The sequence below is a fragment of the Oncorhynchus masou genome, chromosome 29, assembly GCF_036934945.1.
Source record: "Oncorhynchus masou masou isolate Uvic2021 chromosome 29, UVic_Omas_1.1, whole genome shotgun sequence".
NCBI classification, from domain to species: Eukaryota; Metazoa; Chordata; class Actinopteri; order Salmoniformes; family Salmonidae; genus Oncorhynchus; species Oncorhynchus masou.
Genome location: NC_088240.1, coordinates 73,004,213 through 73,138,108, shown reverse-complemented (window position 1 = coordinate 73,138,108; position 133,896 = coordinate 73,004,213). Strand labels below are relative to the sequence as shown.

The 133,896-nt window shown below is 45.6% G+C and overlaps 1 protein-coding gene, 1 long non-coding RNA gene and 1 pseudogene across 4 annotated transcripts in view; all 3 read left to right on the top strand.

Annotated features, from left to right (window-relative positions):
• Positions 1 to 17,290: 17,290 nt before the first annotated feature.
• On the top strand, positions 17,291 to 32,989 carry LOC135521307 (uncharacterized). Of its 2 annotated transcripts, none has more exons than XR_010452523.1 (4): positions 17,291 to 17,372; positions 19,155 to 19,423; positions 28,659 to 28,836; positions 29,162 to 32,989. It is a non-coding gene; the product is annotated as an uncharacterized LOC135521307 (long non-coding RNA). The 2 variants fall into 2 exon arrangements; XR_010452522.1 differs by having other exon boundaries at positions 29,159 to 32,989.
• A 4,163-nt stretch (positions 32,990 to 37,152) lies between these two features.
• Positions 37,153 to 118,228, top strand: LOC135519734 (nephrin-like; annotated as a pseudogene).
• Positions 118,229 to 130,727: 12,499 nt separating this feature from the next.
• LOC135520470 (intercellular adhesion molecule 1-like) overlaps positions 130,728 to 133,896 on the top strand; it is a 20,147-nt gene continuing 16,978 nt past the window's right edge. The window contains exons 1-2 of one of the 2 annotated variants that reach the window (XM_064946057.1): positions 130,728 to 130,918; positions 132,805 to 132,850. In XM_064946057.1, coding sequence (XP_064802129.1) covers positions 130,907 to 130,918; positions 132,805 to 132,850 — 58 coding nt within the window. In that variant the 5' untranslated portion in view covers positions 130,728 to 130,906. The remainder of the gene's footprint in view (positions 130,919 to 132,804; positions 132,851 to 133,896) is intronic. The other variant, XM_064946056.1, reaches the window with a different exon arrangement.

Below are 133,896 nucleotides of genomic sequence, written 5' to 3'. Positions count from 1 at the left end.
AGATGAGGAGGAGGAGAGAGAGAGAGAGAGAGAGAGAGAGAGAGAGAGATGTATAGAGAAAGAGAAGGATTGAGAGAGAGAGGGGATGATGTATCTGCCTGCACACTGGAGAGAGAGAGAGATGATGGGGAGGCGAGAGAGAGAGACGGAGACGGAGAGATGTAGAGAGAAGAGAAGGATGGCGAGAGAGAGAGGGGATGATGTAGAGTGAGAGAGATGAGAGAAAGAGGGGATGATGTAGAGTGAGAGAGATGAGAGAAAGAGGGGATGATGTAGAGTGAGAGAGAAGAGAGAAAGAGGGGATGATGTAGAGTGAGAGAAGAGAGAAAGAGGGGATGATGTAGAGTGAGAGAGATGAGAGAAAGAGGGGATGATGTTGAGTGAGAGAGATGCGAGAAAGAGGGGATGATGTAGAGTGAGAGAGATGAGAGAAAGAGGGGATGATGTAGAGTGAGAGAGAAGAGAGAAAGAGGGGATGATGTAGAGTGAGAGAGAAGAGAGAAAGAGGGGATGATGTAGAGTGAGAGAGATGAGAGAAAGAGGGGAAGTGATGTAGAGTGAGAGAGATGAGAGAAAGAGGGGATGATGTAGAGTGAGAGAGAAGAGAGAAAGAGGGGATGATGTAGAGTGAGAGAGATGAGAGAAAGAGGGGATGATGTTGAGTGAGAGAGATGATGTAGCGAGATAGCTAGAGAGAGAGAACCAGAGATAAGTGTAACGACACAGAGAGGTAAAAAAAAGGAGATATATAGTGGGAGAAAGAGAGAGGTACCCGGGTTGTTATAGAATGAGTAAGAGATGCTGAGAGAGAGGAAGTGTGAGAGAGGCTCAAAGAGGGAATATAAAAGCGCCAGAGACTGGGGTTAAATGCTTTCAAGGTATTCTGCTTGAATATATTTCATCCTCAGTAAAAGGTTACATGAAATGTTTGTGCCACAGCACAGCAGCCTGAGGTTATGAAAAAGTATTCTGCGTATGGGGAGAGGTGGAGTAGATAACAGTGAGGAAGTAGCTACCAGACAATCTGTCGTTCTGCCCCTGAACAGGCAGTTAACCCACTGTTCCTAGGCCGTCATTGAAAATAAGAATTTGTTCTTAACTGACTTGCCTAGTTAAATAAAGGTAAAATAAAAATAAATAAATAAAACATGTACTGTACTCTACATCCCCATAGCAGAACAATACAGGAGAATGTCTGAGTCATTCCATCAGGTTCCATAAGGAGAATGGCATCATATCACTGAACAAGGCCGTTCGTTAGTGATAGGGCCTGAACAGAGCCCTGGGTTAGTGATAGGGGCCTGAACAGAGCCCTGGGTTAGTGATAGGGGCCTGAACAGAGCCCCTGGGTTAGTGATAGGGGCCTGAACAGAGACTTGGGTTAGTGATAGGGCCTGAACAGAGCCCTGGGTTAGTGATAGGGGCCTGAACAGAGCCTTGGGTTAGTGATCGGGCCTGAACAGAGCCCTGGGTTAGTGATAGGGGCCTGATCAGAGCCCACTGGGTTAGTGATAGGGCCTGAACAGAGCCCTGGGTTAGTGATAGGGGCCTGAACAGAGCCCCTGGGTTAGTGATAGGGGCCTGAACAGAGACTTGGGTTAGTGATAGGGCCTGAACAGAGCCCTGGGTTAGTGATAGGGCCTGAACAGAGCCCTGGGTTAGTGATAGGGGCCTGAACAGAGCCTTGGGTTAGTGATAGGGCCTGAACAGAGCCCTGGGTTAGTGATAGGGCCTGAACAGAGCCCTGGGTTAGTGATAGGGCCTGAACAGGGCCCTGGGTTAGTGATAGGGGCCTGAACAGGGTCCTGGGTTAGTGATTGTGGCCTGAACAGGGCCCTGGGTTAGTGATTGGGGCCTGAAAAGGGCCCTGGGTTAGTGATTGGGGCCTGAACAGAGCCCTGGGTTAGTGATAGGGCCTTCAAAAGAGCCCTGGGTTAGTGATTGGGGCCATCCTGATGAGCAGCAGAATGTGGAGGCAGGCGGTGTGGGCAGGGAGGGGAGCGAGGATCAGGTTCTGAACCAACGTGGAGCCGGCTTCTTATCTCCCTGCGCTGATTTTTTATTTATATTTTTGGAGCCCCAATTCTTTTATCTGGCGATCTAACCTGCAATGACGAGATAAAGCCAGGCTGACTTTTCCATAAATGCATTTATCAGAGCTCTACACGATCTCCTGCAGTTTAATATTCAACACACATACAGTACCTTCACCGGCTCTCGGTCAGTACAAACACACAGTTACACACGTACACACCAGTATACATTCACACACACACACACACATATCATCTGAGGCAAACACATCATACAGATTAGTGCACACATTCACCCGGTCCCACACTCACACAATATTACCTTGCCTAAAGGGCCGTCTGCTGTAATAGCTTGGGTCTTGTCAGGTTTAAGTGCGTTTTTCTCCTGGTCCAATCATACGATAGTGTCCGCTGAGCTGGCCATAAAGGAAATCAAACAGCGATCTGTTCGCACCAACACCAACTAGTGGCAGGAATTGTTCATCATTCCAAGCAGCAATTTGAACTCATTATAAGGTTTCACCTATAATGAGCATTCCAAGCATGGTCATTTATGGCAGGATCGGATCATAATTCTCTATTGTATTGTAACCTCTACCTCCTCTCCATCCTTCACACACACACACACACACACACACACACACACACACACACACACACACACACACACACACACACACACACACACACACACACACACACACACACACACACACACACACACACACACACACACACAGAAGGCATTGGGGTGTATTAGTCCCACATAATCCAGTTTGGGATCAAAAGGTATCAGATAGGGATGTCCCAGGGGGGAAAGAGTCCAGTGAATTACTGGGGACAATTGCAATATATTTATAGATATTATCCTAAATAGGTTTTAGAGGCCTAAGTCGCAGTGATCTGGTCTAGTCATTATTTGGGCAGTGCTGGGGCCTTATGCTCACTGTCAGCTGACAGATGCTGAGCGCTTCCGGTGGGATGAGCTGTGGCTCCTTGCAGAGTCGGGAGAAAACTCCTGTTTTCACCTGGCTGCTATTTATTCTGAAGATAAAAACATCACAGCTTGGTACACAGAAGTCCCCAGGATTGAGCAGGTGTTCAGCGCATGTGGCGGGGATGGAATTCCTAATTTATTTATTTCTCCACCTTCTGGGGAATATTGACATATCTACAACATAGTGTTTGTAGTGGATGTCTTGAGCGTTTTCTTTTCGGAGAACATTCCAGAAACTATGTACTGGGTAAATCCATATGAATTCAATCACTTTTGAAGCATCCCTTTAAATTTAAACAAAACTTATCATGCGTGTTTGCTCATGGAAGAAGTGGTTAGAAAGTGAGTTTTTGGACCTGAATGCCAAACCATTCAGGAGATAGAGGTGCTCAAAGCTGACCCATTTTGCACACCCCACCATACCATGAGACATCTATGTCTTCTGTCAGGATTTGGCCAGGGTTGTTCCGGGTTTTGGTCACTAGATGCCCCCATTGTGCTTTTTGACCTTATGTTTTTTCCCTTGTTCCCCATTATTATTTGCACCTGTGCCTCGTTTCCCCTGATTGTATTTAAACCCTTAGTTTCCCTCAGTTCTGTGCTCTGTGTTTGTATGTTAGCACCCAGTGTTCTGTGTATTCTTGTCGTTTCCGGTGGATGCTCTTGTGGAATTCTGTTTTTGTTTTTGAGTATCTCTTGAGGCTTTTTTGTGCTATACCTACCACCTTTTGGATTTGCCATTTTGTATTGAAGGACTTCTCCTTTTTTACTTTATTAAATACACCGTCTTAAGTACTGCTGTCTCTGCCTCATCTTCTGGGTTCTGCTGACTATTCGTGGCTCAGTTGGTTAAGTGACTGTTTCTCACTCCGGAGACCCAGGTTCGTAACCGGGTCCTGACAGAAACACAGAGCCAAAAATGAACCCAGAGGCAGCCAGTTCCCAGGACCTTTTTGCCATGCTGTCCCACCACCAGGAGACTGTCCAACGCCACGAAGCCGCCCTGGTTCAGCAAGAGGCCTTAATGGCTAGACATTCTCATCTTCTGTCGGAGATGCTGACTTCCATTAAGCAAATATCTGATCGTCTTACCCCGGCAACAGTTCCCGTCCCAGTACCTCAGATTCACGTACCCATGGCAGTTAACCCCCTGGCTGAACCTCGTCTTCCACCTCCCCAACGGTTCTCAGGTGATCCAAGTGCTTGTAAAGGGTTTCTCACCCAATGTTCTCTCTCCTTTGAGCTACAACCCTCGTCGTTTCCCACCGACCGGTCTAAGATCGCTTATATCATCACCCTGCTGTCGGAAAAAGCCCTGGCCATGGCTACTGCTGTGCGGGATGCCCATAGTTCCTGCTGTGCCAGCTACTCTGCCTTTGCTGAGGAATTCAAACGAGTGTTTCAAGGCCCAAGCAGTGGTTCTGACTCAGCCAAACAGCTCCTGACTCTCCACCAAGGTTGGCGCAGCGTGACGGACTATGCCATCCAGTTCCGCACGGTGGCAGCAGCAAGTGGCTGGAACAACGAGGCGCTCACGGTGTGCTTTCTGAAAGGCCTTTCCGACACTATCCAAGATAAACTGGCCACTCGGGAACCACCGGACAATCTCGAGTCCCTGATCAAGTTGGCCTCACGCATTGACCAGCGTCTGAGAGAGAGAGAACTCAACCGTAGACCTCTAGCCCCTATCAGTCCCAGCTCCGAGTCCCCACCTTTATCCTCGCTGGCTCCATCGGAACCCATGCAGATTGGACGCATCTCCCAGGCTGAGAGAGACCGCCGGATGAGGGAGCGACGCTGTCTATATTGCGGCAAACCGGGCCATTTCCGTTCCACGTGTCCCGGGCTCCAGGGAAACGCTCTGTCCCGTACAGACCGGGGGAACTGTAACGGGAAACATAACCTCCTCCCATCCGTCCAACTCCCGTCTGCTCATTCCAGTCACCCTCTCCTGGGACAACCACAAGCTTCACCTTCAAGCCTTGGTAGACTCTGGAGCCGCAGGTAACTTCATGGATGGTGTCTGGGCGAAGGAGAATGGCGTTCCCTCTGAACCTCTAAGTGAACCCATGAGGGTCACTACATTGGATGGAAGCCCTTTGGGATCTGGACTTGTCACTCATGTCACTACCTCCTTGCGACTTTCAGTTTCACAACACCAGGAATTGATGAACTTTCATTTGATCTCCTGTTCCGAGTTCCCTCTCGTCCTTGGATACCCCTGGCTTCACAGCCATAACCCTCACATCGACTGGTCTGTGGGCACTATCAAGCAGTGGGGTCCTACGTGCCAAGCTACTTGTATTTTCCAGAATTCCCGAGTTCTACTCCCGAGTCTTTAGAATCCATCGACCTGACCCGAGTTCCCGAGTGTTACCATGACCTCAAACTGGTGTTTAGCAAACAGAGGGCCACCATGCTACCACCCCATAGACCTTACGATTGCCCCATCGACCTGTTTCCGGGGACTTGCCCCTCCAGGGGTCGGATCTTTTCCCTATCTCCACCCGAACGAGCTGCTATGGATACCTACATCAAGGACGCTCTGGAAGCAGGCCTCATGCGTCCATCCACCTCCCCGGCGGGAGCAGGGTTTTTCTTTGTGGCCAAGAAAGACGGTGGATTACGTCCTTGCATCGACTACCGGGGACTCAATGCCATAACCGTCCATAACCGTTACCCGCTACCCCTTATGGCCACAGCCTTCGAGCTGCTCCAGGAAGCAGTTGTTTTCACTAAGCTTGACCTGCGGAACGCATACCATCTTGTGCGGATCAGACCTGGTGACGAGTGGAAGACCGCTTTCAACACGCCTACTGGTCACTATGAATACTTGGTGATGCCCTTCGGCCTGACCAACGCCCCAGCGGTGTTCCAAGCGCTCATAAACGATGTGCTTAGGGATATGCTTAACATATTTGTGTTCGTTTACTTGGATGACATCCTCATCTTTTCGAGATCCCTTCAAGAACACACTAAGCATGTCAGACAAGTACTCAAACGCCTCCTGGACAGCCATCTGTACGTTAAGCCGGAAAAATGTGAATTCCATTCATCCCGAGTACAATTCCTGGGATTTGTAGTGGAACCCGGTCGAGTCCAAATGGACCCCAGGAAGGTAGGGGCGGTAGCGGATTGGCCCACCCCCAAATCCGTTAAGGAAGTTCAGCGTTTCCTGGGCTTCACAAACTTTTACCGCAAGTTCATCAAGAACTTCAGCTTGGTGGCAGCCCCTCTCTCAGCTTTAACCAAGGGTGGCAATGCAAGGTTTTTGTGGGGAAGAGAAGCTGAGACGGCCTTCCAAGGACTCAAGCAGCGCGTTCTCTCTGCTCCCATCCTGATACTACCGACTACGGATGAACCATTTGTGGTGGAGGTAGATGCATCAGAGGTTGGTGTTGGAGCTGTCCTGTCTCAGAGGGGTGAAGACAAGAAGCTTCATCCGTGCGCTTTCTTCTCACACCGGCTTACCTCGACTGAGAGGAACTACGATGTGGGGGATCGTGAACTCCTAGCGGTTAAGATGGCATTGAAGGAATGGAGACACTGGCTCGAGGGGGCTTCTCACCCGTTTCAAGTGCTTACGGACCACAAAAATCTGGAGTATATCCAGCAGGCGAAGCGGCTGAACTCTAGACAAGCTAGATGGTCTCTTTTCTTCAATCGATTCCAGTTTATCCTCACCTATCGGCCCGGGTCGAAGAATCTCAAACCGGATGCCCTGTCCCGAGTCTACGCTCCTGCCATTCGAGATGACACGAACATGCCTGTCCTTCCTGCTGCTAAGATTGTGGCTCCAATCTCGTGGCAAGTTGAGGATACCGTGAGACGTGCTCAAGCTAGCGAACCGGACCCGAAAGGAGGTCCTGCCAATCGATTGTTTGTCCCCAAGGCAGTGAGGACTCAGGTCCTTCTGTGGGGGCACTCCTCTCGCCTCACCTGTCATCCGGGCGTAGGTCGCACCTTGGAGTTCATCCAGCGTAAGTTCTGGTGGCCTACCATAAGAGAAGACGTTGCCACTTTCGTCAATGCCTGTCCCGTGTGCTGCCAGGGCAAATCTTCTCACCTCCGCCCTCAAGGACTCCTTCACCCTTTACCTGTTCCCCACAGACCCTGGTCCCATATCTCATTGGACTTTATTACTGGACTTCCTCCATCCCATGGCAATACTACTATCCTAGTCATAATCGACAGGTTTTCAAAGGCGGCCAGGTTCGTCCCTCTGACTAAGTTACCTTCTGCCAAGGAAACGGCTGAGTTGGTAATTAATCATGTGTTCCGAGTCTTCGGCATTCCTCAAGATATGGTTTCTGACAGAGGTCCCCAGTTCGCCTCAAGGTTTTGGAAGGCCTTCTGCCAACTCATGGGGGCTTCTGCCAGTCTATCTTCAGGGTACCATCCGGAGTCCAACGGCCAAACAGAGAGGATGAATCAAGAGCTGGAAACCACCCTCCGATGTATGACTCGTGACAACCCGTCCACATGGTCATCCTTTATTGTTTGGGCCGAATACGCGCACAACACCTTGCGCTCCTCCTCCACTGGTATGTCCCCGCACGAGTGTCAGTTTGGCTATGCTCCTCCATTGTTCCCGGACCAGGAGGCAGAAGTCAGAAGTCAGAGTGCCTTCAGCCTTGAAGTTCGTCAGACGCTGTCGGCTTTTGTGGAGGAAGACCCGTCTTAATCTTATGCGTTCCTCACAGAGGTACCAACAACAAGCCAACAGACGTCGCCGTCCCGGGCCTACCCTGCGCCCCGGCCAGAGAGTCTGGCTCTCCACAAGAGACTTACCTCTACGGGTGGAGTCTCGCAAGCTGTCCCAAAAATACATCGGTCCCTTCAAGGTTGCCAGGAGAGTTAACCCAGTTTCTTATCGCCTACACTTACCCAGATCCCTTAAGATTAATCCCACATTTCACATTTCACTGTTAAAACCTGTTGTTTTTTCCCCTTGTCCCGGCAGACAGACCTCCCCTCCGCCTTGTGTCATTGGAGGCCAGCCGGCTTATACCGTCCATCGGATACTGGATTCCCGCCGGGTGCAGCGGTCCTGGCAGTATCTGGTGGACTGGGAAGGCTACGGTCCCGAGGAGCGCTCCTGGGTTCCTGCCAAAGACATCCTGGACCCTGACCTCATTCGTCAGTTCAGGGCCCTCCACCCTGAGAGAGCTGGTAGGAACGTCAGGAGCCGTTCCTAGGGGGGGGGATTCTGTCAGGATTTGGCCAGCGTTGTTCCGGGTTTTTGTCACTAGATGCCCCCATTGTGCTTTTTGACCTTATGTTTTTTCCCTTGTTCCCCATTATTATTTGCACCTGTGCCTCGTTTTCCCTGATTGTATTTAAACCCTTAGTTTCCCTCAGTTCTGTGCTCTGTGTTTGTATGTTAGCACCCAGCCCTAGTGTTCTGTGTATTCTTGTCGTTTCCGGTGGATGCTCTTGTGGAATTCTGTTTTTGTTTTTGAGTATCTCTTGAGGCTTTTTTGTGCTATACCTACCACCTTTTGGATTTGCCATTTTGTATTGAAGGACTTCTCCTTTTTTACTTTATTAAATACACCGTCTTAAGTACTGCTGTGTCTGCCTCATCTTCTGGGTTCTGCTGACTATTCGTGGCTCAGTTGGTTAAGTGACTGTTTCTCACTCCGGAGACCCAGGTTCGTAACCGGGTCCTGACATCTTCATCATAGGAAAACATAAACAATTGAGTTTGATATCATTTCAAAGCTTACAAACAGGCTGTCAAACTACTGAATTTGATCATTTATAGTGTAGGGAATCAAACCATCTAAACCTCTGTGAAATATCTTTTCCATAATCAAAAATATTGTATTTTCAGCTGTTTGAAGCTGGTGTACAAAACTGAAAGTAAAAGATACAAGAATAGAAATAGTGCACATAGAACAGATTTACCACTACTTGACATATCTATGAATGACATCTATGACACATGTGAATTTGGTCGGGTCGCCTAAGAAGTTACATATTGCAGCTTTAAATTGAATTGACATTTTAACTTCTAATTACTACCACAAAGATGTCTGCTGGTCCACCCACCATGGTCATGTATATTCTATTATCTACATTTCTATGATTTCAATAGGTTTTCTATGGAGGATTGAAAGTATAATTTGAAACAACAGATATAGCCATTGAAGTCAACATTCTTTGATGTGTTGAATTTCAACCATCTTGTGGTTCCATTCTGAAGTCCACATTTTAGTACATATCAGCCAAGAGCATGTTGAGTCTCAACCTTACGCGGGCACAACACAAAAACCTCAGATGATGTAAAATTTGGTCTAAGCTACAACATGCGAATATGAAGAAAAATCAGAGTTTTTGCGTTTTTAGATCATTTATGTTTATGTTTAAAACATGTACTAATTTATATAACAACGTTTTTTTCTTTCTCAAGAAATTATAAAACAGTTTGACAGTCTGCTTTTAAATCAACTGTTTATATATACCAGTGATAAAGACATGGATGTCTCATGGTATTGGAGGGGTATCTAAAATAGGTCGACTTTGATCACCTGTATCTCTTGAATATTTTAGCATTCAGGTCCAAAAATACCATTTCTGAGCACTTCAAATATGTTTGGAAGGTTTCGTTCAAATAAAAAAAATTGCTGTCAAAAAGTGAATGGATTTACCTTACTGTTACTTCTCCTTGGAAAGTTTGTCTATTATATAACTGTTGAAATAAACTTTCAAGATTGTGTCTTCATGTGTATCCTAATGACTATCTATGAATGTACCAACCAAGTTAATCAGCTTCCTGAGATATAAGTCAGGTCTATCAGTGTTACTCACCCTATAAAAAGGTTGACCACTATGTGGTATGTAACATGCATTAATTACACACAGACAGATTATTTCACTTATAATTTACTGTATCACAATTCCAGTGGGTCAGAAGTGTACATACACTAAGTTGACTGTGCCTTTAACCTCTTGAAACTCCCCATCCCGGATCCGGGATTGTGACTAAGCCTCAGGCTCATTAGCATAACGCAACGTTAACGATTTCTGAAAATCGCAAATAAAATTAAAATAATGCGTTTGCTCTCAAGCTTAGCCTTTTCTTAACAACACTGTCATCTCAGATTTTCAAAATATGCTTTTGAACCATAGAAATTGACTAATTTGTGTAAGAGTATGCAAAGCTAGCATAGCATTTTGTGTAGCATGTAGCACGCAACATTTTCACAAAAGCCAGATAACCAAATAAATAAAATCATTTACCTTTGAAGAGCTTCTGATGTTTTCAATGAGGAGACTCCCAGCCACATACCAAATGCGCAGTGTTTCCTGAAAGCGTCTGTGTGTAGGAGAAATCGTTCCGTTTTCTACATTGCGCCTGGCTACCGAAACGAACCGAAAATGCAGTCACCTACAACGTGAAACTTTTTCCGGATTAACTACATAATATCGACCGAAACATGGCAAACGTTGTTTGGAATCAATCCTCAAGGTGTTTTTTCACATATCTCTTCATTGACATGCAGTTCTTGGAAGCTTGCTTCTCTCTCTGTGCCCCATGGAAAAATACTGGCAGGTGACTTTTGCGCACCAATTTCGGCGCAGGACACCGGGCGGACACGTGGTAAATGTGGTCTCTTATGGTCAATCTTCCAACGATCTGCCTACAAATACGTCACAATGCTGCAGACACCTTGGGGAAACGACAGAAAGGGCAGACTCATTCCTCTTGCGTTCACAGCCATATAAGGAGATCATGAAAGACAGAGCCTCAAAAATCCTTGTCATTTCCTGGATGCCAAGTCATCTTGGTTTTGCCTGAAGCTCACGTTAAAGGGCACGCACAGAGAAGATATTTGTATTTCTGGACACGTCAGAGTGTTTTCTTTCGAACAGTAGCAATGATATGCATAGTCGAGCATCTTTTTGTGACAAAATATCTTGTTTAAAACGGGAACGTTTTTCTTCCAAAAATGAAATAGCGCCACCATAAGTGTAAGAGGTTAAACAGTTTGGAAAATTCCAGAAAATTATGTCATGGCTTTGAAGCTTCTGATAGGCTAATTGACAGAATTTGAGTAAATTGGAGGTGTACCTGTGGATGTATTTCAAGGACTACCTTCAAACTCTGTGCCTCTGCTTGACATCATGGGGAAATCAAAAGAAAAAGACCTCAGTTTTTTTTAAAGACCTCCACAAGTCTGGTTCATCCTTGGGAGCAATTTCCAAACACCTGAAGGTACCACGTTCATCTGTACAAACAATAGTATGCAAGTATAAATACCATGGGATCACGCAGCCATCATACCGCTCAGGAAGGAGACACGTTCTGTCTCCTAGAGATGAACGTACTTTGCTGCGAAAAGTGCAAAACAATCCCAGAACAGCAGCAAAGGACCTTGTGAAGATGCTGGAGGAAACAGGTACAAAAGTATCTATATCCACAGTAAAACGAGTCCAATATCGACATAACCTGAAAGGCCGCTCAGCAGGGTAGTAGCCACTGCTCCAAAACTGCCGTAAAAAAGCCAGAATAAGGCTTGCAACTGCACATGGGGACAAAGATTGTACATTTTGGAGAAATGTCCTCTGGTCTGATGAAGCAAAAATAGAACTGTATGTCCATAAAGACCATCGTTATGTTTGGAGGAAAAAGGGGGAGGCTTGCAAGCCGAAGAACACCATCCCAACCTTGAAGCACGAGGGTGGCAGCATCATGTTGTGGGGGTGCTTTGCTTCAGGAGGGACTGGTGCACTTCAGAAAATAGATGGCATCACGAGGAGGGGAAATTATGTTGATTTATTGAGCAACATCTCAAGACATCAGTCAGGAAGTTAATGCTTGGTCGCAAATGTGTCTTCCAAATGGACAATGACCCCAAGCATACTTCCAAAGTTGTGGCAAAATACCTTAAGGACCACAAAGTCAAGGTATTGAAGTGGCCATTACAAAGCCCTGACCTCAATCCCATAGAAGATTTGTGGGCAGAACTGAAAATGCGTGTGTGAGCAAGGAGGAATGGACCAAAATTCACCCAACTTATTCTTAAACGTTTGACCCAAGTTAAACAAATTAAAGGCAATGCCACCAAATACTATTTGAGTGTATGTAAACTTCTGACCCACTGGGAATGTGATGAAAGAAATAAAAGCTTAAATAGATCATTCTCTCTACTATTATTCTGACATTTTACATTCTAAAAATAAAGTGGTGACCCAAACTGACCAAAGACAGGGAATTTTTACTTGGATTAAATGTCAGGAATTGTGAAAAACTGAGTTTAAATGTATTTGGCTAAGGTTTGTGTGAACCTCCGACTTCAACTGTGTGTGTGTATGCAGAGAGAGCGAGAAAGAGCGAGAGCAGAGAAAGTGAGAGCGAGAGAGAGAGAGAGAGAGATAGAGAGAAAAAGAAAGAAAGAAAGAAATGGAGAGAGAAAGCAAAGAGAGAGAAAGGGAGAGAGAGTGAGAAAGAGAGAGAGAGAGAGAAAGCAGAGGGAGAGGGGGAGGGGATGAAGAGAGGAAACAGAGTGAGTTACAGAGATAAAGAGAGAGAGAGAGATAGAAAATTGAGCTGAAAGAGATGAGAGAGTGACCACATCACAGTGTAACTGAGTGAGACAGAGCGGAGCAGCTGTGGCTCTTTATACAGTGATGAGTCCAAAGTGGAGGGGATTTGGTTGCATGCTGGGAGAAAAGCTCGCCCTAATGGACAGGAGGTGACGCAGGCTACGGAGAGCCTGGATTAAATGGATGGGAAGGTGTGTTCCAGGCCTGCACAGTGTGTGTGTGTCAGTGTTTTTGTGTGTGTGAGTGAGTGAATTTGTTAGTGTTTTAGGCACTAGGCAGACATGACGGGCAATGACATGGACTGTTGCTATTCTAGGCCTTAATTTTGAGTAATTCCTGTTTTTTCCCGACATGTATCTGTGAGGATTTGTTTTGTAGGGAAGTCTGGCCCAATCTGTTCCTGTGATATATATATATATATATATTTGAACAGGTCCTAATCCACATTACTAGGATTTACCATGAGAAACACAGGGATTTGAAGAGATCAACGTCTGTTCACCGACAGAGAAACAGAAAAATCTGTATTTTTATCATTTCTTTTGTTGTTGTCATCCCATGTAGCAGGGAGTGCCCCAGATTGTTATTCTTCATAATCTGTTTTTTCATGTTCATGTCAAAGATATTGTTGTACTAATGCCAAGACACTGTGACAGGCCTAAATCCTTATGGCGATTACCCCTTGTTGTTACTCTTAAGTATACTTTCTACAGTATGGCAAAACCCCAAATCCCATATCTAATTTTCCCTTTGAACAATTTCTACATCTGGCTATAGTCTCCAAAATATCTGCCTTGATAACTGATGATTTAGTTGGACTTGTTTTGACATTTTCTCTCCATCAGGAATCACTCCAATCCCACTCCTGATCTTCCATCTGCACCACTGGTGCCCACAGTCAGTTACAGACCCTGCTGCCCATGTGTGCTTTCCATCCGTACCACACAGCCCAATACCACCCGGGTGGTGGGCGCTAGCTAAGCCTCCAATCTGACACAAGGCTGCTTAACGTCAAGAGGCTTTGTGCCGTATCCTTTTACACTGAGCAAGACAATTAGGCTGGAATCTGGGCTCAAAGACCCTCCTCAAATTCCCCATCGCCAGCCCATATTGTCCTCATCAACTGGCAATTTCAACTGATGAAACAACCAACTGAAAAAGCAATGGCAGAATAGTTTTCTGTTTTCACTTGTTCTTTCATTCTATAAAGAGGTTTTGATGATGGTCTTGGGGTAAGACATGTTTTTTTGATACGGTAAGAAAAATGAGAGGGAACCTCCATTGGGGTGTGTCTCTCCATGCTTCTCTGAGATGATGCCTCCCAGCACTTCTTCACAGTATGCCTCTGTCACACTGTGAGTGGAAACACTGCATCTAGAACAGAGGACTTGACCAAGTCACGAGCCCGTGGAGAACAAAAGTTGCAATTGCTGCTGCCGGAATATAGTGTCACCATCTCTCCATCTCTCCAGTGTGAGTAACAAAAGACGAGAGTAGAAACGAGAAAAGGATAGATTGTTTCATGTGTCTGTCTCTGCCTGTGTCTTGCCCTCTGCCGACCCCATTGCTTTGGTCCTGTTTGCCTGCTTCCCTCTCTGCTCCAATATGATAAGATTTACTGGCATGTCCAAATCACTAATCTTGTTTATTCGCTGTAGCTATTTGGATCCCGACATCACCGCTAGAAGTAATGCATCCAAATCTCAGCTGGAGGCCAGATAGAAGAGAAAAAAAGCAAATGCAATTTTCTATCTCTTTCTCGCTATCGCTATTTTGTTATTTGTTAGTATTACTGTTATTATTATTTTTCACGGTGGTTTGCTCTCGCATCCATCTCGACTGTCCTTGGCCACCGTCTCTATCTCAGCACCTCACATCAGCCTAAACCCAGCCAGGGTGCTGTGATGAAGGGAGGGGCATAGAGGTATGGAAATGACAGCAGGAAAGATCCACAGACTGGCAGTCTGTCTTGGAGGAATGGAGAGGAGATGTGCTGATTGTAGTTTCTGTTTCTTAACTTCCCTTCTCTTTGACTGACACTAGTCGGACCAGGCCTTGACTTTTGGAATCCATACCATTTATCCAGAACCAGTGGTTGTAATTACTAAATTGACACTAAATTATTTAATTGATCTGTTGAAAAAGCATTAGTGGTTGGGGCCAGCAGGAAAGTGGAGAGAAAATAGGGAGATGGGTTAAGCAGAGAGGGGTGAAACAGTCAGAGTATGCTCTGTGGTGTAGAGATCTTTGATGCTAAGAAGCTTGTAATGCCTTCTCAACTCTCCTATCCCTCCTTCCCACCCCCACCCCAGCCATGGGATCCATTCAGATAAGCCCAAAGGCCTTTGCCAGTTTAACTTTAGAGAGAAATCGGCCAACTTTTAGAGTTGATCTCATACTTTCCCACCACAAATCCTCTTTGCAAATCTTTCTTGCCAAGACCCCTGACACTGCACAACGCTGTGTTTACCTCTGGACATTGGATAGCTTACCATTCCCTACTGCCCTATCTGGGTATGATGCCTCTTACAAATCTTGCCTCTCAAACCCACAATCTGAAGGTTGTTTAGGCTTGTGTATTCGTATTAATGTTTTGTTAGGTTTAATCTCGTAAAACAGTGTTTAACCTCTCCTATTACATGAAAGGGGAATGAAAACAATCCCTATTTAACAGGTGTAATCTTTGTGATTAATAGCTATACATGATAAAAACACCACAGAGCAATCTTCATAGCCGCACATCTTAGAACCGACATAGGCACACACAACAAACAAATCATTCCCTGCACAGGTCCTGGCAATCTTTCCATCGTGATGTTATGGTTGAATCACTGAATTCAATTCAGCAGCAGGACAAAAATAAAACACAGCCTAGCACAGCACAGGGCTAAAGCGTTTCAGTTGAAAGAGAGCTTTTATTTACTCTGTGTCTCACTACCTAATAAATTGGACATCAAGATACCCGCTGGGGGTTGACGGAGAGAGGCAGGAGGGAGGGATGGAGAGAGGGATGGAGGAAAGTAGGGAGAGATATAGGGAGGGAGGCATGCCTGTCCCTGCCTGGGCTTTACCCTCCAGTTGCATCAGGCGTGGCGGTTGGTGGATGGAAGCAGATTCCTGGATTTCACTCACGTACAGCGAGTACCCTGGAAAGGAAACAGGTGGTGGAGAAGCAGGGGTGGGCTGGTGGGGTGGGGAGAGGAGGTACTATTGTAATTAATGCTGCAGATGCTGCCCTCTGCAGCGCATCTGGGCAGCACTATCATTTCCATATATCTTCTCCAAATTCTCTGCAAATCCCTGTGGCTTTCCAAATCCTTTTTAAATCTCTCTGTGATTTTGTCTATTTTCCCTTTTTTAAGTTTTCTTTTCTTATTTATTTTTCCCCTTGAGCTCATTTTCTTCTGCTTGTCTTCAGGCTAACCTCTGTCCCCTCCCTGTGCCTCACTCTGTTAACATTAAGCAAGCCCCCTCTCCTCTCTCGTCCCCTCCCCTCACCTCCTCTCTCCTCCCTTCCTCTCTCCTCCCCTCACGTCCTCTCTCCTCCCCTCGACCCCTCTCCTCTCTTTCATACCTCCTCCCTTCTTCCTTCATTCACCACCTTTCTCCACACCTTACCACTCTCTTCCTCTACCTCCCTGTATCCACCGCCCTCTCAGAGACACACACACACTAACACACACACTGGCCTCTCCCCGGTGATGTGGTCCCCTGGCGTGTGCACGGGCCTGTCAGAGCAAAGAGCCCCAGTCTCCTCCGATTACACCGTGCTCAGGATTAGAGGGAATATGCTCTAACATATTCAGTCTGGTATTACGCTGATATCCCCTCAACGCTGCTGCTTCACAGCACCGCCACAGCCGGGCCAGGATGCAGACCAGCCAGAACGGCAGTCGGAACGCAAGCCTCTCAGATAGCAAAGCGGAACGTCACAGCAGCATCACAACGATGATGATGCGTGCTTCACCCAATACCAGAAACAACTGGTGTCGGTTTCAGAACACAAACAGAGACACACTAGCTTTTATGGATGAGGGGAGAGAGTGCAATCACCCTGTTAAGAAAACAAAAAGGCAATATAAAAGGCTAAGAGGAAGATGGAAATGGTATTTTAATCTATTACTGTATATACCTCCCATCAGAATTTAGCAAAATTGCAACATGTGAGTGAATAAAATCTCTCCTTTTCCTATTTTCCAACCCAAAAAGTAGACATGTTTTTGTTTGCATTCACTCTCACATCAGGGGCACATTAACATAGAGGGAAAAGTATTCAATGATCTTTTAAATTTCTACTCTCTCCCCCGTTATCTCCCGCAACTCTGCAAGTGCAATCTGCCGATGGAGAAAAGAGAAAAAAAGGGTCTTTGCATAAAAAGGCAAGAGAGCGAAATCTAAAACAGTTGCTGAGGAAATAATCACGGGTGCTTTTGGAGATGAATGCATTAGCATATATTAGTGGTGGCAATACTAGTCTCAGGGTGCTGAGGGCTCCTCTGGGTTCATCTCTGTATCCCCCCGCTTCAAATCCCCACCTCCACACACACTGACCCCCCGGGACCACAGGGCCAGGTGGGACGTGCTTCTGAGAGGAACAGTCTGAGACCCCCATTGGTCTGTGGAAAAGTGCCTCGGGCTGCTGATAAGATGATGGGGGAACACGTCGGGGGGGGGGGGTGGTGGTCGGTCATTCTTTTTCCGTTCTTTCTTTCTAGGCACAGCAGAGATGGCAACAGTCACTGAGGACTGAGGAGAGAGGGATAGCTGGGAAGTAGCCCGTGGGGACCTGGGTAAGTAAATACCTAGCTAGTTGTAGAAGGAGATAATTTGTCCCTCAAGTATGGCTGTGATCTTACAATGACTGACATTATCTTACAATGACTAACATTACCATTATCTAACAATGACTGACATGACCAGTATCCTACAATGACTTACATTACCGTTGCCATTACCACTATGACTACAACATTAACACTACCACTTGTAGCTATACTACCACCACCTGTGAGTACCAGTACAGCTAACATTTCCACAACAACAGCTACTCCTTCTCACTTTAAGATAAAGTTGGGAACGTTACTATTATTCGTCAGATGTAGGAATGTCTCGCTCCCTGTCTCTCTCAAGCACTGAGATGAAGCTCTACAGCTCCAGGAGTGAACTCAGCTCATCAGTATGTTTATGATGTCGAGAGATGAAGAGGGGAGAAAGGAGGGGGGAATGGCGTGTTTGTGTGACTGTGTGTGTCTCTCTGTGTGTGTGTGTGTGTGTGTGTGTGTGCGTGTGTGGTTGTGCGCGTGTCGCATTCATGCTCATGCATGTGTGTGTGTGCTCTCACTCACTTTCAAGAAGAGAGAGGGGGGTTACTGTTGCCTTGAGCATTTGCATTCCTATAGAACCCATCATCTTCATTAAGATTTCCCGAAAATCAGAGGGAGACTTAAAGAGAGAGAGTATCTCTCTACTGCCAAGGAAATACACAGCTCATTTGCAACTGACAGAGGGCCTTGTATACTTCCACTGTCTCTCCATAAACACTCCACATTAGCATAGTCTTTCTCAAGTTCATAAAGCGCCGCATATGGACCTGCCGCACACTAACTAGCGTCACTTTAAAGAACAATGTGTTGCATCTTTGATAACAACCAGACTGGTGCCATTATGACACATTGTATTGAATTCCCTCCTCCTATTGTCCTTCTCTTTGTGTGTTGTCACATGCTAACTATTTAATTAGAAGGGTACCGTGCATATACATGTGTGTGTACTGTAGAATAGACCATACTGGTAGCTTGTGTATTCTGCCCACGCCATGCCACACATTTCCCCCTCTGCCTCTGTTGCTCAGCTTGCATTTGAGAGATATGGGTCGTCTGAAAGCACCATTTGCCTTTTAAGCGGAAACACAGATTGCTTTTGAATGCACCTTGATATGACAGAGGGGCCGTTTGAGATGCCAGGGGCCTTTGACGTCACTTTGAGGGGCTTAGGAGACCTGCCGGCTGGGCTGACGCCATGGCTTGATGCATGGTGAGTGGGAGAACCACTATCCTCTCATCTGCAAAACACACAGCAATCGCCTTCAAACTAAAACGAAACATTCTGGCATCAATTTGTGAGTTCTTTTACTCAGCTAGAACTTTTCCTGTGTTGGGAAACAAAGGCCGTTGAGCATCGTAGCACTTTGTGTAGTAAACTTTGCCCATCACTGTGGTGTGTTTCAGTTTTAGCATGCTGTTCTCAGTCTCAGGGCTTGGGTCCATGTGTGTTCGAGGTAGTTTTTTTTGGTCTAATTGTCTCTCTGCCATGTCTCAATGAAAGACCACATGAAAGAGTTGGCCAGAAATAGAGTCTGAATGGAGAAAAGTGAAGATAAAAAGCACAGATAAATGGAGAGACAGCTCATTTTCCAAGAGAACGAGAGTCAACCCCCCCCCCCCCCCCCGATGTTACAGGTGCAACCACCTCCTCCCTATTCCACTCTTTTCATCTCTCTTTATACCTCCCTCTCTCTCTCTTCCCCCCTCTTCTCTCTGTTCTCCAATTCCCTCCCTCTTTCCCTAACCCAGGCTGGGTAAATGTCAGAACAAGCTGCAGCGCTTCCCGGACCACGCAGTGGGAGACAGACCAACCTCATCGCCTTGGCAACCCCTCTGTTCTCTCCTCAAAGGAAGAGTCAAGGGAGGAGAAGAAAGGGGCTTTTATGCTCCCGACCTCCCTGCACCCCCCTCCTCCAGCCCCTCTTCCGCCACGCTGCACTGTTAGCCCAGGCTCTGGCACATGTGGATGGGCTCCCAGGCCTCACATTTAAAAAAATATCTATTCCTTATCTTACCAGGTGAGTTGATTGAGATTATGGGGTTGGGGGGTTATTAGTGAACCTGTGTTCATAAACGTGGATATCAACTTTACCAGTTCAGCGTGTCTCATTACACTATGATCAGAGCCGGCTGCAGACAATGATCAGCTAGAGAGGAATCAGATTTTCAATATGTAATGCCATATTTATAATTATTTAAAATATATGCAACACATTTTCCAATAACAGGTTTCCGTGCCAATGCACCACACAACCAGTAACAAAGAATAACTGCATACCGAGAACAGCTTCAACATCATGGTTTGCATTTTCAACACCACAATCAAATAGAGTATGTCAATCTTCTCGACAAATAGAAAACCATCCCTCCCTACCGTGTACGCAGTATCCAAGGCTTGACTTGGCAATCTCCCAATGTCATGAAACTTTTTGGTGTTTTGTAACAGATGTCTCTTTCAATTCCTCAAATGGCCGCTGCACAGTTTGGATGCTGGAATGATATTTGAGTGGACGAACGTGTGCGCAGGCTATTATAGGACAACTTGGGAGAATGATGACCTGTAACAGGCAGCGCATCTCAGCATCAGAAGTAAAAATACAGCCAGACTGGCCTGCTACTGTGCCTTTCTCGAGGCACAAATGGTCGAGGGTACATCCACAACCGATCCAAATGAAATGAATGGAATGAAACGTTCAAATTACAGGGCTTTTGAGGCATTTTTCAAATGACATTTTCACTGCATTTTACAGCCTAGGGTACAATGTGGAACTCACTTGTAGGCTAGTCTATGTAGGATAATTTGGTTGTCCCTAAACAGGATCAGTAGGGGAGCTTCACTGTTCTTTTATGTGCAATGGCCTCTCCACTGCCTATTAGCTATTCCTCTATGTTCTTGTGGATTTATAATTGGTGCAGCTTTGAATGATTTTATCTATGGTATGATTGCTAGTTAGCCTACTGCAGAATTGGACAACCCTGTCCCAATAAAAAAACACAACACTCCCCAAAGCAAAACATTTTGTTAGAAAACCCTCCCCTGTTTTGAACCCCCCAAACCCAGTAAATTTCGAACTGTCCTTAAAGATGAACGTCCACACATATTTTACAACATTTTATTCCTCCATCTGGTAGAAAAAGTTCTAGATATATTCAAGTTAAACACTGAGTACTTTAAATTCAAGATACTTTTTTGAAGAAAGAAATAAACCCTTGATATTGGCAGCATGATACCCAGACAAAGCTAATAAATGGCAACAGGGAGATTTCCCAGAATACCTTGCTGGTCCACTTTGTTCAGTGGCACTTTGTGCCTGCGGGTGGCTCTGCTCTCCTGTAATGGCTGTACGGGAGCTTTCTTCCTCCTCCACATGTAAGGGGAAGCTATGTTTTTCTCTCAGTGCCCTACAAGCCACTATATAACCCTGCTCATGGTTTCGGGAACATAAATAGAGGCACTCCATCAGGTTGCTGTGGCGACAGCATTTAACGTCAACCTCCCTCTGGGAGATGTAGCAGACTGTTGATGAGAGAGAGATGGAGGGATGGGCGGAGGGATGGGCGGAGGGATGGGCGGAGGGATGGAGGAGGGATGGGCGGAGGGATGGGCGGAGGGATGGTCGGAGGGATGGGCGGAGGGATGGAGGAGGGATGGGCGGAGGGATGGGCGGAGGGATGGAGGAGGGATAGGCGGAGGGATGGGCGGAGGGATGGGCGGAGGGATGGAGGAGGGATGGGCGGAGGGATGGAAGAGGGATGGAGGAGGGATGGAAGAGGGATGGAAGAGGGATGGAGGAGGGATGGCGGAGGGATGGAGGAGGGATGGGCGGAGGGATGGAGGAGGGATGGGCGGAGGGATGGAGGAGGGATGGGCGTAGGGATGGGCGGAGGGATGGAGGAGGGATGGGCGGAGGGATGGAGGAGGGATGGAGGAGGGATGGAAGAGGGATGGAGGAGGGATGGAGGAGGGATGGAAGAGGGATGGAGGAGGGATGGAGGAGGGATGGAGGAGGGATGGAAGAGGGATGGAAGAGGGATGGAGGAGGGATGGAAGAGGGATGGAGGAGGGATGGAAGAGGTATGGGCGGAGGGATGGAGGAGGGATGGAAGAGGGATGGAGGAGGGATGGAGGAGGGATGGAAGAGGGATGGAAGAGGTATGGGCGGAGTGATGGAAGAGGGATGGAAGAGGGATGGAAGAGGGATGGGCCGGAGGGATGTTAGAGGGATGGAGGAGGGATGGAGGAGGGATGGAAGAGGGATGGAAGAGGGATGGAGGAGGGATGGAGGAGGGATGGAAGAGGGATGGAGGAGGGATGGAGGAGGGATGGAAGAGGGATGGAAGAGGGATGGAGGAGGGATGGAGGAGGGATGGGTGGAGGGATGGAAGAGGGATGGAGGAGGGATGGAGGAGGGATGGAGGAGGGATGGAGGAGGGATGGAGGAGGGATGGAGGCGCATCAGATCAGGTCTTTTCTTTAACACATGCATGCACACAAACACACACAAAATCTGTATTTCCAATCAGTGTTTGTATTTCTCTCCTCTATCCCTGCCGCCTCATGTTCTTTACCTCTCCCTTTCCCTCTCCGCCTCTCCTTCCTTCCTTATCTATTCCTGTCTTTTCAGCCCTGATGAGAGACACACAAACACATACACACACGCACACACACACACCTTAATATTTGTCTTATTCACCCCTCCCTCCCTCCTTCCTGATATCCACTTCTGTACTTCTCTCTTTCAAACTTTCTTTCACTTGACTTTACTTCTCTATTGTGACGGTTTGCTGAGGACATGTGTCTGCTCTCTGAGGATGGTAACCTTGCTGCTGTACCTTTGTCAGGCCTGTGTGTTTCTTGGAAATGTCTTGTATTGTTACGCAATTGAGATGTGTTTCTATAGAAGGTATTCAAACCTTTTAAACCTTACAATAACAGTTACATACCATGTCATTTTTGGTGGACGTGCGAGCAGCACCTTGCTGTTTGCAAGGTTTATGGAATTGGTGGAAATCAGGAATGAAGGCTTACATGTGTGTCATGATCATTTTGTATAGTGGTGTATATGTGTTCTGGACTTGAGTGTGTGTCTATTTATGCAAACAGTGTGAACATATGTGTCTGTGTGTTCTTTCATGAGACTCTACTATGTTGTGTGCATTTGCATGAATGAAAGCTGAAGTGTAGGCCTGTGTATGTCTCTGCTGGTGTGTGTTTTTTTGTCTTGTGTGTGTGTGTGTGTCTTGTGCGTGCATGCATGCATACGCGTGCTTGTGAGTGGGTTTAAGTGTCTCCGTCTGTGTGTGCATCAATGTGTGTTTGTATATGTGTGTGTGTTTGTGTGAGTTCATGTGTTTTTCTGCTGCAGTGCGTGACTGTGCCGGTCGTTGTGTGCCAGTGTGTGCCAGTGTTCAGGTTGCACATGACCCCTACTCATTTGGGAGGTCCCCTGCTCTGCTCTCTACTGAAAATGGGTCAAAGGATAAAATAACAACAAGCACACACACACTGATGAACGCACAGACACCTACATTTGCAAGCACACACGCACACACACACGCAAGCAAACACACACACACACACACACACACACACACACACACACACACACACACACACACACACACACACACACACACACACACACACACACACACACACACACACACACACACACACACACACACACACACACACACACACACACACACACACACACACACACACACACACACACACACACAGGCACTGATGCACAGACGCCTAAACGTGAACAAGCACACACATGGACACACAGACAAAGACACACACACATCAACTCATAGACATGTCAACACTGGTATATTCAGACACATACCAACCACAGTGAGAAAGAAAAGACAACCAAGATAATGTACTGGTAAAAAGGTAAGAAATGTGGAGGACACTGAAAGCAATAGCTCTATAATACCACCTGATATAGACAGGACCTGACTAGTGATAGTGGGAAAAAATCTACAAGGTTACTAATCGGGATATTCTTTTAAACAATATATCGTATTGTTTTGACAATAACACAATATTATTTTTGCGCTAGTTGGCTGTACCTGCACCAAAACTCCAGAATTGTTCCTTCATAGCTTGTTCTCCATCTTCTTTTTAAATATGGAGGCAATTTATTTTCCAGCACTTTTGTTTCCATGACTGATGAAAACTTTTCTTCTCATGTCTCTCTCTTTTCCCTATGCAACAGACATACGGTGAGTTTGGAACATCAACTTGGAATTCAATCACAGTATCGGATCGCAATACATATAGAAGCGGGAGAATTGCAAAACATATCGTATCGTCACCTAAGTATCATGATAATAGCCTATCGTGAGGTCCCTGTCAATTCCCAGCCCTACACTGTACCAGCATGCTTTGCAGCAGCCGCACATTGTCCTAAAAAGGAACGCTCTCTCGCTCTCTTAGTCTCTCTCTCTCTCTCTCTCTCTCTCTCTCTCTCTCTCTCTCTCTCTCTCTATTTCGTCTCCTTCAGGCAGTGGCTATTCTCAGCACTACTTACACTCTTTCTCGCTATCTGTCTCAGCCTATGGTTTGCCCTTGTGCATCACACCATTGACACAGCTATAGCCTGGCTGAGTGTTGTGGATTTGTGACTCTGCAGTAATTCCATTATGAATGAGTGTTATGAATGCTCAGCGTCTTTCTGGCATATCTCTGTCTCCAATGCCCCTCCAAGTAGGCTGTGTTTCTGGACTGAGCTTTGTGCCTCAAGGTGGGATAGAGGGAGACTCACTGGGCTTTGTGCCTCAAGGTGGGATAGAGGGAGACTCACTGGGCTTTGTGCCTCAAGGTGGGATAGAGGGAGCCTCACTGAGCTTTGTGCCTCAAAGTGGGATAGTGGGAGCCTCACTGAGCTTTGTGCCTCAAAGTGGGATAGAGGGAGCCTCACTGAGCTTTGTGCCTCAAAGTGGGATAGAGGGAGCCTCACTGAGCTTTGTGCCTCAAAGTGGGATAGAGGGAGCCTCACTGAGCTTTGTGACTCAAAGGGGGATAGAGGGAGCCTCACTGGGCTTTGTGCCTCAAAGGGGGATAGAGGGAGCCTCACTGGGCTTTGTGCCTCAAATGGGGATAGAGGGAGCCTCACTGAGCTTTGTGCCTCAAAGGGGGATAGAGGGAGCCTCACTGAGCTTTGTGCCTCAAAGTGGGATAGAGGGAGCCTCACTGGGCTTTGTGCCTCAAAGGGGGATAGAGGGAGCCTCACTGGGCTTTGTGCCTCAAATGGGGATAGAGGGAGCCTCACTGAGCTTTGTGCCTCAAAGGGGGATAGAGGGAGCCTCACTGAGCTTTGTGCCTCAAAGTGGGATAGAGGGAGCCTCACTGAGCTTTGTGCCTCAAAGGGGGATAGAGGGAGCCTCACTGAGCTTTGTGCCTCAAAGTGGGATAGAGGGAGCCTCACTGAGCTTTGTGCTTCAAAGGGCGATAGAGGGAGCCTCACTGGGCTTTGTGCCTCAAAGGGGGATAGAGGGAGCCTCACTGGGCTTTGTGGGAGCTTATGGAGGCAGATGCCAAATATGAGGGTGGTGTTGGGGTCAGGGGTAGTGAAGGTATGAGGGGTACTGTAGTCCTCAGTGTTGGGGAGTAGTGAACTAAATATATTTCAACCAGTAATTTAACTACATTTTACAATTGCTTGGTGGTAGTTGAACTAATTTCAATTCTTGGTAGTGTTTTCAGTAGTTAATCTATATATTTTTTTGAAAAAATTACCTCAAAGTGTTCTGTTCTTGCAATTTGTTGTGGATGACATTTCAGATTTACACATTATTATTTTTTTCAAGTAGTTTAGTTAAGTAAGCTATATTTTTCTTAAGGTAGCTTTCGTGTAGCTTAACTTATTTCAGTGTGAAGTAATTGGTAGCTTGGTAAACTATCTGTTCAGAGTAGCTTCCCCTATACTGGTAGTCTCTCGAGCGGCTAATCAGCCATCAGATTTGCCACCAATGCTCGTTATAGGACACATCACTGCACTCTATTCCCTTCCTCAAACTGGTCACCTCCGTGTACCCGTCGCAAGTCCCACTGGTTGATGCTTATTTATAACTGTCTTCGGCCTCACTTCCCCCTATCTGAGACATCTACTGCAGCCCTTATCCTCCCCATACAACACCCGTTCTACCAATCACATTCTGTTAAAGGTCTCCAAAGCATACACATCCCTGGGTTGCCCTTCTTTTCAGTTCGCTGCAACTAGCGACTGGAACGAGCTGCAACAAATACCCAAACTGGACAGTTTTATCTCAATCTCTTAATTCAAAGACTCAATCATGGACACTTACTGACAGTTGTGGCTGCTTTGCATGATGTATTGTTGTCTCTACTTTCTTGCCCTTTGTGCAGTTGTCGGTGCCCAATAATGTTTCGCACCATGTTTGGTGCTGCTACCATGTTGTGCTGCTGCCATGTTGTGTTGCTACCATGCTGTGTTGTCATGTGTTGCTGCCATGCTATGTTGTTGTCTTAAGTCTCTCTTTATCTAGTGTTATGTTGTCTCTCTTGTTGTGATGTGTGTTTTGTTCTATATATGTTTTATTTATTTTAATTTTAATCCCAGCCCCCGTCCCCGCAGGAGGGCTTTTCCTTTTGGTAGGTCATCATTTAAATAAGAATTTGTTCTTTTTTTCTTTTTTTCGTACTTTTTTCACATTGTGTTACGTTACAGCCTTATTCTAAAAATGTATGAAATAAAACATTTCCCCAGCACTCTACACACAATACCCCATAATGACAAAGAGAAAACAATATGATTTATTTATTTAAATTTTTAGCAAATGTATTAAAACTCATAAAACAGAAATACCTTATTTACATGAGTATTCAGACCCTTTGCTATGAGTCTTTCGAAATTGATCATCCTTGAGATGTTTCTACAACTTGATTGGAGTCCACCTGTGGTAAATTCAATTGATTGGACATTATTTGGAAAGGCACACACCTGTCTATATAAGGTTCCACAATTGACAGTGCATGTCAGAGCACTGTCATTCTGAAATGGAAGTTTGGAACCAGAGCTGGCTGCCAGGTCAAACTGAGCAATCGGGGGAGAAGGACCTTGGTCAGGGAGGTGACCAAGGACCCAATGGTCACTCTGACAGAGCTCCAGAGTTCCTTTATGGAGATGGGAGAACTTTCCAGAAGGACAACAATCTCTGCAGCACTCCAACAATTAGGCCTTTATTGTAGTGTGGCCAGACAGAATACACTCCTCTGTAAAAGGCACATGACAGCCCGCTTGGAGTTTGCCAAAAGGCACCCAAAGACTCTCAGACCATAGGAAACAAGATTCTCTGGTCTGATGAAACCAAGATTGAGCTCTTTGGCCCATCCCTACGGTGAAGAATGTTGGTGGTAGCATCATGCTGTGGGGATGTTTTTCAGTGGCAAGGACTGGGAGACCAGTCAGGACCAAGTCTAAGATGAACAAAGCAAAGTACAGAGAGAGACCTGAAAATAGCTGTGCAGCAAGCCTCCCCATCCAACTCCCCATCCAACTGACAGAGCTTGCGAGGATCTGTAGAGAAGAATGGGAGAAACTCCCCAAATACAGTTGTGCCAAGCTTGTAGCTTATGGGGCGGCAGGGTAGCCTAGTGGTTAGAGCATTGGACTAGTAACTGTAATGTTGCGAGTTCAAACCCCTGAGCTGACAAGGTACAAATCTGTTGTTCTGCCCCTGAACAGGCAGTTAACCCACTGTTCCCAGGCCGTCATTGAAAATAAGAATTTGTTGGTTAAATAAAGGTTAAATAAATAAAATAGCATCATACCAAAGAAGAGTCTATGCTGTAATCACTGCCAAAGGTGCTTCAACTGAGTAAAGTGTCTGAGAACTTATGTACATTTAATAATTCAGTTTTTTGGAAAATAGTAAACATTTTGATAAATCTGTTTTTGCTTTGTCATTATTGGGTATTGTGTGTAAATTGATGAGGGAAAAAAATGATTTAATACATTTTAGAATAAGGCTGTAACCTAACAAAATGTGGAAAAAGTCAAAGGGTCTGAATACTTTCCGTACATACAGTACTTTTTACTGTATGTACACATGCAAGTCTGCGTGTGTTTGAGAGAGGAAAACACTGCCCTTTACTCTCATAACTTTAGCCTTGTGGGTGTGAGGCTCTGGGCTGAAAGCTTGTCTGTGAGGCTCTGGGCTGAAAGCTTGTCTGTGAGGCTCTGGGCTGAAAGCTTGTCTGTGAGGCTCTGGGCTGAAAGCTGGTCTGTGAGGCTCTGGGCTGGAGGCTGGTCTGTGAGGCACTGGGCTGAAAGCTTGTCTGTGAGGCTCTGGGCTGAAAGCTTATCTGTGAGGCTCTGGGCTGAAAGCTTGTCTGTGAGGCTCTGGGCTGAAAGCTTGTCTGTGAGGCACTGGGCTGAAAGCTTGTCTGTGAGGCTCTGGGTTGAAAGCTTGTCTGTGAGGCTCTGGGCTGAAAGCTTGTCTGTGAGGCTCTGGGCTGAAAGCTTGTCTGTGAGGCTCTGGGCTGAAAGCTGGTCTGTGAGGCTCTGGGCTGAAAGCTTGTCTGTGAGGCTCTGGGCTGAAAGCTGGTCTGTGAGGCTCTGGGCTGGAGGCTGGTCTGTGAGGCACTGGGCTGAAGGCTGCTCTGTGTAGGCGAGGGCAGGGGAGGGAGGGATGCAGTCAGTAGCACACTGTCTTCCATAGATAAAGACTCCAGGCCCCCCACCGGTACTGGGATGCTACCATCTGGAACCTCCCTCTGAGCCCTATGCACCCCCCTCCGCCACACACCCTGGACCATGCTGGGCCAAGGAGGCCTCTGTCACAGGGATGGTAATGCCTCCCTATGGCACACTTTGGTGTCCCCCTCCCGGTGCCTCCTTTATTCGACCCCCCCCCCCCACCCTCACCCCTACTCACCCCTGCAGAGTCTTCACATTCCTCCACCACCCATCCGCCCCTCTCCAGCCCCTTCCATCCCTCTACAGCCCCATCCAGCCCCATCTAGCCCCCTACAGCTGCCTGTTTATTGTTTGACCAGTCCCCAGGGGTGTATTGGGAGTATGGGGGAGTTTTATTTGTCATAATTTCAGTGTTTGTCAGTGTGAGTGGGGAGCCATAATGACAGAGAATCCAGGGCCTCTTTACAGATGGACTTACATAAAAAGGCACTGCTACGGCAGAGAGTGCTTGATTGGGGTTGGGGTTGGGGAGGAATACTGTTACTTTCCTGAGGTTGGGTTATTCTCTGTTTCACAGGCTCAGGTTTTGATCATCACCCATCTTTACCAGGCGGAGGACTGGTGTGAGCCTTGAGGCTGCCCAGGGAAATGACCTGTTCGACGGACGGCACACTGAGGCTTCGTTAGCCGAGAGCACAGCACAAGTCCCTCCCTCTCTGGCCTGATCGAACGGGGCAACTCTCTACCATGGCCAAGTAAACAAACCTTTTTTGATGGGGTGTGCCGGTGGTAGCTAGAACCCCCTCCACCATACACATAAATACACTCACTCACAGAGAGACAACTTTAGAATATGAAGAAGTGTGTGTGTGTGTGTTCATGTGTATGTGTACCTACATTGTATGTGTGCACTGTGCAGAGGCTGTCTGTGCTTTGTGAAGGTGCTTGTGGAGGGAAGGAAGGAAGGCAGGTTGAGTTAGTCAGTATAGTATAGACAGTATAGTAAACAAGCAGCACTAAAAGTCCTCCCTCTCTCCTCTCTCTCTTCCCTCTCATCCCTCTCCTCTCTCTTCCCAGCAGCCATCCCGCAGAGGAACTCATTTAGTAAACTTCCCGGTGCCTCGCCGCTCCACACGTTTTTCGGTGCTTTAATTGATAATTGAATTGACTATCGCCATGTAATCAATTCGGGGTTCATCTCTGACTCCATGCAGTTAATTGGCTTGTGCCAGAGAGAGCAGGAGAGAGAGCATGAGAGGCAGTGCAGAGCAGGGAGAGACTGACTCCCTGTAGAACTACAGATGGGCTTTCAGAACAATTTGCATTGTTAAATCGCTGATTACCTTCCTGCTTCCAAAAAGTTGCCTGGGTGCAACGCAGGACCTTAGGGACTGTCCTCCAACTGGATTCAGGGACTGACTGGGGCAGACACAGAAGTATCGATGGACACAAAACAAACAGCGGGATGCTGTCTCTGCTTTGATCATATTGAGACACATGCAGGTTCTCTCCCCATTCAACACTCCTTTTGTTTATTTTTTTATACAAGTAGCATCTGGAAAGATTCCTGGCTGCCTGCTGTCCACTGTTGCTTTGTACCTGCAAGTGGAAAGCAAAGTATTGAAGGGAGGGGGGCACAACAGTGCAGTATTGATCCAACCCCTACCTTTATGTTATTCTCTCCTCTACAACATGCCTTTTCACTCAGTTGACTTCAATTCAAGCCAAGCCAGTGTGACCCTCCTTGAATGAGGGATGCTTGACTAGGTTCTGGGGCCTAGGCAGAGGCTGCTTGGTAGTGCACAGGTAGGGGCTAAGAGGCCCGGATAGGGCTGGATAAAGAGAGAGGGGTTGTACGTAACCATCTGCTTTTGTGGTGGTGAGCATCAAAGTCCTGAAGGAGCCCAATTGGGACCCTCCTTTTAGAGGGGAAACCCCACATACAAGCAGGACTTTTGGACACAGTCTACCCTCACTATTCTCTCTCTCTCTCTCTCTCTCTCTCTCTCTCTCTCTCTCTCTCTCTCTCTCTCTCTCTCTCTCTTTCTCTCTCTCTCCCTCTCTCCCTCTCTCTCTCTTTCTCTCTCTTTCTCTTTCTCTCTCTCTCTCTCTCTCTCTCTCTCTCTCTCTCTCCCTACCTCTCTCTTTCTCTCTCTCTCTGTTTCTCTCTGCATGGCTTCTATAGGGCTTTGTGTTGACTGGAAGGAAGAGAGAAAAGAGCAGACAGACTCCCATGATTAATCCTGGGAATGTGGGAAGTACAATTGTCTGTTTGACCCAGAGGACTTGGGCCATCCTCCCTCACTTCACTAAATAAAGATAGGGAGGAGAGGAAGTGGTAGTTGAGTGTGTTGTATGTAGTTTGGTGAGCGGTCTTGGAGAAATGGGTCAGTGTGTAGTATAGCTCCTAGAAAATGCTTGCAGGGTGATTCATTATTGAAGTGACTAATACCTAATTTGCCTGGCAGCACCACTGGCTCTCTCTCTCATCCACTGTGGTGGCCACACAACAACAGTCTGCCACTCTCCTCTCTCTCTCATCCACTGTGGTGGTCACACAACAACTGTCTACCACTCTCCTCTCTCTCTCTCATCCACTGTGGTGGCCACACAACAACAGTCTGCCACTCTCCTCTCTCTCTCATCCACTGTGGTGACCACACAACAACAGTCTGCCACTCTCCTCTCTCGCTCCCCCCCCCTACCAATATTTTGCTCTCCATATCCACTTCTCCGTATCCCTCCTATTTCTCAACCGCTCTATCTTTCCATTCCCACGCTATTGCCATCTCTCTCTCTCTTTTCTTTCCCTTTCCTTGTATCCTCCCCCTATCCTCTCTCTTATCCCTCCCCACATCTTTCTCACTCTCACTTACAGTACCTCATGTGTTCTGTTTCCTACTCTACCTCTATTCTTCCCTTGCTTGTTTTCTGTATCTTTCCTTCATTCACTCGAGCTCCTCGGTCATCATTATGGACTTCCTTTCCTTTCTTGTTCCATCAATCTCTCTGCCTAAGTCATTCATTGTCACCCTCCCTCTCTCCCTCTCTATTTCTGACTGTTTTCCATCGGTCAGTCCTGTATCTGTAAGGAGGGATGCAGGAAAAGGGAAACATACAAACCAGAAACATATTATAGCAGCGCCGATAGAAGATAGCCAGACGACACAGTTGCAGTTCTGAGATTTCCAGGCACTGCCAGGCTGTCACAAGACTATGCTTGCCTAAAGGTAGCATATGGCATTCTCCAAGACTGTTGTGCTCATTGCCCTCCCACGCAACGTCCTGTCTCCATCGCTCTCTTTCACTCACTCTCAGTCTCTCTCACCTTCTCTCTCTCTCTCTCTCTCTCTCTCTCTCTCGCTCTCTCTCTCTCTCTCTCTCTCTCTCGCTCTCTCTCTCTCGCTCTCTCTCTCTCTCTCTCTCTCTGTCTCTCTCTCCTTGGTTATTTTCTCTCTTACCCATCTCCCATGTCACAGTACACAGCCCCTTCCCTCCCTGTTCTATTTCACAAAGCCACACTTCAGTGGCGCTGCCTGAGGAGGATGTCTCTGGCCCTGGCAGTTGGTGAGAGGGAGGAAGGCAGTGGAGGGAGGCTGCAAGGAAGAGCCATTAGTTAAATATTAGCCAGCCTGTGTTATAATCCCTCAACAGTGAAGGGAGGGTTAGTGAGGCGGTCATGGTAGTGAGAAACAATTGGGCATGTGGATAGGATTGGAGGGCGAGCTCTATGGCACGCACACAGTGAAATACATAGGGAAGGAGGCAATAAACACAATTAAAAACACGCACACAGAGACACAAATACACAGACACAAAAACAAAGATACAAAGACACACACACACAATTCCCCCCTCATACAGAAACCCCCATAGTGCCCCCTTAATAACACCTAATGACACCTGCATATGTGACCAACCCCAGCAGAGGGGCCATAGAACACTCCAGCTCTACACTGGAACAGAAGGTGCTGTTTCAATAGATACCTGGCAGAACACAAAGGGACAGTGTTTTGTTGCCAACTCTTCATCTGCACAATCAGTGTGGAAAGCTGTGCTACGGTTACACACATAACGCGCTGCACGGTATCTGTCTTGTGAACACGTGTTTTGACACTGGTTTGACATTTGGGATTCAATTTAGGATAAGAAGTGAGATATGAGGTAATCTGTGCAACTCAGATGCTGTGAGAAAATGTAATATGTGTTATATATTGGCATGTAATGTGTGATAATATCTGTAACCAAGCACTGCAAAGTAGCATTTCTCATAAGTAAACAGAAGATAGACCACACATCTGAAGAACCTTCCAGGTAAATACGGACTAAAGCAGCTCTGTGAAGTAAAGATGTTTGATAACATAACATTAAAGAATATCTAGTTACATACCGTGATATCATTTTTGTTATCGATTTGTACTTTTTTAAAATATAATGTTGCTACTGTAGGTAGCGTTAGCTAGTGCTCGTCAGCTGTCTCTGCGCCAAAACTCTGCTATTTTTCATCCTATTGCTATTGCTTGTCCTCATCTTTAAAAAAATTGTAAACCAACGTGTTTTCAGCACTTTTTTATTTCCCTGACTGATCAAAACTCTTCTCATGCTCTCTCTTGTCCCACTGCAGTGGACATATGGTGAGTAATATGTTTGGAATGTCAAATCGCAATAAAATTGTGTGTCGAATTGCAATACATATAGAATCGGCACCAACAGCATCCTAATCCATTCTAGACTAGTTTATTGATAATAGTTGTGTGTCCTCTACTCTATACAATATAAGTGCTATCTGTGACAGAAATGGACAATAGCTAAGGAAAAGGATTCAGCAGTTCCTCCCTTCTGATTCTCTACATTCTTAGAAAAAAAGGTGCTATCTAAAACCGAAAAGGGTTCTTCGGCTGTCCCCATAGGAGAACCCTTTTAAGAACCCTTTTTGTTTCCAGGTAGAACCTTTTTGGGTTCCATGTAGAACACTTTCTACATAGGGTTCTACATGGAACCCAAAAGGGTTCGACCTGGAACCAAAAAGGCTATTCTATGGGGACAGCCAAATAATCAATTCGGAACCCTTTTCTCTAAGAGTGTATAAAGTTAAGGTTTTTTAAATAAATAATTATCATATTTGGTGATCCCTATTAGATTCAGCCAAGATATGGTGTTCTCGCATTCATTTCAGTTTGTTGGCTGTGAATGAAGATTAATCTGTGGGGATTATGTGTGAGATCTCCATGGTAAACTGGTGTAACAGAATTGTGGGCGTCGTGAGGGGAGCCATGCTGGGAGTCTCAATCTCAGATCATGTATCATCTCTCTGCTCCACCCAGGAGGTCCACGGTCAAGGAGGAGCTCTGGACTGCTGTGTGTTGCTAAAGGTGGAGAAACACTGTGTGCTAGAGCTGAAGAGAGAGAAACCTACTGTTGTCTGCTACAGCACGACAGCTCAGATATTAATTGTGTGTGTGGGTGTGAGTTGTGTGTGTGTGGAGGGGGATGGGTTGTGCGTGTGTGTGTGTGTATACTGGAAGGGTGTGTGTGTATTGCCAGGAATACTGCAGCATGTGCCTTGGAAGCATCTGACTCCCTCACCCTGACCCTGCACCAAGCACGCACACACGCGCACACACACACACACCACACACACACACACACACACACTCTCTCTTTCACACACACTCTAACAGACACACACCAAAGGAGATGAACAACACAGCTATCCCATTCACACTAATCGAAGTGCAATCCATCTGGCACATATTCATGCACACAAATACACACAAATACACACACACACAAGTACACACACTGACACTCTGGGTCCTATAATCAATTTGTTTCTGGATTGCAGAGGAATGTCGGCTGGTAGCGTTCAGGCCCCCCTCCAGCCTCATTTCCTCACATGCTGACACAAATCTTACAGCACCTACTTACTTTACCCCCACCTCTGTCCCCCTCCTCTCTCCCTCTCTCTCTGACTGCCTGTCTGTTTGTGAGAGAGTAGACTGTATTTGAAACTTAGCTACTTGTGCTGGAGGGTGTAGGTCTAGGCCTACAGGAATGTGTGTGTGTGTATGTGTATGTGTGTGTGCCTGCGAGTGTACAGTACCAGTCAAAAGTTTGTACACACCTACTCATTCAAGGGTTTTTATTTATTTGTACTATTTTCTGAAATTGTAGAATAATAGTGAAGACATCAAAACTATGAAATAACACATATTGTCACGACTTCTGCCGGAGTCGGTTCCTCTCCTTCTTCGAGCAGTGTTCGGCGGTCGACATCACCGGCCTTCTAGCCATCACTGATCCATTTTTCATGTTCCTTTTGTCTTGTTTTCACACTCACCTGTTTTCAACTCCCTAATTACATGTTGTATATTTTGTGCTACGGGTTTTCACCCACTTTCTTTATTTTGTGTGTTGGTTTTCATAGTTTGTTAGCATTTATTAAATAACTCCGTGTATACCAATTTCGTTCTCCTGCGACTGACTTCCCTGCCACCAGCACGCACCCCATTACACATATGGAATCATGTAGTAACCAAAAATGTGTTACAGTTGTTTACAATTACTTTGGCACAACTCATTTATCATGAAATACCATAGGAACATTAATTTAGATCACCCACACACAAGATCCCGATAGCTTCACTGTGTAGTTGTTTGTACAATCATTAAATATTGTATTACAAAATATGTGATACGTGTTTCATTATGGCACTACACGTAAATGCATCACTGTCAAAGGACTAGTAGAGTGAATACTACAGACATAGTGGAATCATTGAACAAAATCTGAAATTGATTGATGAAATACAATAAAATCACAACATATATTTATTTGAATCAAAGCAAAAATTATTATCTACAAAAAAGAAGCAAACTACAGTAAAACATCAACTGCAGTGTTCCTCACCTGGCTTACTGTAAAAAGCAAAACAAAGGATTGATTACTGTACTTCTATATTTCCCTCAACTCTGTCTTGTGGATTTGGCCATAGGTTCTCATCCACATCACAACGGATGTTTTCATGAGCCAAACATCTTGGGAAGAATCTTCAGGCACGGCGAATCCAGGCCTGACACTGGTCTGCGTGATGTCATTGCATGCGTCATCCATGGCCTGGAGATGGCCTCTCAGAAGATGTGCTTGTCCCCTGCCATTCCTTTGATCACCATGTCTTCCTCGTCTTCCTCCTCCCACTGCTTGACCTCTATTGTGACCTAGATCACCTGCCAGCTCCATGTTATCGCTATGTTGTTGTAGGTGGATTCCACTCATTTCACTATATACTCGTTTCACAATGTGAAATCAATCATCAGTAACGAGTTGGCAGTATTGGAAAAACAATTACAAGGGCCTGCATACATACACTCACCAGCCACTTTATTAGGTACACCTGCGCGGTAACGCAAATAGCCTACTCCTTCGAACAGCGAATCATGTGGCTGCCTGCCACTCAATATATAGAGTATATAGAGTAGAGAACTTTAGTTGTTGTTTGACCAAGATGTGTAATCTAAGCAACTTTGACTGTGGTATGATTGTTGGTGCCGCACATGTTGGTTCCATTATCTCAGAAACAGCTGCCCTCCTGGGATTGTTTTGTGCCAAAACACCTTGCTAATGAGCGAGGTCAGACGAGAATATCCAGACTCATTCACACTAACAGAAAGGTCACAAATGCTCAAATAACAGCCGTTTAAAACAGTGGTGTGCAGAAGGGCATCTCTTAATGTACAACACCGTGAATAATTCAGGTTGCTGTGGAGGCAAAAGGGGGTCCTACCCAGTACTAGATAGGTGTACCTAATAAAGTGTACAGTAATGTCAAATCTAAAAACATGGTCTAGAAAAGTGGTACATGGAACCAAAGAGACAGTGTCTGATAAAGAATGATGATCAAATATTACACCCATAGATAATGTAGTCCAATTGGTTCATGTTCCACTGTAATTGGTGTCAATGGATCTTGTTATGCTGAAACTTTTGTGATCTTAACATGGAATATTGTTTGTCAGTTTCCATAAAACTATGCATTAAGAGTAATGCAACAGTTACTTATCATTTTGAGCAGTTGGATCAATTGATAGTTAGATTATTGTAATGACATGAATAGACAGTCATCTAAGATGTAATGTGTGAATTGCATTTTGAAATGGTAATACTTTAATGTTAAGTGTTGTCATTTTGAACAGGTGATTTTAGTTCAATGAACAAATGATCTTAGCTTTATGTGTATTGTATCCAAGCAATTGGAAAAAGTGTTAGTTTTGAAAAATGTGCATTTTGATCATTGTTTGTGAGTTTTGTGTCGAGAGTTTTGAAAAATGACATCAAGGTTCCGAAATTAGTGCCACACATTTTCTATTTTAGATTCTTCAAATTAGCCACCCTTTGCCTTGATGACAGCTTTGTACTCTTGGCATTCTCTCAACCAGATTCATGAGGAATGCTTTTCCAACAGTCGTGAAGGAATTCTCATATATGCTGAGCACTTGTTGGTTGCTTTTCCTTCACTCGGGCGGTCCAACCCATCCCAAACCATCTCAATTGGTTTGAGGTTGGGTGATTGTTCTCACGCTCCGACCTTAGATATCTCTGTTTGCTTCTGGCGACATTTCGCAGTCCAGAGCTTCCGGCGACAGTTCCCAGTCTAGAGCTTCCGCCGATGTTTCACGGTCCGGAACCTCCAATAACGGGCCACAGTCCGGAACCTCCAATGACGGGCCACAGTCCGGAACCTCCAATGATGGGCCACAGTCTGGAACCTCCACCGACGAGCCACAGTCCAGAACCTCCAGCGACGGGCCACAGTCCGGAACCTCCACCGACGGTCCACAGTCTGGAACCTCCAACGATGGGCCACAGTCAGGAACCTCCACCGACGGTCCACAGTCCGGAACCTCCACCGACGGGCCACAATCCGGAACTACCAACCACGGGCCACAGTCCGGAACCTCCACCGACGGTCCACAGTCCGGAACCTCCACTGACGGTCCACAGTCCGGGGTCTCCAGCGAAGGTCCCCAGTCCGGGGTCTCCAGCGACAGTTCCTAGTCCGGGGCCTCCGGCGATGATCCGCAGTCCAGAGCCTCCGGCGATAATCAGCCGTCTGGTTCCACAAAGGCGTAAGGATCAGCGTAAGGAGGGGAGACTGTGTCCAGAAAGGAGCCACCACCGAAGGTAGATGCCCACCAGGACCCCCCCCCTATAGGTTCAGGTTTGCGGCAGGGAGTCCGCACCTTTGGGGGGGGGGGGGGGGGGTTACTGTCATGCTCTGACCTTAGATATCTCTGTTTTCTTTATATTTTGGTTAGGTCAGGGTGTGACGAGGGTGGGTATGCTAGTTTTTGAATTGTCTAGGGTTTTTGTATGTCTAGGGGTTTTGTAGGTCTAGGTAATTTGGATGTCTATGGTGGCCTGATATGGTTCCCAATCAAAGGCAGCTGTTTATTGTCGTCTCTGATTGGGGATCATATTAAGGTAATTTCCCTTTTGTGTTCATGGGTTCTTGTCTATGTGTAGTTGCCTGTCAGCACACATTTGTATAGCTTCACGTGTCGTTTTGTTATTTTGGTTAGTTTGTTCAGTGTTCATTCTTATAATAATAAAGAATGTACGCATACAACGCTGCGCCTTGGTCCGATTCATACGACGAACGTGACAATTGTGGAGGCCAGGTCATCTGATGCAGCACTCCATCACTCTCCTTCTTGGTCAAATAGCCCTTACACAGCCTGGAGGTGTGTTGGGTCATTTTCCTGTTGAAAAACTAATGATAGTCTCACTAAGCGGAAACCAGATGGGATGGCGTATCGCTGCGGTGTCCATGCTGGTTAAGTGTGCCTTGAATTCTAAATAAGTCTCAGACAGAGTCTCCAGCAAAGCACCCCCACACCATCACACCACCTCCTCCATGCTTCACAGTGGGAAACACATATGTGGAGATCATCCTTTCACCTACTTTGCGTCTCACAAAGAAATGGCGGTTGGAACCAAAAATCTCAAATTTGAACTCATCAGACCAAAGGACAGATTTCCACCTGTCTAATGTCCATTGATCGTGTTTCTTAACCCAAGCAAGACTCTTCTTCTTATTGGTGTCCTTTAGTAGTGGTTTATTTGCAGCAATTTGACCATGAAGGCCTGATTCACATAGTCTCCTCTGAACAGTTGATGTGTGTCTGTTACTTGAACTCAGTGAATCATTTATCTGAGGTGTAGTTAACTCTTATGAACTTATCATTTGCATCAGTGGTAACTCTGGGTCTTCCTTTGCTGTGGCGTTTCTCATGAGAGCAAGTTTCATCATAGCGCTTGATGGATTTTGCGACTGCAAATATTTTCCAGATTGATTGATCTTCTTATCTTAAAGTAATGATGGACTGTCATTTCTCTTTGCTTATTTGAGTTGTTCCTGACGTATGGACTAGGGCTATCTCCTGTATACCACCCATACCTAGTCACAACACAACTGATTGGCTCAAATGCATTAAGAAGGAATGAAATTCCACAAATGAACTTTTAACAAGGAACACATGTTAATTGAAATGCATTCCAGGTTACAACCTAATGAAGCTGGTTGAGAGAATGCCAAGAGTGTGCAAAGCTGTCATCAAGGCAAAGGGTGGCTACATTGAAGAATCTCAAATATAAATACATGTAACAACTGTTTGGTGACTACATGATTCCACATGTGTTATTTCATAGTTCTGATGTCTTCACTATAATTCAACAATGTAGAAAATAGTAAAAATAAAGAAAAACCCTTGAGGTGTGTCCAAACTTTTGACTGGTACTGTATGTCTATGCGTGTGGGTGTGCGAGTAGGTGAGTATGCATCCTCCAGCACTAATGGTCACAGCTGCTTCAACACACACACAAACACCTCTCCCTCGCAACCCACTTGCACCAACCCCCCCAACTCTGTCAGATCAGGAATGCACAGGCACGTTCTGCCCTTAATGTTCTCCCTGTTTGCACTGTTTATGCAGCCCACGCACTCATTTAAATAAACTTGATTGCTTTATTTCTACGTGTGTGTCTGTATTTCTCTGCCGAGGATGTGTGTGCGTGGATTTGTGTGCCACCGTAGCTGTCTGTTTATTATTATATCATAAAGTCTGCGCTTATTCTAATAAGGCCTGTAATGAATTGCACCATTAGACCGCTGGGTTCAGGAATGCTCACCGCCGGAACCACAGTGATTGCCCATTCAGGTTGTTCACCCTGTTTCTTAAAAGAGCCTGATTCTCATTATAATTTTTTTCAGTAACTTCCCATTTAATTAAAAAATGGCGATCATCCATACTCAGTTTGTTTCTCTATATGTTTTGCTTCAGGAGTGAACCTTTCCAGCCCAGTGCCCGTTAACCTCTTTGGTTTAAAGACACTGCTCTCTGCCTGTTGTTGGAACTGCACTTCAGGAAGGCAAATAGAGAAAGTCACCTGGCTGTGTGGTGCTCCAGTTTTACAGATTAACCTCCTACATACTGGTCACTTTTCCATTTTTGAAGTGTGTAAAATGCAGATGATTAGGAGGAAAGGTTAAGATGTCAGGATATGTTTTAGGATGTCCCCTCTGTCTCCAAATCAAACACAGTTATTCACTTCTTCAAATGCATTAGCGACTGGTAAAATTTACAACAGGACAACATTAATTGGTACAGTTGAACTTAAAATGAACCTTCTGTGAATGAAGAAGTACCATGCAAACAATCAGATGAATACCAACGCAGTCAAATAATGATGAAAGAACGAGAGGGAAAATGAGTAGGTAGAATGTTCAGAATGTCAGGTCAGTGAAATGCCACAGCATCACCAGCATCTGTCCAGTGTAAAATATGTCCGTTACCTCCGATAGGATCAAAGCAACTGCATCGTTCTATAGACTGTCTGTACTCGATGATGCAACTTTAATCCTTGTTTTTTTTCTCTCTTCCGAGGGAGTTTGTTTTCTCACAGTTTTGCAATTAAGCAAGAATCTCTTTTGAAGTGAATGGCCCCCTCTCTCTTCATGGCTTTGTTTCTTCTTATTTAAATGAGAGCATAGCGACCTGGCATACCACACCGTATTGAGCCCACTGAGTTTATACCACTGCTGTAGAACGTAAACAAAGGATGCTTCATTAGTAGCCTGGCACTTTATTAATCCTTAACTCACACATTCACACACACACACACACACACACACACACACACACACACACACACACACACACACACACACACACACACACACACACACACACACACACACACACACACACACACACACACACACACACACACACACACACACACACTCACTCCAGTCTCTTTGTCTGGTTAAGGCTTAAGTTAACAAATAATGAAGTCCTCGGTTGTTCAAAGGACACTTAAACCGTAATAAGGACCAACTAAGGAGAGTCTCTGTGTGTGTCCTGGAAGGGGGAGTAATTGGTTAAAAAGGATGAAGAACCCCAGCTTTTTCCAACCGCCCCTTTCTGTCAGGGACCACAAAGAAACAAAGAAATATGCAAAACAAAACAAAATCGAAAAAGAAAGGCAGACAGTAGCCACCCCCATCTTGAAAACATATGCAGGCACATGCTCCCGCATTCTATTGTCTTAACTGCTGGCCCTCACTCTATAACTAACTCTGACAACTTTTTCGGCGGGGACATGGAGACGCCCCCACCAGAGGCGTGGGAGGGGCGGGGGGTCAGGGGGGTCAGGTTGAGGGATGTGTTTTGGCAAAAGGAGCACGCTTCATTAGGCCTTTTGGCTCAGGGTTCATTAAAACTCCAGGAGAGGAACATTCCAGGATACTATTAACCAAGCACTCCTCCTGAAATGCTGTCAGGACCAACAGATTTGAATCATCATGTGTTAACCCCCCTACACACCCCCCCACCCTCTCCTCCTCTACTCCAGCCAGACCCTCTATTCTATGCGCAAACCACGGCACTGCACCCTGTCTCACTCTCCTCCCCAGACAATAGGCTCCATCTATTAGGCAGCTCAACTTTCCCTGGCAGGACTCTGTGAGGCTGAGAGCTGAGCCCAGTACGGCAGGCGGAGGGGTGACAGTCACCTCTCAGACACCTCGCTGATGACAGAGAGAAGGAGGGAAGAAAGGAAGGAGTATGTTTTAACAGTTCAGTGAGGCCATGGGGGAAAGAGATAATTGTATTTTTGATGGGGTGGGGGTGATGGAGTGAGAGAGGGAATGAGGGAGACAGGGAAGGAGAGAATGTGTTTCTAGGGTGGTGAAGTGATAGAGTTAGAAAGGGAGAGAGGAAAGGAGGGAGTGAGCATTGGGGTTGGAGTGAATTGATGCAGGGAGAGAGGAATAAAAGGAGAGAGGGAAAGAGGGAGAAGGTCTCAGGGTTCGGGGTGAGGTGAACCACCAGGGTCCCATCATAGATCCAATAGCCGACAGCTGCTGCTGAGGAGAATATAAGTCATGCAGCTGTAACTGGGACCAACACTGGCACTATAATCACCAAGAACGGGAGTTTACTAGTCTATTCGTTCAGCTATACTCAAAACATATTGGACAGATCATTAAAAAATACACCACAGCACTGTTCTCAATACCAGTGTCAAGGGACTTGATATCCACTTGAAGCGGCTTGTTTTTACATTAGGATATGTCCTCTATATATGCACCGATATACCAGCTATAGTAGAGATGTAAGGCAATGTAAAGTCCAGGGTATTAAGTTGGCAGTGTGCAGTAGGACAGGTATAGATGCATGAGGCCCTGTGGTGCCATCGGCCGGGCTGATTATGTGGGCTCCATGCCTGGTCAGTTTTAACTGGAGGAGATTAGAGAGAGCAGGAGAAGGGTTTAACCTCGTTTGGATCTCTGATATGTTAATTAAAATGGATTTCTGAAAAAGGGATGGAGGGATGGGGAGGATGGCAAGCTCCACCTCAGCCGACCCAAAACCCATCTGTTGGCTGAGGTAGGTGTGGGTGCACAGGCGCGTGTGTGTTTGTGCACGCGTGTGGCCAGCGGAACAGAGATGATAGGCCATACAGCTTATGTTATTAAAGCGCCATTTTACCTCTTAATCGCTTTTTTGGATTCATTCGACAACGTTTCTGACCGTGCTTTGTTATCCTCCCCATTTTTAGCTTTCCTGGATTTAACTCCGTTGCATCCATCCATTTCCTAATCCCTCTGTTTTATCAGTGACACTCTGAGAGCAACCCAGATTGTGTGGCCATGTCAAGTTCCATGCCTGTCAGACCCTGGATCGTGTCTGTCGCTGTCTATCTGGGTGGGTTATTGCCTGGCCTGTCAAACCCTGATCATGTCTATCTCTGTCTATCTGGTTGGGTTATTGCCTGGCCTGTCAAACCCTGATCATGTCTATCTCTGTCTATCTGGTTGGGTTATTGCCTGGCCTGTCAAACCCTGATCATGTCTATCTCTGTCTATCTGGGAGGGTTATTGCCTGGCCTGTCAAACCCTGATCATGTCTATCTGGGTGGGTTATTGCCTGGCCTGTCAAACCCTGATCATGTCTATCTCTGTCTATCTTCGTGGGTAATTGCCTGGCCTGTCAAACCCTGATCATGTCTCTCTCTGTCTATCTGGGTGGGTTATTGCCTGGCCTGTCAGACCCTGGATCGTGTCTGTCTCTGTCTATCTGGGTGGGTTATTTCCTGGCCTGTGAAGATGTAGATATTCATGTGTCTGAGACGGGCCGCAGCTGACGGGCCACTAAATAAAGAATGGTATACACAAGGCTGGGCAAAACACATCGTCTTCTCTGACCTCAAATTTAAATATGATCCCCCTTCCCTACCTCCATCCCTCCCTTCCTTCAATCTTCCCCCCATCAAACCCCTGCGTGGTGATAGATGGAGCGGCAGAGACAGCGAGCGTTAAAGTTTGTGGGCCATGGACCGACGGCGCTGCCTGAAAATCACTGGCGTAGAGTAAGCACTCGGAATTGGATGAGAAAGATAGTGAGAGAGGGGGGGAAAGAGGGAGGTGTCAGCACTTTTCTTTCCATACATTTCACTCAGCTGAAGAGAGTCTTATTAAAAGTGACCTAATAATATTGTGGTGGTGATCCCCAGCCAGCCTCTAACATCGTCACATCACAAAGGAATCTACTACCATACTTCCTCTAAGAAGCACTGCAGCGTAGCTTAGCTAGCTTGTTCTGAGACTCTGGCCTGATCATATGCACCACTAGTATCATATATCACTTGAATTGAATTAGCGTTATACTTGTAATGTTCTTTGTTTATTTATAAAATAAGACATACGGTATTGTCCCCAAAGGGATATTTGTCATTTGTCAAGTCATATGTCTTTTAGTTTAGTTTATTAATTCGACCATTTTAAAAAACAAGCACACATAAAACTTAAAAGCCATACATGCACATGAATAAAACCATGGAGGACAACACACCATAAAGTCTGGGACTTATTTCCATTGTGGTCCTCTTGAGACAAGATGGCTAGACAAGATCGAACACAGTATGGCAGTGAAATAATAAAACAAAAACAGAAGAACATCTATCTCATCATTCCAGTGACATCATAGGGGTTATTCAGACATTAAACATATTTTTACTTTATGTTTAAAGCTGTCCAGAGAGGACGTTGTTTTTATAGGCAGAGGCAACTCATTCCATTCTGAGGCTACAGTATACAAGAAAGTACCTTTCCCAGCATTACTCCTGAACCTGTATAAGCACACATCAGCAACACCTGATCTGGTGCTGCGATTGTGTAATCACAGGAAAGTAATCACTTAAATATCTGGACGCAGGACCATAAATACTCCTGTAAACCAAACCTAGTCTAATCTGGGACACCCTAGTCTCAACAGGCAGGACCATAAATACTCCTGTAAACCAGACCTAGTCTAATCTGGGACACCCTAGTCTCAACAGGCAGAACCATAAATACTCCTGTAAACCAGACCTAGTCTAATCTGGGACACCCTAGCCTCAACAGGCAGAACCATAAATACTCCTGTAAACCAGACCTAGTCTAATCTGGGACACCCTAGTCTCAACAGGCAGAACCATAAATACTCCTGTAAACCAGACCTAGTCTAATCTGGGACACCCTAGTCTCAACAGGCAGGACCATAAATAATCCTGTAAACCAGACCTAGTCTAATCTGGGACACCCTAGTCTCAACAGGCAGAACCATAAATACTCCTGTAAACCAGACCTAGTCTAATCTGGGACACCCTAGTCTCAACAGGAAGGACCATAAATACTCCTGTAAACCAGACCTAGTCTAATCTGGGACACCCTAGTCTCAACAGGCAGAACCATAAATACTCCTGTAAACCAGACCTAGTCTAATCTGGGACACCCTAGCCTCAACAGGCAGAACCATAAATACTCCTGTAAACCAGACCTAGTCTAATCTGGGACACCCTAGTCTCAACAGGCAGAACCATAAATACTCCTGTAAACCAGACCTAGTCTAATCTGGGACACCCTAGCCTCAACAGGCAGAACCATAAATACTCCTGTAAACCAGACCTAGTCTAATCTGGGCCACCCTAGTCTCAACAGGCAGAACCATAAATACTCCTGTAAACCAGACCTAGTCTAATCTGGGACACCCTAGTCTCAACAGGCAGAACCATAAATACTCCTGTAAACCAGACCTAGTCTAATCTGGGACACCCTAGTCTCAACAGGCAGAACCATAAATACTCCTGTAAACCAGACCTAGTCTAATCTGGGCCACCCTAGTCTCAACAGGCAGAACCATAAATACTCCTGTAAACCAGACCTAGTCTAATCTGGGACACCCTAGTCTCAACAGGCAGAACCATAAATACTCCTGTAAACCAGACCTAGTCTAATCTGGGACACCCTAGTCTCAACAGGCAGAACCATAAATACTCTTGTAAACCAGACCTAGTCTAATCTGGGCCACCCTAGTCTCAACAGGCAGGACCATAAATAATCCTGTAAACCAGACCTAGTCTAATCTGGGACACCCTAGTCTCAACAGGCAGAACCATAAATACTCCTGTAAACCAGACCTAGTCTAATCTGGGACACCCTAGTCTCAACAGGCAGGACCATAAATACTCCTGTAAACCAGACCTAGTCTAATCTGGGACACCCTAGTCTCAACAGGCAGAACCATAAATACTCCTGTAAACCAGACCTAGTCTAATCTGGGACACCCTAGTCTCAACAGGCAGGACCATAAATACTCCTGTAAACCAGACCTAGTCTAATCTGGGACACCCTAGCCTCAACAGGCAGAACCATAAATAATCCTGTAAACCAGACCTAGTCTAATCTGGGACACCCTAGTCTCAACAGGCAGGACCATAAATACTCCTGTAAACCAGACCTAGTCTAATCTGGGACACCCTAGTCTCAACAGGCAGAACCATAAATACTCCTGTAAACCAGACCTAGTCTAATCTGGGACACCCTAGTCTCAACAGGCAGAACCATAAATACTCCTGTAAACCAGACCCAGTCTAATCTGGGACACCCTAGTCTCAACAGGCAGAACCATAAATACTCCTGTAAACCAGACCCAGTCTAATCTGGGACACCCTAGTCTCAACAGGCAGAACCATAAATACTCCTGTAAACCAAACCCAGTCTAATCTGGGACACCCTAGTCTCAACAGGCAGAACCATAAATACTCCTGTAAACCAGACCCAGTCTAATCTGGGACACCCTAGCCTCAACAGGCAGGACCATAAATACTCCTGTAAATCAGACCTAGTCTAATCTGGGACACCCTAGTCTCAACAAGCAGAACCATAAATACTCCTGTAAACCAGACCTAGTCTAATCTGGGACACCCTAGTCTCAACAGGCAGAACCATAAATACTCCTGTAAACCAGACCTAGTCTAATCTGGGACACCCTAGTCTCAACAGGCAGCCAGTTTAGTTCCTGAAAGCAGATCCTGCCTATGTGAGTATGTGGACTCACCTTCAATGCTACCCTGATCAACTTATTCTGGGCTATCTGGAGCTTCCCCTTCATAAATTTAGATAAGCCCCCAAACCAGGAAGTACTAGCGTAGTCAAAATGGCATTACATGAGGGCAGTAGCTAGCACCTTCATGGAGTCCTTATCAAGCAACTTGGACTTTCTAGCCAAAAACGTAGTCCTGGCATTAACCTTCCCTAGCACCTTATTGGCCATGCTCACACCTCCCAAGCTTCCATCAAGGATACATGCCAAGTAGCTAACAGAGGTTTTAGTAGTCAGCACCTCACCCCCTAACTCCACTCTGATTTCAGACAACCTACACAATTTAGGTCTGGATCCAAAAATAATTGCTTCAGTTTTCCCTAAGTGCAGAGATAGCTTATTATCTCCGAGCCATTTGCTAATGTTAGTAAGCTCTGTGCTAAGTATGCTCTCCAACATAGTTTTACTTCTGTGAGACACCAGAAGTGTAGAGTCATCCGCATAAAGAAAAAGAGGGCAAGAACAAGCAGCATCTTTCAAATCATTAATATACAATAAAAACAGCAGAGGCCCAAGCACACTGCACTTTTTGTTTGAATCTTTATCTAACTAGGCAAGTCAGTTAAGAACAAATTCTTATTTTCAATGACTGCCTATGAACAGTGGGTTAACTGTCTGTTCAGGGGCAGAACAACAGATTTGTACCTTGTCAACTTGGGGGTTTGAGCTTGCAACCTTCCGGTTACTAGTCCAACACTCTAACCACCAGGCTACCCTGCCGCCACTGTGCATAGCCCATCTGTAATATAGCCCATCCAACTACCTCATCCCCATTCTGTATTTATTTATTTATCTTGCTCCTTTGCACCCCAGTATCTCTACTTGCTCATTCATCTTCTGCACATCAATCACTCCAGTGTTTTAATTGGTATATTGTAATTAGTTCGCCACCATGGCCTATTTATTGCCTTACCTTCCTTATCTTACCACATTTGCACACACTGTATACAGATTTCTCTACTGTATTAATTGACTGTATGTTTGTTTATTCAATGTGTAAAAACTGTGTTGTTGTATGTGTCAAACTGCTTTGCTTGATTCTTGGCCAGGTCGCAGTTGTAAATGAGAACTTGTTCTCAACTAGACCACCAGGTTAAATAAAGGTGAAAAATATATATATTTTCTAAATATGTCACAAGCACAGTCATGCACTCCCCAGCCCAGACCCAGAGCTAGCACATTATAGAAGTGTTTAAAGTTTAGTGCCTCATACACAACGTCTCAGAAGAGGCTCAATAGCCAGATCTTTCAAAAACAAAGTAAAGTCAAATATCAAAGTATTAATATCTGTATCGTGTTGCTTGAATTATCATTATACTATTCTACTCATTTTAAAGTTATTCTGTTTGTTTAGTATGTTGTTGGTTCTATTTATGTGATACTTGAGTTTCATAAAAATAACTCCAGTCAAGTTATTTGACAAAGTCTCACTCACTTCCCCCCACACCTTTGCATCATGCTCCTTTCGCCAAGATTGCCATCGTAACGTTCTGTGGTGTGTTCATTCATGCAGCCTTGCTTCATACACAGGGTGTCATAACAGGGTCAAAGTGCAAACAAACACTTGACCTTCCTTTTGATTGGTCCACCAAAATGGAAGGTGGTGTGTTATTTAACATGCTGATGTCGAGCATCTGACTCACAATATCAATGTATTTAATAGCTGTTATGCACAAGCTTGTTAGGGGGCTTGGGATAAATGGAACAGATTTGGTGAATAATCCTCCCCCAATCTGGCAATCACAGCTGGATGTCTCAACCTCCCCCGTTGCCCCCCTCGATTCTTCCAACACCGCCACCCACCCAGCCATCACCGCCACCCACGCACGCACATGTGTGCGCACACATACATCCTCCTCTTCAACCCCCTGACTCTGACCAACACAGGACAGGAACAGAAAATATCGAGAGGGATAGAGAGACAGAGATAGAGGGTAAGGGAGAGGAAGAGGGGTCAGGGAGATATGTAGGGATAAAGAGACAGAGATTGGAACAGGGGTCAGGGAGAGATATAGGGATAGAGAGGCAGATATAGGAAGATGGGTCAGGAAGAGATATAGAGATAGAGAAACAGAGGTAGGAAGAGGGCCAGTAAGAGATATAGAGATAGAGAAACAGAGGTAGGAAGAGGGCCAGGAAGAGATATAGGGTTTGAGACAGTGGATGTCTGATTGGGTTCTCCCTCTTCCAAATCCCTCTTAACCCAGATAACCATGGCCCCTCCACCTACTCAAACATGGCTGGGTCACAAAAGGGAATTAGGATGGAAACCCTAGACACACACACACACAGACCCTCTTGGAAAGATAAAACAGCTTCAAGTCCCTGATCCCGGCACGTCATTCCGAAACTCAATGTCCTCCAAATCCAGCAAGAGAATCCAACAAGCTTTGCTACTGCAGATTAACTGACTACCTGTGCCAGATTGCCTACGCTCTGATCCATGTGGTAGGGGAGAGTGGGGTAAGTTAGGCCAAAGGGGTAAATTGAGCCACCCTTGTTTCTGGAAAGCCATACACAAAATTGGAGTCTGTGAAGGAAGAATTCACATTGAAAAGGTTGTAAGTAAGTTAGGTCCAAGGTTTCATGATGCTTGTATCTAAACCAAAGCAGATACTTTTAAGATTGTTCTATACATCAGTTGGGGTCTCTATCAGAATCAATATAAGGCCATAAACCTACGTAGCATGAAAGTGCATCCTTGTAGCTGTGTGGGCTAATATAGTCAAAATGTTTGCCTTGGGTAAGTTGAGCCAATGGCCATGGTGTAAGTTCAGTCAATGGTTGAGCCAATGGAAAGTTAATCAAATTGAAGTGTTTTTTTCCCCAGGCGTAATGCAAGGAATTTTTGCTGGCTCAACTCAACTTGTGCCAAGAGTGCACGTTTTTTTGGACAAGCTATGTTTTCCAAACTGTAATCTTTACATGAATTCTGAATATTTCCAGGGATACACAACATCCTGAAATATATTTAAATACCTTTGTTAGAAAGAATACTATGTTTCCCTTGAGGGAGTGATGCTGAATGTAAAAAAGGTCTCCACTCTCCCCTACTATGGCGTAGTGACGTCTGGCATGTAATCACACTGCCTTCCTCTTTCTTCTCTGGGTTATTTAGGCTGTCTCAAGACCTTTAGCTCCATCTCCTGTGGCTGCTTGGGAGCCAGATTGACCAGGGATAGCATTGTGACCTTGCCATCTGACACGGAGCGTAGCGCCACACAGATGTGCCAGCTACAGCATCTTTAGCAGGGCAACAACAGCACAACAACAAATAGTAGAAGCAGGTTAGCCTGTTGTAATTAGTGGTAGGCCAAAAGGGTTGGGATGTAATTCTTTAGCTCAGGGAATGGAGAGGCCCAGAGGCCCCTGTGGCGGGCCCTAGGAGACCCTGTAGGGTCACGCGGGGTCGTTTTTCATTAAACAGGCTGCCCTAAGACCTAGAGGGCTGAAAGCGCTATTGGTAAAGATCCCATATTGGATGTTGAACATACTGTATCTGTCTGTCTCTGCCTCGGGCTGTCTTTCTGCTCTAAGCCGATTGGCCCTAGCTGCCGCCATGTGCATTTCATAATTCAACTTGTTTTGTTGGGTGGTGACAAGTGGCACGCTCTGATCTGTTACATTACAGTCACTGATCCAACTATTACCATAACACCCCTGTCACACACACATCACACACAGGCAAACACACACACATGCGTGCACACACACACACACACACACATACAACTTTCTCTTTCTCTCTTATTGCCCTCCTTTTTCATTGCAGTGCTTATTGATTTACCCCATCTCTGCTTCTGACCTCAGGGCCGGCCCTACATTTCTGGAGGCCCTAAGCAAGATTTGGTTTGAGGGCACCCAACTTCGCAGGTAAACTATTTTAGTGGTGTCCTTCTTGATGGCAGAGATAAGAAATGTTTTCAAGTGAATTTCCTGCAATTCTACACATTTTGCCATGGGTTGGAGAGAAAATGTTGCATTTTTAAACTCATTTAATGGAATTCTACCAATTTTGCCATGGAACGGACAGAAAAAGTTGTACTTTTAAAGCTAGTTTCATGGAATTCTACACATTTTGCCATGGAGCAGACAGAAAATGTTGCAGTTTTAAGGTCCACTGGGCACATGCCTTGCGTGCCTGGTCAGTCATTTGGTCATGATTACTACAAGGTGTAGATAGCTGGCTATATTAACTTAACAATTAAAATATGTTTTGCTGACATGGGCAAATTGAGCGAATGTCAGTGACTGACATTACAAGAGAAAAACTGCTGATGCACAACCACCTTATGTATTCTATTATTCTAACTCTCAACAGTAAGTTGAGACCCCGACTGAGATCCCATGCATATTTTTGGGTTGGGGTACCCCTAGCGGCCGGGGGTCCTAAGCGAATGCCTGCCCTGCTTTGCATCTGAAGACTTCCTGTTCCCTTTTCTTTTTTTAACAACTTGTTCATGTCAATCATCTCTCCTATAGAAACTCCTTTCAGTTTCTCTCTCATTCCTGTCATTCCTTCTACTCCTCTCTCTTCTATCTTGCATTTTCCTCCTTATTTCTCTCTCTCTTTCCATCGATCCCTCGTTTCCCTCTTTCCATCGTTCTTGTCTGCCTTCCTCTCACTATTTTCTCTCTACCCCTCCCTTCTGCATCACTCTTTTTTCTCTCCATTACTGTCATGCCCAGTCTCTCTCTCCTCTCCTTCTGTATAGCTGCAGAGGCTCCTGCGTTAGCCATGTTGCTGACAGTGCTGTTTGTGTGAGCAGTGAGCTCCTCCATGGCCTCCCTCGCCTCCCTGCCTCCTTCCCTATCTACCCCCTCCATGCAAGGGAATTAACCTTTCAGCCCTGGGTTTCTGTATTTAATGACTGTCTAAGGGGCCACCTCCAACTACATGGCCCAGCCTCCCCCCCTCCCCACAGCACACTAGAGGGGCTCCGTGCCGCTGCCCTCTCTTTATTACCTGTAGAAGCTGTGTTGAGCTTATTAACACCACAGACAATGCCTGCTGCAGAGGGTATATTCCTAATGCATGGCTGAGCACATAATGAATGTACTGTACAACGGGCGTAGGTGAGAACTGTATAATGTATGCTGTGTTTACTGTATATGGTTAAATATGGACTGAATATAAAACGCACATAAAATGCACCAAGTGGGGTCTATCCTAAGGTCAAATATAAAATACGTACTGGTCGTAAAGAAATGTGACCTTTGAGTTAGTCACTGTAGAAAGGTTCCAATAAGCCTCCCAATCTCCAGTCACCATTCACTTTCAGGTGTGTAAGTTGATATGAACAGGATTTTATATATAATAAAGTATACACCTGATATTGAATGGTGACTGGAGACTTGGAGGCTTGTTGGAACCTTTCAGCACGAAATCAAATATTCTGAAGTGGAAAATGAATTCAGTGTAAAGTCTCCAACTCTACAGCAGCGCAGCTGAATCCCCCCAGGAGTATTCAGTATATAAAATAAAGTGGATACTTGCTGTCCCATGCATTATGTATGAGCATAAATGTTACAAAACGGGCTGCAGTGGAGACATCCATGTTGCCTTTGTATCTTTGAAGGTTCCCTTGCTCCCTCAAACCCCAGACACTGAGTTCTGTAGTCTCCCTCGGAAAGGATGAACAGGGGAATCACTCTCTCCTGCTGCTGCAGCTGTATATTACAACTACACTGTACAGGCATATTGAAGATTTTCATCAGAAATGTAGGATATTCTAGTAGACTTGAAATGATATTGCTTCCGTATGTACCCACCGTCCCTAACCTATATACTCCCTATCCCTAGCCTATATACTCCCTATCCCTAGCCTATATACTCCCTATCCCTAGCCTATATACTCCCTATCCCTAGCCTATATACTCCCTATCCTTAGCCTATATACTCCCTATCCCTAGCCTATATACTCCCTATCCCTAGCCTATATACTCCCTATCCCTAGCCTATATACTCCCTATCCCTAGCCTATATACTCCCTATCCCTAGCCTATATACTCCCTATCCCTAGCCTATATACTCCCTATCCCTAGCCTATATACTCCCTATCCCTAGCCTATATACTCCCTATCCCTAGCCTATATACCCCCTATCCCTAGCCTATATACTCCCTATCCCTAGCCTATAAACTCCCTATCCCTAGCCTATATACTCCCTATCCCTAGCCTATATACTCCCTATCCCTAGCCTATATAATCCCTATCCCTAGCCTATATACCCCTATCCCCTAGCCTATATATATAAACTCCCTATCCCTAGCCTATAAACTCCCTATCCCTAGCCTATATACTCCCTCTCCCTAGCCTATATACTCCCTATCCCTAGCCTATATAATCCCTATCCCTAGCCTATATACTCCCTATCCTAGCCTATATACTCCCTATCCCTAGCCTATCCCTAGCCTATATACTCCCTATCCCTAGCCTATATACTCCCTATCCCTAGCCTATATACTCCCTATCCCTAGCCTATATACTCCCTATCCCTAGCCTATATACTCCCTATCCCTAGCCTATATACTCCCTATCCCTAGCCTATATACTCCCTATCTCTAGCCTATATACTCCCTATCCCTAGCCTATATACTCCCTATCCCTAGCCTACATACTCCCTATCCCTAGCATATATACTCCCTATCCCTAGCATACAGTGCCTTGCGAAAGTATTCGGCCCCCTTGAACTTTGCGACCTTTTGCCACATTTCAGGCTTCAAACATAAAGATATAAAACTGTATTTTTTTGTGAAGAATCAACAATAAGTGGGACACAATCAGGAAGTGGAACGATATTTATTGGATATTTCAAACTTTTTTAACAAATCAAAAACTGAAAAATTGGGCGTGCAAAATTATTCAGCCCCCTTAAGTTAATATTTTGTAGCGCCACCTTTTGCTGCTATTACAGCTGTAAGTCGCTTGGGGTATGTCTCTATCAGTTTTGCACATCGAGAGACTGAAATTTTTTCCCATTCCTCCTTGCAAAACAGCTCGAGCTCAGTGAGGTTGGATGGTAGAGCATTTGTGAACAGCAGTTTTCAGTTCTTTCCACAGATTCTTGATTGGATTCAGGTCTGGACTTTGACTTGGCCATTCTAACACCTGGATATGTTTATTTTTGAACCATTCCATTGTAGATTTTGCTTTATGTTTTGGATCATTGTCCTGTTGGAAGACAAATCTCCGTCCCAGTCTCAGGTCTTTTGCAGACTCCATGAGGTTTTCTTCCAGAATGGTCCTGTATTTGGCTCCATCCATCTTCCCATCAATTTTAACCATCTTCCCTGTCCCTGCTGAAGAAAAGCAGGCCCAAACCATGATGCTGCCACCACCATGTTTGACAGTGGGTATGGTGTGTTCAGGGTGATGAGCTGTGTTGCTTTTACGCCAAACATAACATTTGCATTGTTGCCAAAAAGTTCAATTTTGGTTTCATCTGACCAGAGCACCTTCTTCCACGTTTGGTGTGCCTCCCAGGTGGCTTGTGGCAAACTTTAAACGACACTTTTTATGGATATCTTTAAGAAATGGCTTTCTTCTTGCCACTCTTCCATAAAGGCCAGATTTGTGGACAGAGTCTCCCACCTCAGCTGTAGATCTCTGCAGTTCATCCAGAGTGATCATGGGCCTCTTGGCTGCATCTCTGATCAGTCTTCTCCTTGTATGAGCTGAAAGTTTAGAGGGATGGCCAGGTCTTGTAGATTTGCAGTGGTCTGATACTCCTTCCATTTCAATATTATCGCTTGCACAGTGCTCCTTGAGATGTTTAAAGCTTGGGAAATCTTTTTGTATCCAAATCCGGCTTTAAACTTCTTCACAACAGTATCTCGGACCTGCCTGGTGTGTTCCTTGTTCTTCATGATGCTCTCTGCACTTTTAACGGACCTCTGAGACTATCACAGTGCAGGTGCATTTATACGGAGACTTGATTACACACAGGTGGATTGTATTTATCATCATTAGTCATTGAGGTCAACATTGGATCATTCAGAGATCCTCACTGAACTTCTGGAGAGAGTTTGCTGCACTGAAAGTAAAGGGGCTGAATAATTTTGCACACCCAATTTTTCAGTTTTGATTTGTTAAAAAAGTTTGAAATATTCAATAAATGTCGTTCCACTTCATGATTGTGTCCCACTTGTTGTTGGTTCTTCACAAAAAAATACAGTTTATATCTTTATGTTTGAAGCCTGAAATGTGGCAAAAGGTCGCAAAGTTCAAGGGGGCCGATTACTTTCGCAAGGCACTGTATATACTCCCTATCCCTAGCCTATATACTCCCTACCCCTATGCTATATACTCCCTATCTCTAGCCTATATACTCCCTATCCCTAGCCTATATACTCCCTACCCCTATGCTATATACTCCCTATCCCTAGCCTATATACTCCCTATCCCTAGCATATATACTCCCTATCCCTAGCATATATACTCCCTATCTCTCGCTAATAAAAAAAAGTGAGGCATCACTTTTTTGTTGTCAGCTGGTTTCTTGTGATCTATTTTTCCTTAAGATTACCCCCTAACCCTCCACATACACACTCCTCTCTCTCTTCCTCCTGTGTCTTTCCCTGTCTATGAAGAGGAGGATACAGTACATGTGGAGTCAGAGAGAGGGAGAATCCTATTGGCATTCTTTCTCATCCACGCTGCACACTTTTGTTCCAAGCGGCATCGTGAGATCAGGCGAGACATAGAGAGTGGCTCCGGGGCCTCAACGTTGCTCAACAGGTAAGCACACCTCTTCTCTCTCTCTCATGCAAATCCCTACGCATATTCAAAGACAGTGACTTCTTTATGAGAGATGCACTGTCTCTCTTACTCTTTCTCTCTCTCACTATCGCTCTCTTTTTCTCTCTGTACCTCGATTTCTCTGTGAGCTCTCAGGAGACAGATAAGGAAGAGTCAGTGGAGGTTTGAAAGGAGGTCTTCTCTCCTTCTGTCTCTCTTTTTTCTCTCTTCCCATCACTTTGAGAGGTTTAACTTTCTCTCGAGGCAAGTGACATGTGAGGAAGTCAGAGAGAGAGACACATTGAGTCGAAGTTGACGACTCTGCAGAGCAGAAACAGAAACCGAGCCAAGCAGACAAACACTCTGCTCAGGATTGTGAGAAGAGCTTCTCGGAGACATGCTGTTCAGCTGCCACTGTAAATTGCTGGACAAGGCTGATGCAATCTGGCTCGTCCACCTGCCCGTCCTTGACTTGGCTTGAAGTTTGCTCTGTCTATTTGCATCTGGACAAGCAGGCAAGCTCACCCAGGCAACGCTAATCAGACTGTCAGAGGACCACCATGTTTTCATGCACAATTAATGATTTGGATTCGATTAAGCCGTGTGGATAACCTAACCTGCATCTTTGGCCTATAACTGATTCTGCTGATGAGTGCCACTGGGGTAATGGGTTCACAACAGACCTCCCCTATGAGGCACTGTAATTGGGCCCACAGGCTAATGGTGAGATTGGCGGTGTGTGGGCGAGACTGATATTAAGATGTAGGACCATATCTGAATTGCATGGTTGCATGAGGTTGAGGCTTCATTTTCTGCACATTGAGTGATTTCATGGGGTTTTGCATCAAATTGGTCCAGGATTGAGTGTATTGAGTCGTTTGATGATGTTATGAAAGAAGCCATTAAAAATCTACCTGTCGGGGTCACGCCTGATGCCTCTGCTCTCTCCAATACCCTGGAGGGGAGAAAGCCTGACTTGTCTCCGAGAGCGAATCAAATTTCGAATCAAACTTTTTCATTTGCATTTGTGGAAAGCTAGTGAGGGACAAGGTCAGAAACTGTAGTAGCAGTGAAGGTAGAATATCTACTGACTTATACAGGAAAGTTACAACAATGCTTATCCTGGGTGGTCAATCTCATCCTGACTCATACAACTCTATTGTTGTCAGTGAAATACAGATTATATTATACAGTACAAGGTTTTTATAGACAAATAAATTACTTAGTTTGATAGCACTTGAGTAAATGTGGAAAAAATTCAAGGAGTGTGAGTACTTTCTGAAGAGACTGTAGATACTGAATGAATGTAATTGTTCATGTATTCCATTATACTGTGTGCATGCGTGCGTGTTATGAAGCTTGTTGAAGTAGTTCTGGATAATGACAGAGATCTGTGCAAGGACAAAAACTTGATTAGCAGCCAGGGCTGAAGGCCTGCCTTTTAGTTGTTTGTGTCTCATATTGTGAATTTTGAATATGTGTTTTTATGTGTGCTTGCGCGCATGTGTTCATGTGTGCATACTCGTGTGTATGGTTTTCTCAGGTAGCCTAGTGATTAGAGGGCCAGTAACCAATAAGACGCTGGTTTGAATACCTGAGCTGACAAGGTCAAATATCTTCCGATGTGCACTTGAGCAAGGCACTTAACCTACCATAGCTGATCCTGGAAGTCAACACATTTCACTGCACCTATCTGGTGTTTGTGACAATAAAACATTAACTATTTATCTTTTGGATGATTGTTTTCTGCGATTGTTTTCTGCATTCATTTTCATTCTAACATGAGTTTATCAGAGCCCATTCAGCAGACACAGCCCAGACCCAACCCCAAAATAAACATTGTCAAGTACAACGAAACTAAACAAAAGCACACACTAGAGAATGAACCAATCCTCCATTTTGTGCACGAACCTATTTTACCAGTAATTAAGCCCTGTGTTTGGGTTAGCAGTGGTGGCGGTAGTGTGGGGACGGGACGGGAGGTCAGAGTCAGTAGGCTGCGGCTCTTTTCATTAATATGTCCGGTAGAAACATGTTGAGTCATGTAGCCTTCCTCTCCAGACCAGACCTCTCTGCCTCTCTGCCACTCAGCCAGACCTATCCAGACCTCTCTGCCTCTCTGACACTCAGCCAGACCTATCCAGACCTCTCCGCCTCTCTGACACTCAGCCAGACCTATCCAGACCTCCCTGCCTCTCTGACACTCAGCCAGACCTATCCAGACCTCTCTGCCTCTCTAACACTCAGCCAGACCTATCCAGACCTCTCTGCCTCTCTGACACTCAGCCAGACCTATCCAGACCTCTCTGCCTCTCTGACACTCAGCCAGACCTATCCAGACCTCTCTGCTTTTCTGACACTCAGCCAGACCTATCCAGACCTCTCTGCCTCTCTGACACTCAGCCAGACCTATCCAGACCTCTCTGCCTCTCTGACACTCAGCCAGACCTATCCAGACCTCTCTGCCTCTCTGACACTCAGCCAGACCTATCCAGACCTCTCTGCCTCTCTGACACTCAGCCAGACCTATCCAGACCTCTCTGCCTCTCTGACACTCAGCCAGACCTATCCAGACCTCTCTGCTTCTCTGACACTCAGCCAGACCTATCCAGACTTCTCTGCCTCTCTGACACTCAGCCAGACCTATCCAGACCTCTCTGCCTCTCTGACACTCAGCCAGACCTATCCAGACCTCTCTGCCTCTCTGACACTCAGCCAGACCTATCCAGACCTCTCTGCCTCTCTGACACTCAGCCAGACCTATCTAGACCTCTCTGCCTCTCTGACACTCAGCCAGACCTATCCAGACCTCTCTGCCTCTCTGACACTCAGCCAGACCTATCCAGACCTCTCTGCTTCTCTGACACTCAGCCAGACCTATCCAGACCTCTCTGCCTCTCTGACACTCAGCCAGACCTATCCAGACCTCTCTGCCTCTCTGACACTCAGCCAGACCTATCTAGACCTCTCTGCCTCTCTGACACTCAGCCAGACCTATCCAGACCTCTCTGCCTCTCTGACACTCAGCCAGACCTATCCAGACCTCTCTGCCTCTCTGACACTCAGCCAGACCTATCCAGACCTCTCTGCCTGTCAGCCAAGTTGGGCCCCTGCAGTTCTGTAGTTCTGCCGTCACAGCACCCACTCCCACAATGGAAGAGGGAAGGCATGGGGAGCTTTCATTACACATATAGAAACCAACCAGCCAGCACTTTACCCTCTCTGGTATTTAGATATCGGAAGCAAGGCAAAGGGCAGACTGGAATGGAAAATAATGTATGAGGAAAATCAATTCATGAACATTGGTCGGGGTTGAAATGCGTATGGTGTTTTAAAGGGGAAATCAGCAGGTGAAATTAAAACAAATCAGTTTACATTGATGTTGTTTACAAACACTGGAGTAAAACAAGCTTCTATTTTGGTTTCTGAGGGGATACAACAGTTGAACCAAGCTCATGAGGTGAAGTTATATTGAATAAATATATTCAAGAGTCTCTGGGTACATATCAGTAAGCCCAAAAATGTATATACATACAGCAACTGCAGATTGCCCCTTTAAGGGGTCTATTGGAAAGGAGGAAAGGGAGGTAGAGAGAGAGAGTGAGAGAAAGAAAGAGGGAGAGAGAGGAAAGAGAGAGAGAGAGAGAGAGAGAGAGAGAGAGAGGCGGGAGGAGGGCAGATTAGTTTTTGAGAGCTCAGAACAGACATCTAATGTGGTGAAGGGGGAGCAAATTGCCCTTGTGTGTTCAAAGTGCATGTTGGGGGCTCTAAAATACACTGAGAGCCAGGAATAATTGAGTGTGAGCTAATTCTTATCAAAGCCTGTTGGAGTGCAACTAATCGACTGAGGGGAGATGCCTCAAAGAACCGTTGCTTTTAATTCAATTTGTTTATTCAGATGAGAAAATGTTTAGTTTTCAATCAAGTAAATCACTATTATTTGTTCCATCCACGACAGATAAATTGATTGATTGCAAACTAACTTAAAATGCACATTGGATCCCTTTCCAAAAGAAACAGGCAGAGGGGGAGTGTTAGATTAGAACAGAATGTAATGGACGTAGACATAGTGTTACTCATGGATTTAACTCAAAACAGTTGATGGGTTAATTCACTAGTGCATGCAAGAGTCATCCAATGGTCAGTAGCCAGGTTAGTCTGTCTTCACCAACATAGCTAGCTACAATAGCTAGCACAATATGTGGCTATGGCTTTGAGAATACTTTGTATGTGCTCGGTAACTCAAAACTTGACATTGAGTCAACTAAGCCTTGACTAACTCAACTTTCACCAACATTGACAAACAGTTCACTGTCTGTCTGCTCTGTGATATGTCGTTTCAGGATTCCGCAGGGCCTGGATTAAACGATTGGAGCCTGAGGTTCGAGATGGGTTTGTCATCAACAACGTGCTTCCCAAGTCCACTTCTTCTTCTCCTCACTGCAATGGGGAAAGAAAAACAGCCACAATGGACCTATTGTCATCTTTCGAACTCAGCAAGGTCTTCTGTTAAGTTACATACACACCATTATACTACTCTATAGCACTGTGCTCTCATTGACTATGAGAGGCATAACCTAGAGCTCTGTTCAACTCAATGGATGAGTTTGCATCAAGGTTTCTGTGGACTGTTGTAGTGTTGTTGATAATTGTATGCAGCACAGGAATTGTTCCTCACTAATACCCCTTGCTTTTCACTTACCTTGCATTGCACACTTCTGGCATTGGATTGTTGTTTATCGACAATCACATTGATACAATTAGACATTGTGCTAAGGTCTCAACATTACCATTCTAGCCCATTCCGCTGCCTTGCCAATGGATCAGCTGGTTCTCAGAAGAGCAAAACCAACTGAATGGGAGCAGAAACAGGACAGCTTAACGACAACACATTGTCAGAAGAGAAGGATGCTGTGACGAGTGGCTAATCGTTTTCTCAAAATACGCTGTCGAATCACCAAGCTGTCAAGGTTGTTGTTTTTCCAACCGTCTGTTTACTGCTGCTGGACCTCCTCAGACAACGACAATCTGTTCGGATTATTTTGTAAATCATATTAAAAAATGGTGGCCGTCAATCAACAGGAAATCACACAGTACTTGTAAGCCTTTCCTCTGTGAAACAAATACAGTTACAATGCTCATAGCATTATTATGCAGTTACAGTACATTTACTGACACATACAGTAAATCAACTCCAAAATAAATCTAACAATCACAACTAATATTTATCATCCAAAATAATCTGTTAATGGAACAGATCCCACTGTACTGCTGGCATAATTATTTCAAGTTAATGAGGTCTGATAGCATGGATTTACATTTACATTCTCTGTCTCCTGCCTTTGAAAGCATCACAGAGAAAAACAGAGAGACAGTGTACAGTAAGTTAACAGGTGACAGGTATTGTCACGCCCTGGTCGAAGTATTTTGTGTTTTTCTTCATTTATTTGGTCAGGCCAGGGTGTGGCATGGGTTTTTGTATGTGGTGTGTTTTGTATCGGGATTGTAGCTTAGTGGGGTGTTCTAGATAAGTCTATGGCTGTCTGAAGTGGTTCTCAATCAGAGGCAGGTGTTTATTGTTGTCTCTGATTGGGAACCATATTTAGGCAGCCATATTCTTTGAGTGTGTCATGGGTGATTGTCCTTAGTGTCTTGATGTCCTTATGTCCCTGTTCTGTGTTTATTTACACCAGTATAGGCTGTTTCGGTTTTCGTTACGTTCATTGTGTTTGTTGTTTTTGTATTGATTCGTGTTCACCTTTGTTTATTAAACATGGATCGTAATCTACACGCCGCATTTTGGTCCGACTCTCCTTCACACCTAGAAAACCGTAGCAGAATCACCCACCACAACAGGACCAAGTGGCGTGTAAACAGGCAGCAGCAGCAGGAGATACATAATAAGGATTTCTGGACTTGGGAGGAAATCCTAAACGGAGAAGGACACGAGGAGGAAGAACTGGAGGCGAAGAAAGCGGAGAGGCGCTGGTATCAGGAGAAGCAGCAGCAGCAACAGCAACAGCAGGAGAGGCAGCAATGTCTGGATTATACAACTTGGGAGGAAATAGACAGGTGGGCGGTCGACCCAGGAGGAGTGCCGGAGCCTGCCTGGGATTCGCTGGAGCAGTGCGAAGAGGGGTATAGAAGAATGGAGTTGGAGAAGCAAGCATGGCGGCGCGGTAGGAAGTCCGAGAGTCAGCCCCAAAAATGTCTTGGGGGGGGGCTCAGCGAGAGAGTGGCAGAGTCAGGAGTCAGACCTGAGCCAACTCCCCCTGTTTATTGTGAGGAGCCAAGGAGGAGACCAGAACCAGAGCCGGTTTTGGAGGTGAGCGAAGCAGAGACTGTGAAGGAGTTAATGGGGAAATTGGAGGAGAGAGAAATGAGGGAGTTGCTGTGTTGGTGCTTTAAGCATGGAATTCGCCTGACGGAGCGTGTCGGGGATTTGATGGCACCTGGGTCAGCGCTTCATACTCGTCCTGAGGTGCGTGTTAGTCGGCTGGTGAAGATTGTGCCAGCCTCACGCACCAGGCCTCCTGTGCACCTCCCTAGCCTTGCACGTCCTGTGCCAGCCCTGCTCTCAAGATCTCCAGTACGCCTTCACAGTCTAGCCCATCCTGTGCCACCTCCACACACCAGCCCTTCGGTGGCAGCTCCCCGCACCAGGCTTCCTGTGTGTGTCCTTGGCCCAGTACCACCAGTGCCAGCACCATGCATCAGGCCTACAGTGCGCCTCACCTCTCCAGTGCTGCCAGAGCCTTCCTCCTCTCCTGCGCTGCCGGAGTCTCCTACCTCTCCAGCGCTGCCAGAGCCTTCCCCCTTTACAGCGCTGCCGGAGTCTCCCGCCTGTTCAGCGCTGCCAGAGCCTTCCTCCTCTACAGCGCTGCCTGAGCCTTCCGCCTCTCCAGCGCTGCCAGAGCCTTCCTCCTCTCCTGCGCTGCCGGAGTCTCCCGCCTGTCCAGCGCTGCCAGAGTCTTCCAGATCTGCCAGACTCTTCCAGATCTGCCAGTCAGCCAGACTCTTCCAGATCTGCCAGTCAGCCAGACTCTTCCAGATCCGCCAGTCAGCCAGACTCTTCCAGATCCGCCAGTCAGCCAGACTCTTCCAGATCCGCCAGTCAGCCAGACTCTTCCAGATCCACCAGTCAGCCAGACTCTTCCAGATCCGCCAGTCAGCCAGGATCCGCCAGTCAGCCAGACTCTTCCAGTTCTGCCAGTCAGCCAGACTCTTCCAGATCCGCCGGTCGGCCAGACTCTTCCAGATCCGCCAGTCAGCCAGACTCTTCCAGATCCGTCAGTCTGCCAGGATCCTCTAGTCAGCCAGACTCTTCCAGATCTACCAGTCAGCCAGACTCTTCCAGATCCGCCAGTCAGCCAGACTCTTCCAGATCCGCCAGCCAGCCAGGATCTGCCAGATCCAACTACCTGCCTGAGCTTCCTCTCAGTGCTGAGCTTCCTCTCAGTGCTGAGCTTCCCCTCAGTCCCGAGCTACCCCTCAGTCCCGAGCTGCCCCTCAGTCCCGAGCTGCCCCTCAGTCCCGAGCTGCCCCTCAGTCCAGTGGGGTTCTGGGTGAGGACTACTAGGCCATGGTCGGCGGCGAGGGTGGACTATCTAAGGACGCAAGGAGGAGGGACTAAGACTTTGATAGAATGGGGTCCACGTCCCGCGCCAGAGCCGCCACCATGGACAGACGCCCACCCGGACCCTCCCCTATGTTTTTTTGTGCGTCCGGGAGTCCGCACCCTGGGGGGGAGGGTGGGGGGGTTCTATCACGCCCTGGTCGAAGTATTTTGTGTTTTTCTTCATTTATTTGGTCAGGCCAGGGTGTGGCATGGGTTTTTGTATGTGGTGTGTTTGGTATTGGGATTGTAGCTTAGTGGGGTGTTCTAGATAAGTCTATGGCTGTCTGAAGTGGTTCTCAGAGGCAGGTGTTTATCGTTGTCTCTGATTGTGAACCATATTTAGGCAGCCATATTCTTTGAGTGTGTCGTGGGTGATTGTCCTGATGTCCCTGTTCTGTGTTTATTTACACCAGTATAGGCTGTCTCGGTTTTCGTTACGTTCATTGTGTTTGTTGTTTTTGTATTGATTCGTGTTCACGTTTGTTTATTAAACATGGATCGTAATCTACACGTTTCATTTTGGTCCGACTCTCCTTCACACCTAGAAAACCGTAACAGGTATCATCTTCGCATGACCTCTAATTGCTTTCTTTTGACCCTGTCCAATGTTTTTATACTAAAAACTTCAACTGCAATTATTACAGATGCTTTTTACAGTTGTTCAGTTTATACTCCAGAGTATGGCTAGCATCTGCTTGTTGCAACAGCGAAAGGCCATAGAGTTTTGTGGGCAGCATCAGCTCCATAGCATAATCCCAAGCCATTATCTAGTTCAAATAGACGCAAAACCCTGGATCGGGAAAGGAAATCAATGGCCTACGGTGTTTGCCTGTCTTACCACTTCCATCCCCCATGCACCTCTCTAGGCAGTGGCAGTAGAAGAAGAGAAGAATCCATTTAGTTCCTGTTTGTCTTTCAACTTCCTTTTACTGCTCGTTGGTACACAAAATTGTTGTGTATTCATTTATGTAAACTGATATGCAAATATGATTTTGTGGCTGTTTGTTTGTATGCGACGTCTATAATGCTCAATCTTGCCCTTCACGTTTGATGTGAGGTGACTGATGTCCCCTTGATCTGAGAGTTTTCCCTCTCACTCACGTTGCCGAGGCGCAGCCGAGCATGCAGTTCGCAAACAACTTTGTGATTGGCTCAAAGAGGGTCAAGATTCAAACAACCTTCCAGAATTAGGCGGTGTAAATAGCTGCTCTCCTCTCCACTGCATAGTTTAAAAATAAGATGCATGCTTATATATTAGGGCCCCTAATTAGCATAGGACTTTGCATGCAGAGCTACAATCTCATTACCTTGTGATCCTGGTCTCATTGTTCTAGCCTCCACCTCACTCACTCACTACCAGGCTGGCTGAGTGGCAGTAAGGTTACCTTCCAGCCACCAGTGCAGTGTACCGGAGCGTTTCACTTTATACAGGGAGTGAGGGATTGCCCACCCCTACCTCCTGACACCCCCACACCACATACAGTATGACAAACGAGGGCATTAAACCAAATATCATTACTCTCATCTGTAGGAATTAGCCGACGGGACATCGACAGTGAAGAAAAAGCAATGGGTGAACGAGGGCTCAGTCCCCCCCACACCCCTCGCCCTCTCTTCCTTTCCATTCATTATCTCCTGGACCGAGGAGGGGTTTAATTCGTAGTAATTACATTATTGACTCATTTGTAGGGCCGAACTGCTCCAATTTCCCATCAATAAAACATACGATGTGATGAATAAGGTGGCCCGACTACCATGTTCATTTGAGCTCTCATCCCCTGCCTTCCTAACTTTCCCTTCTTCCTCTCCATTTGTTCACCCTCCTCCTCTCCCTCCATCCATTTTACAATCCCCTTAACCCATCCCTCCCTCCTTTCCCTCTTTCCTCTCCATCCTCTCACCATCTTCCATCCTTTCCCTCCCTCTCTTCTACAGGTGTGGTGGAGTTGGGGGCCCAGCAGGCGTTCAGGACCCAGCCCAAGAACGTGACAGTGCGTGCGGGGACTACGGTGATGCTGAGGTGTGAGGTGCTGAGGCCCTCAGGGGCCGTCCAGTGGGTGAAGGATGACCTGCTTCTGGGTCCACAACAGAGTCTGCCGGGGTTCCCTCACTACAGCCTGTTGGGGGACCCTAAGAGAGGTGAGAGCCCAGGGAGGGTTGGGGTTAGAGTTAGAGTTAGGGTTGTGGTTGATGGTTAGAGCTGAACCAGGATGTGGACTTAAAGCTAGGGTTAGAGTTATGGCCAGGGTTGAGCCGAGCTGTGGACATGAAGCTAGGGTTAAAGTTAGGGTTGTGGTTGATGGTTAGAGATGAACCAGGCTGTGGGCATGCAGATAGGGTTGTGGTTGATAATTATAGATGAACCAGGCTGTGGACATGTAGCTAGGGTTAGAGTTAGGGTTGTGGTTGATGGTTAGAGATGAACCAGGATGTGGACATGTAGCTTGGTGTAGGGTTGGTGTTTGCATTAGGGTTGAATACAAAGTAGGGAAATATTAATAGTAGGGGGAAATGGGTGGGAAAAAGAAATATATCAAAATTGGGTAAGAAATAATGACAGGGAAGCAGAAAATGACACACATGGGTAGGAGTCCAAGACAAAATGTGCTTTTACAGCTTGAGCAGACACAGTATACAAGCTACAAAATTAAAACATTGAGTGATAAACAACCCATAGGACAAGATGAACATGAGGAATATGTCTGCATTATGAGCACAGAGATGCAGTTGCAGAATGAAGGCCTACAAAAGCCACACAAACAGGTCAAAAGGGCCAAGAGTTCAAGCATTGTGTTGTTGCTCTAAGAAGTGTGTGAATTTGATGGTTTTCTTTACTGTGACATATTTCAAATGATAGGTTGTTCGCTGTGAGGGTGAACGGTGCATCTGTCAGCTTTAATTGCATTGGCTGTAAGACAGACATAGTAGCAGTAAGCCTACACTGTATAGCCTTGATATGCATGGAGGACACAGTAACAGGCCTAAATGAAGTTACCATGGAGACCTGATGGTAGTGGCTTTAGCAGAGGACGTCTAAACAGAGGCCATCTGTGACTACAGAGACTATTTGACTGTGAAATAGCCTCGCGTGTACCGCCATTGTCCCCCTCAGAAGTGAATAAAGGGAAAATGAAAGAGGCAAGAGAGAGAAAGTGATGGAGATAGAGAGAGATGTCAGCAACACATTTAGACCAACCAAATCAAGAAAAAACTAAAAGATAGTTACTTGACACATTGGAAATACATTTTTTTTTAAACAAGCAAACTAGAATGTTATTTGGTCCGAAACAGAGATTACACAGTGGCAGAATACCTGACCACTGTGACTGACCCAAAATGAAGGAAACCTTTAACTATGTACAGACTCAGTGAGTATAGCTTTGCTATTGAGAAAGGCCCCCGAAGGCACACCTGGCTCTCAAGAGAAGACAGGCTATCTGCACACTGCCCACCAATGAGTTGGAAACTGAGCTGCACTTCCTAACCTCCTGCCAAATGTATGACCATATTGGAGACATATATTTCCCTCAGATTACACAGATCAACAAAGAATTCGAAAACAAATGCAATTTTGATAAACTCACAAATCTATTGAGTGAAATACCACAGTGTGCAATCAAAGCATCAAGATTTGTGACCTGTTGCCACAAGAAAAGCGCAACTAGTGAAGAACAAACACCACTGCAAATACAACCTACATTTGTTTAGTTATTTTCACTTTTGTGCTTTAAATATTTGCACATCATTACAACACTGTATATACCACACTGTATATAGACATAATATGACATTTGGAAGGAGTGTATTGTTTACTGTTTATTTTTATTGTCTATTTCACTGTTGTTTATTATTATTTCACTCACTTTGGCAATGTAAACATACAGTACCAGTCAAAAGTTTGGACACACCTACTCATTCAAGGGTTTTTCTTTATTTGTATTATTATAATAGTGAAGACATCAAAAATATGACATTAACACATATGGAATCATGAAGTAACCAAAAAAGTGTTAAACAAATCAATGTACTTTGAATTTGGGATTCTTCAAAGTAGGCACCCTTTGCCTTGATGACAGCTTCACACAATCTTGGCAATCTTGGCATTCTCTCAACCAGCTTCAGCTGGAATGCTTTTCCAACAGTCTTGAAGGTGTTCCCACATATGCTCAGCAATTGTTGGCTGCTTTTCCTTTACTCTGCGATCCAACTCATCCCAAACCATCTTTATTGGGTTGAGGTTGGGTGATTGTGGAGGCCAGGTCATCTGATGCAGCACTCCATCACTCTTCTTCTTTGTCAAATAGCCCTTAAACAGCCTGGAGGTGTGTTGGGTCATTGTCCTGTTGAAAAACTAATGATTGTCCCACTAAGTCCAAACCAGATGGAATGACGTATCGTTCCAGAATGCTGTGGGAGCCATGCTGCTTTAGTGTGCCTTGTATTCTAAATAAATTACTGACAGTGTCACCAGCAAAGCATCCCCACACCATCACACCACCTCCATGCTTCATGGTGGGATCTACACATGCGGAGATCATCTGTTCACCTATTCTGCGTCTCACAAAGACACGGCGGTTGGAACCAAAAATCTCAACCAAAAAATCAGACCAAACAACAGATTTCCACTGGTCTATTGTCCATTGCTCTTGTTTTTTGGCCCAAGCAAGTCTCTTCTTATTATTGGTTAGTGGTTAGTGCTTTATTTGCAGCAATTTGACCTTGAAAGCCTGATTCACGTAGTCTCCTCTGAACAGTTGATGTTGACATGTGTCTGTTACTTGATCTCTGTGAATCATTTATTTGGGCTACAATTTTTGAGGCTGGAAACTCTAATGAACTTATTGTCTGGAGCAGAGGTAACTCTGGGTCTTCCTTTCCTGTGGTGGTTTTCATGAGAGCCAGTTTCATCATAGCGCTTGATAGTTTTTGCGATTGCACTTGAAGAAACATTCAAAGTTCTTGACATTTTCCAGATTGACTGACCTTCATGTATTCAAGTAATGGCGGACTGTTGTTTCTGTTTGCTTATTTGAGCTGTTCTTTCCAAAATATGGACTTGGTATTTTACCAAATAGGGCTATCTTCTGTATACCAACCCTACCTAGTCACAACACAATTGATTGGCTCAAATGTACTAAGAAGGAAAGAAGTTCCACAAATTAACTTTTAACAAGTCACACCTGTTAATTGAAATGCATTCCAGGTGACTACCTCATGAAGCTGGTTGAGAGAATGCCAAGAGTGTGTGAAGCTTTCATCAAGGCAAAGGGTGGCTCTTTTGAAGAATCTCAAATATAAAATATATTTTGATTTGTTTAACACTTTTATGGTTACTACATGATTCCACATGTGTAATTTCATAGTTTTGATGTCTTCGCTATCATTCTACAATGTAGAAATTATTCTACAAAATAAAAAATAAAGATAAACCCTTGAATGAGTAGGTATGTCCAAACTGTATGTTTCCCATGCCAATAAAGCCCCTTACATGGAGTGAGAGAGAGAGAGAGAGAGAGAGAAGGATAAAATAATGTAGCAGGATCCGCACATGGCGTGTATAAAAAGTAATCGCCAATTAGAAGGCAATCCTAAATAAGAGCATGGCATCTGCTCATGATCAACCAGCACCGAGCCACATGGTGCTATTCCACGGTGCCATGGCTGTCGTGAGACACAGAACACTAGCAGACTGGCACACGTGAGCCGACAGACATTCAGATGCACACATATTCACAGACACTGATAGGCAGACTGGCACGAACACACACACACTCACACGCACACGCACGCGCACACGCACACACTCACACTCTGCTCTGCTCTCCACTGAAACTGGGTCAATGGATAAAAGAACAACAACCACACACACAGACTGATGAACACACAGACACCTACATTTGCACTCACACACTTATGCATACACACACATATTCACACAAACAAAGAGACAGATATATGCTTGTGCCAAACACATACTTAAATACTATAGAAACAAAAACACAAGCGTCAACACTTGACACCACTCGATGATTGTCACCATCAGTGATGTCTGTTGGCGCTGAAAGAGCTATCACACTCTCACACACACACACACACTTGGCAAGTTGATTGTGGCATTTGTGGTGAGTAATTTCAGGAAAGAGGAAAATGAAGTCTTCCCTCTCCGCTGTATGATAGCATAGATGTGAAAATTGCTGCTGGTTGGTATTAATTATCTTGCCAACTTTGATGATGAGTCCTTTTTTAGGACTGGGAGGTTGTCACACCAAGATGCTATTTTATACATGTTAGTACACTGTGAGTCAGAGAGCGACACAGAGCAGGAAAAAGCCTCCCAGACCCTAAACATCCTATAATACACATGTTTTATGACATCAGTCAACATATCAACCCGTGGATGGTGAAACACTATCAACACTATCAACACTTTTCTGTCCTCCTCAATCGATACATACCATCTTCCAACCAATATAAAACAACATGACAGATCTGGAGTCAGACTTCCTACACCACACGGCTATTCCTCTTCGTTGGTTAGTGTGTATCTGCTACTTTCTAACCCTTTGTAGCTTAATGGTCAATCAACAGGGCATGAGATCAAGTTGCAAGCAAAATGTCCCCGAATTCGGGTACACGATGCTAAAGAAAATGTTTAATGAATTGGACAAAAGCCCCTGGTGTTATAAACAGATGGAATTCCAGTGTGTATCTGGTGCTAAGATCCTCCTCTGTATGTGTTGGAACCAAGCTCTCTCACAGCGGTCGGTAGTCAATACCACTCTCTCTCTTCTTTTCAAAGGGCTTCAACTTGGTGCAGGGTGGTTGGTCATATTATTCAAGACAAAGCATGACAATAATGTATGTATGAAAATCTTCAGGAGCTCAGCCACATGCTGGACCTCTTGGTCCTTGTCCATGATATAATGTGTTATGTGTTGCTATGCAACTTGAGTCTGCTGTTTAGGCTTATTTTGGGCTCAAAATTATAGCGATTAAACTAATTTCTTACTTTTATTCGTACATAAACAGAGTACAATAACATAGTGGTCATTTTTGTTACTTCTTGGATATTTAAGCAATAAGGCCTGAAGTGGTGTGGTACTGTATATGGCCAGTATACCACTGATAAGGGCTGTTCTTAGGCACTACGAAAGCGGAGTAGATACAACCCTTAGCCGAGGTATATTTGCCATATACCACAAACCCAGGAAGGTTCCTTATTGCTTTAATAAACTGCTTATCAACATATTAAAATAATGAGAGACAAATTCATACAAGTCAATTCATACTATTTCATCCTTCCACCAAAGGAAATATTTTCCCATCACTGCTATGCAGTCGATTGATGTTTTCCATTCAGCCTGGCTAACGTTCTTGTCTTTTGTTAGCTCGCCATCGGCGGAAAACCAAATCACGTCAATCTCTGCAGTTGAAATGACAGCAAACTAGCTGTATTTTCTTAATTGTACGGTCTCATTTGTAAAATGCAAAATGTTTGCAGAGTTCAGAGAGGCAGACAGAAAGGTGAATACAGTAACCCCAACCCAACAGGTGCACAGTCCATCCACTCCTCCAATGACCACGAACTACAGGACATATCTAAGACTATGACCGTGTCGCACACAATAGAGAAATATGACAATTGAGATATGTTTTAGATTCTATGGACTACACACGCACACACACAAACATACACACACAAGCAAGCAGACACACACACACACTACAAGCAGTGTGTAAGTCTCCGTCCGTAACTGCCACCCGTGGTGCTCCGTGTCAGTAGCTCCTGGAGAAGTAAATCATAATAGAATGGGAGTGAATGAAAAGTTTCCACACAGACGTGGGAAGGAATGGATGTAATTGTGTGAGTACACCAGGCCGCCTGTTGTCACTTTATGATGAACAGCATACTCTCTTTCTCCTCTCTCCTTCTCCTCTTTCTCTCTCCTCTCTCTCCTATCTCTCATTCTCTCTCTCTCTCTCCTCGCTTCTCTCTCCTCTCTCTTCTCTTCTCTCTCCTCTCTTCTCTATTCTCTCTCCTCTCTCCTCTCTCCTCTCTCCTCTGTCCACTGTCCTCTCTCCTCTCTCCTCTCTCTCACTCTCTCGGCGCTGGCTTTCTCGGCCTCCTTGCTTTTGGGAGCTATGCCATATGTGGAGAGAACGGCGACTCTGAAAGAGCCTTTCTTCTGCTGCTACGGTGTATTCATTTCCCCCTTCTCCATTCATCTCTCGCTCTTTTGCTCTTTCTTTTTGGGGGCCATGGAGTGTGTATACCGGGGTGCTGGGGGTGGGGGTGGGGGGGGGGGGGCGTTGCCTTGGTGACTCTCGCTGCCTCTCTCGCTCTCCTGGGAAGGGAGCATATTTTTCTGACATCAATAGGAGAGACTGAGAGAGAAAGGAAGGAGGGGGGAGTGAACCCCAGCCCTCTCTACACTTCCCCCTGTTCCAGTCAGCTCCATCTTTATACACCTGCAGATACAGCAGGACTCAGTCACACATTTATCACTGCTGTGACCTGAAGTGTGTTGTTGTTGTGTGTGTGTGTGTGTGTGTGTGTGTGTGTGTGTGTGTGTGTGTGTGTGTGTGTGTGTGTGTGTGTGGCTATCCACACAGATACCTATGAGGCACCAGACCCAGATCAGAGAGCTCAGATCAGGAGACTGTAGTGTAGTAGTTTGTCTGGAGGAGACCTTCAACTCTTCTGTCTGTCCAACATGCGTAGATCCTAATGCTCCCACACTTCCCAGCTGCTATCCCTGCATATTTTCCCTGAATGTTTTCCAGAATTATTGTAATACTGGGTTAGAACCAAAGCCAGTACTGTACAACCTATGAGTGGAATGAGTAACACAGCTTGACAGCCTTCCGATGAGTTATGAGTTCCTCCAGACTACCACAGCTCCCATGATAACACAGACAGCCTTCCGATGAGTTCAGAGTTCCTCCAGACTACCACAGCTCCCATGATAACACAGACAGCCTTCCGATGAGTTAAGAGTTCCTCCAGACTACCACAGCTCCCATGATAACACAGACAGCCTTCCGATGAGTTCAGAGTTCCTCCAGACTACCACAGCTCCCATGATAACACAGACAGCCTTCCGATGAGTTAAGAGTTCCTCCAGACTACCACAGCTCCCATGATAACACAGACAGCCTTCCGATGAGTTAAGAGTTCCTCCAGACTACCACAGCTCCCATGATAACACAGACAGCCTTCCGATGAGTTCAGAGTTCCTCCAGACTACCACAGCTCCCATGATAACACAGACAGCCTTCCGATGAGTTAAGAGTTCCTCCAGACTACCACAGCTCCCATGATAACACAGACAGCCTTCACCAGTCAGCCAACCAAAACACTATCGCACTCTCCTTTAAGAGAGAGACAGAGGTAGAGATGCAGAGAGAGAGAGAAAGCGAACAAAAGATCATGTAAAACCAAAAGAAAAGCCTGCATTGCTCTCTAGTCGGAGTGGTGGGTTGTGGGTATCATCACCAGCTAATTCAAGACGGATCACCACATGCAGCGAACAGCCGAGAGGGAGGCACACACACGTCAATAAGTCCTCTCAGCGGGCCAACAAAGAGACATTTTCGAAACATTTCTATCAGGGGCGACGTAATTCCTGTGTTTTTCCCTTCCTGCCGAGTTCAGATAGGGGATTACGGCAATAGGCAGATCAAGTGGCAGCAAGTAATCCATGACAATAACAACCTCTCCACCACCCCCGCGTCCTCCCGCCGAAACTTATACCCCCGGCCCCCGCCCGTCAGAATACCAGAACACCTGACACATCCACTGTCTTTTGTTTGAAACCATTAGCGTTACCATATAATCCTATTAATTAACAAGTCCCTCTTTCCATTTTCTCCCCCCCTCTCTCTCTCTCTCCCTCCCCCCCCCCTCTCTCTCTCTCTCTCTCTCTCTCCCCCCCTCTCTCTCTCTCTCTCTCTCTCTCTCTCTCTCTCTCTCTCTCTCTCTCTCTCTCTCTCTCTCTCTCTCTATCTCTCTCTCTCTCTCTCTCTCTCTCTCTCCCCCTCCTCTCTCTCTCTCTCTCTCTCTCTCTCTCTCTCTCTCTCTCTCTCTCTCTCTAAGCACAGACCTGCCTGTATATCCGGATCCTGCAAATAATACTCTAAATGTTTTTGTTTGATGTTTCCCTGTTCTTAAGAATACGTTACTCATGCAGTTAAGCTGCAGTTAGGTATTTCTGTGGGAGTAGACGGGGATTGGGGGAAAGGAGGGTGTTTAAGCTTGTTATCAGTGTTGGTTGGGAGTTAGAGACAACAGTTAGAGTACGACGGTACGACAGTACGGTGGTAAGGTTTTTGCAGTTGGTTAACGAGTTTAGCACACAAAGATTGTACTGTACAATGAGCCTTCATGTTATGGCACTTCTTTATGAATAATGCAGCAAGTCATAAACGGGGGCATTTACACAAGCAGGATAGAAGGCAGAGTGACTTTGTTCAATGGGTATATCTTTGTTCTATTTGCCTGTGAAATAGGACCCTCTTTTTCAGCACAATGAGCAAACAGGTACTAGCTGCCCAAGGCTGTGGATAAAAAAATGAGCCTTAGCTAGGTATGTGGTGTGCTTCGGATATGAGAAGGATTTTATGAGTTATTACTCAATAATGTCCAATATGTGGCATTCAAGGCCAGGTCAAAAAGCTAGTGAGTGTTCTGTTGTGTTGTCTATCTCTAGTATCCAGTTCTCACTCACAGGGAAGATTGTGTGTCTTTGTGACAGGTGATGGGTTGTTGAGGAAGATGTTATTTCTTATGTAATGTGGCTGAAAGATGAGGGGAGAAGGACTGACTGAGGCCTATTTCTGTCCTGGACACCTGCTTAGCTTCCTGTTCAGCACGGAGGAGAGGAGGAGATGGTTGAGGAATCAGGGAGGATGAAGGGGGGGACCACTTCAATGGCTTTCAACCTCATGCATGTCTGGTTTGATCATTCTCGAAACGCTATATATCCATTTTCAAAAATGTTTCTAATTGAGCTTTAATTGTTTAAAGAAATTAGGAAATAGATGGGTGTGTTTATCTAATCATGGCATGGGGTTGTTCAATGACAGACATGTATTTGTTTCAAATATAATTTGATGGAGAGACAAATAATCATGTTTTTGGAGGCAAAATGCTGTATATCCGCCTCACTCTCATAGAAATAAGTAGTACTGCTAGGTTTTACACAGCCAAATGTATCAAATAAGTACATTTAAATGTACTGTATGTAAAACAATAAAGTTAGCCTTTTAAATCATTTAGAAGATTCTCTTATCCAGAGCAACTTATAGTGAGTGCATCTAGCTTAAAGATAACTAGGTGAGACTACCACATATCAGTCAAATATACAGGTTACGAACATTCCATTCCAGCTAAACAATGGTTAAATAGAGTTTTGCAAAAAAACAACAATTATAATGCACCAATGTCAATCATTTATGGTGAAAAAACACAAATATGAAAAGTCTGAGGATAATATAGCATTTTGGAAATAAACTCTTCACATGCGTGTGTTCACACAGGAGTCCATCTGTGTCTGTGTTTTCGTGTGTGTGTGTGTGTGTGTGTGTGTGTGTGTGTGTGTGTGTGTGTGTGTGTGTGTGTGTGTGTGTGTGTGTGTGTGTGTGTGTGTGTGAGACCGTCAACAATGACACTGATGTAAACGTAGGCTCTCTAAACTCTCTTCTTGTTTATCTGTTTCCCGTTGATCAGATGTTTTATTCAAACAGATCAGAGGAGCTTTGTGTTCTCTATGAAGTTACTGTATGGTGACCACCTGCTGTGTCAGAGGCACACAGCTACCTGAATCAAGAAAGATCAGGGGGATTCAGTCAGGGTCTGTGTGTGCAAATGTGTTTTCAGACTTGTTGATCTGTCTGTCTGTCTGTCTGTCTGTCTGTCTGTCTGTCTGTCTGTCTGTCTGTCTGTCTGTCTGTCTGTCTGTCTGTCTGTCTGTCTGTCTGTCTGTCTGTCTGTCTGTCTGTCTGTATCCGTGTGTGTGTATGTGCTTATCGATGTGTGTCTGCGCTAATCTGCTTCTTATCTGCTTTATCCATCCATCCGTCTGTATTTGTCTAATGAATCGAATTTTGCGGCTCGTTGTCTCTCGCCTTCATGGCAGCAGCATGTCTGCATGTTTGTCTGCGTTGAGAGTGGATGGGTGTGTTTGTGTGTGTGTGTGTGTGTGTGTGTGCACATGAGTGCGTGTGTGTTTATGCATGACTGTGCATGTTTGTGCACATGTGAAAATGCAATTGTGTGTGTGTGTGTGTGGGGGGGGGGGGTGTATGTGTGTGTTTTGGGAGTTAGTAGGGGGAACTCAGGTGGGGCTCATTGTCCACCGGAGTGGCTGTGGTGGGGCTCATGGTCCACCTGAGTGGCTGTGGTGGATATGGGGCTCTCATTCCCAACACAAGCTACAGCACACCCTCCACCATACTGCACCTCCCTCTGCAGATTAAACCGCAGTGATAGAGAAACAGAGAGGGAGGGAGGAAGGTGGTTGGCTAGGGCTGGGGGAAGAAGGGGATAAGGGATGATGGAGTGAGTGAGAGATAGGAAGAGGAGGTGAGCATGAGATTGAGAGGGAGAGGGAGCGAGAGAGAATAAATGACATACCTGCCCAGCTCGTTTGCGAACATCATTATTCTTATTTTAGGAGATTTGTTAGGTGGCAAGGCTCTCCTGGAGCACAACAAGTGATGCAGCCGTGTGAATCATGTGGGCTTGAGTAGATTGAGCGTGCAGGGGCCTGTCAATAGACACATGGCCCAGTCATCGGCCAAGCATCCCGGGGAGTGGAGACTGGTGGGGGAGAGGAAAAAACACACAAACAAATGAATCTCATTATTTCAGTGCTCGCCTCTGCAGTGCTCCGGGTACCCCATCACAGTCCACACAGATCCAATTGCTTCCTTTAAATCAGTTTGAAGCTGCAGCCAGATCTCATCTGTCTCAATAGCAGGGCTGGAGCCAATAGGACTACTCTACTGCACACAGCAACAGCTCCACCCAGTGGCACTAGGTGAATTATCCAGATTTGGAGGAGAGCAGAGAAACTATCTGGCTGGCTGACTGACTGACTGGCTGACTAGCTCGTGTTCTGTTTATCCAGCCATAACCATTGTATTTATGTCAGCATTCAGCAGCGGATGACGGAATTACCCCTTGATGAAACATATAGCTCTACCCCTGGGTGACTCGCATGATAAACAAACGATAGCTGCTTGTTTGTCTTTCTTTCTTTCTTTCTATTTTTCTCTTTCTTTCTTTCTTTTTTTCTTTGTCTTCCCTCTCTCTCTCTCTCTCTCTCTCTCTCTCTCTCTCTCTCTCTCTCACTCTTCTTCTCTATATCCCTCTCACTAAACCATGCTGTCAGTTGATATATGTTGAAAAGTAGCAATGACCTTTGTTTCTTGTGTGCTATGCTGGCTCTCACACACTCACAGAAAGATATCTTTCCTCTCCTTGTTCCATTTCCCTCTTTCTTTCTACTACTTGTGGAGTAGATGGTCATGTGTCCAGAGTAAATGACAGTTGTGCTGAAGCCTGTTTGTTGATTAGCACATCTGGTGACAGTTTCCCTCTGAATTCCCGTCCAAATAACTTCCACTCTCTTCAACAAAAATGTTATTTCTATGAATTCCCTGCATGGTCCGAAATAAATGAAAGAGAGGGGGGAAGAGAAAAGGAGTGGGTAGTGCTTTGATCTGCTGTGTAAGCACGTATTCAGCTGGGGGGTGATCTGAGAGGAGAACTGTTTGGCGCTATAACAGATTATCATCTGTCTCGTTTCATCACCAACCCATCTCTGTATGCACATCCCAGTCTTATCGACTGTACACCACACTAATGATATGGACCCACTGATTCTCCAGGAATATAACAGAACCTGCCTTATTAGATTGGTACAACTGTCTTTCTTCAATATCTAAGGATCTCAAATGTTTTTAATGCATTAATTACCAAAAGCTTATTTTTCTGTGATCTATATACAGAATCAATAATTCTGGTCAAACCCAAGTCTGTACTGCATATGTCTTAAGGTGACCCAGAACCACTTTGATAGATACCAGTCCTCTGTTCTCCCCTCAGTTCCTCCCTCTAAACCTTACTTTGAGCTGGAGACCACAGACCCATGGGTAGCAGGGAAAAGCTACACTGTTACATGACACTGTCACAGTGATCACTCTGTTTAAAGGTAGGTCACCATGTACGATATCAACCCACTGCACACAAATTTAATAATGCTAGTACATACATGTTTTTCCATTAGGAATAGCAGAGACGTTAAATGTGAATCAGTACTGAGTTGAGGGAAAAACATGTTTGCAAAGACATGTTTCAACCTACACTATAATTGTAGTAAACTATATCTCAATGTCCTGTTTTTACAATGACATTTTAAAACTATGGCCGTGTCTGAAATTTGTCTTGCCTACTACTTACTAAAACTACATACTGTGTACTAATAGTACTACATACTAGTTAGAATTGACTTGTTAGTAAAACATATGCAGTAAGCAACAAATATCATAACACTTCTCATCCATACTGAGAAGGCGTCATCTTTTTTTAATAAATGTTGTACCTTTATTTAACTAGGCAATCTAATGCACAGTCGTGCTTGTTCCCTGCCATTCGTTTATTTTTGTAGAGCACGTCCCCTATTCTGATTATCAGCTGTCGTTAAACGCACGTGAGTGGGGAGCTGCCCCTCCCTACCTTCAAAAATAGCACCCTTGCCTTGTTTGCACTAACACTCACACTCGCGTTCCTCCTCCCCCTCCTTTCTCTCTCAGACGGAGTTGAGCTGACAGGTGTAGAGTCTTTCCCTCTGTCTGGCTCTGAGGAAAAGCTCCAGAACACACACGCAACACAAGAGTATGTGTTCCTGTTCTCTGTTTCCTGTGTGTGTGTGTCTCTCTCTGTGTGTGTGTGTGTCTCTCTCTGTGTGTGTGTGCGCGCGTGTGTGTGTGCGCGCGTGTGTGTGTGTGCGCGTGTGTGTGTGTGTGTGTGCGTGTGTGCGTGTGAGTGTTATCCCTAATTGAAGAACATCTGTATTCCCACAGATACACAGTACAGTGTAATGAATTGATGCCGACTGTGAACTGTCACTCGGTGCCTTGTGTCAAATCAAATTAGTTTTTGTCATAGACACAGAATTACATTTCAGTTGCTAGACAGATCCAATCCTATCTGATTCACTTGGTGGTGCATATGTACCTAATCCAGCTCCAAAGATAATAACCCCTTGTCATCTGCAAAGATAACACGCTGTAGAGGGTATTAAGGACATAGTTCAGCTCTAACGCAGAATAGCCTGGTCTCCAACTAATTCCTCTATCTGTAGATAGTGGGTATAAATAGCAACAATATTTTGTATCGGAGCTTATAAATCTGGAGAGGAATCTAGATAACATGGTGGACTTTGGGTTTGTCATGGGTCTGGAGGTGTAATGCTCACATTGTTATGATGTTCAGGGGGGTTATGTGGCTCTTGATATCCAGACCCCACAGATTGCATAAATCTGTCTGTTCTTATGGAGGTCTCAAGGGCTCAATTAGAGTGTTAATAAGGGGTGATGTGTCCTATGTTAAGCCATGATCTTTAATGTTATCCATCATCTATTCTTCTCTTCCATCCAATCCTTCCTTCCCCATGCCCCCCTTTCCCCCACGCTCCTCACCCACCCCTCCATCGCACGCACGCACGCACGCACACACACACACAAAAGCACACGCACGCACACACACACACACGCACGCACGCACGCACGCACGCACACACACACACACACACACACACACACACACACACACACACACACACACACACACACACACACACACACACACACACACACACACACACACACACACACACACACACACACACACTCCCCACCTCCTGCAGGTTCATGTATTTAAGCAGTTCGGACAACGGGAGGAAGCTGGCGTGTCGTGCGAAGAACCCGGCTCTCCCTAGGGCCCTGGAGACCAGCCTGGTGATGAATGTATATTGTGAGTGTGTGTTGTTCCTTACCTCATAGACTCACAGACACCTTTACCTTTCCTTATTCCCTTCTCCAGCCACGTGTGGACCCCGACCCCGGGCTGGCTTTGGGGCAAACATCCTCACACACTGATGAACTCACACCTACTGGGGACTCAATCCCAATGCTCAACCTGGAGTGTTAGAGGTCGTCATGAAAGCATCGACGTCTCTACTGCTGTCACATTCAACCCACTCAACTATGTCAATTCCTCTGGTATCAGTGCAATCCAAACTCCAACTCAAGCCTGCTACACTCTGATAATACTGATCAGAGGAGCCTGGGAATGAAACTCAAGCCCGAATTCTAAATTCTACTGATGCTAAATATAATTGTCAGGACTGTGAAACCATAACATCTCCAACGGTGTAGGAACTACAGTACACAACATAATAGGGTGGGTGATTTTACATCTCAAAGGATCGTTTCCTTGTTTACCCTTTGTCTTGTTTGGATAAACAGTATATCTTTGAAACAATATGGCAACCCAGCCTATTGTTTGCTAGTTTTAGTTGTTCCTCAATATTTTGTAGATCAGTTTCAGTAATTGATTGTTCTGGAGTCCACCCACCTGGTTCTGTCCCAGGTCTAAATCAGCTGCTGATTAAATGCTACTGTTACTGAAGACACCCAATGGGGAACATTCCCATTCTACTCTTTGTTTTCGTTTCACCCACGCCATATTATCCACACCCGTCCATATGAAATACTGTCTCTATCTCTCTCCCTCTGAATTAGACACTGTCCGATTCTATCTCCTAGACTTTAACCACTGCCCAGAACTGGAAATGCTTCTACACCTCCCTTCTCTCACTCCCTCTATCTTTCCTTCTTTCTTTCCTTCTTTCTTTCTTTCTTTCCTTCTTTCTTTCTTTCTTTCTGTCTTTCTTTCTTTCTTTCTTTCTCTCACTCTCTCTCTCTCTCTCTCTCTCTCTCTCTCTCTCTCTCTCTCTCTCTCTCTCTCTCTCTCTCTCTCTCTCTACACTGTATTAAACAACATCTTTCCACAGTAAGTGCTAATGTAGTCCTTACTCAGCACACCAGCCCATCAAAGCCTGGAGCACTGTGTCCGTTTTCAGTCAGACAGATTGATAGTGAGGTAGCAATTTGTCACGCCGGCCCAGGGTCCACATACAGCCGCCTGCACTGCCTGCATACCCAAACTCATTGCAGCAATAACAAAGGCTGGCCCTCCCCTAATTTATTTTACGCTGTATATTTTATTCAAGGAAGCTGTAATTTATTCATATTTCCAAACGTTACTTTATTACTGTTTAAACATCTGTTATTTTGCTTTATGGAGTCGATCTAGCTGGCTGCTCCCTTAATACTTAATGCTTTCATCAGAGCTAGAGCCCTTACTCTGCAGTCAGGATAAATGTTGCCAATTTATTGGCCCTGTCTCAATAAATAGAAAGGATGCTCCCTTGCTCATAAAGCCAAGTGTCCGCTCATCCCAGTGCATATTTCTCACCCTCTCTATTCTCTCTTTCTGTCATCTTCTCTGTTTTTGGTGCTTCATCTCTCCCTCTCTCTTTCTATTGCTCCCTCTCTTCCTCTCTCCTCACTTTCTGCCGTTCTTTCCCAAGATGTTGCTTCATCTCTCTCTTTCCCTCTCAACATCAGTCCCACCCCAGCATCCAGGAATCCAGGGTCTGGACAGAGAAGGCCCGGTGAAGAGGGGGACCATGTTGAAGCTGGTTTGTGTGTCCCAGGGAGGGAACCCACTGGCCACCCTACACTGGACCAAGGTTCGGAGACTACACTCGGCTAAAGCTTAGAATCAGTAGTTCTTGGTGTTTTCTCCATCTTCTACTTCTGTATTCTCTCTTTCAGAACTCCCTTCCTACTGCAGCCAGTCAGTCACCTATTATGTTAGTGAATAACCCATAGCCCCGTCCTGTCTGCTTTTTACTAACTCATAATTCTGTCCTATGGATCAGAATGGGGAGGTGATTTCCACCAGCTGGGAGGTGGACACAGAGCCGCGACGGGCCATCAGCCACCTGACCCTGCAGGTTAAACCACAGGACAACCAGGCTGAGCTGCACTGTGAAAGTGTCAACCAGGTGACCCCTGTCCCTCTGTCCGACAGCCTCAAGATCACTGTCCTCTGTGAGTCCCCGACTGCTAAGAGATACATGCACTTGAATGCTAGAACACACACACAGACACAAAAGCGATGGAATGTTTGTGTTTATTCAAATGTTTGCTAACCCAATCATTAAAGTTATTTTCAATAGCATTCATCCCAATCACAATTACATTAACATTAGTCCTAGCTCCAATACTGAAACTAATTCTGCATTAACACAAACTCTAATACCAATATCATTAGTGAAACTAATGGCAATTATGACCCGGGCCCATATTTCACACAATCTCATTTGAATCCCAGCTTGGTCTTTTAAAGTGAGCTAATTTAACTGAATCGCTTCAATGCACAATCCAAAGGCAATAAAGCTGTCACTTTCTGTGGTGATAGTAATGCCAGGTAATAAATGATGCATTTTCACTTCACTGCATTGGAGATTTCTCTACTACCACGACTGGAAAAGAAAAAGAGAATGAAACTTCCTTCGCATCACACCAACTCTTCCTTCACGCCAACACTTGCTGTCTTTCTGCGTCAGTTAACGCTCAAAACCCCTCTCTTCTTCCTCTTCTATCCCATGTAAAAGCCATGTATCCTCCTAGCTATTCCTAGAGAGGACAAGACTTCTTAAAGTGATGTTGATGGACTAGAGATCGTTTCTTTACTTCTTCCTTTACCTTCAAATCCAGTCTTTCCATCCTATAAAATATTGATCCTGACACAGAGCACTTTATTGACTGAATTTACTGTGTGTGTGTGTGTGTGTGTGTGTGTGCATGTGTGTGTGCGCGTGCGTGCATGTTTCAGTTGAGCCAAAGAAGGTGATGGTGCTGGGGTCGTTCGAGGCAAGAGAGGGGGAGGAGGTGACCCTGTGCTGTTAAACCTACACCAGTAACCCACCTGTACACATCCGCTGGTGGCTGGGCTTCAGGGAACTCAACACCACCGTGGTAAATGTGGAAGAGGTAGGGGCCACCATTTACTTCGACACCCACTTTTTACCCCCCCCCCCCTCCGCACACACACAAAAAAAGCACCATTCTGCACAAACTGTCATTTTTATTCAGACATTTGGAACAACACAAATTAATAAGCACAACATTTAAAACCATATAAATATAAAAATATATACAAAATTAAGACTCGTAAATATCAAAAAATGTAACAAAGACAAATAGAAACAAATGGTAGTACATAACTACAAATAGAAAGACAATCCAGTCATTACACTGTTACCCTGTTGCTAACAAAAAACACAAATAAAACTAAATTGCACAAATCCTATATCACACAAATACACAAACAGAATAACACATGTATAAAGAAGAGAACCCGATTATTACACTATTGAACTTCAAACAAAAAACACACAAACTAAATTGCACAACTGCCATCTAAACCCTTGCTTGCCTTCCTTGATGCAAAGTCATCAATTACATCATCATAAGAAATCTGCCCAGCAATTGCATGGTTAATACTGATGAGAGCAAGGCCACTATGGCGTTCCTGTGACATGGTGGACCTTAGGCAGGATTTGATGAGCTTCAGCTTTGAACAGCTCCTCTCTGCTTCAGCTACGGTCACTAGAAGAGTGAGACACATTCTGAGAGCAGTCCACAAATTTGGATACATTTCTGAGAGCTCCCTTTTGTGTATGAATATCAGCAGCTCATGCAGGGTCACGGACTTCAATGGCAGGTCAGGCAAGTTTTTCAGTTCCTGTGCAAACTCTATGCCATCCAAGTCTGAGTCATGAAGAGGGCACAACAAAGCCTATTCCCCCTCGGGAAACTACAATAATTTGGCATGGTGTCACGCCCTGACCTTGGAGATCCTTTTTATGTCTCTATTTTGGTTTGGTCAGGCCGTGAGTGGGGGTGGGCATTTCTATGTTTTGTGTTTCTATGGCTTTATATCTCTATGTTTTGGCCGAGTATGGTTCTCAATCAGGGACAGCTGTCTATTGTTGTCTCTGATTCGGAACCATACTTAGGTACCCTTTTTCCCACCTGTGTTTGTGGGAAGTTGACTTTCTTAATGGCACTTAGCCTTAAGCTTCACGGTTATGTTTTGTAGTGTGTATTGTTTTGTTCGGCATCTTTTCTTAATTAAAGAACATGTACGCTCACCACGCTGCACTTTGGTCCGCTTCTTTCATCAGCCGTGACAGAACTTCCCACCACCAGAGGACCAAGCAGCATGGCCAGGAGAGGCAGCCCCCCCCAAAAAAAATCTCTATGAGAGAGCTGCTGTGTTGGTGCATGAGGCACGACATTTGCCCTACGGAGCGTGTTCTCGAGTTGATGTCACCTGAGTCAGCTCTCCATACTCATCCTGAGGTGCATGCTAGCCGTCTGGTGAAGACTGGGCCAGCCCCACGCACCAGGCCTCCTGTGCTCCTCCCCAGCCCTGCACGTCTTGTGCCAGCTTGGCGCTCCAGACCTCTAGTGCGGTGAGTCCTGCGCCGGCTCTATGCACTGTTTCCCCAGTTCGCCAGGAGAACCCAGTGCTGCCTGTTCCAGCTCCCGGCACGTGCCGGGCTAAAGTGGGCTTGCAGCCAAGAGGAGCAGTGCAAGTGCTAAGCACCAGAGCTCCAGTGCTCCCCCACAGCCCGGTTCGACCTGTGCCTGCGCTCTGGTGGTGCCGGACTATAGTAGGCATTCAGCCTGGAAGAGTGGTGCCAAGGCTACGTACCAGATCTCCAGTGCTCCCCTACAGCCCGGTATATCCTGTGCCTCCTCCATGGACCAGGCCTCCAGTAGGTCTCCCCAGCCTGGTAAGTCCCGTGCCTGTTCCCAGAGCCAGGTCTCCTGTGTGTCTCCCCATCCTGGTGAGTCCTGTACCTGCGCCCTCCAGTCCGGAGCTTTCAGCAATGCCCTCCAGTCCGGAGCTTCCAGCGACGCCCTCCAGTCCGGATCCTCCAGCATCGTCCTCCAGCCTCCAGAGGTGCCCTTCAGTCCGGCGCTTCCAGCAACGCTCTACAGTCCGGAGCCCACAACGAGGGTGTCCAGTCCAGGGCCCACAACGAGGGTGCCCAGCCCGGGGCCCGCTACGAGGGTCCCCAGTCTGGGGTCGGCACCAGAGCCGCCACCGTAGAGAAATGCCCACCCAGACCCTCCCCTAAAGGTTCAGGTTTTGCCACCTTATCACGCCCTGACCTTGGAGATCCGTTTTATGTCTCTATTTTGGTTTGGGGTGGGCATTGGGGTGGGTTGGGGTGGGCATTTCTATGTTTTGTGTTTCTATGATATTCTATCTCTATGTTTTGGTCGGGTATGGTTCTCAATCAGGGACAGCTGTCTATCATTGTCTCTGATCGGGAATCATACTTAGGTACCCTTTTTCCCACCTGTGTTTGTGGGAAGTTGACTTTATGGCACTTAGCCTAAAGCTTCATGGTTTTGTTTTGTAGTGTGTATTGTTTTGTTCAGCATCTTTTTCTTAATTAAAGAACATGTACGCTCACTATGCTGAACCTTGGTCCGCTCCTTTCATCAGCCATGACACATGGGTCCTGAGATCCTCAAAAGGTTCTACAGCTGCAACATCGAGAGCATCTGGTTGCATCACTGCCTGGTAAGGCAATTGCTCGGCCTCTGACCGCAAGGTACTACAGAGGGTAGTGCGCACGGCCCAGTACATCACTGGGGCTAAGCTGCCTGCCATTCAGGACCTCTGCACCAGGTTGTGTCAGAGGAAGGCCCTAAAAATTGTCATAGACGCCAGCCACCCCAGTCATGGACTGTTCTCTCTACTACCGCATGGCTAGTGGTACCGGAGTGCCAAGTCTAGGACTAAAAAGGCTTCTCAACAGTTTTTACCCCCAAGCCATAAGACTCCTGAACAAGTAAACAAATGGCTACCTGGATGATTTGCATTGTGTTCCCCCCCCACCCCTCTTTTTACGCTGCTGCTACACTCCGTTTATCATATATGCATAGTCACTTTAACTATACGGTACATTCATGTACCTGAGCTAAACGACTACCGCCCCGTAGCACTCACTTCCGTCATCATGAAGTGCTTTGAGAGACTTGTCAAGGACCATATCACCTCCACCCTACCTGACACACTAGACCCACTCCAATTTGCTTACCGCCCAAATAGGTTCACAGACGATGCAATCTCAACCACACTGCACACTGCCCTAACCCATCTGGACAAGAGGAACACCTATGTGAGAATGCTGTTCATCGACGACAGCTCGGCATTTAACACCATAGTACCCTCCAAGCTCGTCATCAAGCTTGAGACCCTGGGTCTCGACCCCACCCTGTGCAACTGGGTACTGGACATCCTGACGGGCCGCCCCCAGGTGGTGAGGGTAGGCAACAACATCTCCACCCCGCTGATCCTCAACACTGGGGCCCCACAAGGGTGCGTTCTGAGCCCTCTCCTGTACTCCCTGTTCACCCACGACTGCGTGGCCACGCACGCCTCCGACTCAATCATCAAGTTTGCGGACGACACAACAGTGGTAGGCTTGATTACCAACAATGACGAGACGGCCTACAGGGAGGAGGTGAGGGTCCTCGGAGTGTGGTGTCAGGAAAATATCCTCACACTCAACGTCAACAAAACTATGGAGATGATTGTGGACTTCAGGAAACAGCAGAGGGAACACCCCCCTATCCACATCGATGGAACAGTAGTGGAGAGGGTAGTAAGTTTTAAGTTCCTCGGCATACACATCACAGACAAACTGAATTGGTCCACTCACACAGACAGCATCGTGAAGAAGGCGCAGCAGCGCCTCTTCAACCTCAGGAGGCTGAAGAAATTCAGCTTGTCACCAAAAGCACTCACAAACCTCTACAGATGCACAATCGAGAGCATACTGACAGGCTGTATCACCGCCGGGTACGGCAACTGCTCCGCCCACAACCGTAAGGCTCTCCAGAGGGTAGTGAGGTCTGCACAACGCATCACCGGGGGCAAACTACCTGCCCTCCAGGACACCTACACCACCCGATGTTACAGGAAGGCCATAAAGATCATCAAGGACAACAACCACCCGAGCCACTGCCTGTTCACCCCGCTATCATCCAGAAGGCGAGGTCAGTACAGGTGCATCAAAGCTGGGACCGAGAGACTGAAAAACAGCTTCTATCTCAAGGCCATCAGACTGTTATTAAACAATGCTACAAAATATAATGTCTACATACCCTACATTATTCATCTCATATGTATACGTATATACTGTACTCGATATCATCTACTGCATCCTTATGTAATACATGCATCACTAGCCACTTTAACCTCTTGATGCTATGGGGGCGCTATTTCATTTTTGGATGAAAAACGTTCCCGTTTTAAACAAGATATTTTGTCACAAAAAGATGCTCGACTATGCATATAATTGATAGCTTTGGAAAGAAAACACTTTGACGTGTCCAGAACTACCAAGATATTTTCTGTGCGTTCCCTAGAACGTGAGCTTCAGGCAAAACCAAGATGAGACGGCATCCAGGAAATGAGCAGGATTTTTGAGGCTCTGTTTTCCATTGTCTCCTTATATGGCTGTGAATGCGAGAGGAGTGAGTCAACCCTTTCTGTCGTTTCCCCAAGGTGTCTGCAGCATTGTGACGTATTTGTAGGCAGATCATTGGAAGATTGACCATAAGAGACCACATTTACCAGGTGTCCGCCCGGTGTCCTGCGCCGAAATTGGTGCGCAAAAGTCAGCTGCCAGTATTTTTCCATGGGATTCAGAGAGGAAAGCAAGCTTCCACGAACGATATATCAATGAAGAGATATGTGAAAAAACACCTTGAGGATTGATTCCAAACAACGTTTGCCATGTTTCGGTCGATATTATGTAGTTAATTCGGAAAAAGTTTGACGTTGTAGGTGACTGAATTTTCGGTTCGTTTCGGTAGCCAGATGCGATGTAGAAAACGGAACGATTTCTCCTACACACAGACGCTTTCAGGAAAAACTGCGCATTTGGTATGTAACTGAGAGTCTCATTGAAAACATCAGCAGCTCTTCAAAGGTAAATGATTTTATTTATTTGGTTATCTGGTTTTTGTGAAAATGTTGCGTGCTAAATGCTACTCAAAATGCTCCAAGAGGTTAACCTGGGATCCGGGATCGTGACTAAAGCCTCAGACTCATTAGCATAACGCAACGTTAACGATTTCTGAAAATCGCAAATAAAATGAAAATAATGCGTCTGCTCTCAAGCTTAGCCTTTTCTTAACAACACTGTCATCTCAGATTTTCAAAAAATGCTTTTGAACCATAGAAATTGACTAATTTGTGTAAGAGTATGCTAAGCTAGCTTAGCATTTTGAGTAGCATTTAGCACGCAACATTTTCACAAAAACCAGATAACCAAATAAATAAAATCATTTACCTTTGAAGAGCTTCGGATGTTTTCAATGAGTTACATACCAAATGCGCAGTTTTTCCTGAAAGCGTCTGTGTGTAGGAGAAATCGTTCCGTTTTGTGCATCGCATTTGGCTACCGAAACGAACCGAAAATTCAGTCACCTACAACGTCAAACTTTTTCCGAATTAACTCCATAATATCGACCGAAACATGGCAAACGTTGTTTGGAATCAATCCTCAAGGTGTTTTTTCACATATCTCTTCATTGATATGCAGTTCGTGGAAGCCTGCATTCTTCTATAAATTCCATGGAAAAATACTTGCAGCTGACTTTTGCGCACCAATTTCGGCGCAGGACACACCGGGCGGACACCTGGTAAATGTGGTCTCTTATGGTCAATCTTCCAATGATATGCCTACAAATACGTCACAATGCTGCAGACACCTTGGGGAAACGACAGAAAGGGCAGACTTACTCCTCTCGCATTCACAGCCATATAAGGAGACAATGGAAAACAGAGCCTCAAAAATCCTGCTCATTTCCTGGATGCCGTCTCATCTTGGTTTTGCCTGAAGCTCACGTTCTAGGGCACGCACAGAAAATATCTTGGTAGTTCTGGACACATCAGAGTGTTTTCTTTCGAAAGCTATCAATTATATGCATAGTCGAGCATCTTTTTGTGACAAAATATCTTGCTTAAAACGGGAACGTTTTTCATCCAAAAATGAAATAGCACCCCCAGAGCATCAAGAGGTTTAAACTATGCCACTTTGTTTACATACTCATCTCATATGTATATACTGTACTCGATACCATCTACTGTACCTTGCCTATGCTGCTCTGTACCATCACTCATTCATATATCTTTAAGTACATATTCTTTATCCCCTTACACTTGTGTATAAGACAGTAGTTTTGGAATTGTTAGTTAGATTACTTGTTGGTTCTTACTGCATTGTCGGAACTAGAAGCACAAGCATTTCGCTACTCTCGCATTAACATCTGCTAACCATGTGTATGTGACAAATAAAATTTGATTTGATTTGATGTACATACTACCTCAATTGGGCCGACCAAACAGTGCTCCCGCACATTGGCTAACCGGGTTATCTGCATTGTGTCCTGCCACCCACCACCTGCCAACCCCTCTTTTACACTACTGCTACTCTCTGTTCATCATATATGCATAGTCACTTTAACCATATCTACATGTACATACTACCTCAATCAGCCTGACTAACCGGTGTCTGTATGTAGCCTCGCTACTTTTATAGCCTCGCTACTGTATATAGCCTGTCTTTTTACTGTTGTTTTATTTCTTCACTTACTTATTGTTCACCTGACACCTTTTTTGCACTATTGGTTAGAGCCTGTAAGTAAGCATTTCACTGTAATACCTGTTGTATTCGGCGCAAGTGACAAATAAACTTTGATTTGATTTATTTATATTAGAATACACCAACCAACTTCTAGGGATTTTTTCACCACTCACTAAAGGTCTTCCTGAAATACTGGTGGTGGCAACTTTGTCCATGACTTTCATTTCTTGGGAAAACAAAGTTAGGTGGTACCTCATCTGCTCCTCTGCAAACTAGTTGTGTCTGAATTCTGTCAGTCAGAACTGAATGCCAGTCAGTAGGGTCTGTAGACAGTGGTTCATCCTCAGCAGCAGGATTTGGTGGGGATGCTGCCACAAGGCATTTCTAATGGAGAGCACATGGGCATTAGTTTACACACGTTATTCACAGCATTTATAGTGGTGGAGATTCCCACATACATAACCAGTTATAATAAAATCACCATTGTCACCTACAATGCGAAAACTTAAAACTTTGCAAAAGGGAAATTGACTTTGTTTATGTTATGCCAGGATGCACTGTCAGAATGTGAGTGTAGCTGGTGCATGAAGTCAGGCGCAGAAGAGCAAAATGAGTGAGCAACGTACTTTACTAAAAAAATAAAGGCACAAGAAACAAATACACTAGACCAATATTACGCACGGGTGAACACAGCACCCGTCGAAGAACCAGCCATCATGAACCGAACTGAACATAGAAATAATCACGCATTTCAAACATGGGGGAAACAGAGGGCTAAATACATGAACATGTTATAGAATAATGAAAGCCAGGTGTGTAGAAAATAAAGACAAAACCAATGGAAAATGAAAGATGGATCAGCGATGGCTAGAAGACCAGTGACGTCGACCGTCGAACACCGCCCGAACAAGGAGAGGGACCAACCTCGGCGGAAGTCGTGACAGTACCCCCTCCTTGACGCGCAGCTCCAGCAACGTGCTGACACCGGTCTCGGGTACAACCCGGAGGCCGAGGGGCAGGGCGATCCGGATGGATAAGGTGGAACTCCGGCAGAATCGATGGGTCTAACACGTCCTCCACCGGCACTCAGCATCTCTCCTCCAGACCGTACCCCTCCCACTCTACGAGGTACTGAAGGCCCCTCGACACAACGCATTGAATCCAGTATGGATAAAACTGCATACGCCGGGGCCCCCTCGATGTCCAGAGGGGGCGAGAAACCTCCCGCACCTCAGACTCCTGGAGTGGACCAGCCACCACCGGCCTGAGGAGAGACACATGGAACGAGGGGTTAATTCGATAATCGGGGGGAAGCTGTAACCTGTAACATACCTTGTTCTGTCTCCTCAGGACTTGGAAAGGCCCCACAAACCGCGGGCCCAGCTTCCAGGCAGGGGCAGGTTTCGGGTCGAGAGCCAGACCTGGTCCCCCGGTGCAAACACCAGGGCCTGACTGCGGTGGCGATCTGCGCAGGTTTTCTGGTGCCTCACGGCCTGCTGAAGGTGCACATGAGCGGCGTCCCATGTCTCCTCAGTGCGCCTAAATCAGTCATCCACCGCAGGAGCCTTGATCTGGCTCTGATGCCAAGGAGCCAAAACCGGCTGGTACCACAGTGCACACTGGAAGGGGGAGAGGTTAGTGGAGGAGCGGCGGAGCGGCGGAGCGAGTTCTGGGCCATCACTGCCAAGGGCACGAGCGTCGCCCACTCCCCCGGCCACTCCTGGCAATACGACCGCAGAAACCTATCCACATCATGGTTCACTCTCTCCACCTTCCCGTTACTCTCGGGGTGAAAACCTGAGGTAAGGCTGACCGAGACCCCCAGACGTTCCATGAACGTCCTCTAGCCCCTTGACGTGAACTGGGGACATCGATCAGATACTATGTCCTCAGGCACCCCGTAGTGCCGGAAGGCGTGTGTAAACAGGGCCTCCGCAGTCTGTAGGGCCGTAGGGAGACCGGGCAAAGAGAGGAGAAGACAGGACTTAGAAAACCGATCCACAATAACCAGGATCGTGGTGTTACCCTGTGATGGAGGAAGATCCGTTAGGAAATCCACTGACAGGGGCGACCACGGCCATTGTGGAAAGGGTAAGGGTTGTAACATCCATCTGGGCAAGTGCCTAGGGGCATTGTACTGGGCACACACCGAGCAGGAGGAGACATAAACCCTCACGTCCTTAGCTAAAGGGGACCACCAGTACTTCCCACTAAGACAGCGCACTGTCCGACCGATGCCCGGATGACCAGAGGAGGGTGACATATGGGCCCAATAGATCAAACGGTCATGGACAGCAGACGGAACATACAGACGCCCCGCTGGACATTGGAGGGGAGTGGGCTCTGTACGTAACGCCCGTTCGATGTCCACGTCCAGCTCCCTCACTACCGGTGCCATCAGGCAAATGGCCGGGAGTATGGGATTGGGATCCATGGGCCGCTCCTCTGTGTCATACATCCGGGACAGTGCGTCTGCCTTCGCGTTCTGGGAACCTGGTCTGTAGGATAGGGTGAAAACAAAACGGGTAAAAAAACATTGCCCACCTTGCCTGGCGAGGATTCAGTCTCCTCGCCGCCCAGTTGTACTCCAGATTGCGGTGGTCAGTCCAGATGATAAAAGGGTGTTTAGCCCCCTCAAGCCAATGTCTTCAAGCCTTCAAAGCCTTGACGACAACCAACAACTCTCGGTCCCCCACGTCATAGTTTCGCTCCACCGGGCAGAGCTTCTTCGAAAGGAAGGCACAGGGGCGGAGCTTTGGTGGCGTACCCGAGCGCTGAGAGAGCACGGCTCCTATCCCAGCCTCGGTCGCATCCACATCCACTATGAACGGCAAAGAGAGATCCGGATGAGCCAGCACGGGAGCCGAGGTAAACAGAGCCCTCAGCTGACCAAAAGCCCTGCCCGCCTCAGCTGACCACTGCAAACGCACCGGTCCCCCCTTCAGCAGTGAGGTAATGGGAGCCGCTACCTGACCAAAGCCCAGGATAAACCTCCGGTAGTAGTTGGCAAACCCTAGAAACCACTGCACTTCCTTTACCGTGGTGGGAGTTGGCCAATTAAGCATGGCTGTAATGCGGTCATTCTCCACCCCTGAAGTGGTAATGCGGTACCCTAGGAACGAAATGGACTGTTGGAAAAACAGGCATTTTTCAGCCTTGACGTACAGGTCATGCTCCAACAGTTGACCAAGCATGTGTCGCTGTGCACCAGGGACACATGCTCGGCGCGTGTAGTGTATCAGAATGTTGTCGATATACACCACTACACCCTGCCTGTGCAGGTCCCGGAAAATCTCCTCTACAAAGGCCTGGAAGACTGATGGAGCATTCATCAACCCGTAAGCCATGACGAGGTAGTGCCCTGAGGTGGTACTAGATGCTGTCTTCCACTTGTCCCTCTCCCGGATACGCACCAGGTTGTAAGCGCTCCTGAGATACAATTTTGTGAAGAAGCGCAACTTGTACATTGACTCAATCGCACTTGCTATGAGAGGTAGGGGGTAACTGTACCTCACCGTGATCTGATTGATACCTCAATAGTCAGTACACGGGCGTAGACCTCCATCCTTCTTGTTCACAAAAAATAAACTCAAGGAGGCTGGTGAAGTGGAGGGCCGAATGTACCCCTGCGCCAGGGATTCGGAGACATATGTTTCCATAGCCGCCGTCTCCTCTTGTGACAGGGGATACACGTGACTCCTGGGAAGCGACTAGCAGGAGATTTATCGCACAATCCCCCGTCGATGGGGTGGTAATTGAGTCGCCTCAATTACCAAATTGGCATATTCAGAGGGGATGCGCACGGTGGAGACCTGGTCTGGACTTTCCACCATAGTCGCACCGACGGAAACCCCCTAAACACCTCCCAGAGCACTCTCGTGACCCCCCCGTGAGAGCCCTCTGTTGTCACGAAATAGTGGGGTCATGACAGGCCAACCAGGGTGTACCTTTTTCCTTGTGATCCTCCCGCGTCACCATGCCCAGTGGAGTGGTGGCCTCCCTAATTAGCCTCGAACCCAATGCTTGACTATCTAGGGCGTGAACTGGGAAGAGCATATTCACTGGAACAATAGGGATCCCTAAACTATGGGAAAATGATCTGTCAATAAAGTTCCCAGCTGCGCCTGAATCTACGAGCGCCTTTTGCTGGGAATGTGGGGAAAACTCAGGAAAATTTATATACACAAACATGTGTGCAACAGAGGCCTCTGGGTGAGCCTGGTGCCGACTTACCTGGGGTGACACAAGAGTGCCCTGCCTGCTTCCTCGACTCCCAGAGGAACCTCTCCAACACCGACCGGCAGTGTGCCCTCTGCGGCCACAGATAGTGCATGGACCGGCCCCTACTCTGGTCGCCCTACGTGCAGCACCTCCCAGCTCCATGGGCGTAGGAGCTGTGGTGCTGGGGGATGGAATCGACAGACCCCGATCTGGACGTCCACAGGCAGTCAGCAGGATATCCAACCGGATGGACAGGTCCACCAGCTGGACAAAGGTGAGAGTGGTGTCCCTGCAGGCCAACTCTCGACGGACGTCCTGGCTCAAACTACGACGATAGTGATTGATCAGGGCCCTGTCATTCATCCCGCGCTGGCGGCCAGGGTCCGAAAGTCCAGAGAGAACTCCTGGGTGCTCCTCGTTCCCTGGCTAAGTTGGACGAGCCATTCATCCGCCGCTCTACCCTCAGGTGGATGGTCAAAAACTCTGTGAAATCTTCGAATTGGTCCATCACCGCCCCTCCTTCCTTCCATACGGCGTTGTCCCAGTCCAGGGCTTTCCCTGAGAGACAAGAAACGAGGGCGGACATGCTCTCACGGCCCGAAGGAGCCGGGTGGACAGTTGCTAGGTAGAGCTCCAGCTAGAGTAGGAACCCCTGACTTCCCGCAGCCGTCCCATCATACTCTTTCGGAATATCGAGCTGAATCCCACTGGGACCGGGTGAAGGAGGGGTGAGTAGTGGCGTCCTTGGTGATGGTGGAGGCACTGGAGGAACTTCTCTTCTCTCCCAGTGGTCCAGATTCTGCAGGACACAATCCATGGCGATGCCGAGATATTGTAACATGGCCGCATGCTGCTGGACACGCTCCTCGACCCCTATACCGGGGTTGTCTGCTCCTGCTGACTCCATATGGTAGGTGCATGGTTCTGTCAGAATGTGAGTGTAGCTGGTGCATGAAGTCAGGCATAGGAGAGCAAAATGAGTGCGCAACGTACTTTACTCAAAAAATAAAGGCACAAGGTAAACAAATACACTTGACCAATAACTAACGGTAAATATTACGCACGGGTGAACACAGCACCCATCGAAAAACCAGCCATCATGAACCGAACTGAACATAGAAATAATCACGTACAACAAACATGGGGGAAACAGAGGGTTAAATACATGAACATGAAATAGGATAATGAAAACCGGGTGTGTAGAAAATAAATACAAAACCAATGGAAAATGAAAGATGGATCAGCGATGGCTAGAAGACTGGTGACGTCGACTGCCGAACGCCGCCAGAACAAGGAGAGGGACCGACCTCGGCGGAAGTCATGACATGCACACAAAAACACATGTGCGTGAACCTACACACGTGTGCACAAACACACCTGAAGAATCCTGCTGGGGACAAGTGGGAGTAAATGGGTCTCCATCCTTATCCTCAGGCTCAGACAACATTTGTGAAGATACCTCCTCCGGCGCTAACAAGTTGGCACCGGAGGAGATGGCCGTCGTTTTACGGTCTCCTAACGAATTGTGCTATTATGTGTTTTTTTGTGCAATATTTGTAAATTATTTTGTACATAATGTTTCTGCAACCGTATCTTACGGCAGAAAAGAGCTTCTGGATATCAGGACAGCGATCACTCACCTCGGATTAGACAAAGATTTCTTCAACAACAGCAGCAAGCAGGACTCACACGATATTCTCCAAACAACCCACAGGGTAGACATCCCAATTATTCGCAAAAGGAAGCGACGCAGAAGACGAAGAGCCGGATGCCTCGTCTGGACCCGCAGAAGACAACTAGGAAAGCTGCCGTTACCGTCAATATCACTCGCCACCGTGCAACATTGGACAATAAACTAGATGAGGTAAGATCACGAATATCCTACCAACGGGACAAAAAAAACTGTAATATCCTATGCTTCACGGAATCGTGGCTAAATGACGACATGAATATTCAGCTAGGGGGATACACGCTGCACCGACAGGATAGAACAGCACCGGCAGGATAGAACAGCACATCTAGAGACTTCCTTAAATTTCTTGCACCAGCTGTTGTTTTCAAATATGCACAGACGAGGGGGGGCGGTTTTAATTTAACCTCTAGCGTCGAGCAATCCCGTATCCGGGAGCGTAATCATAGCCTCAAGCTCATTAGCATAACGCAACGTTAACTATTCATGAACATCGCAAATGAAATGAAATAAATATATTGGCTCACAAGCTTAGCCTTTTGTTAACAACACTGTCATCTCAGATTTTCAAAATATGCTTTTCAACCATAGCTACACAAGCATTTGTGTAAGAGTATTGATAGCTAGCATAGCATTAAGCCTAGCATTCAGCAGGCAACATTTTCACAAAAACAAGAAAAGCATTCAAATAAAATCATTTACCTTTGAAGAACTTCGGGTGTTTTCAATGAGGAGACTCTCAGTTAGATAGCAAATGTTCAGTTTTTCTGAAAATATTATTTGTGTAGGAGAAATCGCTCCGTTTTGTTCATCACGTTTGGCTAAGAAAAAAAACTGAAAATTCAGTCATTACAACGGCAAACTTCTTTCCAAATTAACTCCATAATATTGACAGAAACATGGCAAACGTTGTTTAGAATCAATCCTCAAGGTGTTTTTCACATATCTATTCGATGGTAAATCATTCGGAGGACCCCAAGCGGACACCTGGTAAATGTAGTCTCTTATGGTCATTCTTCCAATGATATGCCTTCAAATACGTCACAATGCTGCATTCCTGGCACATTCACAGCCATATAAGGAGACATTGGAACAAGGCGCATTCAAAATCTGGGGCATTTCCTGTATGAAATTTCATCTTGGTTTCACCTGTAGCATTAGTTCTGGGGCACTCACAGACAATATCTTTGCAGTTTTGGAAACGTCAGAATGTTTTCTTTCCAAAGCTGTCAATTATATGCATAGTCGCATCTTTTCGTGACAAAATATCTTGTTTAAAACGGGAACGTTTTTTTTATCCAAAAATTAAAAGAGCGCCCCCTATATCGAAGAAGTTAAGGAAGTCTCTTAGCTGGCACTAAGACTGCACTCAGTCAGCTGTATAAGGAAATAAGCAAACAGGAAACCATTCACCCAGAGGCAGCACTCCTAGTGGCCGGAGACTTTAATGCAGGGAAACTTAAATCAGTTCTACCAAATCTCTATCAACATGTTAAATGTGCAACCAGAGGGAAAACAAGATCACCTCTAGATCACCTGCACTCCACACACAGAGATGCGTACAAAGCTCTTCCTCGCCCTCCATTTGGTAAATCTGACCACAACTCTATCCTCCTGATTGCTGCTTACAAGCAAAAATTAAAGCAGGATGCACCAGTGACTCGGTCTATAAAAAAATTGTCAGATGAAGCAGAAGCTTAACTACAGGACTGCTTTGCTAGCACAGACTGGAACATGTTCCAGGATTCTTCCGATGACATTGAGGAATACACCACATCAGTCACTGTCTTTATCAATAAGTGCATTGAGGACGTCGTCCCCACAGTGACTGTACGTATATATCCCAACCAGAAGCCATAGATTACAGGCAACATTCGTACTGAGCTAAAGGGTAGAGCTGTCGCTTTCAAGGTGCGGGACTCTAACCCGGAAGCTTACAAGAAATCCCACTATGCCCTGCGACGAACCATCAAACAGGCAAAGCGTCAATACAGGGCTAAGTTGAATCATACTACACTGGCTCCGACGCTCGTCCGATGTGGCAGGGCTTGCAAACTATTACAGACTATAAAGGGATGCACAGCCGCAAGCTGCCAAGTGACACGAGTCTACCAGACGAGCTAAATCACTTCTATGCTCGCTTTGAGGCAAGAAACACTGAGGCACGCATGAGAGCATCAGTTGTTCCGGACGACTGTGTGATCACGCTCTCCATAGCCGACGTGAGTAAGACCTTTATACAGGTCAACATTCACAAGTCTGCGGGGCCAGACGGATTACCAGGACGTGTGCTCCGGGCATGTGCTGACCAACTGGCAGGTGTCTTCACTGACATTTTCAACATGTCCCTGATTTAGTCTGTAATACCAACATGCTTCAAGCAGACCACCATAGTCCCTGTGCCCAAGAACACAAAGGCAACCTGCCTAAATGACTACAGACCCGTAGCACTCATGTCCATAGCCATGAAGTGCTTTGAAAGGCTGGTAATGGCTCACATCAACAACATTATCCCAGAAACCCTAGACCCAATCCAATTTGCATTCCCCCCAAACAGATCCACAGATGATGCAATCTCTATTGCACTCCACACTGCCCTTTCCCACCTGGACAAAAGGAACACCTATGTGAGAATGCTGTTCATTGACTACAGCTCAGCGTTCAACATCATAATACCTTCAAAGCTCATCACCAAGCTATGGATCCTGGGACTAAACACCTCCCTCTGCAACTGGATAGCAGGTAGCAACACATCTGCCACGCTGATCCACAAAACTCAAAACTGAATCTCCCCAGGGGTGCGCCCTCCTGTACTCCCAGTTCACCCACGACTGCATGGCCAGGCCCGACTCCAACACCATCATTAAGTTTGCTGACGACACAACAGTGGTAGGCCTGATCACCGACAACAACGAGACCTGGTCAGGTGGTGCCAGAATAACAACCTATCCTTCAATGTAACCAAGACTAAGGAAATGATTGTGGACTACAGGAAAAGGAGCTCTGAGCACGTCCCCATTCTCATCGGTGAGGCTGTAGTGGAGCAGGTTGAGAGCTTCAAATTCCTCGGTGTCCACATCATCAACAAACTAGATTGGTCCAAACACACCAAGAGAGTCATGAAGAGGGCACGACAAAGCCTATTCCCCCTCAGGAAACTAAAAAGATTTGGCATGGGTCCTGAGATCCTCAGAAGGTTCTACAGCTGCAACATCGAGAGCATCCTGACCGGTTGCATCACTGCCTGGTACGGCAATTGCTCGGCCTCCGACCGCAAGGCACTTCAGAGGGTAGTGCGTTACGGCCCAGTACATCACTGGGGCAAAGCTGCCTGCCATCCAGGACCTCTACACCAGGCGGTGTCAGGCTCTAAAAATTGTCAAAGACCCCAGCCACCCCAGTCATAGACTGTTCTCTCTACTACCGCATGGCAAGCGGTACCGGCGTGCCAAGTCCAGGACAAAGAGGCTTCTCAACAGTTTTTACCCCCAAGCCGTAAGACTCCTGAACAGGTAACCAATTGTTACCCGGACTAATTGAATTAGTACTGTACAAAGTTAGAGGTGAGCTATTTGATAGATTCCCCAGCACCCCCTACCTCGGGCTTCCAGTGGGGAGACCTGAAGTTAACTTACCCCTGCCCCCCTCCCCATCTCATACTTCTGAGTGGGAGACCTTCCCAGGCAGTAGCCCGCCTAGCTCACAAACTAGAATCAGGGTGCCCACTCCGATAAGGTTAATTGACACACAGGCCCACACGGTCACATGATATCATTGACGTAATGTGCCAATGAGCGATAGAAAACTGATCGCGCAAATGCCACCATTTTTTGTGCGGGTGCCACATGCCAACCAGGAAAGATGCAGCCCTGGGCGTCTGCCCATGTCGCCCATACCTAAATCCGCCACTGCTGCATCATACACTATCAACCTACTTGCATGAAATAGCTCAGGAAATGTTTGAGTGAGCTAAACCAGACAGGTTCCAGACAGGAGAGCACATGGGGCAGAAAGTAATTGCCAAGGTCAACCAGAAAGTGACATTTATGGACAGAAAAGACACATTTCTAGATAAAGGAAGCTTCCAGAAAACACTTACAGCAGCATTAGTGCAACCTAACTTTGGTGTGTACAACCTGGTACAGCAGCTCACTAAATTCTTCAAGATCAAGCTACAGACAGCTCAGAATAAAACATAATGGACCATTCTGAATGTTCGCCCTCAGGCTCATGTTAGCCCTTCTTAGCTCAGTGAACTACAGTGGCTATCAGTTGAAGCTGAGATTGGCCTCAGTGTACAGTCCCCCAGCATCTAAAGAACTATCTAACTACATTTTAGGGACTCTCATTCCTACGCCACGAGAGGCAGTGCCACAGATTTTGTGCCATGTCGATTCAAGAGCAGTACTGTTCAGAACGACAGAGGTAGAGCGGAACAAACTCCCGGCTGAGATAAAGACTCTTTCTGCCAGTCTTAAGTTCAAACACTACCACAAGGCTTGGCTAATGTTGACATAGCCTCCTAGCAAAGTGTAAAGCCACTCTGCACTGGTGAAGTGATTTGGTAGATCTGCATATCTGCTTTTTTTGTAAATACGTAAATATGTGGACATTGTGTATAATGGAATGTATGGTACAGAGTGCCCATGTCACTTGTATTGCCCTGCAGCCACTTCAAATCAAATCAAATCGTATTTGTCACATGCGCAGAATACAACAGGTAGACCTTACCAGGAAATGCTTAGTTACAAGCCCTTAACCAACAATGCAGTTCAAGAAATAGAGTTAAGAAAATATTTACTAAATTAACTAAAGTAAAAACATTTTTTAAAGTAACACAAGAAAATTACATAACAATAACGAGACTGTACACAATACTTGTTTTCCACCATAATTTGCAAATAAATTCATAAAATAAATTCATAAAATATCCTACAATGTGATATTCAGGATTTTTTTTCTCATTTTGTCTGTCATAGTTGAAGTGTACCTATGATGAAAATTACAGGCCTCTCATCTTTTTAAGTGAGAGAACTTGCACAATTGGTGGCTGACTAAATACTCAATTGAAATCTAGAGAAACAGATAGAAGTAAGTGGAATCAGAAATCAGACAGACAAGCTGATTACCAATCATAAAGAAATAAACAATGTATTTGGAGAATTCTATCGGGAACTTTATACTTCAGATGGTCTTTTAGATATGCCGAAAGCAGAGACATTCTTTCAGAATCTGAACCTTCCTAAATTAAGAGAGGAAGACAAGATCTGGCTCGACCGCCCTATTACTTTGGAGGAATTGACCGAAACTATAAGACAAGCACCCAGCGGTAAAACTTGTGATTTCTATAAAAGGTTTGCAGAGCAGCTTAGCCCGGAAATATTGATTGACACAGGTGAGATCCCACCTTCTGTGAGTGATGCAGTAATCACCCTATTCCTCAGAAAGGGAACAGATCCCCATGGGTGTGGGAGCTATCATCCAAATTCTTTGATAAATTGTGATGGAAAATTGTTTACAAAAATTCTGGCTATGAAGGTGAATCATATCATTATGAAAATCATAAATCCAGATCAGGGGAGATTTGTTAATGGCAGAACTTCATCTGATAATCTTAGACGCCTATTGCATGTCATCTGGAAGGCAAAATATTTTGATACTTCAGTGGCAGCCTTATCCCTAGATGCAGAGAAAGCCTTTGACTGGGTGGGCTGTGACTACCTGCATTATACTGTAAATACATTTGGATTTGGACAGGGCTTTCAAAATATTATTAAACTTCTGTACAATGACCCCAAATCCACAGTAGTCACTAACGGATCACGATCATCTCAATTTTCTGTAGGATGAGGCACAAAACAAGGTGACTGTCTCTCACCCCTCCTATTTATTATAGCATTAGAACCATTAGCCGATGCCATTAGGCTGCGTAAGTCAATCAAAAGGATTCATATGGGAGGAAGGGAGAATAAACTACTGCTTTATGCAGACAACATATTACAAATAATATAAGACCTCGAACTCTCCATACCGCCTTTACTGGACCTGGTAAATGGATTCTCAGAGATATCGGGCTATAAAGAAAACTGGACCAAATCTGAAGCAATGCCTTTATCAAAACATTGTCTGAGAAATGACCTCCTCAGCTGGAGGTTTCAATGGGTCCCTAAAAACTTGAGGTACCCGGGGATAGTGTTAAATCCTGGTCTAGAGAACATGATTTCTGAAAATCTTGACGCACTATTGAACAAAAAAATTCAACTCCAGTTTAAGAGCTGGGATACACTACAAATCTCATTATGGGGTAGGATACAGGTTATAAAGATGGTCATAGCTCCTAAACTGAATTACGTCATCAGCATGTTATACCTGTCTATACATTTAAATCCATAGACAAAATGATTACTGAGTTTGTTTGGGCTGGTAAAAAGGCCAGGATGAAACTAGTGATATTACAGGCAAAGACTGAGAAGGGAGGATTAAAGCTCCCTAACATGCAATTGTGTCAAGGAGCCTTTGTAGCATCCCAAATAGTCTCTCTCTTTATTGAGAACTCGACTAGGTCAATCTTGGTTGACACCTTTCGGAGCATCAGATTATTTAAGTCAACAAAATGTGGGACCCCAGAATCCAATAATGTCTCATACTAAAAATCTATGGAGCCAGATTCATAGGAGAGAGAGATCTTCACCTTTCTTGTTAAGCTATGCTTCGTTATGGAACAACCCTAAATTGAAAATAGATGGACACATGGTTTTCTGGAAAGATTGGTATAGAAAGGGGATAAAGAACATTGGTTGTGTTAATCAAGAAAACACTTTTACCTCTTTTGAAGAGCTAAAGTCCAAGTACAATTTACAGAAACAAGACTTTTGGAGGTATCTCTAGCTCAGAGATTGTTTGCTAAAGGTAGAACAAAACAAAGACAAATTACCAGAAGGATCCTCCCTCTTATAAGGAATGGTATGTGGCCTTGGCAGAAACAGCTTCATATGACAGATTGATTTATATAATGAATGGTAAACTTGAGATAGAAAGTGATAACAATATGTAATGGCCTGATAGACTACAGACATACATACAGTGCCTTGCGAAAGTATTCGCCCCCCTTGAACTTTGCGACGTTTTGCCATATTTCAGGCTTCAAACATAAAGATATAAACTGTATTTTTTTGTGAAGAATCAACAACAAGTGGGACAGAATCATGAAGTGGAACGACATTTATTGGATGTTTCAAACTTTTTTAACAAATCAAAAACAGAAAAATTGGGCGTGCAAAATTATTCAGCCCCCTTAAGTTAATACTTTGTAGCGCCACCTTTTGCTGCGATTACAGCTGTAAGTCGCTTGGGGTATGTCTCTATCAGTTTTGCACATCAAGAGACTGACATTTTTTCCCATTCCTCCTTGCAAAACAGCTCGAGCTCAGTGAGGTTGGATGGAGAGCATTTGTGAACAGCAGTTTTCAGTTCTTTCCACAGATTCTTGATTGGATTCAGGTCTGGACTTTGACTTGGCCATTCTAACACCTGGATATGTTTATTTTTGAACCATTGTAGATTTTGCTTTATGTTTTGGATCATTGTCTTATTGGAAGACAAATCTCCGTCCCAGTCTCAGGTCTTTTGCAGACTCCATCAGGTTTTCTTCCAGAATGGTCCTGTATTTGGCTCCATCCATCTTCCCATCAATTTTAACCATCTTCCCTGTCCCTGCTGAAGAAAAGCAGGCCCAAACCATGATGCTGCCACCACCATGTTTGGCAGTGGGGATGGTATGGTCAGGGTGATGAGCTGTGTTGCTTTTACGCCAAACATAACGTTTTGCATTGTTGCCAAAAAGTTCAATTTTGGTTTCATCTGACCAGAGCACCTTCTTCCACATGTTTGGTGTGTCTCCCAGGTGGCTTGTGGCAAACTTTAAACGACACTTTTTATGGATATCTTTAAGAAATGGCTTTCTTCTTGCCACTCTTCCATAAAGGCCAGATTTGTGCAATATACGACTAATTGTTGTACTATGGACAGAATCTCCCACCTCAGCTGTAGATCTCTGCAGTTCATCCAGAGTGATCATGGGCCTCTTGGCTGCATCTCTGATCAGTCTTCTCCTTGTAAGAGCTGAAAGTTTAGAGGGACGGCCAGGTCTTGGTAGATTTGCAGTGGTCTGATACTCCTTCCATTTCAATATTATCGCTTGCACAGTGCTCCTTGGGATGTTTAAAGCTTGGGAAATCTTTTTGTATCCAAATCCGGCTTTAAACTTCTTCACAACAGTATCTCGGACCTGCCTGGTGTGTTCTTTGTTCTTCATGATGCTCTCTGCGCTTTTAACGGACCTCTGAGACTATCACAGTGCAGGTGCATTAATACGGAGACTTGATTACACACAGGTGGATTGTATTTATCATCATTAGTCATTTAGGTCAACATTGGATCATTCAGAGATCCTCACTGAACTTCTGGAGAGATTTTGCTGCACTGAAAGTAAAGGGGCTGAATAATTTTGCACGCCCAATTTTTCAGTTTTTGATTTGTTAAAAAAGTTTGAAATATCCAATAAATGTCGTTCCACTTCATGATTGTGTCCCACTTGTTGTTGATTCTTCACAAAAAAATACAGTTTTATATCTTTATGTTTGAAGCCTGAAATGTGGCATAAGGTTGCAAAGTTCAAGGGGGCCGAATACTTTCGCAAGGCACTGTAGATGACTGGTTGGGGTAGGGATGTATTTTATTTTAATTTAAATTATTATTATTGTTTAAATGTTCCTTTTGTTGTAATAGTTGTCATGGGGGGGGGTTGGTGAAAAATTAAAAGTTTGTTTTCTTTTCTATGTTTGTGTGTGCGGTGCATTTGGGGGGTGTTCACGCCCCTGAATTTTTCCGCATTTTGTTGCTTTGCAGCCTTGTTTTTTATTTGGTCTGTCTTGGAGTGGGGCTGAGGCATGGCAGGATGCGGGCGGGGAGTCTGGGTGCATTGTTGTAATATCGTAAAAGGAAACAGCTCTGTACCCCCCATAGCAACTTTCCCAAGCCTCCTGCATTTCTCCTTCACCCAAATCTATATAGCTGATGTTCTGAAAGAGCTGCAAAATCAGGACCCTTACAAATCAGCTGGGATAGACAATCTGGACCCTCTCTTTCTAAAATTATCTGCAGCAATTGTTGCAACACCTATTGCTATCCTGTTCAACCTCTCTTTCGTATTGTCTGAGATCCCTAAAGATTGGAAAGCTACAGCGGTCATCCCCCTCTTTAAAGGGGGAGACACTCTAGATCCAAAGTGTTATAGACCCATGTCTACCCTACCCGACCTTTCTAAAGTCTTCGAAAGCCAAGTTAACAAACAGATCACAGACCATTTCGAATCCCACCATACCGACTCTGCTATGCAATCCGGTTTCCGAGCTGGTCATGGGAGCCACGCTCAAGGTCCTAAATGACATCATAACCATGATCGATAAAAGACAATACTGTGCAGCCATCTTCATCGACCTGGACAAGGCTTTCGACTCTGTCAATCACACCATTTTTATCGGCAGCCTTGGTTTCTCAAATGACTGCTTCGCCTGGTTCACCAACTGCTTCTCATATTGAGTTCAGTGTGTCAAATCGGAGGGCCTTTTGTCCGGACCTCTGGCAGTCTCAATGGGGGTGTCACAGGATTCAATTCTTGGACCAACTCTTTTCTCTATGTACCATTATATATATATCAATGATGTCGCTCTTGCTGCTTGTGATTCTCTGATGCACCTCTACGCATATGACACCATTCTGTATACTTCTGGCCCTTCTTTGGAGACTGTGTTAATTAACAAACTTCCAAACGAGCTTAAAACTAAATGCATGCTCTTCAACCGATCGCAGCCCGCACCCGCCCGCCCATCTAGCATCACTACTCTGGACGGTTCTGACTTAGAATATGTGAACACCTACAAATACCTAGGTGTCTGGCTAGACTGTAAACTCTCCTTCCCAACTCTCATTTAGCATCTCCAATGCAAAATTAAATCTAGGATCGGCTTCCTATTTCACAACAAAGCATCCTTCACTCATGCTGCCAAACATACCCTCGTAAATCTGACTATCCTACCAAGCCTTGACTTCGGCGATGTCATTTACAAAATAACCTCCAACACTCTACTCACCAAATTGAATGTAGTCTATCACAGTGCCATCCGTTTTGTCACCAAAGCCCCATGTACTACCCACCACTGCGACCTGTATACTCTCGTTGGCTGGCCCTCGCTTCATATTCGTCACCAAACCCACTGGCTCCAGGTCATCTATAAGTCTTTGCTAGGTAAAGCCCCGCCTTATCTCAGTTCACTGGTCACCATAGCAGCACCCACCTGTAGCACGTGCTCCAGCAGGTATATTTCACTGGTCATCCCCAAAGCCAACTCCTCATTTGGCCGCCTTTCCTTCCAGTTCTCTGCTGCCAATGACTGGAATGAATTGCAAAAATCACTGAAGTTGGAGTCTTATATCTCCCTCACTAACTTTAAGCATCAGCTGTCAAAGCAGCTTACCGATCATTACATAATTTCCCATCGGTAAATAGCCCACCCAACTACCTCATCCCCATATTGTTATTTATTTTTGCTCCTTTGCACTCCAGTATCTCTGCTTGCACATTCATCTTCTGCACATCTATCACTCCAGTGTTCAATTGCTAAATTGTAATTATTTCGCCACTATGGCCTATTTATTGCCTTACCTCCCTAATCTCACTACATTTGCACACACTGTATATATACTTTTCTATTGTGTTATTGACTGTATGTTTGTTTATCCTATGTGTAACTCTGTGTTGTTTTTGTCGCACTGCTTTGCCTTATCTTTGCCAGGTCGCAGTTGTAAATGTAACGGTCGTCTGATGAGGAAGGATCGGACCAAAGCGCAGCGTGGTAAGTGTTCATGATTTTTATTAACACTGAACACTAAAACAAAATAACAAAGTGAGAAATGACAACGTACAGTTCTGTCAGGTGCAGAAAACACTAAACAGAAAATAACTACCCACAAAACACAGGTGGGAAAAGGCTACCTAAGTATGGTTCCCATTCAGAGACAGTTGTCCCTGATTGAGAACCATACCCGGCCAAAACATAGAGATAGAAAATCATAGAAATACAAAACATAGAAAACTGTGCCCACCCAAATCATCCTTGGGTCCCAGGACTGGGCACCCTCGTTGGGGACTCCGGACTGGGCATCCTCGTTGCGGGCCCCGGACTGGGGACCCTCGTTGCGGGCCCTGGACTGGGCACCATTGTTGGAGGCTCCGGATTGTAGGGCGTCGCTGGAGGGAGGAGATGCAGAGACAGCCTGGTGCGTGGAGCTGCCACAGGGCCCACCAGGCAGGGGAGACCAACAGGAGGCCTGGTCCGTAGAGGAGACACAGGATGAACCGGGCTGTGGGGGACCACTGGAGATCTCGTGCTTACCACTTGCACCTCTCCACTTGGCTGAATGCCCACTTTAGCCCGGCACGGGCGGAGTGCAGGCATAGGATGAACTGAACAGTCCCAGTGCACTGGAGACACAGTCCGCAGAGCTGGCGAAGGATACCCTGGGCCGAAACAACGCAGCGGAGACCAAGCGTGCTGAGCTGCCACAATCTGCCCTGGCTGGATGCCCACTCTCGAGTGGCACTTGCGGAGGGCTGGCATATAGCGCACCGGGCTATGAGTGCGCACTCGCGATACCGTGCGCTTTACCGCATAACACGGTGCCTGACCAGTACCACGCTGCTTCCGGTAAGCATGGGGAGTTTGCTCAGGTCTATAGCCTGACTTCGCCAATCTCCCCATGTACCCCCCCCAAAAAATGTTTGGGAGGCTGCCTCTCGTGCCTGCTTTGCTGACTTGCCTCATATGGCCGCCTCTTAGCTTCTGCTGCCTGCAGCTCCTCTTTCGGACAGCGATATTCCCTTTCCGTCCAGTATCTCCTTTCATGTCCAGGAGTCCTGAACCCTCTGCTCCTCCATACCACGCTGCTTGATCCGCTTGTGGTGGGTAGTTCTGTAACGGTCATCTCATGAGGAATGGTCGGACCAAAGCGCAGCATGGTAAGTGTTCATGATTTTTATTAACACTGAACACTAAAACAAAATAACAAAGTGAGAAACGACAACGAACAGTTCTGTCAGGTGCAGAAAACACTAAACAGAAAATAACTACCCACAAAACACAGGTGGGAAAATAATACCTAAGTATGGTTCCCAATCAGAGACAACGATAGACAGCTGTCCCTGATTGAGAACCATACCCGGCCAAAACAAAGAAATAAAAAATATAGAAAACTGAACATAGAATGCCCACCCAAATCACATCCTGACCAAAACAAAATAGAGACATAAAAAGCTCTCTAAGGTCAGGGCGTGACAGTAAATGAGAACTTGTTCTCAACTGAAAAAAAAAAAAAAAATGAAATACTACACAAGGCTTTGCCAATGAGTGAAGCCTCAAAAAGTGTCCCTGTATTCTTCTCTCTCAGCTTTTTAGTATGTTAATGAGATAAAAGTGAATAAAAGCTGACATGGGAGTTGAGAGAACCATTTTCCCGGCTCTTTGTTCATTTCGAGAAATACTTTTCATTTGATCTAGCATTTACTGCTGCATTCTATCCAGCTTTAATGTGCCTGAATACGTCTGAGGGTTAATAAAGACTGACACCTCAGTGGTGGTTCTTTGTGAACGCGTTCCTTCTTGTGTCTGTTTCTCTCTGAAAAAGGCTTTTGCACTAATCATCTCAATAAAAGCCTAAAACCCGGTGTGCAAAACAGACATGACTTGCATCATACAGGAGCAAATGGGTGTTTGATTCAATTTATTACGGGTTTTGCCTGCAGGAAGAAGTATATGAATGTGATTTATTTGTTTGTTTATTATCAGGGACCAGGCACAATGTAAGTAGAGCACAAGAGTTAGAGAGCCACAAAGCTCATTTTCATCATCAAAACAGTATTATTATTGTATTTCCTGTGAGCAGCTTACTGTGTATTTATCACCAAGGAAAATGTTCAGGGACACTAGAACTTCCTGTCTCTTCCTGACGTTGTCACGTGTCCTTTCCTGTCTCCAGGGAGACCATGAGGGGGAAGACAACCATGTCTAACCCATGTTGTCTCTCGGGAGGAGAACGGGCTGCCCCTCATCGGTGAGACCTTCAACAATGGCACACACTTCTCCAAGAGCCAGTCCAACAACCTCATTGTTTTCTGTGAGTCTCTGGATAGAACTATGACAACAACAACCCTATAACCCTAATGGTTGTTGTGAATCTCTATTGAATGACTATGACAAGTGCAACTTTGAACAAACCTTGCACAACCAGAACTTAACTATGCATTGTACAGTAACAATCCCAACAATAGCAATGTGTGCTTTCGATAACTATAACAATACAGACACAACCTACTCACTCTTTCCCGCCCTCCCTCTCCTCTCTCTCTCTTTCTTTCTCTCTCTCTCCCTCCCCGGTCTCTCGCTCCCTTACACACTCCCCTCTCTCTCTTTCCCCCTTCGTCTCTGTCCCCCCTCCCCTTCACTCATATCTATCTCTCCTCCTCCCCCCTCCCCTTTCAGACACTCCTCAGAAGGTGTGGATAGAAGCCCCTCCCCCAGGGGTTCCTCTGAGCTCAGGGACCATCATATGCCTCATCTGCTTCTCTAGTGGGGGAAGCCCCAAAGGAACCCTCAACTGGTACAGAGTGTGTACATGTGTGTATTGTATGACAGCATACATTGCGATTGTTTAAGTTGTAATAGGTTGTAGCAGTTAAGACTCTCTGTCTGTACAGTACCATGTCCTCCATTCTCTACTCTCCTCTCCACACCGCAGGATGGTAAGGTTTTATTAGACTACCCCAAACAGGTGCTCTCTGATAAAGGCATGTCCAAAGAACTGGTTGTGCGCCTCCAGCCCAGTGACAACATGGCTACCTACCACTGTAATGCCACTAATAAGGACAAGATTGTCCTCAACGCCTCTGTCAAACTCATAGTCCAGTGTGAGTCTTACAGACCTACAGACCGGGCTCTGGGCATGAGTGGATTAATATTAGCCTTTATGGGCCTGACTAATAGTGGAGGAAAGCATTAGCTATATTCAAGATGATAGCTAGATTCAAGATGATAGGTAGATTCAAGATGATAGGTAGATTCAAGATGATAGATGGATTCAAGATGATAGGTAGATTCAAGATGATAGATGGATTCAAGATGATAGGTAGATTCAAGATGATAGGTAGATTCAAGATGATAGATGGATTCAAGATGATAGATGGATTCAAGATGATAAGTGGATTCAAGATGATAGGTACATTCAAGATTATAGGTACATTCAAGATGATAGGTACATTCAAGATGATAGGTAGATTCAAGATGATAGGTAGATTCAAGATGATAGGTACATTCAAGATGATAGATGGATTCAAGATGATAGGTAGATTCAAGATGATAGGTAGATTCAAGATGATAGATGGATTCAAGATGATAGATGGATTCAAGATGATAGGTGGATTCAAGATGATAGGTACATTCAAGATTATAGGTACATTCAAGATGATAGGTAGATTCAAGATGATAGATGGATTCAAGATGATTGGTACATTCAAGATGATAGGTACATTCAAGATGATAGATGGATTCAAGATGATAAGTGGATTCAAGATGATAAGTACATTCAAGATGATAGGTACATTCAAGATGATAGATGGATTCAAGATGATAGGTAGATTCAAGATGATAGGTAGATTCAAGATGATAGATGGATTCAAGATGATAGATGGATTCAAGATGATAGGTGGATTCAAGATGATAGGTACATTCAAGATTATAGGTACATTCAAGATGATAGGTAGATTCAAGATGATAGATGGATTCAAGATGATAGGTACATTCAAGATGATAGGTACATTCAAGATGATAGGTACATTCAAGATGATAGGTACATTCAAGATATAGCCTAAAGTTATGCTACAAAGACAGAATCCGCAGCCTCAGTATGTTGACATTGGTGTCTTGTCCTCTCTCCTCTACCCCTCCACCCCTCCCCAGTCCCTGCAGTGAGTGTGACAATCATAGCCAAGCAGAAAGAGCTGCGTCGGGGCCAAAACCTCAGTTTGGACTGCCTGTCTGGGAGCAGCAACCCCCAGGCCAACATCTCCTGGAGCCTGGGCCCAACCAGGTGAGGGGAGGGAAGGTTAAAGGGGAGCCAGTCTGTGGGCCGTGGAGGAGTCAATGGAGACCCTAGACTACAGTCTTGTGCAGGTAAAGTTTTTGCAAACCACACCCGGTCTGCATCTGCCACAATACCGTGACTGCACCGTAACCTGGCAATCAGGACAGAGAGCTGCCGCAACCCGGCCTGTAATTTGTACCAAAACCCGCCCGCAAATTGCCAGATCATATCAATTGATTTCATTGTTATGACTAGTAGTAGGCCTAGGGCATATAGGCCTATAGACAGTAGGAGCCTATACCATTGCCATAGCCTATTCAAAGAACTGCGTGATTGCATGCAGCCATTTGAAAAAACAAAAGCAAGTTGTAGCCTACTCAGGCAAGCAATAGGCCAAACTGAGTTTTGAAAAGCCTTGTTCTACCTGCTGGACGAGGGGCCTGTTTTGGACTGCCCTCATCAAAACAGACTAGCATGCTACGTCAAAATGGGCTAACGTCAACGATTAGGCAACAATATCCTGTTAACATAATTGTAACTTCACCTGTGAACTGTTTTCCATGAGTTGGCTTTACACTTGCATAAATTGCGTTATCAAACGCTGCCATTACGTGTAGACGTTAGTTAGCTAGCTAGCTCAGTTAAGAACGGTGAGTAGTGAGTGAAAGTCATATGAGGGGAAGAGCAAGGAGTGGGAAAGCAGGAGAGGATAATACGTTTTACTCACAGAGATCGATAGAGGTTTAATCTTTATATCTGTGCCATTCTAGGATCTGTGACAGCGGGGCACCGCCACTGAGGCTACAACCCATAGGAATCCCCACCCAGTTGACTACTTTGACTACTTTAAAATGGAGGAAGCATGGTGGAAGCCCTCATTGATGCTGCCCATGATAAAATGGCCATTTAGCCACTAGAGGCCTCTATCATTCTCTGATGTTTTCCTCAGCACCACTGTGAGCGTTCTGTGCAAGCAGCCTGTCTCAGTGCCGCTCTGATGGCCCACACACACCACAGAATAAATTAATCAACTGTCAAAGCACAGAAAAAAATGTGAATTTGTTATTTAATTAATTTAAACTGCAACCTGGCCACAGATTTATTGAATGTTCAAAATAGACTCACCAAATGTTTTCCTCTCACCTCTCATCAGGCTCCTAGGAACACAACGTTTGGTGATGTGTCAGTAAGCAGTACTCTGTCCCTCCCCCTGTCCCCCCAGCACCATGGCCAGAGGATCCCCTGTCAGGCCTACAGCTCTCTGCTGTCTGAGGGAGTCAACACCTTCTTCAAGCTCAACACCTTCTTCAAGCTTTTTCAAGTGTGTGGGTTGTATACATGTGTATATTTCTCTCTGATTGTTATACACCGCATTTGAATACTTCATTTGTTTCACTGTGAATGCTTAATTTGTTTCACTGGGATCCTAATAAAGTATTGAATATGTGTGTGCACAGTTATGAGTAGTTGAAAAAGAAAGTGTGTGCTGGTGGGTAATGAGGCTTGAAGCATGATGGTAATGTGACACGATAGTGTGCATGGCAGGCAGTTTTGTTTGTGTGTGTTTGTGCTGTTTGCGTGTGTGTATGTGTGTGTGCGTATGAGTGTGTGTTAATGTATTCCTTTGTTGTGACTGTGGGTTAGACAGGCTCTGTGGCAGTGTGTTCTAATTGTGTGTGTGCTTTGCAGCACAGCCATGTTATTCTTTGATGCTGTTTCGCAGGCTGTAGCCAACCAGCTCTTCAAAGCCTGCTGCTCCGTGCGAGCATGAAGGAATGTCACTGTGTGTTTGTGTGCAGCTGCTGTTGGACAACACTACTGTCACTCGCTGTTTTAATGCCTGTCCCTCCACCTCCCCCTCCCTCCCTCCCTCCCTCCCTCCCTCCCTCCCTCCCTCCCTCCCTCCCTCCCTCCCTCCCTCCCTCCCTCCCTCCCTCCCTCCCTCCCTCCCTCCCTCCCTCCCTCCCTCCCTCCCTCCCTCCCTCATTCTCTACATACCTCATTCTCTACATACCTCATTCTCTAATACCTCTCTCTCTCCCTACCTCTCACCCGGCCTCCTGTGTGAATTCAGTCTTTTTTTGATATTGGTGGACGCCGCTTCTCTACAGGTTTTTCTTTCATTTGCACTGCTGTCGCCATTCATGGCTGACATGGTTTCTTCGTGTCTGGGTTTGTATGTTTTTCTCCCTTTGTGTGTGTGTGTGTGTGTGTGTGTGTGTCAGATCCCCCAGAGTTCAGCCCTGACCATCCCCAGAAGATACAGGTAGTGGAGGATGAGATAGCCATCCTTCCCTTGCCAACATCTCCTGCAGTTGGCTCTACCGCAAGGAGGAGCTGCACAAAGGTGATCTACCCTGCTCTCTTCCTCTCTCGCTGTGGTATCTCTTTATAGCCAGCCAACTAACTCTCTAGAGCTGAGCCAGCAACTGTGCTCGTATCATCCGCCATTCAGACTATGAATAAAACATGTCAGGTCGGGCAACAATGTGAACCTGCCTGATTCTCATTCAAATCAATTTTAAAATTAAAATAAACGTTTATTTTATTTGTCATATGCTTTGTAAACCACAGTGAAATGCTTACTTCCTTATGGGCCCTTCTCAACAATGCAGAGAGAAATAAGATTGATAAATAATAGAAAGTAAAACATAATAATAAAAGTAATAATATATACACAATGAGTAATGATAACTTGTCTATATACTGTACACATGGTACCAATACCGAGTTAATGTGCAGGGCTACGAGGTAGTTAAGTACATATAACTAGGAATAAAGTGACAGATAATAAACAGTAGCAGCAGCGTATTTAAAGTTAGTGCCAAAAAGGTCAATGTAGAGAGTCAGGGTAAACTATTTAACCTGTTTGGGATAGGGGGCAGTATTGTCACGTTGGGATGAAAAGCGTGCCCAGAGTAAACTGACTGCTACTCGGGCACAGAAGCTAAGATATGCATACGATTAGTAGATTTGGATAGACAACACTCTGAAGTTTCTAAAACTGTTTGAATGATGTCTGTGAGTATAACAGAAATCATATGCCAGGCGAAAACCTGAGAAAAATCCAACCAGGAAGTGGGAAATAGTAGTCATTGCCTTTCGAATATACAGTGTAAATGGGGTCATATTGCACTTCCTAAGGCTTCCACGAGATGTCAACAGTCTTTAGAACCTTGTTTCAGGCTTCTACTATGAAGGGGGAGCAAATAAGAGCTGTTTGAACCAGGTGTCTGGCAGAATGTCTTGAGCTAAGTCTCGCATGTGGCCTTGAGAGCGAGCTGCGTTCCCTTTCATTTCTAAAGACAAAGGAATTGTCCGGTTGGAATATTATTGAAGATTTATGATAAAAACATCCTAAAGATTGATTCTATTCATTTGACATGTTTCTACGAACTGTAATAGAACTGTTTTGACTTTTCGTCTGGACTTTCGTCTGGATTTGCTCGCGCCTTGTGAATTTCAATTGGTGAACTAAACGAACAAACAAAAAGGAGGTATTTGGAAATAAAGATGAACTTTATCGAACATTTATTGTGGAACTGGGATTCCTGGGAGTGCATTCTGATGAAGATGATCAAAGGTAAGTGAATATTTATAACGCTATTTCTGACTTTTACTGACTCCACAACATGGCGGGTATCTGTATGGCTTGTTTTTGTGGCTTAGTGCTGTACTCAGATTATTGCATGGTGTGCTTTCACCGTAAAGCTTTTTGAAATTGGACACCACGGTTGCATTAAGGAGAAGTACATCTTTAATTCTATGCATAACACGTGTATTTTTTATCAAAGTTTATGATGAGTACTTCTGTAAATTGATGTGGCTCTCTGCAAATTCGGCGGATGTTTTCGAGGCACAACATTACTGAACATAACGCGCCAATGTAAACTGAGTTTTCTGGATATAAATATGAACTTTATCGAACAAAATATGCATGTATTGTGTAACATGAAGTCCTATGAGTGCCATCTGATGAAGATCATCAAAGGTTAGTGATTCATTTTATATCTATTTCTGCTTTTGTGACTCCTCTCTTTGGCTAGAAAAATGGCTGTGTTTTCTGTGACTTGGTTTTTTAGTTCACAAATCCAAATTCACAAGGCGCGAGCACTAGGTCCAGATGAAAAGTCAAAAAAGTTACATTACAGTTCATAGAAACATGTCAAACGATGTATAGAATCAATCTTTAGGATGATTTTATCATAAATCTTCAATAATATTCCAACCGGACAATTCCTTTGTCTTTAGAAATGAAAGAGAACGTAGCTCGAACTCACGGCCGCGAGCGAGACTCATGGCATTCTGCCAGACCCCTTAGTCAAACAGCTCTTATTCGCTCCCCCTTCACAGTAGAAGCCTGAACAAGGTTCTAAAGACTGTTGACATCTAGTAGAAGACTTAGGAAGTGCAATCGGACCAAATTTTACACTGTATATTGGATAGGCAAAGACTTGAAAACCTACAAACCTCAGATTTTCCACTTCCTGGAGGATTTGTTCTCAAGTTTTTGCCTGCCATATGAGTTATGTTATACTCACAGACATCATTCAAACAGTTCTAGAAACTTCAGAGTGTCTATCCAAATCTACTAATAATATGCATAACTTAGCTTCTGGGCCTGCGTAGCAGGCAGTATATTCTGGGCACCTTATTCATCCAAGCTACTCAATACTGCCCCCCAACCATGAGAAGTTAAGCTTTATTTTGATGTATTACACTTATATTTTCGTGAATGTGGAATATTGATATTTCTGTAGTTTGAATTTCGCGCGCTGCAATTTCAGTGGTTGTTGTCAAATCAATCCCGCTAACCGGATTCGAGCGGGATTTGCTCTTAAGGGATCCCTAAGAGGTTCTCTACACTCAGTGTATATTATCCATGTCCTTGTTCAGCCACAACTCAGAGAAACATAGGATATTACAGTTCTTCAGGTCCCATTGATAGGACAGTCTCAAATGGAGCTTGTCCAGTTTATTCTCCAGTAATTGTACATTCGCCAATAGAACGGAGGATAGAGGCGTTTTTTGTACTCGTAGACGTAGTTTCCTCAGGGTACCCGCACATCAGCCTCGCTCCTTTTCCGTGTCTCGTGGATCAGGGCCCGGTCCAGGGTGAGCACTATGTCCTGCGCCTACGAATTGTTGAAGTAGAAATCTTCATCCAAATTGAGGTTAGTGATCGCTGGTCTGATGGAAACATTCCGTACAAATGACGTAAATGTGGGTCTCTTTTTTTCTGAATAGATCACAGCCGTTCCTCTCCTGGCCTACCCTCTATTCCCTGTCATCGGGCCACAGCCACCACACTCCTGTCCCTAACCTCCCACCTCAACCTCCACCACTGCACCATCCTCCCGGAGGGGTTACCCAGCCATTAAAGGAGGGATGTTGCGGTACAGTGGTGGTCTGACACATGGGCTATTGTTTCTGTGGGAATATTGCCAGGCCAATCAATAACATAGCATTAGATGTCACGTATAAGCCATGAGTGGCTTAGGGGTGTGTGTGTGCGTGTGTGCGTGTGTGCGTGTGTGCGTGTGTGCGTGTGTGCGTGTGTGCGTGTGTGTGTGTGTGTGTGTGCGTGTGTGCGTGTGTGCGTGTGTGCGTGTGTGTGCGTGTGTGCGTGTGTGCGTGTGTACGTGTGTGCGTGTGTGCGTGTGTGCGTGTGTGCGTGTGTGTGTGTGTGTGCGTGTGTGTTTTTATGAACAGAAATGCATCCTCGGTACCACTTTACTGAGAGCACAGCGTTTGAGATCTGGAATGTGACAAGGAGAGACACCGGGGTCTACACTGTGAACTGTACCAATGAGGTGGGGTCTGACAATACCACCATCACTCTGGACGTACAGTGTAAGTCTGACCCACTGGCGTTGAATCTGGTTTGTCTACTCACCTCAACACTGTGTTTGCCCACTGAACTCAAGTCTAGGCATTAGCTCAGGGACTGAACACAAGTCTTCAGGACTTGGGCAAGGTTTCTCAGTCCTCACGCGAGTGTGGTTCATCAAGCCACTTACATTACATGCCAGTGTTGTATACCCAATACAATCCCAATCCTGTCACAACCTTAAACATCTCCATCCCACTGCCTCCACTCTTAATGATGTAATAATAGCAGGTCTGAATGTTCCAGTAAAACCTACAGTGCAGAACGAGCCTAATGGACAGACAGCACAACGCTGTCCTGATCCGATGGAACCTGACAGTTGGAGGTTTCCATAATGTATAGAGGATTGTAATAGCTTTTATGGGTGGCGCTGTAACCCACTTAACAATGTTGTTCCTGGTTAAAATGAATGTGGTGTGTGAGAAGGCCGTAAGTGTCTCTGGTGATTCCATCAGTGTGCTGTGTGTATGAACACAGACGGGGGCGCTGGGACACTAATGCCACTACTGTTATAAGTAGATGGTACCCACAGGAAGAGAAGAGCACACAGTCAGGTGGAAAGGGATTACACTACAGTATGTTGATGGAGTCATAGTGCTGGTGTATCCAGGACATAGTGACTGACTGAAGGAGGGATGGAAGGAGGGAAGTGGGCCATGATGACTGCACCCTCCCTGCCTCTGTCTCGCTCAAAGTTAAGGTAGAAGACAGGCAGCATGCAATGGAGAACCTCCAGCGTGACGTGGCCCAATTTATGGACACTGAATTGGGCAGGGGTGTTTGACAGTTGGGGGTTGGGACAGATCCAAACAATACTGGGGTTAAATTAATTGGCAAATATTGAATGTAAAGTGGTCAGAAAGGTAATTAGTTACAGTATGTATAGGGTGTCTGTAGGATCAGTGATGCATAGAATAGAATAGAATAGAATAGAGTGGAATATAATACAATATAATGGAATAGATTAGAATGGAATAAAATACAATATAATTAGTATATTTGCAGAGAGAGTTGGGAGTTGGTGGGTGGTGAGTGACTGATTGTTCCCTAAGTTCCAAAGTAGAATTTTACTTTCATATTGTTTCTCTCGTCCTACTTTCTAATTGTCTACTCCCCAGATGCCCCAGTGGAGAATGACCCAGTGTATGTGGACGTGGGGGAGACAGCAGACCTGTTTTGTGTAGCAGATGCCAAAACCATCATCAACACTGATATGTTTTCCTGGAAATGGCTGGTGAGAACCCCCATATGCCCATCTCATTTCACCTCTCCATTCTCCTGATTTGATTTCCCTTTATCTGGCCTCCTTTCTTTTATTTTATCATTTCTTGCCGTTTATCACTCCCCCTCTTAAATGCAAAGACGTGCCATATTTCACCGGCTCTAACTATCCTTCCGCCCCACCTCTCCCGGCTCCCGGCTCCACACTCGGCCCAAATCCAGAAAAATAGCTTTCATTACGGAGCGTCGACTAAAGGGCACATTTATCAACGTACGCTCTCTATCCTGTATCTAATGCTCTCCTTTTTTCTCTTTTACTCTTTTTCTCTCTCGTTCTCTTTCTCCGCTCCCTCTGGAGTACTTGTACTGATCTTGCACAGGAGGGGGTGGGGGTGTACGAAGGTATGCTTGCTCTCCTCCTGTCTTCCTCTCAATTACCCCTTTCTCTGTCTTCCTCAGGGCGAGGGGGAGATGGAGGAGATGGGGAAGCAGATCCAGGATGAGGCCTTTGGGCAGCTGACCATCCAAGGGGCGACTCGGGTCAACGCCGGTCGCTACCAGTGCACTGCCAACAACAACATAGCGCCCCCTGCCAGCATGGCAGTCCAGCTGGTGGTGCGCTGTGGGTCTAACGAGCTCTACAAAGATCTATCAATCGTGTCGTGTGAATACATCATGGGTGCAACAGAGTGGAAAAGCGTTGTGGGTGTCTTTGTTTGTGTGGCACCGTTAACTATTTCTATGCACATCTGTATGCATTTGCATGTATTTCATGTTTCTGTCTATCCATTTCTGTTTGTACATGTACAATATGAACATCTCTAGCTGTGTGTTTGTCCTTTCCTGTGTAGTTAAGCCGGAGCTCCAGAAGGGGGCTCAGTGGAATAAGGTGGCGAGCAGAGGGGATAGCACCAGAACAGCAGAGGTGGTGTGCCAGGGAGAGGGCATCCCGCAGCTCCACTTCTCCTGGGCTTCTCCTGCCTGCCCTATAGCCATATTGTGTGTGTATGTGTGCGTGTGTGTGTGTGTGTGTGTGTGTGTGTGTGTGTGTGTGTGTGTGTGTGTGTTTGTGTGTGTGTTTGTGTGTGTGTTTGTGTGTGTGTGTGTGTGTGTACTGGCAGCTGGAGGCTCCTGGCTGGCTGACGGCTCTGGCGGCTCCTGGCTGACTGGCGGCTCTGGCGGCTCCTGGCTGACTGGTGGCTCTGGCGGCCCAGGACAGACTGGCGGCTCTGGTGGCTCGGGACAGACTGGCGGCTCTGGCGGCTCAGGACAGACTGGCGGCTCTGGCAGGTCAGGACAGACTGGCGGCTCTGGCGGCTCAGGACAGACTGGCGGCTCTGGCGGCTCAGGACAGACTGGCGGCTCTGGCGGCTCAGGACAGACGGGAGACTCTGGCGGCTCAGGACAGACGGGAGACTCTGGCGGCTCCGGACAGACGGGAGACTCTGGCGGTTCAGGACAGACGGGAGACTCTGGCGGCTCAGGACAGACTGGCGGCTCTGGCGGCTCAGGACAGACGGGAGACTCTGGCGGCTCAGGACAGACGGGAGACTCTGGCGGCTCAGGACAGACGGGAGACTGGCGGCTCAGGACAGACGGGAGACTCTGACAGCGCTGGACAGGAGGAATGCTCTGGCAGCGCTGGACATACGGGAGCCCATGTAGGGAGAAGACGGAGAGACAGCCTGGTGCGGGGGGCTGCCACCGGAGGGCTGGTGCTTGCAGGTGGCACCGGATAGACCGGACCATGCAGGCACACTGGAGCTCTTGAGCACCGAGCCTGCCCAACCTTACCTGGTTGAATGCTCTCCATAGCCAGGCCAGTGTGGCGAGGTGGAATAGCCCGCACTGGGCTGTGCTGGCGAACCGGGGACACCATGCGTAAGGCTAGTGCCATGTACGCCAGCCCGGGGAAACGCACTGGAGACCAGATGTGTAGAGCCGGCTTCATGGCACCTGGCTCGATTCCCACTCTAGCCCGGCCGATACCAGGAGCTGGAATGTACCGCACCGGGCTATGCACACGCACCGGGGACACTGTGCGCTCCGGTAAATTTTTGCGGCTGCCTCTCGGGCTTCCAGCCACACTGCCGTGCTAGCTCCTCATAATGCCGCCTCTCTGATTTCACTGCCTCCAGCTCTGCTTTGGGGAGGCAATTTTCTCCTGGCTGTTCCCAGGGTCCTTTACCGTCCAAAATCTCCCCCCAAGTCCATTTCTCAAAATATCGCTGCCTCTCCTGCTGCTGCTGCTGCTGCCTGTTACCACGCTGCTTGGTCCTCGGTTGGTGGGTGTTTCTGTAACGGCTGTCTTGGGTGGAAGAAGGAGAGGACCAAAGCGCTGTGTGGTTAGTGTTCATCTTTTTAATAAACAACTGAACACTTCAAAAATACAAAAACAACAAAGTGACAACCAAAACAGTTATATCTGGTGCAGACACACAAAGACTGAAAATAACCATCCACAAAACACAAAGGAAAACAGGCTACCTAAATATGGTTCTCAATCAGGGACAACGATAGACAGCTGTCTCTGATTGAGAACCATATCAGGCCAAACACAGAAATAGAAAATATAGAAAAACTAACATAGACTGCCCACCCCAACTCACGCCCTGACCATACTAAATAAAGACAAAACAAAGGCAAAACAAATAAAGACAAAACGTGACACAACTGCTCAGCACCAGTATGTGTGCGTGCGTGTGTGTAAGAGTGTGTGTATGTGTGAATGGGTTAAAGGTCAGAGGTTAGGTCAGACATCAGGGCCCAGGGATGTTGCTATGATGTAAAACACGTACTTTACAGCCAACTGCTAGAGTCCCATTGGTCCTAATTTAGCTACGTCCTCTCATATAATACTGTTGGGCGTTTGTGTATGCGCTGCCTTGTCCACGATTTTATCAGTGTGGTAGGACCCTCCAGCTTATAGAGTAAATATTCAGTCTCTCTCGACAGTAGGAAGAGCAAGTCCTCAGTGTCAGACACCCTTTAGCTATGTCATGTATATTGATATATCTCTCCTTCTTCCCCTGCCTATAGCTCTAATTCTCCTCTCTGTCAGCGCAAAGGCTGAGTCGCTCTCTAGCAAGCGTATTCCTACGCTGGCGATGTCAACACTGCCCCTGCTCCCAGCGAGCCCCCTGGCCTCCATTGAACACATTTAATGTTTACCATAAAAAGCGTGAAATACAATCCAATATCCACTGCTGCTTTTTTTCTCTCCCTTCGTTTTTTTTTTACTGCCTTGAATATTCATAATTAATCTGACGCAGCGATAATAAATGTTACATGCTTCCTTATCATCAGAAGGCCGGGAAAGGAAAGAAGGCTGTATTCTATCCCTGCCGCCTCGCTGCCGCGGTTTGGATTAAAAAAAGACAGATCCAAATAAGACTGACCCCTCTAACCTCGTATCTTATGAGCAGAACTGATAATGGAAATGATTTACTCTGCAAACAGAGCTGCCTATACGCCTGCAAGCACAGCTTCTCTCTCTCATTCTAGTGCTGAACTCTCTCCTTCTCTTCTGCTCTCTTCCTCTGTCGTTCTCTCTTGTTTATCCTTTCTATCTTCCTATTTCAACTACCCTTCTTTCTACCCCCCCTCTCTTTATCTCAGCTTCCATCTCTCTCTCTAACACACAGATCAACCAGATCCTCCCTCAGAGATCCGCCTGGTCAGCTTCACCCATGCCTCTGCAACTCTAGAATGGATCCCAGGCTTCGATGGGGTATTGGAGCAGAGATTCCATATCAGGTGATAGAGCATTGACTACAGTTTGACTGAAAATCATGTGTCAAATATTGTGATCTCTTCCTCACATTCATAAGCAACCAACACATCCTTGATAGTCATATTAGGAACAGGTCCGGATCAAGGGTCAATTCCATTTCACTCCTTTCAGGTTAGAGTCCATCCATGTACTGACTAAGATGCTGTTGATTGACAGCTGCCGTTGGGAGCAAACATCTTCATTGTGACAGGCCTGTCCCCCGCCACTACATACAACTTTTCTGTCAACGCACTCAACTCCATGGGAGAGAGCGGCTACACAGACAACAACTCAGTACACACCATCACCAGCGAGGGCCAGTCTAGAGCAAGTTCACAACATGACTTCTGGGTCATAGCTAGGAGAGGGACAATGGTCGGACATTAGATGGTTTGGACTCCTGCCCAGATGGTATTGAGATCATGTTATGTCTCTATGCCCCATTTGGTAGAACATTAATAATCTTGGCACTATATGGGGAATAGGATGTCATTTGACCTTTGACCCAGGTTTATCTTGTAGCGTTAGAACAGCATTGATGTTTTTTTCCCTTTCTTCCATGGTTCTTCTAACCAGAGTGGGAAGGAGCCATCCAGGAAGAAGATCCCTTTGGGGAGGGTCATTTAATTAAATTTTTGTTTGGAATGTGGAAAATGGCTAGTTGCAAAGCAGCTAGCTTCATTTGGCTCTTTGAATAATCATGTGTGCTCTTTGAATAATGGTACTGTAGTTATGGCAGCCGTGGTCATAAATGCTACCTTCTTTCCTTGTTTTAGGAAGTGAGAAACCGGCTTTCATACGGATTATTATTATCCCTTAATACGTTTGACTCAATATGCAATAAATATATTTACCACAAAAGAGTCAAAACTCAGAGTGAAGTTCAATTGTTTAATACCGAAGACGCAATAGCTGTAATAGGCGCCTGTCAAACGGTGCAGCCGTATACGTGCCTTTTGAGTGGCGCAGCACTCTCTTATATCCCAGCAAAGCTCCCCCACCCATACAATGATATATCAGTAGTTTTCCACTCACATCACACAGCACTTTCCACTGAGCCTTTCACCCTGATTAAGGACATGCTCTTCTGCTAACCATGACCAAGGAGTTTCAATCATCTCAACCACTGCTGGCACAACTTCCTCTTATCTTGTTGCTGTTTAGGCCATTGAGAATATCTGTGGTCTCCAGTGACCGGAGCCCTAACAGACAGTTACTTAAAACTACACACTCCCTAATATCAACTAATCCTATTTCTCTACTTTTACCATCACCTTACAATAACAAAACATTGTTCGACTTCCCCTTAATCACACAAAAGCTATTAATCACACAAACCACAATTGTTTACAATCAAACAACCTGTTCCTGGTTCTTGCTTCCTTATGATGCCATCATGGTGGATCAACTCATTCCTGTTCTTGTTTCTCTTGTAAACCAGACACGAGAGGGTTGTCGCTGTATCAGACCGTGATCATGGCGGTGGTTGGTGGGGCTCCGCTGCTGGCTCTCAACTGGCTGGGCTGCTTTCTGTGTCTGAGGTGGAAGAAGAGGCGTGGCCAGACAGGTAACCGTGGCAATACCATGGTCAAGGTTGTGTGACTGTTTTCTTCTGTATCTCAGTCTCAGAAACCTCTGCCCAAGTTACCAAAGAGTTGAGCGTGAATCTTAATGCAACTCTCATGTATTTCTTTCTTTCTCTCTCCCGCGATTTCTCTCTCTGTGTCCTCTTCTGTTCTCTTCCTCCTTTCCCTCCAAACACACCCATCTGCCCCTCCCTCCCTCCCTCCCTCCCTCCCTCCCTCCCCTCCCTCCCTCCCTCCCTCCCTCCCTCCCTCCCTCCCTCCCTCCTTCCTTCCCTCCCTCCCCTCCCTCCCTCCCTCCCTCCCTCCCTCCCTCCCTCCCTCCCTCCCTCCCTCCCTCTGCAACCATCCTCCAAGGCTGTCACTTTTTCCCTCTATCTTTCCCTTTATCTAATTTATTTAATTTCTGTTTTCTCTCCCCCTCCCTCTCTCTCTCTCCCTCACTCCATCCCTCCCTCACTTCCTTTATCTCTCTATCCGTTTCCCTCTGTTTCGGTTCCCTACAACTGTCAGGTTGCCTATCTCACATACCTCTCATCTCACTCTCTCTTCTCCACCCCTCGTTCTCACCTACCATCAACTTCTCTATTTTTTTCATCCATCCTTCTCTGTCAGACCTCTTTTACTTCTTCAATAGCGGGTGAAAACCAGACAGCAGCATATATGGGTGCTATGCTGGGGTAAGAGGAGAGGGGGGGAAGGAGGTGCGGAGAGGCTGGGGGAGGAGAGGGGAAAAAGGGGGATACTTAGTAAGTTGCACAACTGAGAAGAGGGAGTAAGGAGAGGAACAAGGGAGAAAGGGGGATGACAGAGGGGGAGATAATAGAGAGAGTGAAAAACACAGCAAGGTAGAGTGGTGGATGAAGGGGAGAGAAGAGGAAGTTGACAAAATAAAGAGACAGAGGGAGGGGCTTAGAGAGGAATAGGAGAAGAATAAAGTGAGAGAACAGGAGGGTGAGAGGTAGGAGGATGCTAGCAGACAGAGGTGGAGAGGTGAACAGAAAAGGAAGGATTAAGGAAGAGGGAAATCGGTCAGAAGAGAGGAAGTGGAGGAGTCAGGCATAACGAGGGAAACAGAGGAGAGATAAACGAATAAACACCTTTGGCAAGGGAGATCGATAGCCCACAATTAGCATTCAAAACACACTTCGATCCTGGGGAAATTGCACATGGTGAAAGGCCAACAAGGCTTTGAACCCTGCAGAAAAATGTTAAGTAGAATATAACAACACCGTCAGAAAGAGACTATTAGAATAGGCTCTAATGCAAGCAAAATTCTCCTCAGAGATGTTAGCTAACCTTGAGTTATAAAACAATACATCTAGTCTAGGCTACAAAATATACTGTTTGTCAGGTATCTCTCTACAGAGTCACCACGTACAGTACAGCATCTGTCTCTGTTTTTCACCTATAGTCTTTGTCCTCTCAGGAGAGATCCCACTACTACTACCCCACCAGTGACTACTGCGCCTCTCTCTACCCCCACCCCGATGGAGCACAAGGGCAAGGTGAGAGAAATGAAAATACTACCTATGAATAATACATCACAAGAGCAAAGACAGAGACATTTCTCTGTTTAACTTACCTCTTTGCCTCTCTCTTTTTCAAGATGGCCGCCACGACCCACTGGAGGCCATAGGCCATGAGTATGAGGAGGTGAGAGACTGGGGCATGTATCAGAACGTGCTGGGGTTGTTTCTCCCACTGCCTCCTTCCCAGTTTGACCCCTGGTTACCAGAGCAGAGGCGAGAGTGGAGACCACCACCACCAAGTTACCCTCAGGTCAGCACAATCCCACTGGGATAAAGTACGAGTTATTGATCCCCTGTAGGGTGATGACCCTTATAGTTTCACAAATTGGACTTGATATGTTTTATCACCTTGGGTTTTTTCCAAATAACATAGAGATTGGATGGGATGTTTCGCATCAAAATTATTTCAAGTTAGGATTTGGCCTACAGTGCTATATAGTACTGTCATGTCTCTCACCTTGACACAACTTTCTTCTCCAACAGGGAAGTGAGAGGGACATGATTGCCCTGCAGCAGCCAATCAGAAGGAAGAATCCGGTGGATGAGCAATGCCCATCGAGAAGCGACTATGATTTACCTTTTGAGCTCAGAGAACAGTTAGTTTAGGAAGCTTAGGCCTTGATTCCAGAATGTGGGCAATACCTCAGACTCAAATACGAACTCTTAGTGCTGTGTTGGTATTGAGTACTATATGAATAGGAAGCCTTCCAACTGTTACTACCAAAAGGTACAATATTTACAGAAGGTGATATTGTGGGACAGTCAATCAATACAAATTAGGCCTCCCGTCGATCCAAAGACCTCAAAGATATAAAATGTAAAAGATGAAGCAACAAAACATGCAGAGTTTTTCGTACAGATTTTCTAGTAACAGTTGATTATACTCTACTGTACAAATAAAATGGATAATCTAGGCCTAGGCCTAACTGATACACAACCCCAACATGCCTCCAGTTTTTTATACAGATACATGTCAAATCCAAAATATTTCTCCAACAAGAGCCTTTACTGGAAATGTCACTCCAGCAAGATGAGAGATGAAGAGGAAGAGACAAAGTCAGAGAAGATGACAGGAAACTTCAATCAACTTCTCAGTCACGTGGGGCTACAGGTTTCCCTCCCTCCTCCCCAGACCATCTTCCTACCCCAATGCCCCAATTCCCTCCCCTCCTCTCTCCCACTCTCCTCCCTCCCACTTCCCTTTAGCCCAGTCAGTACTACATCCTACAGAGCCTGCACTCAGACAGGCAGGAAGACAGACAGGTAGACAGTGACACAGACAGTCAAGGTAGACAGGTAGACAGTCAGACTGGCACTTTTGGGCCATATGTGGAGCAGGACTCGCAGTGTCGCCCCAAGCGGAAACCATCTCCATACGCCTGCTTGCCGTGAGCACCTTGCCCTTTTGAACAACCTGCCTGTCTGTGACACACGTCCCTCACAGCAGCAGACGAAGCCTGGGATTATTACAACACATGGTCACTGCCCAAGCCTCCTCCATCTCCCTTCCCCTCAACCTCCCCCTTTCCTTCCATCTCCCCCGTCCTCTGAAACAAAGAGACAGTGAGTCCTCCCGGTGCGCCCCTCCAGCCCTGGGGTGAGCCTCTGAAGGTCAGGGATGAAGACAGTAATTGAGCGTGGTAATGTGTTGTGAGGGTAAAACCACCACACTGTATCTACATGCTGCCTCCCTCCTGCTGATCCTGTTGTCTTTCACATTTCAGTTTCAACTCATCATTCTAGAGAGAGAACATGCAGGCCATTAGTCCTACTGTGCGACGAGAAAGAGAGCGAGAGAGAGAGGAAGGGAGGAATGCAGAAAGAGAGGTTAAGCGAGTGGAGAGAGTATGAGAGATAGATGTAATTTAAAGTCTATGTAGAAAGTCCACCCTCAGATAGCCCTCTAACTTGGTTTTGTTGTGCAGATCTGTAGTTAGTTCAAGGTAGTTTAAGTTCATTGCAGGATATTGCTCCCTGGTCTGTACAGATCGAACTGATATGAACATTTACCTGGTTACAAAGACTTGGTGGTGTTGTTCAGGTGAGGGTTCAGATTAGGAATCTGAAATACACAACATTGTCCTGAGAAAATAGCATCTACACATGCACACACAGGGTAGTTCTTCCTCCTAAATCCCATAATATCTGTGTGTGCGTGTGTGTGCATGTGGGGGAGGGGGGGGGGGGGGGGGTGTATGTGCGTGCGTGCGTGCGTGCATATGTGTGTGTGCGTGTCCCAGGACTTTAAAGAACAACACTACTTCCTCATAGCCCTCTGATAATTGCATAAATCTCACATTGAACACCCACTCACATACACACTCAAAAACATACAAATGCAGACAGGCAGGCAGACAGACAGACAGACAGACAGAGTCGAAAACGTAATCTTTATTCCAAGGGGGAAAATAGAATAACCACTGGTTCTATTTTAATGAGGTTCATTCTGCCTGCATTAAGACCTATTCTATTTCTGGAGGAAGTCTCCCATGAGATCTCAGATATTATTTATTATTACTACTCTGTATTGGGAACATTCTCACCAAATTGGTCTGAAAACATAATATTTACAGTTAGTGTTTATTTGAGATCATGCACGTACAGTGGGGAGAACAAGTATTTGATACACTGACAATTTTGCAGGTTTTCCTACTTACAAATCATGAAGTGGTCTGTAATTTTTATATCATAGGTACACTTCAACTGTGAGAGACGGAATCTAAAACAAAAATCCAGGAAATTACATTGTATGATTTTTAAGTAGTTAATTTGCATTTTATTGCATGACATAAGTATTTGATCACCTACCAACCAGTAAGAATTACGGCTCTCACAGACCTGTTAGTTTTTCTTTAAGAAGCCCTCCTGTTCTCCACTCATTACCTGTATTAACTGCACCTCTTTGAACTCATTATCTGTATAAAATACACCTGTCCATACACTCAATCAAACAGACTCCAACCTCTCCACAATGGCCAAGACCAGAGCGCTGTGTAAGGGATGGGCTACAGGACAATAGGCAAGCAGCTTGGTGAGAAGGCAACAACTGTTGGCGCAATTATTAGAAAATAGAAGAAGTTCAAGATGACGGTCAATCACCCTCGGTCTGGGACTCCATGCAAGATCTCACCTTTTAGGGCATCAATGATCAAGGTGAGGGATCAGCCCAGAACTACACGGCAGGACCTGGTCAATGACCTGAAGAGAGCTGGGACCATAGTCTCAAAGAAAACCATTAGTAACACACTACGCCGTCATGGATTAAAATCCTGCAGCGCAGGCAAGGTCCCCCTGCTCAAGCCAGCGCATGTCCAGGCCCGTCTGAAGTTTGCCAATGACCATCTGGATGATCCAGAGGAGGAATGGGAGAGGGTAATGTGATCTGATGAGACTCAAATAGAGCTTTTTGGTCTAAACTCCACTCGCCGTGTTTGTAGGAAGAAGAAGGATGAGTACAACCCCAAGAATACCATCGCAACCGTGAAGCATGGAGGTGGAAACATCATTCTTTGGGGATGCTTTTCTGCAAAGGGGACAGGATGACTGCACCGCATTGAGGGGGGGATGGATGGGGACATGTATCGCGAGATCTTGGCCAACAACCTCCTTCCCTCAGTAAGAGCATGGAAGATGGGTCGTGGCTGGGTCTTCCAGCATGACAACGACCCTCCGTAAGAAGCATCTCAAGGTCCTGGAGTGGCCTAGCCAGTCTCCAGACCTGAACCCAATAGAAAATATTTGGAGGGAGCTGAAAGTCCGTATTGCCCAGTGACAGCCCCAGGTCTGTATGGAGGAGTGGGCCAAAATCCCTGCTGCAGTGTGTGCAAACCTGGTCAAGAACTACAGGAAACGTATGATCTCTGTAATTGCAAACAAAGGTTTCTGTACCAAATATTAAGTTATGCTTTTCTGATGTATCAAATACTTATGTCATGCAATAAAATGCAAATTAATTAGTTAAAAATCATACAATGTGATATTCTGGATTTTTGCAAAAAAAAAACTTGCCAAATCGGCAGTGTTTCAAATACTTTTTCTCCCCACTGTACGTGACTGATAGTGATGAGGTCTGTTCTTCTACAGTCTATTCTACATGAGTTTCCCCCACATTGCCAGGCATCTGCGGTTGTCTCTACCCAGCTACCCAGATATGAAAGAGATTCATTCCAATGATTCACCAGACGGCTGGTGCTGTCTCTCAATTAGGTGTGTTATTTTCCATCATGGACTGTCAAGAGACATTTGTCTCATTACTGAAGAATTGTCTTAAGTTCCAGTCAAAGTGACAAGCAGGTATTCAAATAGAAATCTATTCTCTCCTGCTGCCGATATATCATGGAGGAGTGGAGAGGAACTATAATCTGCTAAATTGAAGGTTTGACAGCCTAATACAGGCACGTCAACGTCCATTTCTCTTCTCTCATGTCATGGGCGGTTTGATGTATTATGTGCAGAAGAAGGTCCCAACGGTACGAGTAGGAACGAGAAAAAAATGGAGAAATTAATTAGCTTAATATGAGATGGTTTTTCCTCTTTATACACCTCTTTTCTATACCCCTTTTCTACACAATAGAACAAAATACACCGGAATAAAAGTGAATACACATTTGTCAATCCCAGGTGTCTAATAAGGTTGCTGAACCAATCCAGTAACACAAACCATACAATCAGTAAAACCTTTCCTTACATGCTGCACCACATTTTCACTTCTTGAACTAAGTAGTGCTGAAATAGAAATGACCCCAGTCCTGCTCTACAAAAATATGAGAGTACATACAGACATCTTTAGCACGGTTTCCTGGAGCAGGTTTTGTGAGCAAAGAGGATGCAAAGTGAGTTTTACATGTGGGTGAAACTCTAAAAAAATAGAAGAGTTGTCTTATGAAAGGTAGCTTTGAAATAAAAACAGAATTAATGGTTAATATTTGATGAAGGCTGATTTGAATACATGCTAAAGCTAAAGGAGTATGGTGAACCTCTTTAACTATTGATGTTGGCTAATGGCTTTAATGGCATGTCTGGACCACTTGGTTTAAAGAACACCAGAATACAATAAAAACAGTTATTCTAGCATTGCATTTAGAGTACATAGTGACTAAATGCATTTGCATGTTTGGTAGGCTACAACAGCACAGGGCTTTTAAAGATGTGTAACACGCATTGAGGTATGTCTTTTGCCATTCAATAGCCATAGAGGTAATAGAAAAACAATGCTTAACTGACAGTCTTTTATTGAATGTAAAGTATTATTTTTTACAATATGTTGACAGCACTACATTACTGTAAGCCTGCTGCAGACATCTGTAGAATACAGTAGCCTATGTGCCTGTGATTCTCAGCCATGGTCATTGGACTTCAGGAAACAGCAGAGTGGGAACCCCCCTATCCACATCAACGGGACAGCAGTGGAGAAGGTGGAAAGTTTTAAGTTCCTCGGCGTACACATCAGGGACAAACTGAAATGCTCCACCCACATAGACAGTATAGTGAAGAAGGCGCAACAGCGCCTCTTCAACCTCATATACTAACCATGTGTATGTGACCAATACCATTGATTTGATTTGATTTGAAGACAACCTTTTCTTCTCTTTAAGATGTCAGCAGGTAAAGAAAATGTATTATATCCAGTGGTCTGGTGCAGTGTGGCCATTGGCATGTCTTGTGAGGAGGAGGAGAAGGATGATGTGCAGCATGTTGAGAAGTAAAGAACGTGACTGGATGGGGACAGTCCAAAAGCCACCCCAACTCCTGCAGCGAAGACTGTGTCCTCTGTTTGAGGGCCTGAATTGGCCCCATTGTCCATTGTGACCGGCCTGGACTGGCGTCTCACTGTTGTGTAATATTGTAGTGGCTAGAGAGGCTGTGCTGACAACTCTCCAAGAGCATCGCCCCACTGGGCTATAACTGATGGAACCAATGCTGTTTCTGCATAATTTGAACCCACAAAAGTAAATGTGATTATGTTGAATCAACATGGAAAACTAATTGCATTTGAAAAAAATGATCATAAACAAAGGGGTATTTAGTATTTTTTTCAACTAACTTTTATTTGTTGATTTATTTGTTGATTTCACTTTGAATTCACGTTAGTTGACAACGTCTGTGCCCAGTGGGGCTAATTTACTTGTTGTGTTTCTCAGTACAGTACTGTGCTTTTCAATGCACTTTCTTACTGGGAGTTCTGCACTAATTGAATATGTGAAGGTCAGTTCCCTTCCCACTAATCTTTGATGATGCTTAAATGTATGAGTACTGTGAGAATTAAGTATGTTTTTATTTAAACTTTTTGGGTACAAGAGGATGTAAAAAGAGAGACATGCAGACACACAGACATGGAGAAAGACATTCAAAAAGAGACACAAAGACATGGAGAAAGACATTCAAAAAGAGACACGCAGAAATACAGACAGGGAGAAAGACATTCAAAAAGAGAGACATGCAGAAACACAGACATGAAGAAAGACATTCAAAAAGAGACATGCAGACACACAGCCATCGAGAAAGACATTCAAAAAGAGAGACATGCAGACACACAGACAGGGAGAAAGACATTCAAAAAGAGAGACATGCAGAAACACAGACATGGAGAAAGACATTCAAAAAGAGGCATGCAGAAACACAGACATGGAGAAAGACATTCAAAAAGAGACATGCAGAAACACAGACATGGAGAAAGACATTCAAAAAGAGAGACATGCAGACACACAGACAGGGAGAGAGATTCAAAAAGAGAGACATGTAGACACAGACATCGAGAGAGGCATTCAAAAGGAGACACACAGACATGGAGAGAGACATTCAAAAAGAGACATGTAGACACAGACATAGAGAGAGACATTCAAAAAGAGACATGCAGACACACAGACATGGAGAGAGACATTCAAAAGGAGACATGTAGACACAGACATGGAGAGAGACATTCAAAAAAGAGACATGCAGACACACAGGCACGGAGAGAGACATTCAAAAAGAGACATGCAGACACACAGACATGGAGAGAGACATTCAAAAAGAGACATGCAGACACAGACATGGAGAGAGACATTCAAAAAGAGACATGCAGAAACACAGACATGGAGAGAGACATTCAAAAAGAGACATGCAGAAACACAGACAACGAGAGAGGCAGGCAGACAAAGACAAGCAAACACAAACACAGTGAGAATAAGAGGGACAGACAGACAAACAAAAGGCCGCAAACACCAGCCGTCAGTGTATAAGACAGACAGACAGACAGACAGACAGACAGACAGACAGACCAGACAGACCAGACAGACAAGAACCACTAACACAGGAACGATTGAGGCAGACTGACAGTGAGAGAGACTAGTCTGGAAGACAGAGAACAAAAAGAAAGTGGGGAGGCCCACGTGTGAGAGCCAGCAAACAGAAAGAGTGGGTGAGAGAAAAAAAAGTGCCGTGAGCAAGGGATGGAACGAGGAAGTCATGAGCAGAAGGGTGTGGTCGACTAACGGTTCTTAATGGTTCCTGACTGACACACAGAGGAAAGGGACTGTGGATGCTGCACTGGAACGAGCTCTGGAACTAAGCGACAACTCAGGATGGACACCAAGGTGAGCTGAATGACTTTCATTTGGGACTCAAAGAGGAGAGGAGGAAGGGATGGACATTGGTACTCATGAGAGAGGGAGAGAGTATGATATGTGAAGTGAGAGAGTGTGAGAGAGAGAGAGAGAGAGAGAGAGAGAGAGAGAGAGAGAGAGAGAGAGAGAGAGAGAGAGAGAGAGAGAGAGAACGTGTGGCGGATGTTTGAGCTTGACAGACGGACGGTCAAACAGCCTAGATACACAGAAAGATAACACAGACAATGGTGAGTGAGTGAGTGAGTGAGTGAGTGAGTGAGTGAGTGAGTGAGTGAGAGGCGGCCAGACATGGGGTTAGTGGAGTGAGAGACAGTCTGGTAGGGAGGCTGGGACAGCCCCAGAAGAACAGGCCATTGCCTTGACATATGCTTCAGAGGCTTCAGAGTGAAATTAGGACCGGCGTGACCCGCTAATCTGAGCTGTCAAGCCTCATGATGCCCACTGACACTTACCTGTCACCGCTTCCCCTGCCCTCAGGACATGCTGCCATCAGAATAAGTCAGGGGATCTCAGCTAGGTACTGATACAACACCAAAACACTCCTCTGGCTGTCACCCCCTCCCTCCTTCCTGCCTTCATCCACCTCGCTCTCTGCTCTCCATCCCTCTAGAACAAATAATCATTGGGTTCCTCGTTGGTTTACGGATGATGTTATTTTCTGTATACACTACTGCTTTTTCTCAGAACTAAAAGTTTGTCAAGTGTGATTGCAATTCTCCTCAGAATGAATGTGTTTACTTGTTTGCCTGTGTTATTTTGTGTACGATTACCATATGGTGCAGACAAAGAGTGATTAGAAAAAGCTATTATGACCCTGTACAGTAGTTGTGTGTCTCCGAGAAAGCTATGAGTAGCACCTGATTGCTGTAAGTGTTGTTGTTATGACAGATCCTCATTCCGCAACTAGATTTTTAATTGGCGACACTGAGGATTTCCGAGATATGATTTACAGTGTGATGGCTGAGGGAGCAGCGGTAGCAACACAATGTACTAAGGAGCATGTGGGAGGATTCCCGTTATAGCCATGGACTCTATCTCATCTCAACACATGACCTCAACCTTCCAATTCAGCTAAATCAGGGCCATGTGATGTGTGCTAGGTGATGATATGTGTAAGTATACAGAGATCATGGCATTCAGTTGGAAAAATGTAAACAGGGCATAAGTATAATTCCATGGATTAGAAAATGAGAGTGCTCTCATCTAGTTTGTATATCGTATTATACATTTCGTTTGAGATTGTCAGCCATCTTCATTGCTTGAAAAATGTTCTTGACTGCACTTAGGTGTGGGGGAGGGAAGTGGTAGAAACAACCACTATGTCTACAATTTCCTGTGTTTCAAAAGAGATAGCCTCAGTACTTGACATAAAACCAGTAACACGGCTACTTCCTCTTTATACTGATATTAGTCACAGGCCTACATGAACTCATCCCTTGTTCCACACAGTAGCTCTTAGTGTCTGTCTCGTTGTGTAGAGTACCATTAGAAAACCATTACAGCTACTGTAACGATAGGAGCTGGTTCTGAAACCTGTTACTCAGCCCTATAATGGTCAGAGTGTGTTTACGCGCAGCAGGAGCACACAAACAAGCAGGGCGTTAATAAAGGTTGATAGATGTGTGGTTGTCATGTGTCTGTTGTAATCTAGTGTGGTTATAACAGATGTGCCTGTGTGGCTGCCTCTAAGTGATCTGTATTCATTGCAGTGTCACCTGCGCTGCTTAAGGGCCTTTGCTTATCTTGCAGATTTCCAGCTGAAGTAGTAGTCAGCTTAATGCTGTATTAATTACAGACCCTGCTGAGACTCTGTACCACAATCAATCTCTCACTCACATCTCTCTCACATCCTTCAGGTTCAGCTGAGCTGGATGGCAGTATGTCTGTTTCTCACACTACCAGGTAAGCCATGAAAAATAACGATTTATTTATTTCTCACACATATACACATGCATGCACCCACGGTCAAACACACTGTTCTCATATGAACATACTGTATACACACTCTCTCCCTTTCTCATCTCAAACTAAAACAGGGTTTTCAACCTTTCCTTGCCCAGGGACCTCCGTCCAGGCAAACCGGTGACCCCACATGTGTTAGCAGAACATGTTAATGACAAGGACAAGTCACCAACATTTCAAAATGAATCGATTTGGTAGATAGGTTTTCATTATTTTGACCTCCACACATTATAACTGGAAAAAGTGTAAACTCGAACATAGCCTATTAGTTAGAAAGGTAACTCCAAACTAGGTCTGCGATGATTATAGACATTTGGGTAACTATGCAATGCAAATGGCCACAGTTGTCATTTTTGCTGAAAAATGTTTTGAGCTTTTGTTGCGTCATAATGAATCTTTCAAAATGAGCTACGACATACCTAATGAACACAACACAGCTTTGGTGACACCCCTGTCTCAAAAACGAATGATTTTGACCACCTTGAACTTTTGGAAATGAAGCTTCTCCTCCCAACTGTGTCATTCTGCTCGTATAACGATTACTAACTTCACCCTCTCTATGTATTCATTCTCCTAAAATGAATGTATGAAGATAATTGTGATTACCCCGACTAACCAGTGCCCGCACAAATTGACTCTGTACCGATACCCCCTGTATATAGTCTCGCTATTGTTATTTTACTGATGCTCTTTAATTACTTGTTACTTTTATTTCTTATTCTTATTAAGATTTTTTAAACTGCATTGTTGGTTAGGGGCTTGTATGTAAGCCTTTCATTGTAAGGTCTACACCTGTTGTATTCGGCGCATGTGACTAATACAATTAGATTTGATTTGATTGGGACTTTATTTGATAATTATACAATAGATGTGCCAGTCCTACTCCACATACATGTTGGTTAATAGCAGCCGCTAAGCTGGTTAAAGGTTAGCAATGTGTTGGAAAAAATGTATGACAAAGTCAAAAAGGTTTGCAGCAGCTAACA